The sequence below is a fragment of the Thalassophryne amazonica genome, chromosome 1 (genome assembly GCF_902500255.1).
Source record: "Thalassophryne amazonica chromosome 1, fThaAma1.1, whole genome shotgun sequence".
Classification (NCBI taxonomy): domain Eukaryota; kingdom Metazoa; phylum Chordata; class Actinopteri; order Batrachoidiformes; family Batrachoididae; genus Thalassophryne; species Thalassophryne amazonica.
This window is the reverse complement of record NC_047103.1, coordinates 36,729,380-36,873,558: the sequence shown is the minus strand read 5'-3', so window position 1 is coordinate 36,873,558 and position 144,179 is coordinate 36,729,380. Positions and strand designations below refer to the sequence as shown.

Sequence of the window (144,179 nt, the reverse complement as noted above, 5' to 3'; positions counted from 1 at the left end):
GGTGTCGTGTGTTGTGTGGGCTGCCAGAAGAGGAGGTACTGCTGGCCCACCACCAGAAGGCGCCCTGCCTGAAGTGCGCGCTTCAGGCACGAGAGGGCGCTGCCGCCTCAGGAACAAGCCGTGGTGACAGCTGTCACCCATCATCCGTGACAGCTGTCACTCTCAGCCCCTTTTGTGAGATCGATAAATCTATTATTGTGAGTGTTTGCAGGAGAACCGGTCATTTTTGAGGAGGCTGTGCAAGACGGCGCTCCTTTTCAGCTGAGACCGCTGCAATGCGCTGAGTGAGAGGTGGAGGTGGCATTCCCACCATTGTTACTGGGTGTTCACACACCCACCCTTTGACTGTCTTTTGCTTTCTGCCAGCAGTACCAGATCCGACACGCCGGGAAGGTGGCCACCTGGGGACTCCGGGACTTGGCAGCTCCAGTATTCCTCGGGTTCAGGTGGCAGGTGGAAATCGTGTGGTTCCGGTTCGTTTCCAGACGGGCGTCTCCTATCGTTGAGCCTGCCCACACGACACCTTTTATTAATTGACTGTTGCACATTCTGATTCTGCTGTGTTTGGTTGTGACATTCACACCAGTAAAGTGTTATAATTTGACTCCTTCCATTGTCCGTTCATTTACGCCCCCTGTTGTGGGTCCGTGTCACTACACTTTCCCAACATCGTGCGTATAAAACGCTTACAACCTACTTCACAGACAGGGCTTCGTTTCTGCCAGTGCGTTTAAACTGGTGACAGGCCCCGCGATTCAGTTGTGTACGTTCTCAGTCATAAAAACACACACACACACATTCACACAAACACATTCACACCGGTGAGCTTCAGCTGTTATCACGTTTTAGCTCCGCTGTTATCATGCTTCTGCTCCAACCGGTTTTTATATCAGAATTTTATGGCTCGCCCACCGAAGGTTTCACCGACCTAACACACTGTTCCGGACCCGAAAGTGGTCTTTCAGTTGTCTCTTGCTTCTTTTAATTGCCAATTGTAACTGCTACCGGCTCAATCTGGAGCCAACAGCCACATCAGGTGTCTGACACAGCGGGAAATGCAGCGCGAGCACGCGGCTCCGTAACAGTTGGTCTTTAACCGCTGCGCCACCTGACTTTTCTCTTCCTCTCCCAGAGAGTAAAATTTAATGCTTTACAGCCAGGCCTTAGCCTCACACCTTACGGTGTTTAAGCCAAGAGACGAACCAAAAAAGACATTACGGGGTTTTTCCTCGTGGTGGTCCCAGCCACACGCACACGCATGCACATAAAGAAAAGCAGTCTCACACGCGATTACACTCTGTTGCTGAAGTCCGTATGCCTTCACCCCATTAGGCGTCGACCCATTAGGGAGGAGACCTGTCCCCCCGGAAAAGGGTCTGCGGATCTAGTCCCGGCCGTGGCCACGGTCTTTCAACGGGGTCCTCAGTCATGGGCCGACCAACCGGTCTATTGGCACCTGGCTTTCGAAGGACCAATATGTCATAGTTGAAATCTGTAAAAAAAAAAAAAAAAAGCAACTCAGTTAACTAACACAAAGAATGATCATGCTAGAGACTGAATTTCATTTCCTGATCAGGGAGAGCCAGCGTGACCCCTCGTCACTGTCCGTCAGTCAACTCTGAAGGGTCCGCCCACTCTGCTCCTGGATTTATTCTGAAGCAATTTGCACACAGACATATTACAATACAATATTCAAAAGTACAGCTGTGTTTCTTCAAATTGAAACATTACAGCGCCAGCCTTGAACTAATGTACAGGCTGTGTTATTCTCTGCTCAAGGCCAAAATATTAATCTGTGTTCAGCAAAAACATAGCTCTAGCAAAACAGTTTGCGCATTCATTAAGCAAAAGGACAAATGTTACTTTTCTCATGGGAGCAGTTGTAATGATTACTTCAACAGTTCAGCATATATTTCTGCTTTGACGAGTGATTATTTAGAAGAATAATAGTGCATGAACTCTCACACATGCATATATGTATATATGCAAAATAGAAAACAGAATCAAAAACAAGATCAAAGGCAGTTCATCAAAGTAAAGGCATTAACAATCATCAAAGTAAAGACAAAGACAATATTTGATAATAATATTGACAATATATAGAAAACTCTAATAATTGCCTTGCATCAGTGAGAAGCCGGATGTCTAGCAACTTCCTACTTTTAAACTCTGATAAGCGTGAAATGATGGTTCTTGGTCCAGTGAGACATCAGCATCAATTTGACCAGTTAACGCTTGGCCTTGGCTTGTGTGTCATACATGACACTGACAAAGTGAGGAACCTTGGGTTAATTTTTGATCCTACATTGTACTTTGACCTCCGCATTAGAGATATTATGAGGACTGCTTTCTTCCACCTGTGAAATATAGTGAAGATTCATCCCATTCTGTCTATGGCTGATGCTGAGACCCTGATTCATGCGTTTGTCTCTTCTAGATTGGATTACTGAAATATTCTATTTTCTGGTTTACCCCAGTCCAACATTAGGGGTCTCCTATTGGTTCAAAATGCTTCTGCCAGAGTTTTGACATGAAGCAGAAAGTTCGACCACATTACACACATTTTGGCATCTCTTCACTGGCTTCCTGTCCCAGTGAGATCAGATTTTAAGGTTCTACTACTTACCTATAAAATTGTTCACGGACTGGCACCTCCCTACCTAGCTGACCTAATTAAACCCTACGTACCAGCCCGGGCTTTGCCTTCTCAAGGTGCAGGACTTCTTAGTGTCCCTAGAGTAAATAAAAAGTCTGCAGGTCACAGAGCTTTCTCTTATCTTGCCCCTATTCTGTGGAATGACCTCCCTGCATCAATAAAACAGTCAGATTCTGTAGAGACTTTCAAGTCCAGACTTAAGACCCACTTATTTTCCCTTTCGTATGGCTAGCATACTGGCATAGTATGTTTCTATGCTTTTTACTCTATTAATTAATTTTATTAGGAAACGGAGCATGCCACGGCCTCAACTTGATCTAAATTCTTGGTCTTTTAGTGAAGCTTAGAGGGCTCGTATTTCTTCTGTTTTTCTTGTTGCTTAATGCTGAGAAATTACACTGTATTTGCTGTCTTTCTGATGCTTGATTCAGTTTTTTTTTTCTTTTCTCTCTGTTTGAGGTGCACCTCCATCCAGAGATGGGTGTGGTATCTGTTCCAGAAACTGTCCTGTGCACCGGCAACATTTCCTGTATATTAGAGAGAAAAGAAGGACGCAACTTGTCAAAATCATAAAAAAAGTCATGATTTATGGCCCCCAAGGGCCATAAAACCATAAACATCATGATTTATGACCCCTTTCTCTTCTCCCCTCCCGCCCCAAGTATGTAATTATGGGAGGATTTCTTTCATAGAGTAATTAATGAAATTGTTGGGAAAGTGTAGTGACACGGACCCGCAACAGGGGGTGTAAATGAACGGACAATGAAAGAGTCGAATATGAACACTTTACTGTTGTGAAAGAGCACAACCAAAACACAGAGGATTACAGAATTTATGCAAACAGTCAATCCACAAAGGTGACGTGTGGGCAGGCTCGAGGATAGAAGACGTCTGTCCTGAGAAGAACCGGAACCACACGATTTCCTCCGCCACCGAACCTGGAGAATACTGGAGCCGCCAAGTCCCGATTCCCCAGGTGGCCACCGTCTCCGAATGTCGGATCTGGTACTGCTGGCGAGGAGCAAAAACAGTAAGATGTGGGTGCGTGCACACCCAGTAACAGCAATGGTGGGAATACCACCTCCACCTCTAATCCAGAAAACTGGCACGTGCAGTAGTAATGAGTACTTATCAACAGTTTGGCGTGGGGAGCGAAGATGTCAGCTCTCCACGTATCACAAACTCAGCCTCCAGCTGCGAGCACTCACAGAACTGACTGCAAACAATACAGAAGCAAACACTGTCTGAAAAGACAAAAACAACGGCTGAGAAAGTTACCTTCACTGGTAGATGATATCTCGGCAATGAGTTGGAGATGACGTCCGATTTTTATGGAGTGGAATGATGAAGTGAAGATGGGTGACAGCTGTCATGAGATAATGAGTGACAGCTGTCACCCCCGGCTGTGTCCCTGCGGCAGCGCCCTCTCTGCCTGAAGCCCGCACTTCAGGCAGGGCGCCCTCTGGTGGTGGGCCAGCAGTACCTCCTCTTCTGGCGGCCCACACAACAGAAATATTGAATTATGATATAATTAAACGTGAATATTTAAAACAGAGTTTTTTTTATGAAGTAATTATAATCAGAGTTATTTAAAATGAAGCTCTGTTTTGTAATGCTGCTTCTTCTGTTTTCCTGCATTGAAACCCACACAGGATTATGGTGTCTACCATAAAACCAGATATCAGTGGGAACGGGCGTTCTTTGAAGATTCAATAATTGGCTACATATCCTGATCAAAGATTATAGTGTTTCCACCTGCATATAATAAACTCAGCTCCCCTGTGGAGAGTCTGCTCAAAGGCAGGGTTTAAAAATCCCTCTTTAAATCCACTGCTGACATGAAGCAGTCAACATGGCCAGCCGCACACCGATCCTGCGCTACCTAACAGAGACGCCGGTGAATATTACTTCGACCTCTGATGGAGTCATTTGAGCGTGCCGCTACCGGAGGACAAGCTGACCGTGATTCTTGAGGTTCCTGAATGACTTTATTTCATGTTTGACCCGTACCGGTTCACGGTATGCTTGTTTACGCTGCCGCCCAAGGACTACAGCATGGCGTGGCACCCCCAGAGTCCCACTTACCTCCACGGACTAGGGTGTGTTTTCTACAGCGGCTGGAACATGGATCAGACACATCGTCAGCCCCGAGCCAGCGGGTGACTGAACGCCTGAAAAGAAAACACGTCATTTCCAGATGACGTGGCTCAGTCATCATGGGGCGACATACAGAGTAACCTTTCAGCGAGAAGGTTCTGAGAATGGTTCGGAGGGGAGATCAAATTGGAGCATATTAATGGCGGTTGCTCTACCTCCATGACAGCGTCGGCAGAAGCCTGGTGCGAGCAGCTAACCACCTGCACAGAAAAGATTAACACCCTTTTTACAAGGTGTCTTGCCAGGCGCAATGTGATTGAGGTCAGGAAAATCCTCACCCTTTTTTTTTCTTAAAAAATCATGTCTGTAGAGTGGCTCCTCCCACTCTACAGACATCCCTATAAACAGCAGCGCATCTGAACTCATTTAAACAGCCGGCATCAAGCCAGCATGAACTCGACCCCGACCTTTGCTGTGACTGCGGGTGCGAGGAAAGTGACTCCCAGTTTTTAAGACTGGTGCGGGAGTCCGCTGTCGACCTTTCCGGGGCTGCGGAGCAACCATGGTTGAGTCCTCCCTATCATTCATTCCCTGATGGGGAGCCTGTGCGGGGCGTGACTTCGCCAGTTGCTGCGGGCAGTCTGCCGGTTGTGGCTGAGGACTGGAGTCAGGAGCAGCAGTAGTCAACATGGACCAGCCGTTTATGGGACCTTGCGGGGTTCGATCACCCCTGGTCAGTACCACTTGAGCCAGGCTGGGGTGACGGGTCTCCTTCCTCGGCGGCTTCTGCACCAGAAGAAGACGTGCGGCTCCTTCCCACTGCAGCAGTGGCGGGGTCATCGAGTGAGTTACAAGACTCTGTGCAGGGTGAGAAATATGCCACATCCTTCAGTGGAGACCAACTGGACGGTTTCTTGTCGCAAGAATTTCTGAAGACAAAGTTGCCTTGGCTCATTTACTTCTGACGGTGATCAAAACTTACAGACAGAAACTGTGCTACGGCTGTCAGATCGAACACCCCAGCCAAAAAAATCATGAGTGTTTGGAGCCATTAAATGTATACTTTTATACCAGACATTTTGACCGACAAAACTCTGGACCCTGCAGTTCATCCCAGCGGCCTTAAAACTCCTGTTGCAGCGCTTCATCAATCCTTCAGCACAGAGAGTGCAGGACATGGCGAAGAACATTCTTACTGAGCTGAAATATTGTGATAATTTCAGTGAAAAGGTCACTGAATTTTACACATTTTGGTGAAGATGTCCATTTGGATGAGCAGGAGTTGGAAGCTGTCGGGAATTCTGAGGACTGAAAACCTGCATTTGTTTTTTTTAAATAACATCATTATATTGTTTTCTGCCATGGGTAATTGTGTGATGAAATTGTTTCAAAGTGTGAGGGAAGTGTATGTTATACGCAGACTCTCGTATCTGCTGGAACAAATCATCATCCGCCACCTGGACAATCATGACAGCCCGCCTTCAAGCATAATGGAACACGTCCTTGATGTCATCAGGCATTGCAATGAGCCGGGAGTTACCCCCAGACTCCCGGCTCATTGCGATGCGGTCGCACCACAGCTCAGCATTCTCCTGAAAAGTCTCTGTATGATCTATTACTCAGAATCACTGTTTTTGACTACTGACAGTTTTACACGGTTTAAGCTGCAGCATGTCTTTACATTATACACTCTGTTTGTGGATGTAATGGCATGGCGTCTGAAACATCAGCAGCTAATGAGGTCCGAGATTTTCTCCACACTATTAAAGCTGAGTACTGAGATAAACCGTAAATGCGAGGGCCGTGTATTACTGAGCGTCCATCAAGTATGTACATGAATAAATGCTTTTATTTTTTCTTCATGTTTTTTCAATATGTAATTGTGGCTTTAATGAATGTAATTGTCAGGATTTGGACTTTGTGTGTGGGTTGGTTGGTTTGCTTTTGTATCTGTCTGTCTCTTGCACTGCTTTTCTGCTTGTGTTTTCTCTGTCCTGCTCTCTCTTGCTCCTCTCCTTCTCTTGGTTCAGCACTGGGGGCGTTTCCCTCTGTGCTGGCCACGCCCTGTCTCTGGAAGTTTCCTCACACCTGTCCCTGATTTGCTGCTCATTACCTGGGGCTTTATAAGCCACACTGTGTGCCTGTATTCCTCACCTGATCGATGTGCCTTGTGCCTCTTTCTAGCTCTCTTTCTCATGTTTCTTGCCTTGACTGCCTCATCGTGTTTTTGACTACCTGCCTGTGTACCCGGACCACGCCCTTGCCTGATGATTGTGTTACTGTTGCTCTTTTTGGACTGCCTTTTTGTGTACCAACCCCTGCTTTCAAATCAAGTAAACACCACTATTATACAGAGCTGTTTGTCCGCTTCTTGCAATTGTGTCCTGCCTGCTCTGCCTGTAGAACCTGATAGTAATAAATCATGTATTCTAAACTCATAGAGCCTTTGTTCTTTTCCATTAAAAGTGCTGAAAAGGGTAAATTGTTTTTCAAACATCAAACAAGGTTTTTTGAAATAAAGTTTTTTGTGAAAAAAGGTTACAGATCTCTTGAAGTTTGCACACTTTAAAACAATGTTATTAAAGCAAAAGTACTGAATCAGGGTTCAATTTAAAAGTAATGCGTTTTTAAGAAAGTCACTCATCACTCACTCATCTTCAACCGCTTTTCCAGGTTCGGGTCATGGGGGCAACAGCTCCAGCAGGGGACCCCAGACTTCCCTTTCCTGTGCCACACTGACCACCTCTGACTGGTGGATCCCGAGGTGTTCCCAGGCCAGTGTGGAGATATAATCTCTCCAACTAGTCCTGGGTCTTTCCCGGGGTCTCCTCCCAGATGGACGTGCCTGGAACACCTCCCTTGGGAGGCACCCAGGAGACATCCTTACCAGATGCCTGAACCACCTCAGCTGGCTCCTTTCAACATGAAGGAGCAGCGACTCTACTCTGAACTCCCCACGGATGACCGAACTTCTCACCCTATCTCTAAGGGAGACACCAACCACCCTCCTGAGGAAGCCCATTTTGGCCGCTTGTACCCGCGATCTAGTTCTTTCAGTCATGACCCAACACTTATGACCATAGGTGAGAGTAGGAATGAAGATTGACCAGTAGATTGAGAGCTTTGCCTTTTAGGTCAGCATCCTTTTTGTCACAACAGTACGGTAGAGTGAATGCAATACTGCCCCTGCTGCGCTGATTCTCCGGCCAATCTCGTGCTTCATCGTCCCTTCACTCATGAACAAGACCCCGAGGTACTTGAACTCCTTCACTTTGGGCAAGGCCGTATTCCCTACCAAGAGTAGGCAATCCACTGGTTTCCTGCTGAGAACCATGGCCTCAGATTTAGAGGTGCTGATCCTCATCCCAGCCACTTCACACTCAGCTGCAAACCGATCCAGTGAGTGTTGGAGGTCACCGGCCGATGAAGCCAACAGGACCACATCATCTGCAAAAAGCAGTGATGAGACCCTGAGCAAACCAAACTGGAAACCCTCCTCCCCCCAACTACACCTCGATATCCTGTCCATGAATATCACAAACAGGATTGGTGACAAGACACAGCCTTGGTGAAGGCCAATCTCCACCGGAAACGAGTCCGACTTACTGCCGAGCACCCGAACACGGCTCTCGCTTTGTGAGTACAGAGATTGGATGGCCCTGAGAAGGGACCCCCTCACTCCATACTCTCGCAGCACCTCCAACAATATCTCCCAGGGTACCCGATCATACCCTTCTCCAAGTCCACAAAACACATGTAGACTGGGTGGGTATACTCCCAGGCAACCTCCAGGATCCTTGTGAGAGTAAAGAGCTGGTCGGTTGTTCCACGACCAGGACGGAACCCGCATTGTTCCTCTTCAATCCGACGTTCGACTATCGGCTGAACCCTCCTTTCCAGCACCCTGGAGTAGACTTTACCACGGAAGCTGAGTAGTGTGATGCCTCTGTAGTTGGCACACACTCTCTGGTCCCCCTTTTTAAGTATGAGAAAGTGATTATTTAAAATGGAATAAAGATAATGATTTAATTTTAGAGCCCAATTTAAAACAAAAGATGAATATTTATTTTCAGTAAACATATAAAAAAGTCAAAAGGGGTGCTGGTTTTATCTTTCTGAAAACATCTGTGTCAAAGGATGGATAATGAAAATTTGATGAGGAATTTGTATTATGACCCGTCAAATCCGGGTAGTTATGGAGGTGCTGAGCGTTTACACACGGGTCTGCGTGATCAACTCGGATCTAAAATTCATATAAAACATATCAGAGATTTCCTGTCAAGCGAAGATGCGTACACATTACACAAACCGGCTAGGACACATTTTCCAAGAAACAACATGTTGTCACACACCCGCTTAACCAGTGTAGAGGCCGAAGGATTTTCGGGCTTGTCTGTGAAAGAAAAGAGTCAAGACATTGACTGTTTGTCAAATAACAGGCTTTTTATTACGAAGTACTTCAGACGCTGGTGCCAACCAGGGTGTCCTGATTGGAACAGTGTAAAGTGTGGCTTTCTGAGCACAGCTTTTATCCACATCAGGGCAGGAAGAAATTATGCATACAGTGTTAAGAAAATACATCTGTTCACACATAAACACAGAGGAAAAGGAAGTAGTGGTTGTTCTCCTATCTATGAGAGTGACAGGGCTGTGATGACCAAAGGTTCCTTTTCATTTGCAAGTTCTTGGGGGTTCCGAAGCCATGTCCCACTGTGAGACTGTCTACAGTGCTTCTTCTTGCATTGTGACTGATCAGGGTTTTAGCAGGGTGACATGGAGCCAGTGGTGGGCACAGATAACCAAAAAATTAACTTTGATAACAGATAATCGGATAACTGAAAAGTTATCTCTGATAAAGACGAGGAGACAAAATGAAGGTCGAAACCAGAACAGGAATCATTCACCACCCTTCAATCGTGCGACATGACCGCCTTAAAGTGAAACTTACATTTTAAAGCTGACTTGTCTGTTCTGGACCCACTGTTGATGAGAAGTATTTTCCACTCTGACCCTCTGATTCTGTTTTTTTTTTTTTTTTTTTTTTTTTTTTTTTTTTATCATTTCATGCCACAAACAGAAGAAGATGCTGGATGTTTTTGTTAGTTGATTTTTGCTTTCCCAGCAGCCAGCAGTTCTGGAATGATTAAGTTGCATGTCAAGGAGAGATAGCAGTTAGTTAGGGGAGGTGATTATCTAGTGGTTAAGGCATTGGGCTTGAGACCAGAAGATCCTTGGTTCAAATCCCAGCCTGACTGGAAAATCATTAAGGACCCTTGGGCATGGTCTTTAATCCCCTATTGCTCCCGGTGTGTAGTGAGCGCCTTGTATGTCAGCATCCTCACATCGGGGTGAATGTGAGGCATTGTTGTAAAGCACTTTGAGCATCTGATGCAGATGGAAAGTGTTATATAAATGCAGTCCATTTGATAAAGCTAAAACGATAAACCACTCAGAAATGTATTGGAAGTTACAGATAACCGATAACCGATAAATTCCAGTATTGTCTCCGGTACACTTGCAACTACTAACAAGCTGATTTTGAGTTTTAACACCTCAATTGCTTCTGGAAGTATCAAAGGTGACGACAGACCCAAACAATGCGTCAGCACTTCTGTCTTTGAGTGTCCTGCCCCCTGCTCCAGTTTACTGCATGGCTTCCAGCACAAACACAGCTGAGAGGAGCCACATAGCTCAACTGTCTACTCAATCACAACGCTGCCATCAGGCTTAGGTCTTGGAAAATAAAGCAATGCTGACTTATGGTTTCAAATTAAGTTTGAAAAAAGCTTCTGTTTACATTTTGCTTCTGGAAACATGAGTCCGACGTGTGGTTTTTCAATGTACAATGTGTGTGAGAACATAAATCGTGTGCTCTGAACTTTTAAACCGTGCGGTTCTGTTGTACAGTTTGAGTTGGAACCGAGTACAGTGATTGAAAATATCAGCCCAGCTTCAGGGCGAGTACTGCCATGAACATTACCGGCCAGTAGATGGCAGTAAAGCCCTTGAAAACTTGCCAAAACAAAATTCCAGATAATCTGTCTCTGCTACGTTTAAGATGCGTGGAATTTAATAAACACGTCTATAAACCCAGAGAATATATTCACAAGAGTTTTAGGCACTAGAGTTTAATGCTGTTGTCAGTGGACCCTGATCAGAGTGTCTCAAATGCATTTCTCATGTCGTGAGCGTACTGAGATTACCCTATCCTACCCATGATGCACCTGAACACAGCATGTCCACAGTAAAACCTTAAAAATTAGCGCATTACTTTAAAACTAAAACATATATCTGATATTTTCACTTTATAAAACTTCAGACGTGACGTTCATTTAAATAACTTGTCTGAAATTAGTTTGGTTAAAATTTGAACCATACATTAAAAATGTATGCCTCTGGATGACTTGGGTGACTGTTTGTTGTGATTTGGCGCTATATATATATAAAAAAATTGATTGATTGATTGATCAGTATGGGGTTAAAAGAAATGAGTTTTTTTTGATGACCAGTTCTCCTTTGCCTGTAGAGGATAGAGCAGTTTCTTCTAGAAGTAACTCTCCTCTGTTTGTAGAGGGTAGAAGTACACATCTGCTACAAAACATTTAATAGGTAGGTGCTCAACTGATTTTAAATGTTATAAGTGTTTGTAGCTGTTAAGCTTTGTTTACCACATTAACGGTCTAAAAATTATAGGACAAATAATTAGTCCGATAATGGTTTTCAAAGTTATCTGAAAAGTTAATCCGATAATGAAAACATTATCTTTGATAATTATCGGATTATCGGAACTGTGCCCACCACTGCATATTTGCAATATTTATCATTTTAGTTTCCACATTCCCGTCTTTTGATCATACTTGATCAATTAAATCATAATAAAATAGCAAATTAAGTATTATATACAAATTAGAACATAACATCTGCATTGTCACACTTTTACAAGTTTAAGACAACATGTCATAGAGTTACATACTTCAGAAGGTTGTTTTTTTTAGAACATTGGCATTTAGAAAATTATATTGTGTTAACAGCAGAGTTTAAAAATCATAAATGTCCTTTTTTATGTTTCTCTGGTGGTTTGCATAATATTGTACCTGTTCTCTTTTTGTAACACTTTAAAAATCAGCAAAAAGGTTATATATTATCCTTAGTAGCACAATAGTAGCATTTCTTAAAACTACAGCCAATCAACAAATTCAAACATTTTCATTCTCTGTGGCCCAAAAGTTTTAGTATCTTTATTTCAGAAGCATTTTGTCTGTAGATCAGTGTAATTTATCCTGTCTATGTTTTCGTTTACTGTAACAGGAAACAGTGCATGCCAAAGTGGGAAAGATCGCCAGAACCACTGATGCACTGATTCATTCAATTTTGCAGGTTGTTAGCATTCTTCAGTTGTAAGAACGTTGTTTGAGCTATTGGAGTGCACCACCTTAATATAGGGATGATTGCAAAGAAAGAAAACTGGAGAGGAGACATATGACCTTTGCGTTGGGAGGATGTTGATGCCCATTAGCCATGATGGATAAGATGATGTTGGTCAGAAGTCTCTTTAGGCAGTTGAGGAATGGGGAGCAGGGGCTAATTCTTTCAGTACTTTTTGCAGTGGGTTGTGTGGATCCACGTTGACCTTTCTGCAACTTTGATGGCGTCGCCAGTTGCACTTGGAAGGGGCCTATCCAGCGCCGATCGTTCCAACGCTGATAATGGAATGCAGGTGTTAGTTTTGGGGATGGAAATTTACAGGGTGATTCCATAATTTATTCCTCAGAATTGAGTGATTCCATATTTTTTTCCTCTGCTTGGTCTAAAAAAGTAACCGTTACTGACTGCCACAATCTTTTTTTCTTGATTTCTTATAGTGTTTCTTAAAGCCAGAAAGTTGCCATTTGAAATGACTTTAGTTTTGTGTCATGTCTGTGATCTGCTTTTTTTCTACAAAATTAAACAACAGAATGAACATCCTCTGAGGCCGGTGATACAATAATTTTTGCCAGGGGTTGTATATATATATATATATATATATATATATATATGTGTGTGTGTGTGTGTGTGTGTACATATGCAAATATAAACTTGATTGGAATTGAAAAAAAAAAATAGGAGCATCTTATTTACAATATGTGAAGTGGAATTTAGATGTGATAAGGTGACATTAGTGCTGGGATTTGTAAACGAGTTGTTATTGCACATGATTTGTGGACATATTAATATTGCACGTGATTTGTGGACATATTATTGCATGTGGTTATTTCACAGTGTTGTTGTACAGTCTGACAGCAGCAGGGAAGAACAACCTGTGGTATCGTTCCTTCTTGCCCTGAGGGTGCCTCAATCTGTCACAGAAAGAGCTGCTCGGCTCCACTACAGTCCGGTGCAGAGGGTGAGATGAGTTGTCCATGATGGATTTGAACTTGGCTAACACCCTCCTCTCAGCCACCTCCTCCAGAGAGTCCAGAGGACAGCCCAGGACAGAGCTGGACTTCCTGACCAGCTTATTCAGTCTCTTTCTCTCCCGCTCTGTGCTGCCCGGGGCCCAACAGACGACAACATAGAGGAGAGCAGAGGCTACAACAGAGTCATAGAAGGTCTTAAGCAGAGGCCTGCTCACTCCAAAGGATCTCAGACTCCTCAGGAGGTGGAGGTGACTCTTGCCTTTCTTGTACGTGAAAATAAATTGAAAACTGAAATTGTTTTTTCAGACTGCATGCAGACTACTCCATGAGAATCCCCCCCCAAAAAAGAAAACTGCAAAACTTCAGTTTGTGGATTAGAAAAAGACAAAACCTCAGACTGGGTACATTTAAAAATGAACACTTTATAATACATTAGACGTTTTATTCAGTCTCACTGAAAAGTCTCATAATCCTGCGTTATGATGTAAAGCTGCAATAGTGATGGATTAAAATCAGCTTCTATAAAAATCATGAATCGAAACAAGCTCTAAATTCCCAATACATCTGCAGAAATGAAAGCAGCTTGCTGGAACTGTAATTACTTTACACAAGAACAACACCGGGACATACATGAAAACTGGATTGACAGCTTTGCAATGCTTAGAACTGGAATGTAATTGGCAGAGGAAAGTTTTTGAAATAAAAATGAAAGAAGTCTCATCATCTAGTCTCAACATAGTGGCCTAGGTTAATTTATAAAAGGTAAACAAAGCATATTTAGTCATCTGTTTAAATATGATTCAACTAAATGAGTGGTACAAACAGGTGGTTTTTGAAGTCGAATTATTGAACTAGAGATGGCCTGTGTTTTGTCAGTGACTGACACGATCTGTGTTGCTAAAAGACAATCCACAGAGTTTACTTGCCAAGTTTGAGTGACATTGCTTTTTGCTTTTTGAAGATATTGGTGAGGCTGGCCTTACAAAAACTTAAGCTTTATGGCAAAACTTGACTGATTAAGGGTGAACTCTCTCATTCCAGTGCAAATAAATTTAGGGCATCAAAACAGTACCTTTGGAGGTCTGAGATTTTGAAGTCTGCTGGTGAACAGGCTTGTTCCAAGTTTTATGTATATACAGTTGTATGCAAAGGTTTGGGCACCCCTGATAATTTTCATGATTTTCCTTTATAAATCATTGGTTGTCTGGATCAGAAATTTCAGTTAAATGTATCATAGCAGACAAACACACTGATATTTGAGAAGTGAAATGAAGTTTCTAGTGTTTGCAGAAAGTGTGCTATAATTATTTAAACAAAATTTGGCAGGTGCAAAAATTTGAGCACCCTTGTCATTTTATTGATTTGAATACATTTAGCACTACTGTAACACAAAATTGGTTTGGTAAGCTCAAAGACCCTTGACCTCCTTACATAGGTGAATCCAATCATGAGAAAGGGTATTTAAGGTGGCCATTTGCAAATGTTCCCCTCTTTGCATCTCTTCTAATGAGTGGCAACATGGGAGCCTCTAAACAACTCTCAAATGACCTGAAAACAAAGATTGTTCAATATCATGGTTTAGGGGAAGGATACAAAAAGCTATCTCAGAGATTTCAGCTGTTAGGTTCCACTGTGAGGAGCATACTGAGGAAATGGAAGACAGCAGGCACAGTACTAGTTAAGGCCCAAAGTGGCAGGCCAAGAAATATGTCAGATAAGCTGATGCGAAGGATGGTGAGAACAGTCATAGTCAACCCACAGACCTGCTCCAAAGACCTACAACATGATGTTGCTGCAGATGGTGTCTGTGCGTCGTTCAACTATACAGCGCACTTTGCACAAAGAGATGCTGTATGATGCTGTAATGCAGAGGAAGCCTTTTCTGCATACATGCCACAAACACAGTCGCTTGAGGTATGCTAAAGCACATTTGGACAAGCAGCTTCATTTTGGAATAAGGTGCTGTGGACTGATGAAACTAAAATTGAGTTATTTGGACATAACAAGGGGCGGTATGCATGGGTGAAAAAGAACACAACATTCCAAGAAAAACGCTTGCTACCTACAGTAAAATCTGGAGGTGGTTCCATCATGCTGTGGGGCTGTGTGGCCAGTGCAAGTACTGAGATTCTTGTTAAAGTTGAGGGTCACATGGATTCCAGTCAATATCAGCAGATTCTTGAGAACAATGTTCATGAATCAGTGACAAAGTTGAAATTGCGCCAGGGCTGTATCTTTCAACAAGATAACGAACCTAAACACTGCTCAAAATCTACTAAGGCATTGATGCGGAGGAACAAGTACAATGTTCTGGAATGGCCATTTCAGTCCACAGACCTGAATACTATTGAAAATCTGTGGTGTGATTTTAAACGGGCTGTCCATACTCGGAAACCAACAAACCTGAGATGTTTTGTAAAGAATCATCCAAAATACCTTCAACCAGAATCCAGACTCCCACTGGAAGCTATAGTAAGTGTTTAGAGGCTGTTATTTCTGCAAAAGGAGGATCTACTAAATATTGATGTATTTTTTTCTGTTGGGGTGCCCAAATTTATGAATCTACGTAATTTTGTTTAAGGAATTATTGCACACTTTCTGTAAATCCTATAAACTTCATTTCACTTCTCAAATATCACTGTGTTTGTCTGCTATATGATAGTAACTACAGAGGGATTAAGCTGATCAGCCATATTGTGAAGTTATGAAAAACAGTAGTAGACGCTAGGCTTAGAAAACAGGTGAAGATCTGTGAGCAGCATTATGGTTTAAAGCAGAGAAAGAGCACTACAGATGTAGTGTTTGCTCTGAGAGTACTGATGGAGAAGTATAGAGAAGGTCAGAAGGAGTTACATAGTATGTTCATTGATTCAGAGAAAGCTTTTTACAGGGTGCCAAGAGAAAAGCTGTGGTATTGTATGACGATATCTGGAGTGGCAGAGAAGTATGTGGGGGACGTATACAAGGATAGTTGTGACAGCGGAGAGATGCTGCGTTTTACTGTAAAGCTGCAATAGTGATGAATTAAAATCGGCTTCTATGAAAAATCGTGAATTGAAACGAGCTCTAAATTCCCAGAAATGAAAGCAGAATCTGCAGAAATGAAAGCAGCTTGCTTGAGCTGTAACTGTGTTACACAAGAACACAGGGACATACATGAAAACTGGATTGACAGCTTTGCTATTTTTAGATCTAGAATGTAATTGGCAGATGAAAGGCCAGGTTTTTGTAACAAAAATGAAAGCAGTCTCATCATCTAATGTCAACATAGTGGCCCAGGTTAATTTATAAAAGGTAAATAAAGCATATTTAGTCATTCATTTAAATATGATTCAACTAAATGAGTGGTACAAATAGGTGGTTTTTGAAGTCAAATTATTGAGCTATAGATGACCTGTGTTTAGTCAGTGACTGACACGATCTGTGTTGCTAAAATCAATCCACAGAGTTTATCCGCCAAGTTGGATTGACAATGCATTTTGCTTTTTGAAGATATTGGGGATGCGTGGCATTACAAAAACTCAAGCTTTATGACAAAGCTAGCAAAACGTGACTGATTAAGGATGAACTCTCTCATTCCAATGCAAATAAATTTAGGACACCAAAACAGTATCTTTGGAGGTCTGAGATTTTGAAGTCTGCAGGTCAAAAGGCTTATTCCAAGTTTTATGTATATACCTACAAATTCTTACATGGTAGATGAACTTTTATTAAATTTAACCTCAATTTTTCTACGTTTGTGCAATATTTAAAAAAAAAATTGTGTTCGGATTGAAGTTAGTGATGTTTGTATGTTAACTGTTGTTCTTTTTTGGCACCAAGTGAGAGATGCCTGAGGAATGGAGACTAAGTGTGCTGGTTTTTAAGAACAAGAGTGATGTGCATAGCTGCAGTAACTAGGTGTCAAACTGATTGCAGAAAGGGCCAGGAGGGTGCAGGTTTTCTTTGTAACTGCACCAGGTGATTTCACTGATTAACATCACTTTCTCCCCCTCTAGCTGCCACATTATCGTGGTGGGGGAGTTTGGGTACCCGGATGATCCTAGGAGCTATGTTGTCGGGGACTTTGTGCTCCCTGTAGGGTCTCCCAAGGCAAACAGGTCCTAAGTGACGGGTCAGACTAAGGGCAGTTCAGAACCTCCATGACCAGTAAAAAATCAAGGACCGAGACATCGCCCGGTATGGCGGAGCTGGGGTCCCACCCTGGAGCCAGGCCTGGGGTTGGTGCTCGCGAGCCCATGGGGCCCGGCCGGGCTCAGCCCGAAAGAGCGACGTGAGCCCGCCCTCCTGTGGGTTCACCACCTGCAGAGGGGGCCATGGGGGTGGGTGCAGAGAGGATTGGGTGGCGGTCGAGGGTGGGTGGCCCGACGGCCCGGTCCATGCTCACAGCCCCTGGCTGTTGGGACGTGGAATGTCACCTCGCTAGGGGGGGAAGGAGCCTGAGCTTGTGCGGGAGGTTGAGAGATACCGACTAAAGATAGTCGGGCTCACCTCCATGCACAGCTTGGGCTCTGGTACCCAACTCCTGGAGAGGGGCTGGATGCTTCATTTTTCTGGCATTGCCCACGGGGAGAGGTGGAGAGCTGGGGTCGCATTGCTTATTGCTCCCCAGCTCAGTCACCATTTGTTGGAGTTCACTCCGGTGAACGAGAGGGTCGCGTCCCTATGCCTTCGGGTCGGGGTTCCTTGGCTTTGCAAATTTCTACCGGAGGTTCATAAAGGGCTATAGCCAGGTAGTTAGCACCCTGACGGCCCTAACCTCCACTAAAGTCCCCTTCACCTGGTCGGATCGGTGCGGTACCGCGTTTAGGGAGTTGAAACGCCGGTTCTCGACTGCACCAGTTCTGGTGCAGCCCGATCCCAATCGCCAGTTCATAGTTGAAGTGGATGCCTCTGACTCAGGGATAGGAGCCGTGCTGTCCCAGAGTGGGGAGTCCGACAAGGTCCATCCTTGTGCCTATTTTTCCCGCAGGTTGACCCCGGCTGAAAGGAACTATGACGTCGGCAATCGGGAACTTCTGGCGGTGAAAGAGGCCCTTGAGGAGTGGAGACACCTGTTGGAGGGAGCTGCGGTACCTTTCACGGTTTTCACGGACCATCGGAACCTGGAATACATCCGGACCGCTAAGCGTCTGAACCCCAGGCAAGCCCGCTGGTCATTGTTCTTCGGTCGGTTTGACTTCCAAATCACGTATCGCCCCGGGACCAAGAACCAACGGTCCGATGCATTGTCCCGGGTGCATGAAGAGGAGGTCAAGACAGAGCTGTCGGATCCACCTGACACCATCATCCCCGAGTCCACTGTCATCGCAACCTTCACCTGGGACGTGGAGAAGACCGTCCGGGAGGCCCTGACACAACACCCGGACCCCAGAGATGGATCAAAGAACAAACTGTACATCCCACCAGAGGCCAGAGCTGCAGTCTTGGACTTCTGTCACGGTTCCAAGCTCTCCTGCCACCCAGGGGTGCGAAGAACCGTGGCAGTGGTCCGGCAGCGCTTCAGGTGGGCGTCAATGGAAGCCGATGTCCGGGAATACGTCCAGGCCTGCACCACCTGCGGCAGGGGCAAGGCAGTCCATAAAAAAGAACAGGGACTCCTGCAGCCGTTGCCAGTGCCTCGTCGCCCCTGGTCCCACATAGGCCTGGACTTTGTCACGGGTCTCCCTGCGTCCCAGGGTATGACCACCATTCTGACGCTAGTGGACCGGTTCTCCAAGGCGGCCCACTTCGTGGCCCTCCCGAAGCTCCCGACGGCCCAGGAGACTGCAGACCTCCTGGTCCACCATGTTGTGCGTCTGCATGGTATCCCGACAAACATCGTCTCTGACCATGGACCCCAGTTCTCCTCGCAAGTCTGGAGGAGTTTCTGTAGGGAACTGGGGGCCACCACGAGCCTATTGTCCGGGTACCACCCGCAAACTAATGGACAGGCAGAGCGGGCCAACCAAGAGTTGGAACAGGCCCTACGCTGTGTAACCTCCGCGCACCCGACGGCCTGGAGTCACCATCTGGCCTGGATCGAGTACGCACACAACAGCCAGATATCATCGGCGACCGGCCTCTCCCTGTTTGAGGTGTGTTTGGGGTACCAGCCCCCATTGTTCCCAGTCATGGAGCGAGAGGTCAGGGCCCCCTCAGTCCAGGCCCATCTCAGGAGGTGCCGTCGGGTGTGGCGCACTGCCCGCTCTGCCCTGCTTAAGGCCTGGACGAGGGCCAAGGACCATGCAGACCGCCAGCGTACCCCGGCCCCTGCATACCAGCCCAGGCAGGAGGTGTGGCTTTCCACCAAGGACATTCCGCTCCAGGTCGAATCCCAGAAACTCAAGGACCGCTATATCGGACCGTTCCCCATCATCAAGGTCCTCAGCCCTGCCGCAGTGAAGCTGAGGCTGCCAGCTTCACTGCGGATACACCCAGTATTCCACGTCTCCAGAATCAAGCCTCACCACATCTCATCCCTCTGCACCCCCGGACCGGCTCCGCCTCCTGCCCGGATTATCGACGGGGAGCCCGCGTGGACAGTTCGCAAGCTCCTGGATGTCCGTTGAAAGGGCCAGGGGTTCCAGTATCTGGTGGATTGGGAGGGTTACGGACCCGAAGAGTGCTCCTGGGTGAAGAGGAGCTTCATCCTGGACCCGGCCCTCCTGGCCGATTTCTACAACCGACATCCCGACAAGCCTGGTCGACCCCGCTTTGAGGCAACTCTGTTGTGATTTGGCGCTATATAAATGAAAATAAATTGAAATTGAAAATTGAAATTGGTACATCACTGAAGATGTGTCTGAGTTGCACCAAAAGTGTTTGTGAAAACCATATATATATACTGTGTGTGTATATATATATATATATATAAGAATTAAACAATTTACAGTAAAAACACACAAACATTACAAGGGCTTACAATACAACAACAGATGACATTACATGGGGGCGTCACCTGTTATTCAATTGGCTGTTACCTAGAAGTAGTATCTGTATTCCGTTGTGCACATTTTCACATTAAATTGTTATCTTTTGGCATTTTTATTGTCCGTTCATTTACGCCCCTTGTTGTGGGTCCGTGTCACTACACTTTCCCAACAGGATAGCATTACTTAAAAAAACAAAACAAAAACAATATAACCACTAATTGTCTTGTTTGACAAGAGCTGAATGAGGCTCCTCCTCCCTCCTCCCCGCTATCTTGTGTGTGCTCTCTCCTCCTCCTCCTCCTGCTCACTCTCACCGTTCATCCAAGCTTTTTGGAAACAAGAGCCTTTAAACTGTAAAATAAACCTTAAACGTCTGAATGTGTCAACATCTACTGACACTGACACACTGGATTATTTTAATGAAACATTTTAATGGAGTTTTTTTCCCTTTAAATCAGAGGGGATTGAGATGCACAGCATCTCCATTCTGATCGGTTTTAAGTGCTGAAAACAGCTGACTGCCGAGCTATGACATTTGCGGCAGAGATATGAAGAAAATGAGAAATATATTTATTTTTGTAATTATTTGGTTGAAAATGCAAAATGAAACAAAAGTGTGACACTATAAACGAAATATGATCAAATTGGTACATTTAGCAGCAACATTTCAGCTCATTTTTTTTGGAAAATCCGTGCCGGGCAGAAGAGGAAATTGGAACCCGAGAGCTGGGAGGAAATATGCAGTGCTGGGCAGTACTGCCCGGCACCGCCCACCGTTGCTAGAACCCTGGTGGTGATGGACAGGTTGACAGATGACATCAGACAGCAGTCTCCATGGACTATGTTGTTTGCAGATGACTGTGATCTGTAGTGAGATAAGACAGCAGACTGAGTCTAGCCTGGAAGGGTGGAGATATTCTCTGGAGAGTAGGAGAATAAAAGTCAGTAGGAGCAAGACTGAGTATATGTGTGTGAATGAGAGGGAGCCCGGTGGAATACTGCAGTTACAAGGAGAAGAGATGGTGAAAGTAGATGAGTTTAAGGGTGATTCTTAGACTACGGGCACTTATGTCCTTTGATCATATTGTATGAAAAACAGAAAAAAGGGGAAATTTCACACTTTTATAGTTATCTTTACAATGAAAGTGTGTTAAGAAATTTGTTCTAGTAGTCTATGATGACTTTTTCACCTACCCAGACTTTTGATCTTCAATGATAAAAATGAATGGTAAAGAAACGTTTTTTCTAATGTTTTAAAATATCTCTGAATAAAATATCAGTAAAATAATCAAAACAAAATTGGGGTATTCAATGTCATACAACTGTTGTGATTTTTTTAAACAAAATGTAGTTGTCCCACACTATTGCCGTAATTTCCACCACAACACTGTAATGTCCCTAAACAGTTTGTATGAAAGATTGTTTGGGTCGTTTCTATGGAGATAAACAGTGACATCAGAGCACATGTATATAGTGCCAAATCACAACAAACAGTTGCCCCAAGGCGCTTTATATTGTAAGGCCAATAGTGCCCGTAGTTAAAGAATCACCCTTAAATACTTGGGGTCAACTACCCATAGTCATGAAGAGTGTGATAGAGAGGTGAAGAAGAGAGTGCAGGCAGGGTGGAGTGGGTGGAGAAAGGTGGCGGGAATGATTTGTGACCCAAAGAATATCTGCAAGAGTGAAGGGGAACTTTACAAGACAGTAGTGAGACCAGCTATGGTGTAACAGAGGAAGATACAGAGGACAGCGTGAAATGGAAACGATTGATCTGGTGTGGCGACGTCTAACAGGAGCAGTCAAAATAAGAAGTTTGACACAGATTGTGATTGGTCGGTTTTGCGTGTGGATGCGTCCATTAATGGGCCAAACACACAAAACTTAGACTATAAATGTTGCATTCTGATTTTGGTTTATTACCAGTGATATGCTGTGTTTTTCTCTTAAAACTCAAAAGTTTGAAACCCATTATTTGAATAAGAAAACCACTTTCCTCCAGTAAGGTTGGTGTTTAAAGGTCCTACTTCCCTCATTCCAAGTGTAGCCTCTTAAAAAGAACTTTACATTCCAGAACATTCAGAATCACACGGACTCTTGCACGGAATGTGAACGTTAGTTGTATTGGTAATTATGACTTGAGTACAAAAAACTACTGCAAGTAATCATTCCACATATTTTATTAGCAGATTGTTATAACATATGAGCACCTCATCATGATTAAAGATCATGTAGAATTCATGTCAGACATTAAAAGGAAGCAAATTAAAGAAAAAAACAAAAACAAAAAATAATGCATCATCTAACAAAACTGAAAGGAAGACAAATAGACCCCATAAAGGCTGATTCCTCATCAGACTGCCGTCACCGTCTACAGGTTACAAAACAAACAGCCAAATTTAGAGCACCAACATTGTGACTCAATCCACAACCGGACCCGTCTCATGTCTGAATGTAGGAGTTCCTCCACCAGCTCATTCTTCCGTCTGAGTTGCCATCTTGAGCAGGCTGTCCTTTGGGAATATGTAGAGCCTCCAGCCCTCCGTCTGAGATAAGTCTTGAGCACCACGCCGCTTGTAAAACTCAATTGTCTCCTTGTTGTCCTCTGCCACCACAAACTTAATTTCCACACAGCCGTTCATGTTTGCCAGCTGGAACAGAGGAGCACAGGTGATACATATGTGGAGCTGTGAGCGATGTACATATTTGGCCACAAAACGAAAATTTTTTCTCTTCAGTAACTTGCGTTATCATTTCTTGAATTTAACAAAATTTGCCTTCTCACATATGATTTTACAGAAGCCTTTGTAAAATCATATTGACATGAACAATATCCTTTAAATAAAATGAACAAAAATAATCAAAAAATGCAGCATCTTTACATGCAATCCACTATAGCCAAATAATTTTAATTGACGCAATGATTCAATGAAATAATTCACTGCACAGTATTATGGCTGTCATCAATTGTGCAAACATGCTGCATTCATTTCATTTCATTTCATTCATCAATTTGTGTTGTTCATGGTAATTTCATTTCAAGGACACTGTTCGTGTTATACTTAAATTGTTGAGTAAAATTATTTTATCTTGTTTTACATGGTGTTTTATGTGTTCTCTTGAAACTGTATTTGTCTTGTGATGGTGTTGTAATACTGTCTTTCTATAGCCAGAACCACATTACACATTGATCAGACATGAGTCAGTTTTTCACAAGGATTTGCAACACCGGTTGTTAAATGATTTATAAGGATGTAGCTTGAGATATGCTATAATTTGCACATTGCAGAGGATGAAAAATATTATAGAAAATCTGTCAAATACTGTTTGAGTGAACTTTTATGAGTTTAGAAATATGTGGTGGGGGGTGACCTCTTATAGACATGTCCAGTTACGTTAATTGTCCTGGGTTGGGAATAAAAAAATAAATTATGCTGCAGATGTGGCTAGTCATGGTGTAGAACACAACTAGTTCAATGGATCAATTCATTCCTGTCCAGATTAGCCAATGACTGTTATGCAACATCATCAAGGCACACACCCCTCAGCAACATGAGTAATGAAATATCCAAATGAATAAATGTGGGCAGAAAATGATAAGGAAAGAAATTTAGAAGTAATTAATGAGAATAAGTCAGGAAAAATGGCAGAGGTTAATGTAAAAAAAAAAAGTCAAAATAATTTTATTTATTTTTCAATTCCTGTACATATTTTTTTATTTTCAAATCAACTTTCATATTGATTTGATAACTGTGGATTTAATTCCTACATCATTTATAACTGCATTTATTTATTCATTCACTTCCAATAATGGCAGGTTTGTTCATCCAAAGTGTGTCCTTCCATTTTCAACTAAATGAGCCATGCTGAATGGAGCACGTTCATAAAATACTCACGTCACTGAGGTTTCTCAGGATATCTGAGCCAATGCCCTTCCCTAGGAAGAAAGAAGCAGGAAAACAACTTATTATTAAGGAGCAGTTAGTTACAAGATGATGGTAACTTGGTCTGGACAAGAACATATCAATGTTTTTTTTTTTACCTCTGTACTCCTCCATTACGTAGAAATCTTCCAGGCAGATCTCCTTGCCAACCCAGGTGTCATAACTGAAGTAGTACATGGCAAAACCCACCACCTTTGGATCTGACATACAACAACATGTTGGAGTTTAAGACACATGCCTTACATTTTGTCTTTTTTTTAATTAAATGGGCTATTATGAGTATTCTGATAAGGTTTCTTTCAAATATATATATATATATATCGTGGACAGAGCTGTGGAAGTCTGAACCACATCGGATAAAGTCCCTGGTTCAGTTGGTCTATGATGTTCTCCCCAGTCCGTCCAACCTCTTCCGCTGGAGCCTGGCAGACACTCCACTGTGCCCAATCTGCCAGGGAGGAGGATCGCTGGAGCCCATCTTGAGTTGTTGCCCAAGAGCACTGGGAGATGGGCTCTACCATTGGTGACATGACCAGGTGCTGAAGGTTAATGCAGAGGTCATCAGCACAGGGATCTCAAGCAGCAGGCAACAGCAACCAGCAGGGTATTCCATCACCTTTGTAAAGGCTGGGGAGAAACCACGGCAGAGCCTAAGACCAACAGGAGGGCTGCTGGCAACAGCGCGGAACTGGCAACTGAAGGTTGACCTCGGGAGCTTAAATTCCCAGAAAACATTGCAGTGACCACACTCAGGCTGGACATAGTCCTGGTGTCAGAAACAACAAGGCAAGTGGTCCTGCTGGAGTTGACTGTTCCCTGGGAAGACCAGATGGAGGAGGCCTTTGAGAGGAAAAGGGCCAAGTATGAGGAGCTGGCAAGCGAATGCCGAAGCAGGGGATGGAGGACTCGATGCAACCCCATTTAGGTCTACTGCAGAGGATTTGTTGGCCAGTCACTCATCAGAGCACTCAAGAAGCTGGGAGTGAAGGGACTGCATTGCAGAAGAGCCATCAAAAACATCACTGACGCGTCAGAAAAGGCATCAAGATGGCTGTGGATCAAACGGGGTGATCCGTGGGCCGTTAAGCTACTCAGACACAAGCGAGGGCCTGATCACCCCTGGCTGGGTCACCTGGGCGAAGGTGTATGATGTTGAGAGACCCGAAACACCCAATGAGCCAGGGTACCACTGTTGCTCTGGGGGTTGGTAAGGTTAGACCTTACCTGTGTGAAACGCTTTGAGGCAACTCTGTTGTGATTTGGCGCTATATAAATGAAAATAAATTGAAATTGAAAATTGAAATTGGTACATCACTGAAGATGTGTCTGAGTTGCACCAAAAGTGTTTGTGAAAACCATATATATACTGTGTATATATATATATATATATATATATATATATATATAAGAATTAAACAATTTACAGTAAAAACACACAAACATTACAAGGGCTTACAATACAACAACAGATGACATTACATAGGGGTCACTAACTACTACAACAAGACACAGACTAGACAAAGACAGGAAACAAAAGGACACTGACATGATCTGTGCATGAAGGTTAGCTTACATGAACTCAGTCAAAGGAGGACACACGGTAAAAAAAAAAACTACATGTACAATTCAATTGGAATAAGTTAATTAAAATTGCAAGTCTAATTTCATATATTTATATATTTTAGAAACCATAACTTTAAGAAGAATAACTTATAAAGTGCTGTAGTGCATTGCACAGTCCTACAGTTCTTCTTAGTGTCTACAATTGAGTTCATAATGCTCACATTTTTGATTTGATTTGAGCCACTCCTTTAAGTGACTTCTGAAGGCTTTAAAGCTTGGAGCCTCTCTCACTGTAGTTGGCAAAGCGTTCCATTGGAGACTGCCTTTGAAGGACAAAACATTTTGTGCAAAAGCTGTTTTTTGCACAGACACTTCACAGTCCCCTCTACTCATAGCCCTGGTGACCCCTGGACCAACTGTTCTGTATTTAATATAATTTGCAAGAGGTGGAGGAGCCAATCCATGTAAAATTTTATATATTCGACAAGCATTTTTAAATTTTATAAAATTTTCAAAACTAAATAAGCTATACTTTGTTAAAATTTTGCAGTGACGATACGAAAATGGTCTTTTATCTAAAATTTTCGGTGCTCTTTTATAAAGCCTTTCAATCGGTTTTAAAATGGTCACACCAGCTGGTTATGCAGTAACCTACATGAGAAAAAACCATACAGTACAAGAACATCATAGCCACTTGATCTGTCATTGACCTCCTTATTTGATTGAAGTTAAACACATTGTATTTAATTATTTTAGTTATGATTTTAATATGATTTTTAAAAGAGAGTGTCGAGTCCAGCAACACTCCCAAATATTTGAATTCTTTAACTAACTGCAGTTCATCATCTCCAATGTACACATTGGATCGCTCAGTATTGGAAGCCTTTTTTGAAAAATACATACAGACAGTTTTCTGTATGTTTAATTTCAGATATGATCCCTTAAGCCAATTTAAAATATGCTTTAGGGCTGGCGTAAGAGTTTGAGCTGCTGCCTCAGGTGATCTTGCACTTATGTAGATTACTGCATCATCAGCGTAAAGTTGTATGTCCACATCCTCACAAACATTTGGTAGGTCATTAATGACTAATGAAAATAAAATGGGCCCCAGGATAGATCCTTGGGGGACTCCTAGTGCACAATCTAAGTAGGGGGATTTAATACCATTAACCACAGTGGCTTGTTTTCTATTTGATAAATAAGATGCCATCCATTTTATGGCATGCTCAGAAAAATTAAAAAATTGCAACTTTAATAATAAAATATTATGATTCACTAGATCAAATGCTTTACGCAAATCTAAGAAAACTGCTCCTACACAACTGTTTTTATCCAAATGACTTTTCACTTTTTCAGTGAACATTGTTATGGCAGTCTCAGTTGAATAGTAAGTACGAAAACCAAATTGCATGGGATGCAGAGTAGTTTGGCCACTTTGTAGATGTTGAATCAACTGCTTGGTGACCCACTTTTCAAGGACTTTAGAAAAGACTGACAGTATGCTAATTGGTCTGTAGTTATTAATATTTTTGTCACCTGCCTTAAAAATCGGGGTAACTGTGGCCATCTTCCATGTCTGTGGTACAATGGAATGCTCAACTGACAAATTTATTAAATGCGTAACTGGATATGCTAGAGCCATTTTATGTGTTTTTAGAAATCCAACATCAAAGCCATGATGGTCTTTAGCTTTGGACTCCTTCATGGCATTTATAATCTTTAGAGTTTCACCTCTGATATTGGTTCTGTATTAAACGTTTGTGCACTGGAATATTGTAGGTTATTTCAGGTGATATGAAACTTACTGCCATCTCTTCAGCAGAGCGTTGAAATTATAAATTCAGCTCTTTTGCTAAGATCGTAGGATCATTCACAAGCTGGTTATTAATTTTCAATTCCAAATCATTTACATCTTTCGTTTTCTGCCTCACTAAAAGTTTGTTAATATTCTGGCAATATTCCTTAGACTCAAACTGATAGCAAATCTCTACAACTTGATATAAATTAATTAAAAATATAAAAGCCAAGATGATGGGTTGCATAGGTAATGGCCCCTTTGGTATAATACTAAATAATCAATTTTATTGCCAGTTTTCTTCAGACAAGTCAGGGGATGGATACATGAACATTTCCAAGTCACTGAATATGTCCTGAACTTTATTTACATCAGTTATGAAGAAATACAAACAGTACGGCACTCTATTGTAAATCTCTGTGGAGTAGACAGTTCTCAAAAACTGAGGGACTGTGCAAGAAGGAGAAGAGTGAGGAAAGCCACCAAGACAACCCAGAAGAAGCTACAGGCTTCTCTGGTTGTGACTGGAGAAATTGTGCATCGTGCATGTTTTGCATTTTGTATCACCAGTTCTACAACTTCAGGATGAAATGGTATATACGAGGATTTTATTAAAAAGAAGACCTGAAAGTTCAGCTACAAATTGCCAGAAGGTACATCTGAGATGCAAGCCTAGATTTAATGTTTTGGTTAAATAAAATCCTCCTCTATACCAGATAAGAAAAATAAATAAAACAACACTGCAGGGTTTAATATGTCACTTCAGAATTTGAAGACTATAACTGACTGCTGTCATGAATATACTGTTTCACTTTTACTGCAGCGTGTGGTGGAATAAATGGAAGTTAAAATTACAAATCTTCATATTTCTGGTAAAGATCAGTTGTGTAAAATTCATTATTATATGGCTGCGACACTACACGCGCTCTGATTGGCTGATTACCGGTTGGATATTTTCCCATATCAGACCGGTTTCCACGACAATCAGTCCGAAACACGTATTTTCTTTACAAACCAGAAGCTAAAAACGCAATTAGAAAAAGCAAGTCAGACATGAATGTACTCCATAAATATCTAAACAGCTTCTGAAAAAGCACACAGATTGAAAGCTTACCAGCTAACGACCGGACCACCTGTTAGCAAGTTCCTGTCTGATCTGGTGTTCTGTCGGGACACCGGCTGTCAGCACGGAGGTGAGCTGAGATGAGCCACTGCTCAGTTCGGCTTTAGAGCTCTGAAGTGAGCAGAGGAGGTGAAGCATACTCTCACGCTTGCCACCACTAGCTTAACCTACGGCAAGCTAAAAGTGGACGCTCTTGTTTTGGCTGAACAACTGTCCAGTTTCTGGACATTCTGTGTTAGTACGCACCCGTGGCTGACGTGCTTGATGAATTCCTGTGCAAAACGTAGTTCCCAGATAATTGTGATATATTCCTGTGAGATGATGAGTATATCTCTTCTAAATTAATTCCAAAATTTACCAGTAATAAAATGATAAAGTTAACTGAAGTTATAACAGTGGCCATAATAAATATTTAAGAAACTTAAAGTTCATGAGCAACTTCACCTGTTATTGCTCATGCACACTGTAAACATTGACACGATGGAGTTTGAAGCGGAAGAGTTCAGAAAAGATATGACTGGAATGTTTTGATTACCATTTACAGTTGGCGATGAAAGACTTGGGCGTTAACTTTGTGTTAAAGTCAGAACAACAATCTGCACTGAAAGAGATCTATCTGAGAAGAGACACATTTTGTGTGTTGTTGCTCCAATGAGAGCGGCACGCTGAGCAGGGTGGAGGTGAAGTCGTTCTTTTTTACAAAAAACAAACAAAAAAACGCTTCACTTCCACTCTGACTATGAGCTCTGTCTACGAGCCGTCAGCAGCTTTCATATTTGGGCGTTCAAATGTTTTTAATATATATATATATACAGTAGTGTTCAGAATAATAGTAGTGCTATGTGACTAAAAAGATTAATCCAGGTTTTGAGTATATTTCTTATTGTTACATGGGAAACAAGGTACCAGTAGATTCAGTAGATTCTCACAAATCCAACAAGACCAAGCATTCATGATATGCACACTCTTAAGGCTATGAAATTGGGCTATTAGTAAAAAAAAAAAAAAGTAGAAAAGGGGGTGTTCACAATAATAGTAGCATCTGCTGTTGACGCTACAAACTCAAAACTATTATGTTCAAACTGCTTTTTTAGCAATCCTGTGAATCACTAAACTAGTATTTAGTTGTATAACCACAGTTTGTCATGATTTCTTCACATCTGCAAGGCATGGAGTCAACCATCTTGTGGCACCTTTCAGGTGTTATTCCACTCCAAGATTCTTTAACAACATTCCACAATTCATTCACATTTCTTGGTTTTGATCAGAAACAGCTTTTTTGATGTCACCCCACAAATTCTCAATTGGATTTAGGTTCAGGGATTGGGCAGACCACTCCAAAACATTAATTTTGTTGGTTCGGAACCAAGATTTTGCTCGTTTACTAGTGTGCTTGGGGTCATTGCCTTGTTAAAACACCCATTTCAAGGGCATGTCTTCTTCAGCATAAGGCAACATGACCTCTTCAAGTATTTTGACATATCCAAACTGATCCATGATACCTGGTATGCGATATATAGGCCCAACACCATAGTAGGAGAAACATGCCCATATCATGATGCTTGCACCACCATGCTTCACTGTCTTCACTGTGGACTGTGGCTTGAATTCAGAGTTTCGGGGTCATCTCACAAACTGTCTGCGGCCCTTGGACCCAAAAAGAACAATTTTACTCTCATCAGTCAACAAAATATTCCTCCATTTCTCTTTAGGCCATTTGATGTGTTCTTTGGCAAATTGTTATCTCTTCTGCACATGTCTTTTGCACTCAACAAAAATATAAACGCAACACTTTTGGTTTTGCTCCCATTTTGTATGAGATGAACTCAAAGATCTAAAACTTTTTCCACATACACAATATCACCATTTCCCTCAAATATTGTTCACAAACCAGTCTAAATCTGTGATAGTGAGCACTTCTCCTTTGCTGAGATAATCCATCCCACCTCACAGGTGTGCCATATCAAGATGCTGATTAGACACCATGATTAGTGCACAGGTGTGCCTTAGACTACCCACAATAAAAGGCCACTCTGAAAGGTGCAGTTTTATCACACAGCACAATGCCACAGATGTCGCAAGATTTGAGGGAGCGTGCAATTGGCATGCTGACAGCAGGAATGTCAACCAGAGCTGTTGCTCGTGTATTGAATGTTCATTTCTCTACCATAAACCGTCTCCAAAGGCGTTTCAGAGAATTTGGCAGTACATCCAACCAGCCTCACAACCGCAGACCACGTGTAACCACACCAGCCCAGGACCTCCACATCCAGCATGTTCACCTCCAAGATCATCTGAGACCAGCCACTCGGACAGCTGCTGAAACAATCGGTTTGCATAACCAAAGAATTTCTGCACAAACTGTCAGAAACTGTCTCAGGGAAGCTCATCTGCATGCTCATCGTCCTCATCGGGGTCTTGACCTGACTCCAGTTCGTCATCGCAACTTCGCACAGCCATTGAAGAGGAGTGGACCAACATTCCACAGGCCACAATTGACAACCTGATCAACTTTATGCGAAGGAGATGTGTTGCACTGCATGAAGCAAATGGTGGTCACACCAGATACTGACTGGTATCCCCCCCCCAATAAAACAAAACTGCACCTTTCAGAGTGGCCTTTTATTGTGGACAGTCTAAGGCACACCTGTGCACTAATCATGGTGTCTAATCAGCATCTTGATATGGCACACCTGTGAGGTGGGATGGATTATCTCAGCAAAGGAGAAGTGCTCACTATCACAGATTTAGACTGGTTTGTGAACAATATTTGAGGGAAATGGTGATATTGTGTATGTGGAAAAAGTTTTAGATCTTTGAGTTCATCTCATACAAAATGGGAGCAAAACCAAAAGTGTTGCATTTATATTTTTGTTGAGTATATTTAACAGAGGGACTTTGCGGGGGATTCTTGCAAATAAATTAGCCTCACACAGGCGTCTTCTAACTGTCACAGCACTTACAGGTCACTCCAGACTGTCTTTGATCATCCTGGAGCTGATCAATGGGTGAGCCTTTGCCATTCTGGTTATTCTTCTATCTATTTTGATGGTTGTTTTCCGTTTTCTTCCATGCGTCTCTGTTTTTTTTGTCCATTTTAAAGCATTGGAGATCACTGTAGATGAACAGCCTATAATTTTTTTCACCTGCGTATAAGCTTTCCCCTCTCCAATCAACTTTTTAATCAAACTACGCTGTTCTTCTGAACAATGTCTTGAACGTCCCATTTTCCTCAGGCTTTCAAAGAGAAAAGCATGTTCAACAGGTGCTGGCTTCATCCTTAAATAGGGGACACCTGATTCACACCTGTTTGTTCCACAAAACTGACGAACTCACTGACTGAATGCCACACTGCTATTATTGTGAACACCCCCTTTTCTACTTTTTTTTTTACTAATAGCCAAATTTCATAGCTTTAACAGTGTGCATATCATGAATGCTTGGTCTTGATAGATTTGTGAGAATCTACTGGTATTTTGTTTCCCATGTAACGATAAGAAATATACTCAAAACCTGGATTAATCTTTTTAGTCAAATAGCACTACTATTATTCTGAACACTACTGTGTGTGTGTGTGTGTGTGTGTGTATATATATATATATATATACACGAGGTCTATTAGAAAAGTATTGGACCTTTTTATTTTTTGTGAAAACCATATGGATTTGAATCACGTGTGTGTGCTCCTGCCAGTTTAAAGACCGCCCACAGCGTCTGAGAGCGCGGCGCACTCCAAGCGCCCATCGACAGGCTGCCACCCCGCTGAAACAACCAGATCATTTCCAACGTGAAGGCTTTGTTGATCTGGGATGTCGTCTGACTTCCACAAAAAAGGCATAAGGCGTGGACATCAGTACTTTTCCGGCACATTCCACTGTAACAGGAGTTTTCTTCATGGAAAAAGAAGCGGATGGATGCACCACCGTGCCGTTCATGGTGTGGGACAAAACCACCTCCGTGTTGGTCTCACAGGACGGCTTTGAGATGGATTTCAGACGGCTGTTGGTGGCTTTTTAGTCATGTGACTATCCGAGAAATTGTGCATGAGCTGGACATGCCCCAACATGTCCTGTGAGGCTTCATCACGGTGTTGCTTTGCGCCATGTGGCTCTGCTGCGATGCATGTCTGTCTCAATGTGCCGAAAAAGTGCTGATGTCCACGTCTTCCGCAATTCCTGTGCTAGTCAGAGGACGTCCCGGATAAAACACAGCGTCCAGTTTAGAAATGAACGGCACATTCCACTGTTACAGGAGTTTTTGTCATGGAAAGAGGAGCTCCAAATCGTTCAGACATTTATTCGCAATAAAAATCTGACGAGAGGGGTGGACCACTGCTCACACAAAGCCTGCTCACAGGCGAATGACGCAACCGACAGGCGTGAAAAAACTCACCCATGCACACGAAGGTTCAAGCTTGGCTGATGCAATCACAAGTGATTCAAATCCATATGGTTTTTGCAAAAAATAAAAAGGTCCGATACTTTTCTAACAGACCTCGTATATATACATATATATATATATATACATATTATATATATATATATATATACACACACACAGTGAGGAACAGTTTCCTCACACAGTGAGGAAAATAAGTATTTGAACACCCTGCGATTTTGCAAGTTCTCCCACTTAGAAATCATGGAGGGGTCTGAAATTTTCATCTTAGGTGCATGTCCACTGTGAGAGACATAATCTAAAAATAACATCCAGAAATCACAATGTATGATTTTTTTAATAATTTATTTGTATGTTATTGCTGCAAATAAGTATTTGAACACCTGTAAAAAATCAATGTTAATATTTGGTACAGTAGCCTTTGTTTGCAATTACAGAGGTCAAACGTTTCCTGTAGTTTTTCACCAGGTTTGCACACACTGCAGCAGGGATTTTGGTCCACTCCTCCATACAGATCTTCTCTAGATCTTTCAGGTTTGGAGTTTGAGCTCCCTCCAAAGATTTTCTATTGAGTTCAGTTCTGGAGCGAGGCCAGGCCACTCCAGGACCTTGAAATGCTTCTTACAGAGCCCCTCCTTAGTTGCCCTGGCTGTGTGTTTGGAGTCATTGTCATGCTGGAAGACCCAGCCATGACCCATCTTCAATGCTCTTACTGAGGGAAGGAGGTTGCTTGCCAAAATCTCGCAATACATGACCCCATCCATCATCCCTTCAATACGGTGCAGTTGTCCTGTCCCCTTTGCAGAAGAGCACCCCCAGAGTATGATGTTTCCACCCCCATGGTTTTCTTGGGGTTGTTCTCATCCTCTAAACATGGTAAGTGGAGTTGATTCCAAAAAGCTTTATTCTGGTCTCATCTGACCACATGACCTTCTCCCATGCCTCCTCTGGATCATCCAGATGGTCACTGGTGAACTTCAAACGGGCCTGGACATGTACTGGCTTGAGCAGGGGGACCTTGCTGCCCTGCAGGATTTTAAACCATGACAGCATCATGTGTTACTAATGTAATCTTTGTGACTGTGGTCCCAGCTCTCTTCAAGTCATTGACCAGGTCCTCCTGTGTAGTTCTGAGCTTTCTCAGAATCATCCTTACCCCACAAAGTGAGATCTTGCATGGAATCCCAGACTGAGGGAGATTGACAGTCATCTTGTGTTTCTTCCACTTTCTAATAAATAATCATAACAGTTGTTGTCTTCTACCAAGCTGCTTGCCTGTTGTCCTGTAGTCCATCCCAGGCTTGTGCAGGTCTACAGTTTTGACCCTGGTATCCTTAGACAGCTCTTTGGTCTTGGCTATGGTGGACAGGTTGGAGTGTGATTGATTGTGTGTGAACAGGTGTCTTTTATGCAATTAATACAGGTAAAGAGTGCAGAATAAGAGGGCTTCTTAAAGAAACACTAACAGGTCTGTAAGAGCCAGAATTCTTGCTGGTTGGTAGGTGTTCAAATACTTATTTGCAGCAGTAACATACAAATAAATTATTAAAAAAAAATCATACATTGTAATTTCCGGATTTTGTTTTTTTTTAGATTATGTCTCTCACAGTGGACATGCACCTAAGATGAAAATTTCACACCCCTCCATGATTTCTAAGTGGGAGAACTTGCAAAACTGCAGAGTGTTCAAATACTTATTTTCCTCACTGTATAAATAAAAAATATATATATATATAAAATAAAATAAAATATATATATACTGTATATATATATATATATATATATATCAGCTTGGGACTCCGACGAGGGCGGTCACATCTCCTCCACTCTCCCTTACCTCTGCTTTCTGCTTTAACCCTCAAGTCCCTATTTCACCAGTCTGTGAATTCCTCAAATTATATCGGATACTGGATCTATTGGACTACTATTGGATTTACCATGGAATTGATCAGCTGGTCTCTGAACGCTATTGACACCATTTTTTCTACAAGAAGGTCAGGACCGGGGGATCCTACCTGCCCAGATGGAACGTATCCTGCGGGCTATGTTCTTGACTCCTGGAGCTCTTGGCATGTGGCATGCTTGGCACCTTTCTCCATTGAGGACGTCGAGGATTTATTCATTTTTGATCTTATGGTAGCAGGGCTGGTACTTTTTGGCTTATGTGCTACCCTGATCTACCAGAAAATTGGCAAGATGGCTGCATCAAGAACCACGGCCCCTCGCTTGTCCATCATGATTAACGAGGTTGGCAAGGCAGTGCATTCTCAGACTGTGATGACTCCTGAACTCAGACGCAAATTGGATGACATTTTGGAGCAGATGCGTGCCTTGCAGTTGAAGTTGAAGGTTTCGGAATATTCTTAATTCATAATTGGGATTTGGTTGTTCAAGTGAAACTGTTAAAAAGTGTTTTTCACTGCTCAACCACAACCCTCCAGGCTTATCGAGCCTGAAGGACAAATTGCCCACTGTTTACCTCCAGAGGAATTTATTCAGGTCTTGGTGAGATTATTCGGCTCCATTCTTATCTCAACCCACAAAGACAATAAACTGACAGACTTACACATGGACAAAAGACTGAAGCATGCTCCATTTTTCCCTTCACCTCCCTTCCTGCTCCCCCCATCACACACCCCATCCCAGCCACCTCTTACGCCACCCCTTCCCCTGTGGGGGCTGCAAGGTTTTTAGCTGTGGCAGGTCCCCGTTCCCCCCAAGCTGGCAGCAGCGCGACTCCAGTTGCAGCGGCTACCACACACTCACATTGCCTCAATTTGGAAAACGGACTGTTTCAAGTTTAGTGCACATAAACAATGTCAAATGTATATGTGTTGTCTTAATTCTGATGTGTGCCATTATTACGGTAAACAAGTAATAATTGTGGATTAATTGCTGTTTGTCTGTGGAATGTGACTGTGGAAATCTCGTTGTAATGACAATGATAATAAAGCTATCCATCCATATATATATATATATATATATATATATATATATATATATATAAAATAAATTATTAACCTCACTTGCTCGGTCTGTACGGGGATATCAGACCTTGGTGTTTTTTGCACAGACCTCGCTGACGCTCGATCCATACTTATACCTTGGTTTAATTGATATTTCCCCTATGTGGGGTGTGCGTGGATTTTTTTTTTTTTTCACTGAGACACTGAAGGATTGTACATTTTTACCTTGACCAAGGCAGCTATGTTTTTGTTTTGGGTTATTCATTGTTAGTAGAATGAATCAAAGAGGTGTGAATTAGTTTATTGTTTTGATTTTGTTTATTGTGTTTTTTTAGAAACATTGTGAGAATTTTGTTTGATCCAGGACTTTCTTCTCCATTTCTGTAAAATTTTTAGACATTCTCTTCATTTTTCTATCACGCGCCAGCCTCCTTGTAATCCAGAACAGAGACGACACCTGTCCTGCAGCAAATCAGTCACGTGATTGAAAACCCTCTACAGACGCTGTATTGAAAATCGTAACGGTCCAAAATTATAGCGTAAGTGGCCGTAACGCAAGTCTGCGCTAGCTAGAACCCTGGATAATATCATAACATGCATTAAAATTGCACATTCCACCGTTACAGGAGTTTTTTTTGTTCATGGAAAAAGAAGCCGAGGGACGCGCCACCATGCCGCTCTTGATGCGGCACAAAACCACTTCGGTGTTGGTCTCTCAGGACGGCTTTCAGACGGATTCCGGTTGCTTTTCTGTCGTGTGAATATCCGAGAAATTGAGCTTGAGCTGGACAAGCCCCAACATGTCCTGTGAAGCTTCATCACGGCGTTTCTTTGCGCCGAGCGGCTGCACCACGACGCGCTGAACTCCTCCGCACGTCTGTCTTAATGTGCCGAAAAAGTGCTGATGTCCACGTCTTTTCACAATTCCTGTGCTAGTCAGAGGACATACCGGATCAAGACAGCGTCCAGTTTAGAAATGAACGGCACATTTCACTGTTACAGGAGTTTTTGTCATGGAAAGAGGAACAAAGGCGGAGGAATTACGCGCGTCGCGGCGGAGCTGCATGGCGAAAAGAAACGCCGTGATGAAGCCTCACAGGACATGTTCTGGCATGTCCAGCTCATGCACAATCACAATCGGATATTCACACGACTGGAAAGCAACTCAGCAGTTGTGGGCCGTCCTTAAAGGGGCAGTAACACTCCTTAATCTGTTTAATCCCCATAAAATCGTCCCTGAAAGCCATATTAATTTTTCGAACGGTGTCCACCTGGAGGTCTCTTACAGTTTCTGGAAAAAAATTGATGCAGCAAAGATCCAAATCGTTCAGACATTTATTCACAATAAAAAATAGACGAGAGGGGTAGACCACACCTCACTCAAACCCTGCTCACAGGCGAATGAAGCAACCGACAGGCATGAAAAAACTCACGCATGCGCACGAGGGTTCAAGCTTGGCTGACGCAGTCACACGTGATTCAAATCCATATGGTTTTTGAAAAAAATAATAAGGTCGGATACTTTCTAACAGACCTCATATATATATATATATATATATATATATATATATATATATATATATATATATATATATGTGTGTGTGTGTGTGTGTGTGTGTGGTTACAGATTAAAGATGTTTTCTGTAACCCCTTTAAAAGGAGGAGAAGTGTCTTATACCATCAGTACTGCTCTCTCCCTGGACTTCAGCAAGGACACAGTGATAAAAAGGAATGTCACCAAAGCCGTCTTCAAGGAGTTCTGCAACCAACAAAAGTTTGTCATTTTTGGAGCACACAAATCAGTGAATCGTGTTTAAAGTTATGGTTACCATCATTAATAGCTCACGTTTTTCAGTTAACTTCACATGTTCCTCCATCCCTTCATATTTTGCAAGCTCCTGTGGTAGAGAGAGAAATATATACGAGGGCTGTCAATAAAGTATAGGTCCTTTTTACTTTTTTCAAAAACTATATGGATTTCATTCATATGTTTTTATGTCAGACATGCTTGAACCCTCGTGCGCATGCGTGAGTTTTTCCACGCCTGTCGGTGACGTCATTCGCCTGTGAGCACTCCTTGTGGGAGGAGTCGTCCAGCCCCTCGTCGGAATTCCTTTGTCTGAGAAGTTGCTGAGAGACTGGCGCTTTGTTTGATCAAACTTTTTTCTAAACCTGTGAGACACATCGAAGTGGACACGGTTCGAAAAATTAAGCTGGTTTTCAGTGAAAATTTTAACGGCTGATGAGAGATTTTGAGGTGATACTGTTGCTTTAAGGACTTCCCACGGTGCGAGACGTCGCGCAGCGCTCTCAGGCGCCGTCGTCAGCCTGTTTCAAGCTGAAAACCTCCACATTTCAGGCTCTATTGATCCAGGACGTCGTGAGAGAACAGAGAAGTTTCAGAAGAAGTCGGTTTCAGCATTTTATCCGGATATTCCACTGTTAAAGGAGATTTTTTTAATGAAAGACGTGCGGACGGGTCCGCGCGTCGGGACGCAGCCGGCGCGGTGCGGCGGCACAGGAAAAACACCTCCGTGTTGATAACCATTTGTAAAATCCAGGCGGCTTTTGATGGCTTTCAGTGGAGTGAGTATATGAGAAATTGTTTAACAGCTGGACATGTTCCAACTTGTCCTTAAGGCTTCCAACGGAGGTGTTTTTCCTGTGGCGGAGCGTCGCGGCGGCTGCGAGCTGACGCTGAAATCCGCGAATCTGCACCTTACTTTCAAATATGAGAGTAATTGAGGCATGTTTGATTAAGATATAATGTAAAATATACATTAAAAGGGGTTTTCAATGTGAAATTTAAATGGCCAGAAAATCTGTAATCTGGATCAGATCTGGATCAAATTTTGTCAGTTGATAAAGGATACTGCCCTACATAACAATCTCAAGTATGAAAGAAATGTAATCTTTTTTGGTGGAGTTGTGAGTTTTTGAAAATTTGTTCAATGTTAGAGATAAGGATTTTTCAAATTTTCCAAGATTTTTCCTGACTTTGACCTTTGACCTTGAAAACTGAATTTTCCCTATGAGGATATGAATCTATAGTAAAAATTTCACAATGATGTATGAAAAATTGTGGGCTCCAGACTGTTCACAAACAAACAAACAGCCAAACGGGCGAAACGATATACAGTGGTCCCTCGCTATAACGTGGTTCATCTTTCGTGGCCTCGCAGTTTCGCAGATTTTTTTAGTCCAATTTTGCATGCTTTTTTTTTTTTTTTTTACAGTGCATTGTGTTCTGCGCCCTCATCAAGCAGGCTGGTCGCAGCACCGCAAAGGGAGAGTACGTGCATTGTGTTCTGCGTGTCTGTTTATAAGAATCTTCTCGCCCAGAAGAAAAAAGAGCACCAACAACTACCCATAACTGTGTTTTTCACTCAGAAAAAGACACCTGCACCGAGGTGTCACTCAGTGGGAAAAGACGCGACAGCGGAGCAGCGCCACAACGAAGAGGCACGATCAGAGGAACTGTGAAATACTGGTCAGTCACTATTAATAATTTCTTATGTGTCCAACCTCGTATGTTGTGAAAGTGTAGTGACACGGACCCACAACAGGGGGCGCAAATGAACGGTCAATAGATGAGCCAAAAAGTAACAATTTAATGTTGTGAAATGTGCACAATGAAATACAGACAATCTCAGAATATAATTACAGTCAAATCACAAAGGTGACGTGTGGGCAGGCTCGAGGATAGAAGACGTCTGTCCTGAGAAGAGCCGGAACCACACGATTTCCGCCGCCACTGAACCTGGTGAATACTGGAGCCGCCAAGTCCCGAATTCCCAGGTGATCACCGTCCCCGACTGTCGGATCTGGTACTGCTGGCGAGAACAAAGACAGTCAAGTGTAGGTGTGTGCACACCCAGTAACAACAACTGTGGGAATGCCACCTCCACCTCTCACTCAATATGTAGCAGAGTACCGCAGTGATTCCTCAGGGAAAAAGAGTGCCGTCCAGCACTCACTCAGCTTCCACAGAAAGAAGGACCGGTACTCCTGCAAACACTCACAATATACAGATATATTGTAAAACAAATGGCTGAGGATATTACCTCCAAAGAAGTACGATATCTCGGCGATGAGGTGGAGATGACGTCTGGGTTTTATGGAGTGCGATGATGAAGAATGAGTGACAGCTGTCAGGAATTAATGAGTGACAGCTGTCACTCCCGGCTGTGCCCGTGGCGGCAGCGCCCTCTCGTGCCTGAAGCCCGCACTTCAGGCAGGGCGCCCTTTGGTGGTAGGCCAGCAGTACCTCCTCTTCTGGCAGCCCACACAACATCGTAGGTTGATTGTTAAAATTAAATTTGTTAGTTCTAAAAGCCATCATAATTATTTATAGGAAAACGTTCTATTTTTATTTCTCAAACAAATGTTTGGGCCTGAAAACAGGTTGGTCTTATTTTTCTACTAAGGTTTGAACTTTGAGAGTGTTTACACACGAGAGAAAAGTGAGAAAATGTTAATGCCTGTTTGAGAAAAGTGTATAAAGTGTGTAGTGAGGGGTTTTACAGCCTTAAAATGTCTATAATGCTGTCTACTTCACAGATTTCACCTATTGTGGACTATTTTTAGAACGTAACTCCCGCGATAAACGAGGGACCACTGTACATCTACATGAAAGGTTTATCTTTGACCCGTTGTGTGTGTTATGTGTCGACGCGGGTTGAGGAGCGGACCTGCGTCAGACGGAACCCAGCGCTAAAAATAACCAGAAAGCGGTTCCAATAACAAAACAATTTCTTTATTTCACCTGCTGGTGCATAATAAAGTGTAAAAACAAAAATAGCGTCCTTCTGGTGGAGTGAAGGCTGGCACGCTCTCCAGCGCCCAAAAGGATCGAAGCCCGGCGCTCCTGGACTCACCACTACCGCCAAACACCCCCCAGGTGGACACGACAAACTGACTCTCTGCGAAGGATAGAAGGGGTGAGGTAAGTCAGCAGTTACAACTAATATCCTTCAAAAGACACACACTATCAGCAACACATTCAGGTCTGTATTTTAAGCTTTATGCAAATGAGCAGCTTCTCACAACAGGTGGAGGATCACTTGTCCACATGCCACAGCAGTGAGAAGCAAGCTGCACCATTCTCATCACAATTCAAATATACTGCGTAACAAAATACCAAGTTACTATCAACAATTAGTCAAATACTTAATCACCTCTGATGTGTGCTGACAGCATGTGTCCCTCACCCTTCCTCCTTCACGGGCTCGATGTGTCAAACCCAGGCGCGGTCCTCAGCGTCTCACAAACGAACATCACAAGGTCGAGTTCCCGGCAGTTCTGCTTGAATCACACAATGACTTAAATGCAGAACGCCATCCAATTATCTGCTTCAGCTGAAAGTCTTTAAGGCTGCACGTGAGCACCATTCACAGGTGCTGCACATGATGTTGATGAGGGTGAAGGACTCTTCAGCCAGCACCTTCTCCACAGACAAATCAGTTTTCATGCCACCTGGAGAGCAAAGAAAAGAAAAGAATACCAAAATGTCCAGCCACACCCCCCAACACACAACAGTGTGACTGTCATGCCCAATTGCGCTGTTTGTGCTTGTGATGGAGGGCTGTATGTGGGGTTAATCTACTGTCTCGTGTCTTTTTTCTGATCAGTTGTTGGTTTGGTTTTGTGGTATGCAGGAGATCACTTGACCGAGGGTCTATACGTTCGAATAATAATTTAAAAAATACTGTCATCACTTTACTCGTCAGTCTCTTACAACGGTGTAGCCTAAATACACAAGCTTTCTAGGAGCGCACCCAATTCATTACGCGCGGTCAGAGGGACGTCCCCTCCAGTGCGCATTTTTTTTTGGGGGGGGGGGTGACCCCGCCCCCTGTGATAAACTCATCGCCCCCTTAATATTTTTTTTCTGGCGCCGGGCCTGGCATTCAGTGTAAAACCTGTGCCAAATCAACATGCAGATCCATCTCAGGTGTGCTGTGGCGGCCCGAGTGAACAGGTTTGAAACTCATATGCTGTGGCCCTACATCAATCAATCAATCAATTCAATCAATTTTTTTATATAGCGCCAAATCACAACAAACAGTTGCCCCAAGGCGCTTTATATTGTAAGGCAAGGCCATACAATAATTATGTAAAACCCCAACGGTCAAAACGACCCCCTGTGAGCAAGCACTTGGCTACAGTGGGAAGGAAAAACTCCCTTTTAACAGGAAGAAACCTCCAGCAGAACCAGGCTCAGGGAGGGGCAGTCTTCTGCTGGGACTGGTTGGGGCTGAGGGAGAGAACCAGGAAAAAGACATGCTGTGGAGGGGAGCAGAGATCGATCACTAATGATTAAATGCAGAGTGGTGCATACAGAGCAAAAAGAGAAAGAAACAGTGCATCATGGGAACCCCCCAGCAGTCTACGTCTATAGCAGCATAACTAAGGGATGGTTTAGGGTCATCTGATCCAGCCCTAACTATAAGCTTTAGCAAAAAGGAAAGTTTTAAGCCTAATCTTAAAAGTAGAGAGGGTGTCTGTCTCCCTGATCTGAATTGGGAGCTGATTCCACAGGAGAGGAGCCTGAAAGCTGAAGGCTCTACCTCCCATTCTACGCTTACAAACCCTAGGAACTACAAGTAAGCCTGCAGTCTAAGAGCGAAGCGCTCTATTGGGGTGATATGGTACTACGAGGTCCCTAAGATAAGATGGGACCTGATTATTCAAAACCTTATAAGTAAGAAGAAGAATTTTAAATTCTATTCTAGAATTAACAGGAAGCCAATGAAGAGAGGCCAATATGGGTGAGATATGCTCTCTCCTTCTAGTCCCCGTCAGTACTCTAGCTGCAGCATTTTGAATTAACTGAAGGCTTTTTAGGGAACTTTTAGGACAACCTGATAATAATGAATTACAATAGTCCAGCCTAGAGGAAATAAATGCATGAATTAGTTTTTCAGCATCACTCTGAGACAAGACCTTTGTTGTGAAAGTGTAGGTACACGGACCCACAACAGGGGGCGCAATGAACGGACAATGGAGAAAAGTAAAGAACAAGTTTTACTGTTGTGAAAAAGCACAACCAATACAACAATTAATAATTTGGAGGTGTAAGCCGAAATCTGCTGGTGTCGTGTGGGCAGGCTCGAAGGTAGGAGACGTCCGTCCCAGTCGAACCGGAACCACCCAGATCTCCTCTGCCACCGAAAAATTACTGGAACCGCCAAGTCCCGAATTCCCAGGTGGCCACTGCCTTCGCTCGTCGGATCCGGTACTGCTGGCGGGAAAGAGCACAAACACACAGGTAGGAATGCGACAGCACCCAGTAGATGGAGAGGGGCGAAGCCGCCTCCACCTCTTGTTACAATGAAGCAGGAAAGGTGAGTACTTATCCGAGCAAGTTGCTTTCTGTAATCAGCTGTCCTGAAAAGGTTTAGCAAGGTTTATCAGAATCTTTAATATATGTTTGCAGAGAAGGATTACCTTAAACTCAAGGCGATATCTCGGCACTGAGGTGGAGACGCCGTCCTACTGATATACCTCCGTGCTGAGTGGAACAGCTGTGTCCAGTGATGGGTGACAGCTGTCACCCAGGCTGCTCCCATAAGGTGGCAGCGCCCTCTGGTGCCTGGAGCCCGCACTCCAGGCAGGGCGCCCTCTGGTGGTGGTGGACCAGCAGTACCTCCTCTTCAGCGGCCCACACAACAACCTTTCTGATTTTAGAGATATTGCGTAAATGCAAAAAAGCAGTCCTACATATTTGTTTAATATGCGCTTTGAATGACATATCCTGATCAAAAATGACTCCAAGATTTCTCACAGTATTACTAGAGGTCAGGGTAATGCCATCCAGAGTAAGGATGTGGTTAGACACCATGTTTCTAAGATTTGTGGGGCCAAGTACAATAACTTCAGTTTTATCTGAGTTTAAAAGCAGGAAATTAGAGGTCATCCATGTCTTTATGTCTGTAAGACAATCCTGCAGTTTAGCTAATTGGTGTGTGTCCTCTGGCTTCATGGATAGATAAAGCTGGGTATCATCTGCGTAACAATGAAAATTTAAGCAATACCGTCTAATAATACTGCCTAAGGGAAGCATGCATAAAGTGAATAAAATTGGTCCTAGCACAGAACCTTGTGGAACTCCATAATTAACTTTAGTCTGTGAAGAAGATTCCCCATTTACATGAACAAATTGTAATCTATTAGACAAATATGATTCAAACCACCGCAGCGCAGTGCCTTTAATACCTATGGCATGCTCTAATCTCTGTAATAAAATTTTATGGTCAACAGTATCAAAAGCAGCACTGAGGTCTAACAGAACAAGCACAGAGATGAGTCCACTGTCTGAGGCCATAAGAAGATCATTTGTAACCTTCACTAATGCTGTTTCTGTACTATGATGAATTCTAAAACCTGACTGAAACTCTTCAAATAGACCATTCCTCTGCAGATGATCAGTTAGCTGTTTTTACAACTACCCTTTCAAGAATTTTTGAGAGAAAAGGAAGGTTGGAGATTGGCCTATAATTAGCTAAGATAGCTGGGTCAAGTGATGGCTTTTTAAGTAATGGTTTAATTACTGCCACCTTAAAAGCCTGTGGTACATAGCCAACTAACAAAGACAGATTGATCATATTTAAGATCGAAGCATTAAATAATGGTAGGGCTTCCTTGAGCAGCCTGGTAGGAATGGGGTCTAATAAACATGTTGATGGTTTGGATGAAGTAACTAATGAAAATAACTCAGACAGAACAATCGGAGAGAAAGAGTCTAACCAAATACCGGCATCACTGAAAGCAGCCAAAGATAACGATACGTCTTTGGGATGGTTATGAGTAATTTTTTCTCTAATAGTTAAAATTTTGTTAGCAAAGAAAGTCATGAAGTCATTACTAGTTAAAGTTAATGGAATACTCAGCTCAATAGAGCTCTGACTCTTTGTCAGCCTGGCTACAGTGCTGAAAAGAAACCTGGGGTTGTTCTTATTTTCTTCAATTAGTGATGAGTAGAAAGATGTCCTAGCTTTACGGAGGGCTTTTTTATGTTTTTATGTTGCCATCTTGGTGGTGCCTAACTATATTTTTGATTTAACGGCAGTTTGTGGCAGTCAATATTGCCTCCAAAATATGAGGACACTCATACACTTTTTTTGGTATACCTTGGCACACTGAATATCTTATCTGTTATCACCCAGTGGACACAACGTTAATTGTGTAACAACCAGACTGCAACCTCACAGCAGTGTTGTAGTTAAGTTCTGTGCTAGATGACTTCTGTGAAACCACTTGTAATAAACTTAACTGTTCGGCTACAATTAATTAAATAAAAAAATAAGTGGAAAAATTAATTGCAGAACTTCACAGATTACAGGGGATTACTCAATGATCCAAAAAAAGTTGAGAGCAATGAAATATATTGATGACCACATTTGGACGCTGATGTAAATTAAGTTGTAAACAAACACTGAATTCAACTGATTATTCCTAAATTACACTATATCATTAAATTATTGTTAATATTAACTTCAGTTACTTACATTGCACCGACCACCGACTACAATACAGCTATGATAAACCAGTTTTTATTTGTATATTTTTTGTACTTACCTTCACCATTCGTAATATATCAGGGACGTCCCTGGGTTCTGCTTTTCGCAATTTATAGTCCATTTTCTTCTTTTACACTTCTTTCCTTTCGTTCGAAGCTCTCTGTATGTGAAGTGAAAGATGAGTTGCTTCTTCATTCGCCTACAGTCGCTTTTCGTCCCACAGTCAGCCTCGGGTCCGGCCGCAGACAGACATCCAGTCACACTGAACCCATCAGGGTTGCTGCCGCTCGGTTTAATGCTGCCGCTTCTGGTTACCTTTCTGTTTTATACGGCGCTCGCGCTGCAATGGGATTGGTCGTTGTGCGGAGCTCTCAAGAATGGCTGGTTTTCCACAAATCAGCATCCTAAGAGGGACCCCCATGTACAGCCTTTTTTTGTTTTGTTTTAGCCAGTCAGAACCAAAGAAAAAGCTCTCGTGAGCACCCTGCTCCCCCTGCCCCTGAGCCTCTCCCATTGGAGCCATAGACATTATATACGAGCGACCATGCGAGCGACATCTCTGCTATTTTGGCATTGTGGGATAGCTCGCCGGACTACTTTCGCCTGAAGATGCTGCTGGATGAGTGTTGGTTACGATCATTTAGGCGTAAAAACACATGAGATACCCACGTTCTTGTGTCAAATATGTTTTTGTTATCCATAAAAACGCAGTGTCATCGCAAATACAGCATTGTTTGGGAACTACTTTTGCGCAGGAATTCATCAAGCACATCGGCCACGGGCACGTATTAACACGGAATATCCAGAAACTGGATAGTTGTTCGGCCAAAACGAGAGCGTCCACCTTTAGCTTGCCCTAAGATAAGTTAGTGGCGCGCGTAACAGTATGCTACTGACAAGGTCTTTTTTCAATATGGATGTTATTACTTAGAAGAAAAAATGATCTGAGGTTTGACTTTGATAATATATTCTTAAATGACTATACAGATAGTTTTGATGTTTGAATTTAATAATTAGACAAGCTGTTTGAGTTGGATTATTTCTCGGTTCTTCAAAACTGTTATTGGATTGGTTGTCACGGCAACACATCCTGAACACCTAAACTGCTCCGGAGCAGGATTAATCGTTGTAAAAACAATTTGATAGTATTTCCCTCCCCACGAAATCCGTGCAAGTATGGGTGTGCCATTCTTACAGGAGACACCGGTTTCGATTGGTACATTGATAATAAAAAGAGCATTTCAAGTGGAGAGAAGAATGCATGATCACCAAGATCCTTTAGCCTACCCTGAGTCAGTACTGTTGGAGAGGTACTGCTTCAGTGGGGAAAGAATCATGTACATATGCAATTTATTAGCACCCCACATTAGAAGCCAAACCCACCGAAGTCGCGCCCTGACGACACTCAGACCGTCTGCATCGCCCTGAGGGTTTTTGCAAGCTGAAAATTTTTGTACACTGTCGGTGATGCTGAGAATCTTCTGTGAAGCACGGTGTGCAGGGCCATACACAAGGTGTACTCGGCCCTGAAGAAATTCCTCCAAGTGTTCATAGTGTATCCTGGACACCTGGATGTGCACACAATCAAGGACGCTTTTCATGCCATCGCCAAGTCAACATCTTTTTAGATCCTGACTGATATGAATTTCTCAGGGGTCGATACTGATATTATGGAGTAAAACATTTACAATACTGATGTGCCGACATACACATAAAAATGGCAGTGATTGCTAACATTTCATTCACCTCATGACAAAGAAATGCAATTGATGCTTGATGTTTTATAGTTTAAGCATGACCCTTATCATAAAGAAATATAAATATAACCAAAAATAAACCACTGTAAAACATGCTGCCATCACGCTGCCTTCACTCAAAATAGCAGTCACTGTGTCGCATTGCTCAGCATCAGCATAAAATTGACATCTTGTTGATTTTGGCGCCTCCTACACCTGGCAGCATATGGAACATGTCTCTCTTTCGCTGTAAAACTCACAATGTCTTTGAAAAACAAACAGCACCTGGTCACTTTGCCTCTGTCTCTTGTAGCTAATGTGACCAGACCAAGGGATGATGGGGGTCCCAGCCATGCTTTGTATTGTAATTAAAGAATGTCATCTATGTTATGGCACCATTTCCAATAGCCAAAGTGTTTTTTCTGCATCGTTTATTCGGTAAAATAAATGTTTTCATATCAGCAAAAAGAAGGCACATACTGATATTTGATATTATTGGCTAACTGACATATCGGTAGGGCTCTAATCTATTCTCAAGCATGTTAACGTCAGACTAACATGTTTTCATATGCACAGGATTTCCAAATGTGATTGGAGCATTAGACTGCACACAGATCCAAATCAAGGCTCCATCAGGTCCCAGTGAAAAGGTCTATTTGAACAGAAAAGGCTTCCACAGCATCATTGTGCAGGTAAAAGCCTCTAATAGCCATTAACACAGTGAATGAAGCTGTCTACATATATGCTGTGATTACATTCCCAGATGATCTTTGATGCGTCCTGCCTCATCACAAACAGAGGCTAAGTGGCCAGGGTCAGTCCATGATGACAGAACTGATGACAGAACGTTTAGGGAATCCCAACTGTACCAGGAACTGGAACAAGGTAATGTAATCCCCATAGAGTGTTGGGAAAGTGTAGTGACACGGACCCACAACAGGGGGCGTACATGAACGGACAATGGAAGAAGTCAAATTATAACACTTTACTGGTGTGAATGTCACAACCAAACACAGCAGAATCAGAATGTGCAACAGTCAATTAATAAAGGTGTCGTGTGGGCAGGCTCGACGATAGGAGACGCCCGTCAGGAAACGAACCGGAACCACACGATTTCCACCGCCACCTGAACCCGAGGAATACTGGAGCCGCCAAGTCCCGGAGTCCCCGGCGTGTCGGATCTGGTACTGCTGGCAGAAAGCAAAAGACAGTCAAAGGGTGGGTGTGTGAACACCCAGTAACAATGGTGGGAATGCCACCTCCATCTCTCACTCAACACGTTGCAGTGGTCTCAGAGGAAAAGGAGCGCCGTCATGCACAGCCTCCACAAAAAAGACCGGTTCTCCTGCAAACACTCACAATCACAGATTTATAAATCTCACAAAAAAAAGGCTGAGAGTAGTACCTCCAGATGAAGATGATATCTCGGCAGTTTGGTGGAGGTGTCTTCCTGCTTTTATACCAGATGTATAGATTAGTGACAGCTGTCACAGATGATGGGTGACAGCTGTCACCACGGCTTGTTCCTGAGGCGGCAGCGCCCTCTCGTGCCTGAAGCCCGCACTTCAGGCAGGGCGCCTTCTGGTGGTGGGCCAGCAGTACCTCCTCTTCTGGCGGCCCACACAACAGGACCCCCCCCTCAACAGGCGCCTCCTGGCGCCCGACCAGGCTTGTCCGGGTGGCGACGATAGAAATCGGCCAGGAGGGCCGGGTCCAGGATGAAGCTCCTCTTCACCCAGGAGCGTTCTTTGGGCCCATACCCCTCCCAGTCCACCAAATACTGGAAACCCCGGCCCATGCGTCGGACATCCAAGAGCCGGTGAACTGTCCAAGCCGGCTCCCCGTCGATAATACGGGCAGGAGGCGGCGCTGGACCGGGTGCACAGAGGGGCGAGGTGTGATGCGGTTTTATCCTGGAGACATGAAAGACCGGATGGATCCGCAGTGAGGCCGGGAGTTGGAGCCTCACTGCGGTAGGACTGAGGACCTTGAGGATGGGGAAGGGTCCAATGAAACGGTCCTTCAATTTGGGGGACTCGACCTGGAGAGGAATGTCCTTGGTGGAAAGCCACACCTCCTGCCTGGGCTGGTAAGTAGGGGCCGGGGACCGTCGACGGTCTGCATGGGCTTTAGCCCTCGTCCGGGCCCTCAACAAGGCTGAACGGGCGGGTGCGCCACACCCGACGGCATCTCCGCAGGTGGGCCTGGACCGAGGGCACACCGACCTCTCCCTCCACCAAAGGAAACAAAGGGGGCTGGTACCCCAGACACACCTCGAATGGGGAGAGGCCAGTGGCAGAGGACACCTGGCTGTTATGAGCGTACTCGATCCAGGCCAGATGTTCACTCCAAGCCATCGGGTGTGCGGAGGTCGTGCACCTGAGGGCCTGCTCCAACTCCTGGTTGGCCCGTTCGACCTGTCCGTTAGTCTGCGGGTGATACCCAGACGAGAGGCTTACAGCGGCCCCCAGTTCCCGGCAGAAACCTCTCCACACCTGCGAGGAGAACTGGGGACCGTGAACCGAAACGATGTCTGTTGGTATCCCATGCAGCCGGACAACATGGTGGACGAGGAGATCCGCCGTCTCCTGGGCCGACGGGAGCTTTGGGAGGGCCACGAAGTGGGCCGCCTTGGAGAAACGGTCCACTATCGTGAGTATGGTGGTGTGTCCCCGGGACGGCGGGAGGCCCGTGACAAAATCTAGACCGATGTGGGACCAGGGGCGGTGAGGCACAGGAAGTGGCTGTAGAAGTCCCTGTGCCTTCTGGTGGTCAGCCTTGCCCCTGGCGCAGGTGGTGCAGGCCTGGATGTAAGCCCGGACATCAGTCTCCAGGGACGCCCACCAGAAGCGCTGCCGGACTACTGCCACGGTCCTACGCACCCCTGGGTGGCAGGAGAGTTTGGACCCGTGACAGAAGTCCAGGACGGCAGCCCTGGCCTCTGGTGGGACGTATAGTCTGTTCTTCGGTCCTGTTCCGGGATCCGGGCTCCATGCCAGGGCCTCCCGGACGGTCTTCTACATGTCCCAGGTCAGAGCAGCCATGATAGTGGACTCCGGGAGAATGGGTTTCGGTGGATCCGACAGCTCGGTCTTGACTTCCTGTTCATGCACCCGGGACAGGGCATCCGATCTTTGGTTTTTGGTCCCGGGGGCGGTAGGTGATCCGGAAGTCAAAACGGCCGAAAAACAGTGACCAGCGGGCTTGCCTGGGGTTCAGTCGCTTGGCGGTCCTGATATACTCCAGGTTCCGGTGGTCAGTGAAAACCGTGAAAGGCACCGACGCTCCCTCCAGCAGGTGTCTCCACTCCTCAAGGGCCTCTTTCACCGCAAGGAGCTCTCGATTGCCCACGTCATAGTTCCGCTCTGCTGGGGTCAACCTGCGGGAAAAATAGGCACACGGGTGAAGAACCTTATCGGTTTCTCCGCTCTGGGATAGCACGGCTCCTATCCCTGAGTCAGAGGTGTCCACCTCAACCACAAACTGGCGACCAGGATCGGGCTGCACCAAGACCGGTGCAGTCGAGAACCGGCGTTTCAACTCCCTAAACGCGGCTTCGCACCAATCCGACCAGGTGAAGGGAACTTTTGGTGAGGTCAGGGCCGTCAGGAGGCTAACAACCTGACTAAACCCCTTAATGAATCTCCTGTAGAAATTTGCGAAGCCGAGGAACTGTTGCAGCTTCCTACGGCTTGTAGGTTGGGGCCAGTCTCTCACCGCTGCGACCTTGGCCGGATCCGGGGCGACGGAGTTGGAGGAGATGATAAACCCCAGGAAGGACAAAGAAGTGCGGTGAAACTCATACTTCTCGCCCTTCACAAACAACCGGTTCTCCAACAACCGCTGCAGGACCTGACGTACATGCCGTACATGGGTCTCAGGGTCCGGAGAAAAGATGAGTATATCATCCAGATATACGAAGACGAATCGGTGCAGGAAGTCCCGCAAGACATCATTAACCAAAGCTTGGAACGTCGCGGGGGCGTTAGTGAGGCCGAACGGCATGACCAGGTACTCAAAATGACCTAACGGGGTGTTAAATGCCGTCTTCCATTCGTCTCCCTTCCGGATCCGAACTAGGTGGTATGCGTTCCTAAGATCCAACTTTGTGAAGATTTTGGCTCCATGCAGGGGGGTGAACACTGAATCCAACAAAGGCAACGGGTATCGGTTGCGAACCGTGATCTCGTTCCGCCCCCGATAACCAATGCATGGACGAAGACCGCCATCTTTTTTTCCCACAAAAAAGAAACCCGCTCCCATCGGAGAGGTGGAGTTACGGATCAGCCCGGCAGCTAAGGAGTCCCGGATGTAGGTCTCCATCGATTCGTGCTCAGGTCGGGAGAGGTTGTACAGCCTGCTGGACGGGAACTCCACGCCTGGCAACAAATCGATGGCACAACCATATGGACGGTGCGGGGGAAGAGTGAGTGCCCGATCCTTGCTAAAAACGTCAGCAAGATCGCGGTACTCAACCGGCACCGCCGATAGATTGGGGGGTACTTGGACCTGCTCCTTAGCCTGGGAACCGGGAGGAACCGAGGATCCCAAACACCTCCGATGGCAGGTTTCGCTCCACTGTACCACCACCCCGGACGGCCAATCAATCTGGGGATTGTGTTTCAACATCCAGGGGAACCCCAGAATCACACGGGAGGTAGAAGGAGTCACAAAAAACTCAATCTCCTCCCTATGATTCCCTGACACTACCAGAGTTACTGGTGGTGTCTTGTGTGTGAGTAAAGGGAGTAGGGTGCCATCTAGTGCTCGCACCTGCAATGGTGTAGGTAGCGCCACCAGAGGGAGCCCTACCTCCCTGGCCCATCTGCTGTCTAACAGATTCCCTTCTGACCCTGTGTCTACCAGTGCTGGGGCCTGAAGGGTTAAATCCCCACTAACGATTGTAACTGGGAGTCGTGCGGCAATATGTGTGTGTCCCACGTGAATTTTTTGGCCCACCCTAAGCCCAGTCTCTAGGGGCGGGCGTTGGTGTTTAACCGTTCGGGGCAATCGCTCAATTGATGCTCCATTGAGCCACAAACAAAACACGCCCCGCGTGGAAACCTCCTCTGTCTATTAGGTGGTCTAAATGTGGCCCTGCTCGTGTCCATAGCTTCGTCAGCAGGGGGAGCTGTCGCCCCACGGGACGTAGATGCCAGGGAGCGTGGGAAGGGCGGACCTTTCTCGGACCCGGAAGGAAGAGGGACGGCGCGCGCCCAGCCACGTCCTTCGTCTCGTTCCCGACGGCGTTCCTCCAACCGATTGTCTAACCGTATAACGAGATCAATAAGCCCATCTAATTCCCGCGGTTCATCCTTGGCCACTAGGTGCTCCTTTAGGACTGACGACAGTCCGTTTACAAAGGCGGCGCGGAGCGCAGCGTTATTCCAGCCGGACCTCGCAGCCGCGATGCGGAAGTCGACTGCATAAGCGGCTGCGCTCCGGCGTCCCTGTCTCATCGACAGCAGCACGGTTGAAGCGGTCTCTCCCCTGTTAGGGTGATCAAACACAGTTCTGAACTCCCTCACAAACCCAGTGTATGTGTGAAGGAGCCGTGAATTTTGCTCCCAAAGCGCCGTAGCCCAAGCGCGTGCCTCTCCCCGAAGCAGAGTGATCACATAAGCTATTTTGCTTGCGTCTGACGCGTACATGACGGGACGTTGTGCGAAGACGAGCGAACACTGCATAAGAAAGTCCGCGCACGTCTCCACACAACCTCCGTACGGCTCAGGAGGGCTTATGTATGCTTCAGGGGATGGTGGGAGGGGTTGTTGGACCACCACTGGAACGTTAATATCTAGCACAGGATCGACAGGAGGAGGAGCTGCAGCAGCGCCCTGAGCGCTCGCCGCCACTTGCGCGGAGAGAGCCTCCACCCTGCGGTTCAGGAGGATGTTTTGCTCGGCTATTTGATCCATTCGAGCCGTAAAGGCGGTGAGAATATGCTGTAGCTCACCAATCACGCCTCCTGCAGATGCCTGCGCTTCCTGCTCTCCCATTGGTTGTTCAACAGCCTGGTGACGCCCCTCGGAGTCCATGACGCTGGCCGAGATATCCTGTTGGGAAAGTGTAGTGACACGGACCCACAACAGGGGGCGTAAATGAACGGACAATGGAAGAAGTCAAATTATAACACTTTACTGGTGTGAATGTCACAACCAAACACAGCAGAATCAGAATGTGCAACAGTCAATTAATAAAGGTGTCGTGTGGGCAGGCTCGACGATAGGAGATGCCCGTCAGGAAACGAACCGGAACCACATGATTTCCACTGCCACCTGAACCCGAGGAATACTGGAGCCGCCAAGTCCCGGAGTCCCCAGGTGGCCACCTCTCCGGTGTGTCGGATCTGGTACTGCTGGCAGAAAGCAAAAGACAGTCAAAGGGTGGGTGTGTGAACACCCAGTAACAATGGTGGGAATGCCACCTCCACCTCTCACTCAACACGTTGCAGTGGTCTCAGAGGAAAAGGAGTGCCGTCATGCACAGCCTCCACAAAAACGACCGGTTCTCCTGCAAACACTCACAATCACAGATTTATAAATCTCACAAAAAAAAAGGCTGAGAGTAGTACCTCCAGATGAAGATGATATCTCGGCAGTTTGGTGGAGGTGTCTTCCTGCTTTTATACCAGATGTATAGATTAGTGACAGCTGTCACAGATGATGGGTGACAGCTGTCACCACGGCTTGTTCCTGAGGCGGCAGCGCCCTCTCGTGCCTGAAGCCCGCACTTCAGGCAGGGCGCCTTCTGGTGGTGGGCCAGCAGTACCTCTTCTTCTGGCGTCCCACACAACATAGAGTTCTTCTTCTTTGTCTTTCGGCTGTTCCCGTTAGGGGTCGCCACAGCAGATCAATCGTTTCCATCTCACCCTGTCCTCTGTATCTTCTCTGTCACACCAACCACCTGCATGTCCTCTCTCAGCACATCCATGAACCTCCTCTTTGGTCTCCCTCTTCTCCTCCTGCCTGGTGGCTCCATCCTCAGCATCCTTCTCCCTATATACCCTGAGTCCCTCCTCTGCACATGTCCAAACCATCTCAATCTCGCCTCTCTGACTTTGTCTCCAAACCGTCCCACCTGAGCTGTCCCTCTGATATGTTCATTCCTAATCTTGTCCATTCTTGTCACTCCCAAAGAGAATCTCAACATCTTCAGCTCTGCCACCTCCAGCTCTGCCTCCTGTCTTTTTGTTAGTGCCACTGTCTCTAAACCATACAACATAGCTGGTCTCACTACTGTTTTGTAAACTTTCCCCTTCACTCTTGCTGATACTCTTCGGTCACAAATCACTCCTGCCACCTTTCTCCACCTACTCCACCCTGCCTGCACTCTCTTCTTCACCTCTCTACCACACTCTCCATTACTTTGAACAGTTGACCCCAAATATTTAAACTCATCTACTTTCACCACTTCTACTCCTTGTAACTGCACTATTCCACTGGGCTCCCTCTCGTTCACACACGTTGTTGTGAAAGTGTAGTAACACGGACCCACAACAGGGGGCGTAAATAAACGGACAATAGAAGGAGTTAAATTTGAACACTTTACTGTTGTGAATGCCACAACCACACACAGCAGATTATAGAATAAATACAAAGTCAATGGATAAAGGTGTCGTGTGGGCAGGCTCGACGATAGGAGACGTCCGTCTAGAGAAGAACCGGAACCACACGATTTCCTCCGCCACCGAACCCGAAGGATACTGGAGCCGCCAGGTCCCGAGTCCCTCAGGTGGCCACCGTCTCCGCGTGTCGGATCTGGTACTGCTGGCGAAGAGCAAAGACAGTGGGTGTGTACACCCAGTAACAACAACGGTGGGAATTCCACCTCCACCTCTAACACACACTCGTGCAGCGTCTGTCTATTCACTTATCTGGCGGAAAGCAGAGCGAAGCAGTCGCGGCCCACGCGGGTCCTCCGGGGAGACAGCTGCAACAGTGTTTCAACTGGAATCAATATCGGAATATTCAGGCTGAGATGTGAAGTGCAGATGATCGGTGACAGCTGTCACAGTTGATGAGTGACAGCTGTCACCTCGGCTGTTCCTGTGAGGCGGCAGCGCCCTCTCGTGCCTGAAGCCCGCACTTCAGGCAGGGCGCCCTCTGGTGGTGGGCCAGCAGTACCTCCTCTTCTGGCGGCCCACACAACACATGTACTCAGTCTTGCTTCTACTGACTTTCATTCCCCTTCTCTCCAAAGCATATCTCCACTTCTCCAGACTAGACTCAACTTGCTCTCTACTCTCACTACAGATCACAATGTCATCTGCAAACATCATAGTCCATGGGGACTCCTGTCTGATCTCATCTGTCAACCTGTCCATCACCACTGCAAACAAGAAAGGACTCAGAGCTGGTCCTTGGTGTAATCCCACCTCCACCTTGAATGAGTCTGTCATTCCGACTGCGCATCTCACCGCTGTCACACTATTCTTGTACATGTCCTGCACTACCCTAACATACTTCTCTGCCACTCCAGACTTCCTCGTACAATGCCACAACTCTTCTCTTGGCACCCTATCATAAGCTTTTTCTAAGTCCACAAACACACAATGTAACTCTTTCTGTCCTTCTCTGTACTTTTCCAACAGTATTCCCAGAGCAAACATTGCATCTGTAGTGCTCTTTCTCGGCATGAAACCATATTGCTGCTCACAGATCTTCACCTGTTTTCTAAGCCTAGCTTCTACTACTCTTTCCCATAACTTCATGCTGTGGCTGATCAGCTTTATGCCTCTGTAGTTACTGCAGCTCTGCACATCACCCTTGTTCTTGAAAATAGGAACCAGCACACTTCGTCTCCACTCCTCAGGCATCCTCTCATTTTCCAAGATTTTATTAAACAATCTGGTTAGAAACTCTACTGCCATCTCTCCTAGACATTTCCATGCCTCCATTGGAATGTCATCTGGACCAACTGCCTTTCCACTCTTCATCCTCTTCATAGCAGCCCTCACTTCTTCCTTGCTAATCTCTTTTACTTCCTGATTTACTCTCACCACATCATCCAGCCTTTTCTCTCGCTCATTTTCTTTATTCATCAACTCTTCAAAATATTCCCTCCACCTTCTCAGCACACACTCCTCACTTGTCAGCACATTACCATGTGCATCTTTTACCACCCTAACCTGCTGCACATCCTTTCCAGCTCTGTCCCTTTGTCTGGCCAATCGGTACAAGTCCTTTTCTCCTTCCTTACTATTCAACTTCTTGTACAGCTCGCAATATGCCTTTTCCTTTGCTTTTGCCACTTCTCTTCTCGCCTTACGCCGCATCTCCTTGTACTCCTGTCTACTTTCTTCATCTCTCCGACTATCCCAAAACTTTTTCGTCAACCTCTTTCTCCTTATGCTTTCCTGGACCTCTTCATTCCACCACCAAGTCTCCTTGTCTTCCTTCCACTGTCCAGATGTCATACCCAGTACTGCCCTAGCTGTCTCCCTCACCACATCTGCAGTACTTTTCCAGTTGTCCAAAATTGCTTCCCCTCCAACTAGTGCTTCTCTCACCTGCTTGCTAAATTTCACACAACAGACTTCCTCCTTCAACTTCCACCATCTGCTCCTTTGTTGAGCTCTCACTCTCTTCTTCTTCTTTACCTCTAAAGTCATCCTACAAACAACCATCCTATGCTGTCTAGTGACACTCTCTCCTGCTACCACCTTACAGTCTGTGATTTCTTTTAGCTTGCATCTCCTATAAAGAATGTAGTCCACCTGTGTGCACCTTTGTCGGGTTTAGAATACTGTACCTTTGATAAGAGGAAGAGACAACCAGGCAATAAAACAAGTGAGAGATAGAATTCAATTTAAGCTCGTGAGGAGTGCAGTCAGGCTGTACACCAAAGCTACACTAAAGTCTGGCCTGCGCTCCTGCTCTTTTTATTTAGGACTTCCCTACATACATGGGCGGTACAGCTCCTGAGGGGAAGAGTGATAGCGCGTGAGCTGTTGCCGCAGAACTGCTGATTGCACAATACATTCAGGATGTTCAGAACCTTTTTAATCTTGGGCTCGGTTAAGATGTGTTTAAGACATCTAACGATTAATCACACTTCTTCTGACAAAAGGACTGATGTATCACAATCACACTGTGGTTGGAACATTCAATTCTCTATTCTTTATCTTACTGCTCAGCTTCGGCTGCGTCCTGCATGAGTCATCTTCACATGTCCTAAAAAGAGCTTAGCGTGCACACAGAGATACCACAACTTGCAGAAACACGTCATGTCACATATCTTAAGTAACCTTCACCCATCACATCAGTACAATACACTTTATCAGAGCAGAGAGAACTACATTCTACCAGAGCAGAGAACACAAAACATGCATGATAAAATAAAACAGTGTATCTACAGAATAACTCCAACATTTCCTCCCTGTTTATCATGCATTCCAACGGTATTACATCTTCAGCTAAAAGTAAACAATTGTTACTAAGCAACCACTTCTTATTCAGATTTTTCAGCTGCAGGGTCATTAAACAATGGTAAGAATACATTTACACTCGGGAGGTCTTATCGTTGGTGTTGAGGTCATCGTCAGGTTCACCATAATCACCTGGATCAGGGAACAGATCTGGAAGATAGTGGTCGTAGTCGTCTTCTTCATCAGTTTCATCATCGTCATCGCCTGGATGGTTACCCAGAAGGGGGTATGCCTGAGCTGAATCCTGTCTGGCTGGTGAGATAGCAGTGGTTATCATTCTATTGACTAGACCACGTAGACAAGGAATACAACAGCATCCACACAAGGTCAGAATTGCAGCAAAAACTGCTATAGATATAAGCGCAGAGGAGACCAAAGTGCGATACTTCCCAAACACGTCCAGCCACGAGTCCCAGAATTCGGCATTAACACCGCTGTGATCCTTCATCTTCTTGTTCAGTGTCCGCAGGCCCTCAGTGGCCTGGGTCAGGCTTCCATCGGCTGCTGTGTTGTTTGGTATGAATGTGCAACACTGTTCTCCAAACATTGCACAGACTCCTCCTTTCTCAGTGAGTAGCATGTCCAGGGCTATGCGGTTCTGGAAGGCCATCAGTGAGGTGGCTGCCAGTTGGGAATGTACAGCTTTAAAACCTTCCTCTGTCCAATTTCTCAATTTCTGCACGTTGTAGTGGATGTAGTTTATTCTGTCTACGTTCTTATTAATTGAGCACCACCAACAGATGGAGGATTCAAATCCAGCTGCTATCTGATCAGCCAGTTTGTACTCATCAGGCACTCCTCTGGGGACTCCTATTGCGTCAATATATGTTGGATCTCCCACTCCTTTCCAATCTCTTTTTACTCTATGCCAATTTTCAGGCACCACAGACTTTAGGTGCGTCAGCAAGTCCTTGGCTAAAATGGGAATGGCTTTTACTGGGAGGAGTAGGGACACTAAAGCACAGTAGCCTGACACATTCCTAGGCAATCTGTCAAAAATTCTATTATCTCCACACCACCACCACACGTCACTTCGGCTGACTGGTACAAATGAACCGTTTATCTGTATTATTCGACTACACCACTTAGTCTCGTTCAGATTTCCCAGTGGTTTCCCTGTTCCGGGCAGTTTGATACAGGAGAAATTTCCCAAAGATACCTTTTCTGAGAATATTGGTTTGTTTTTTACCGCAGCCGCAACGGGGTAAATGTGGTCCCATACTGAACAATTGTGGTTTCGGTGTATTGTTGTATTTTTCATTACCACCAATAGGCAGTCGTCCGATATCGCTGCTGGAATCACCTGTAAAATTGGTCGGGGCCCCATACATACTACACAATCCTGTTTTGTGGATTTTACTGCTTGCTCCGCCATCAGGAGCCAATTGTTATTTTGTCCGCTAATTCCCGTAGTTACCAAAAACCAATCATCTGCTGACAGAGGCCCTTTATGCAAGCGGGCCTGCTTGGCTCTTACAGACCCCGGTCCGGGGAGAAGGTCACCCAGTATTGTTTGATTCGTGGTGTCTCTTGAGGCATTTGTATTTGGTGTCTTTGGGCATAGCACAATCTTCCAGCAAGGATCATACCCCGCTTTGTATGCACACAGTGCAAACGTGTGACATATCCGTTCGATTGGTCTGCTTATCGGGAATTTTAACGAGTTTATTGTGAATGTCACTGTTTTGGTTCGGCCGCTGACTGTTAGGTTTGATATGATATGACTATACGCTTCGTCTGTCCACCCATAGGAATTTTGTGGCCAGGCGGACGGGTAGCCATTCGTCAGAAAGGTATTTCCCCACCAATGACTGGCACGGGGAAAACCCGTAGTCATGTAGAAATCATAAGCCAGCCATTGTCCAGGATCACCAATCCAGCTATCTTGTCTGAGGGCCAAAAAGGGTATCTGTACAACATAATAGATCCTGTGCGTGGTGTAACAGGCATAAAACCATTGGTAGGATGTTTCCTGGTCTTCACAAGGATTTAGTCCGCATAGTATCTACCTCCCATGATTGTAGCAGGTTACTCCCTTTGAGGTAACCACATATCGTTTAACGCGGCGGATTGAATTTCCACTTGTAGTTTCGTCTGTTCTGGTTGTGATGTTCTCTACTTCCCCAAAGTCAATTCCCTTTTTCATTAATGGTGTCCACACGTGCATTGTCCATATAGTGACTGTTATGGCTCCTAACACTAATGCCCAGCAGCACAATGCTGTTTTCATCCATAATGGTGTATGGCGCGACATAGTCAGGATCTCCCTAAAGTCAGTGTCCTAAGTTTCTGGTCAGTGGCTTGTAATTTCTTCTGCTGATTTTCGTGTCTGCCCTGGATCTTAACACCAGAGCCACACACTATTATCAGACTTGCTCACTTTCCGTACTTACACTGGGTTTACAGAGATCACTTTCTTACAATGTGTTAAATGTATCCACGTTTGTCTTTCTCCTATTTTTAAGGCTGTGGGTGTAGTGAGCAGTACTTGGAATGGACCTTCCCACTTAGGTGAGTGCCAGTGTTTGTTCAGGATGAGACAACAATGTTTTAGGAAACGACAGAACAGATGCACCAAAAGAGGTGGGGCTAGCATCTCGTAGTTTCAGAAAATAATAATAGTAGCAGTTTAGGGCGTAATTTGAGCCTAAAGTAAAGACCTGCAGCTGATGTTGTCGTTTTACTCGCAACAGTCCATTGTCCGACACTAGAGACAGTCCCAATGCAGTTAGACCATCTCGTCCGAGAAGATTAACCGGACACTGGGGCATCATCAGTACAGAGATGCAACATGACTTCCCTTCTGGGTCCCGAATCCACACGGGTTGGGACACAGGGACAGCACATGTCTTCCCATTGGCTGCTCTTACCCAAAATGTTTCATCACTGGGCTGTAACCCTACCGGCCATGAGCAACATGTTGTTTTACATGCGCCCGAATCGCATAGGAAAACAACATGCTTCCCATTCATCATTAAAGTCACTTCCGGTTTAGGTACATCACTCATCAGCAGATCTTGAAGGTTTAGATCTGCCTCAGGGACTAAAGGTCCCGTTGATGTTGCTTGTCGGGCGGTTAGTCATTGCGGATTCTGTGTTCTTTGTGGGCAGTCCTTGGCGAAATGTCCTAATTTGCCGCAAACCCAACACTCATTTGACCTTCCAGCCCAGGGCTTTGGGGGAGCTGACTGGCCTTGGCCCTGCCAATTTCCTTGCCTGTCCTGCTTCCATTGCCTCTGTGGGTTTGATTGAAAGCGTCCTCGGGGTGGGCCTCTAAAACGGCCCCGCCCACGAGGTGGTCCGAATTTTCTGCCTTGGAAAAAGACTTGGCCTTCCTGCCATTCAGACTCATCAGAATAGAAGGTAGTCACCTGTTTCCTTTTTGGGGTTGCCTTTTTTGTTTTCAGATTTCTTTCTGCGTGTATGGCGTGGTCTACATACTCTTGTAACCCAGCTGTTGGGAGCGTTATCATGTGTTTGTCTACCCATGCTCAGATATCTGATCTGGAGTTGGCATGGAGTGCATTTTTCAATTGTTGTTCATACACGCTATCATTTTTCAGTGGTAGAAGACCACTGTGCACTTTAAAAACTTTTTCCATTCGATGTCGATAGTCTTCGAATGGTTCATCATCTTTCTGTTTTGTGCGATTTATTTCTGTGTAATTTGACTTCTGCTGGTATTTCTGCTTAATTCTCAGCAGTAGTGCGGCCAATCGATCTTCCAATTCCTGACTATCATGGGCTAATGGAGTGTGGTCTGCCTCTGCAGGATCCCAATCTCCTTTTACATCAGCCCAATCCTTTGTCTGGAAATCATCGGGAGGAGATCGAGTTTTTTGTGACTCCTTCTACCTCCCGCGTGATTTTGGGCTTCCCATGGATGTTGAAGCACAATCCCCGGATTGATTGGCCTTCTGGGGTGGTGGTTCAGTGGAGCGAAACCTGCCATCGGGTGTGTTTAGGATCCTCGGTTCCTCCCGGTTTACATGCTAAGGAGTCCCTCCCAATCTGACGGCGGTGCCGGTTGAGTACCACAATCTTGCTGATGTCTTCAGCAAGGATCTGGCACTCGCCCTTCCCCCACACCGTCTGTACGATTGTGCCATTGATCTGATTCCAGGCGTGGAGTTCCCGTCCAGCAGGCTGTACAACCTCTCACGACCTGAGCGTGAATCAATGGAGACCTACATCCGGGACTCATTAGCTGCCGGGCTGATCCGGAACTCCACCTCCCCGATGGGTGCAGGTTTCTTTTTTGTGGGCAAAAAAGATGGCGGACTCCGTCCATGCATTGATTACAGGGGGCTGAATGAGATTACGGTTCGCAAGCAATACCCGTTGCCGTTGTTAGATTCCGTGTTCACCCCCCTGCATGGAGCCAAAATCTTTACTAAGCTGGATCTTAGGAATGCGTATCACCTGGTTCGGATCCAGAAGGGAGACAAATGGAAGATGGCATTTAACACCCCATTAGGTCACTTTGAGTACCTGGTCATGCCGTTCGGCCTCACCAACGCCCCCGCGACATTCCAAGCCTTGGTTAACGACGTCTTGTGGGACTTCCTGCACCGATTCATCTTCGTATATCTGGACGATATTCTCATCTTTTCTCCGGATCCTGAGACTCATGTCCAGCATGTACGTCAGGTCCTGCAGCGGTTGTTAGAGAACCGACTGTTTGTGAAGGGCGAGAAGTGCGAGTTTCACCGCACTTCTTTGTCCTTCCTGGGGTTCATCATCTCCTCTAACTCCGTCGCCCCTGATCCGGCCAAGGTTGCGGCGGTGAGAGATTGGCCCCAACCAACAAGCCGTAGGAAGCTGCAACAGTTCCTTGGCTTCGCTAATTTCTATAGGAGGTTCATTAAGGGCTACAGTCAGGTAGTTAGCCCCCTGACAGCCCTGACCTCTCCAAAAGTCCCCTTCACCTGGTCGGATCGGTGCGAAGCCGCGTTCAAGGAGTTGAAACGACGGTTCTCTACTGCGCCAGTGTTGGTGCAGCCCGACCCTAGCCGCCAGTTTGTGGTTGAAGTGGACGCCTCTGACTCAGGGATAGGAGCCGTGCTATCCCAGAGCGGAGAGACCGATAAGGTTCTTCACCCGTGTGCCTACTTTTCTCGCAGGTTGACCCCGGCTGAACGGAACTATGACGTCGGCAATCGAGAACTCCTTGCGGTGAAAGAGGCTCTTGAGGAGTGGAGACACCTGTTGGAGGGAGCGTCTGTGCCGTTCACAGGTTTTCACTGACCATTGGAACTGGAGTATATCAGGACCGCCAAGCGGCTGAACCCCAGGCAAGCCCGCTGGTCACTGTTCTTCGGGTATTTTGACTTCCGGATCACCTATCGCTCCGGGACCAAGACCAGAGATCGGATGCCTTGTCCCGGATACACGAAGAGGAGGTCAAACTGCGCTGTCGGATCCACCGGAGCCCATCCTTCCTGAGTCCACTATCGTGGCCACCCTCACCTGGGACGTGGAGAAGATCGTCCAGGAGGCCCTGGAACGAAGCCCGGACCCGGGAACTGGACCAAAGGACAGACTATACGTCCCACCAGAGGCCAGGGCTGCGGTCCTAGACTTCTGTCACGGTTCCAAGGTCTCCTGTCATCCGGGGGTGCGAAGGACCGTGGCAGTTGTCCAGCAGCGCTTCTGGTGGGCGTCTATGGAGGCCGACGTCTGGGAATACATCCAGGTCTGCTCCACCTGCGCCAGGGGCAAGGTTGACCACAGGAAGTCCCAAGGACTGCTCCAACCGCTTCCTGTGCCTCATCGCCCCTGGTCCCATATCGGCCTGGATTTTGTCACGTGCCTCCCACCGTCCCAGGGCAACACCACCATCCTCACGATAGTGGACCGATTCTCCAAGGCGGCCCATTTCGTGGCCCTCCCAAAGCTCCCTACGGCCCAGGAGACAGCGGACCTCCTGGTCCACCACGTCATCCGTCTGCATGGGATCCCTACTGACGTTGTCTCGGATCGTGGTCCCCACTTTTCCTCTCAAGTCTGGAGGAGTTTCTGCAGGGAACTGGGGGCCACCGTGAGCCTCTCATCTGGGGTACCATCCACAGACGAATGGACAGGCAGAACGGCCAACCAGGACTTGGAACAGACCCTCCGCTGTGTGACAATCTGCGCACACCGACGGCCTGGAGCAACCACCTGGCCTGGATCGAGTATGCACATAACAGCCAGGTGTCTTCTGCCACCGGCCTCTCCCCGTTTGAGGTGTGTTTGGGGTACCAGCCCCCATTATTTCCTGTGTTTGAGGGAGAGGTCGGTGTGCCCTCGGTCCGGGCCCACCTTCGGAGGTGCTGTCGTGTGTGGCGCACCGCCCGTTCTGCTTTGTTGAAGGTCCGGACGAGGGCCAAGACCCATGCAGACCACCGGCGGTCCCCGGCCCCTGCAAACCAGCCCGGGCAGGAGGTGTGGCTATCGACAAAGGACATCCCGCTTCAGGTGCAGTCACCAAAACTGATGGACCCTTCCGAATCCTCAAGGTCCTCAGCCCTGCCGCAGTGAAGCTCCAGCTCCCAGCTTCACTGCGGATCCACCCGGTGTTTCACATCTCCAAGATCAAACCACACCACACCTCACCCCTCTGTGCTCCCGGTCCGGCGCCGCCTCCTGCCGGTGAAGAACCTCGGTGGCGGAGGTTTCATCTCAGGACAGACGTCTTCTATCCTCGAGCCTGCCCACACGTCACCCTTGTGATTGACTGTCTGTAAAATTTCACATTCCTCTGTGTTGTGCTCATTCACAACAGTAAAGTGTTCATATTTGACTCTTTCATTGTCCGTTCATTTACGCCCCCTGTTGTGGGTCTGTGTCACTACACTTTCACAACAGAGTCTTCTTCAGAGACTAAGGTTAATTATGGAATTCCACAAGGTTCTGTGCTAGGACCAATTTTATTCACTTTATACATGCTTCCCTTAGGCAGTATTATTAGAAAGCATTGCTTAAATTTTCATTGTTACGCAGATGATACCCAGCTTTATCTATCCATGAAGCCAGAGGACACACACCAATTAGCTAAACTGCAGGATTGTCTTACAGACATAAAGACATGGATGACCTCTAATTTCCTGCTTTTAAATTCAGATAAAACTGAAGTTATTGTACTTGGCCCCACAAATCTTAGAAACATGGTGTCTAACCAGATCCTTACTCTGGATGGCATTACCCTGACCTCTAGTAATACTGTGAGAAATCTTGGAGTCATTTTTGATCAGGATATGTCCTTCAATGCGCATATCAAGCAAATATGTAGGACTGCTTTTTTGCATTTGTGCAATATCTCTAAAATTAGAAAGGTCTTGTCTCAGAGTGATGCTGAAAAACTAATTCATGCATTTATTTCCTCTAGCCTGGACTATTGTAATTCATTATTATCAGGTTGTCCTAAAAGTTCTCTGAAAAGCCTTCAGTTAATTCAAAATGCTGCAGCTAGAGTACTGATGGGGACTAGAAGGAGAGAGCATATTTCACCCATATTAGCCTCTCTTCATTGGCTTCCTGTTAATTCCAGAATAGAATTTAAAATTCTTCTTCTTACTTATAAGGTTTTGAATAATCAGGTCCCATCTTATCTTAGGGACCTCATAGTACCATATCACCCCAATAGAGCGCTTCGCTCTCAGACTGCAGGCTTACTTGTAGTTCCTAGGGTTTTTAAGAGTAGAATGGGAGGCAGAGCCTTCAGCTTTCAGGCTCCTCTCCTGTGGAACCAGCTCCCAATTCGGATCAGGGAGAGAGACACCCTCTCTACTTGTTGGAAAGTGTAGTGACATGGACCCACAACAGCGGGCGTAAATGAACGGACAATGGAGGAAGTCAAATATGAACACTTTACTGTTGTGAATAGCACAACTCAACACAGCAGATTACAGAATAAGTGCAAAAATCAATTAACAAAGGTGTCGTGTGGGCAGACTCGAGGATAGAAGACGTCTGTCCTGAGAAGAACCGGAACCACACAATTTCCTCCGCCACCGAACCTGGAAAATACTGGAGCCGCCAAGTTCCGAGTCCCCAGGTGGCCACCGTCTCCACGTGTCGGATCTGGTACTGCTGGCGAGGAACAGAAACAATCAGATGTGGGTGTGTGGACACCCATTAACACTTATGGTGGATATTCCACCTCCACCTCTTACACAGTAAGAGACTGAGGGCTACTTAGTTGGACGTGCGTCACTCGTCACGTCTCCCCACACTTAGCATCCCGTTGTCAGTAAGCTCCTCAGGAACTCCTGCAACAACTCAGAGAATTACGAATTCTTTAGAACAACAACGGCTGAGAATATTACCTCCGTAGGTAGATGATATCTCGGCAACGAGGTGGAGATGACGTCCGGTCTTAATGGAGTGAGATGATGTAGTGTAGATGGGTGACAGCTGTCAAGAGATAATGAGTGACAGCTGTCACCCCCGGCTGTGTCCGTGGCGGCAGCGCCCTCTCGTGCCTGAAGCCCGCACTTCAGGCAGGGCGCCCTCTGGTGGTGGGCCAGCAGTACCTCCTCTTCTGGCGGCCCACACAACAGGACCCCCCCCTCAACGGGTGCCTCCTGGCGCCCGACCAGGCTTGTCTGGGTGGCGGCGGTAGAAATCGGCCAGGAGGGCCGGATCCAGGATGAAGCTCCTCTTCACCCAGGAGCGTTCTTCGGGTCCATACCCCTCCCAGTCCACCAAATACTGGAACCCCCGGCCCATCCGACAGACGTCCAGGAGCCGGCGCACCGTCCAAGCCGGCTCCCCGTCGATGATCCGGGCAGGAGGCGGCGCCGGTCTGGGAGCACAGAGGGGTGAGGTGTGGTGAGGTTTGATCCTTGACACATGAAAGACCGGGTGGATCCGCAGTGAAGCCGGGAGTCGGAGCTTCACTGCTGCAGGACTGAAGATTTTGAGGATTTTGTATGGTCCGATATACCTGTCCTTGAGTTTTGGGGAGTCCACCTGGAGGGGGATGTCCTTCGTGGATAGCCACACCTCCTGCCCAGGCTGGTAAGCAGGGGCCGGGGATCACCGGCGGTCTGCATGGGTTTTCGCCCTCGTCCGGGCCTTCAACAAGGCAGAACGGGCGGAGCGCCACACCCGACGGCACTTCCGCAGGTGGGCCTGGACCGAGGGCACACCGACCTCTCCCTCCACCACGAGAAACAATGGGTGCTGATACCCCAAACACACCTCAAACGGGGAGAGGCCGGTGGCAGAGGACACCTGGCTGTTATGCGCATACTCAATCCAGGCCAGATGTTCACTCCAGGCCGTCGGGTGTGCGGACATCACACAGCGCAGGGCTTGCTCCAATTCCTGATTGGCCCGTTCTGCCTGTCCATTGGTCTGCGGGTGATACCCGGACGAGAGGCTCACAGTGGCCCCCAGTTCCCGGCAGAAGCTCCTCCAGACGTGTGAGGAGAACTGGGGACCACGATCGGAGACGATGTCGGTAGGTATCCCATGCAGACGGACGACGTGGTGGACCAGGAGGTCTGCAGTCTCCTGGGCCGTGGGGAGCTTCGGGAGGGCCACAAAGTGGGCCGCCTTGGAGAACCTGTCCACTATCGTGAAGATGGTCGTCATGCCCTGGGATGGCGGGAGGCCTGTGACAAAATCCAGACCGATGTGGTACCAGGGGCAATGAGGCACAGGAAGTGGCTGAAGAAGTCCCTGTGCCTTCTGGTGGTCTGCCTTGCCCCTGGCACAGGTGGTGCAGGCCTGGATATATTCCTGGACATCGGCCTCCAGGGACGCCCACCAGAAGCACTGCCGGACCACTGCCACGGTCCTTCGCACCCCCGGATGACAGGAGAGCCTAGAACCGTGACAGAAATCCAAGACAGCGGCTCTTGCCTCTGGTGGGACGTAGAGTCTGTTCTTTGGCCCTGTTCCAGGGTCCTGGCTCCGTGCCAGGGCCTCCCGGACAGTCTTCTCCACGTCCCAGGTGAGGGTGGCCACGATAGTGGACTCCGGAATGATGGGCTCCGGTGGATCCGACAGCTCAGTCTTGACTTCATCTTCATGCACCCGGGACAATGCATCCGATCTCTGGTTCTTGGTCCCGGGGCGGTAGGTGATTTGGAAGTCAAAACGCCCGAAGAACAGTGACCAGCGGGCTTGCCTGGGGTTCAGCCGCCTGGCGGTCCTGATATACTCCAGGTTCCGATGGTCAGTGAAAACCGTGAAAGGCACAGACGCTCCCTCCAACAGGTGTCTCCACTCCTCAAGAGCCTCTTTCACCGCAAGGAGTTCTCGGTTGCCGACGTCATAGTTCCGTTGTGCCGGGGTCAGCCTGCGGGAAAAATAGGCACACGGATGAAGAACCTTATTGGTCTCTCCGCTCTGGGATAGCACGGCTCCTATCCCTGAGTCAGAAGCGTCCACTTCAACCACAAACTGGCGGCTAGGATTGGGCTGCACCAGCACGGGTGCAGTCGAAAACCGCCGTTTCAACTCCTTGAACGCGGCACCGCACCGATCCGACTAGGTGAAGGGGACTTTCGGAGAGGTCAGGGCTGTCAGGGGGCTAACTACCTGACTATAGCCCTTAATGAACCTCCTGTAGAAATTTGCGAAGCCGAGGAACTGTTGCAGCTTCCTACGGCTTGTTGGTTCTCTCACCGGCCGGATCAGGGGTGACGGAGTTGGAGGAGATGATAAACCCCAGGAAGGACAAAGAAGTGCGGTGGAACCCACACTTCTCGCCCTTCACAAACAGCCGGTTCTCCAACAACCGCTGCAGGACCTGACGTACATGTCGGACATGAGTCTCAGGGTCCGGAGAAAAGATAAGAATGTCGTCCAGATATACGAAGACGAATCGGTGCAGGAAGTCCCGCAAGACATCATTAACCAAAGCTTGGAACGTCGCGGGGGCGTTAGTGAGGCCGAACAGCATGACCAGGTACTCAAAGTGACCTAACGGGGTGTTAAGTGCCGTCTTCCACTCGTCTCCCTTCCGGACCCGAACCAGGTGGTATGCATTTCTATGGTCCAATTTGGTAAAGATCTTGGCTCCATGCAGGGGGGTGAACACCGAATCTAATAAGGGCAACAGGTATCGGTTGCGAACCGTGATCTCGTTCAGCCCCCTGTAATCAATGCATGGACGAAGTCCACCATCTTTCTTTCCCACAAAAAAGAAACCTGCTCCCATCGGGGAGCTGGAATTCCGGATCAGCCCGGCAGCTAAGGAGTCCCGGATGTAGGTCTCCATTGATTCGCGCTCAGGTCGTGAGAGGTTGTACATCCTGCTGGACGGGAACTCCACGCCTGGAATCAAATCAATGGCGCAATCGTACGGACAGTGCGGGGGAAGGGTGAGTGCCAGATCCTTGCTGAAAATGTCAACAAGATCGTGGTACTCATCCGGCACCACTGACAGATTGGGAGGGATTTTGACCTCCTCCTTAGCCTGTGAACCGGGAGGAACCGAGGATCCTAAACACACCCGATGGCAGGTCTCGCTCCACTGCACCACTACCCCGGACGGCCAATCAATCCGTGGATTGTGCTTTAACATCCACGGGAACCCCAACATCACGCGGGAGGTAGAAGGAGTCACAAAAAACTCAATCTCCTCCTGGTGATTGCCAGACACCACCAGAGTTACTGGTAGTGTCTTGTGTGTGATCAAAGGGAGAAGGGTGCCATCTAGTGCCCCCACCTGCAATGTCGAAGGGAGCGCCAACAGAGGGAGCCCTACCTCCCTGGCCCATCTGCTGTCTAGCAGATTCCCTTCAGACCCCGTGTCCACCAGTGCTGGGGCCTGAAGTGTTTAAATCCCCGCTAAGGATTGTAACTGGGAGTCGTGTGGAAATATGTGTGTGTCCCACGTGAATGTCTTGGCCCATCCTAAGCCCAGTTTCTAGGGGCGGGCGTTGGTGTTTAACCGCTCGGGGCAGTCTCTCAATTGATGCTCAATTGAGCCGCATACAAAGCACGCCCCGCGGGCCAGCCTCCTTTGTCTGTTAGGTGGTCTAAATGTGGCCCTGCTCGTGTCCATAGCCTCGTCAGCAGGGGGAGCTGTAGCCACACGGAGTGTAGAGGCCGTGGAGTGTGGGGAGGGCGGAACCCTTTCGGAACTGGAAGGGAGAGGGACGGCGCGTGCCCGGCCACGTCCTTCGTCCCGTTCCCGACGGCGTTCCTCCAACCAATTGTCTAGCCATATAACGAGATCGATAAGCCCATCTAAATCCTGCGGTTCATCCTTAGCCACCAGGTGCTCCTTCAGGACCGACGACAGTCCGTTTATGAAGGCGGCGCGGAGTGCAGCGTTATTCCAGCCGGATCTCGCAGCCGTGAATCGGAAGTCGACTGCATAAGTGGCTGCGCTCCGACGCCCCTGTCTCATTGACAGCAGCACTGTCGCAGCAGTCTCTCCTCTATTAGGGTGATCAAACACTGTTTTGAACTCCCTCACAAACCCAGCGTACGTGAGAAGGAGCCATGAATTTTGCTCCCAAAGCACCGTAGCCCAAGTGCGTGCCTCTCCTCGAAGCAGGTTAATCACATAAGCTACTTTACTAGCATCAGACGCATACATCACAGGACGTTGAGCAAAGACGAGCGAACACTGCATAAGAAAGTCCGCGCACGTCTCCACACAACCCCTGTACGGCTCTGGGGTGCTTATGTATGCTTCAGGGGATGGTGGGAGGGGTCGTTGAACAACCAGTGGAACCAAGTTCCGAGTCCCCAGGTGGCCACCGTCTCCGCGTGTCAGATCTGGTACTGCTGGCGAGGAACAGAAACAATCAGATGTGGGTGTGTGAACACCCAGTAACACTTATGGTGGATATTCCACCTCCACCTCTAACACAGTAAGAGACTGAGGGCTACTTAGTTGGACGTGCGTCACTCGTCACGTCTCCCCACACTTAGCGTCCCCAGTAGGCTCCTCAGGAACTCCTGCAACAACTCAGAGAATTACGAATTCTTTAGAACAACAACGGCTGAGAATATTACCTCTGTAGGTAGATGATATCTCGGCAACGAGGTGGAGATGACGTCCGGTCTTTATGGAGTGAGATGATGTAGTGTAGATGGGTGACAGCTGTCAAGAGATAATGAGTGACAGCTGTCACCCCCGGCTGTGTCCATGGCGGCAGCGCCCTCTCGTGCCTGAAGCCCGCACTTCAGGCAGGGCGCCCTCTGGTGGTTGGGCCAGCAGTACCTCCTCTTCTGGCGCCCAACAACACTACTTTTAAGATTAAGCTTAAAACTTTCCTTTTTGCTAAAGCTTATAGTTAGGACTGGATCAGGTGACCCTGAACCATCCCTTAGTTATGCTGCTATAGACTTAAACTGCTGGGGGGTTCCCATGATGCACTGAGTGTTTCTTTCTCTTTTTGCTTTGTATGCACCACTCTGCATTTAATCATTAGTGAGTGATCTCTGCTGTCATTTTATGGACAACAGTATCAAAAGCAGCATAGGTCTAACAGGACAAGCACAGAGATGAGTCCACTGTCTGAGGCCATAAGAAGATCATTTGTAACCTTCACTAATGCTGTTTCAGTATTATGATGAATTCTGAAACCAGACTGAAACTCTTCAAATAGACCATTCCTCTGCAGATGATCAGTTAGCTGTTTTACAACTACCCTTTCAAGAATTTTTGAGAGAAAAGGAAGGTTGGAGATTGGCCTATAATTAGCTAAGATAGCTGGGTCAAGTGATGGCTTTTTAAGTAATGGTTTAATTACTGCCACCTTAAAAGCCTGTGGTACATAGCCAACTAATAAAGATAGATTGATCATATTTAAGATTGAAGCATTAATTAATGGTAGGGCTTCCTTGAGCAGCCTGGTAGGAATGGGGTCTAATAGACGTGTTGATGGTTTGGAGGAAGTGACTAATGAAAATAACTCAGACAGAACAATCGGAGAGAAAGAGTCTAACCAAATACCAGCATTACTGAAAGCAGCCAAAGATAACGATATGTTTTTGGGATGGTTATGAGTAATTTTTTCTCTAATAGTTAAAATTTTATTAGCAAAGAAAGTCATGAAGTCATTACTAGTTAAAGTTAAAGGAATACTACGGCTCAATAGAGCTCTGACCTCTTTGTCAGCCTGACTACAGTGCTGAAAAAAACCTGGGGTTGTTCTTATTTTCTTTCAAATAGTGAGGAGTAGTAAGATGTCCTAGCTTTACGGAGGGCTTTTTTATAGAGCAACAGACTCTTTTTCCAGGCTAAGTGAAGATCTTCTAAATTAGTGAGACGCCATTTCCTCTCCAACTTACGGGTTATCTGCTTTAAGCTGCGAGTTTGTGAGTTATACCACGGAGTCAGGCACTTCTGATTTAAGGCTCTCTTTTTCAGAGGAGCTACAGCATCCAAAGTTGTGCTCAATGAGGATGTAAAACTATTGACGAGATAATCTATCTCACAGAGTTTAGGTAGCTACTCTGCACTGTGTTGGTATATGGCATTGGAGAACATAACAAAGAAGGAATCATATCCTTAAACCTAGTTACAGCGCTTTCCGAAAGACTTCTACTGTAATGAAACTTATTCCCCACTGCTGGGTAGTCCATTAAAGTAAATGTAAATGTTATTAAGAAATGATCAGACAGAAGGGGGTTTTCAGGGAATACTGTTAAGTCTTCAATTTCCATACCATAAGTCAAAACAAGATCTAAAGTATGATTAAAGTCCAGTCCGGTCCATACGTATTTGGACAGTCATGCAACCTTGTAACTGTGCAATCACCACAGTGGAGCTGAAATGAAACCATCAAGATGCACTTGCAGTGTATACTTTTAGCTTTAATTCAGGGAGTTTAATAAAGGTTTTACATTAACATTGAAGAATTACAACCATTTTTATATTCAGTCCCACAATTTTCAGAAGCCATAAGTAATTGGACAGTCTTTTATTTTTCATAAAAATCATCACTTTTACAGCCAGTTTTCTTCAGACAAGTCAGAGGATGGATATAAGAATAATTTTCAAGACACTGAAAGTTACTTGGACTTCATTTACATCAATCATTAATAAATATAAACAATATGGTACTGCATGGCAAACTTGTTAGCAACTGTGCAAGAAGGAGACTAGTGACGGAACCCACAAGACACCCATGACAACGCTAAAAGAGTTACGAGGTTTTGGCACTGACTGGAGAAATAGTTGGATGGTTTGCAGAGAGGGTTTTGTCCTATCAACCGGTATGTTTAAATTATTTTGATTTTTTTTAACTTTATCTTGTTGGTGGCTATTATATATATATATATATATATATATATATATATATATATATATATATATATATATATATAGGTTTTCATGATATTTTAATTATCTCTAATTTAATATTTGTGATATATTTTTATTTAATGTTTTTAAATCTATTTTTATACCTTGTTACAATAATTTTAAAGTATTCTATTTTATTTGTGTTGTATGTTTGTATTAGTGGAAAAAGTGCAATAAACTAAGAAACTGCACTGCGCAGTTTTTGCCTTTTGCACCACCAGTCACACATCTTCACACAATGCTGAAGAAAATCTGGTCTGATAACTAGAAGTTTCAATTGATGCATCATATGATATTATCCTCCAAAACCTTAGGTAGATTTCAGTGAAACTTCACAGTCAGACTGACCAGTTTGTTAATTCAGGTTATTTGTGAGCTCGATCACAGATCAGGAGCTCTAGTTTATTTATTTGCTTGTTTTTGTTATTCCTCTTATTATTTTGTATGTTCCAAAAAAGAGGTGAAAACGTTTTTAAGCGTACGTAATGACGTAATGTGTGGAGCGTATTTCCAATGCGGAAGTTGTCTTTTCAGTCTAATTTTATTTCTTCTCCCTAAAAGCTTCGGGGGGGGGTTTTAGTTTTTTTCTATCTCGTTTTCACAGCTCATCTTGTTTTATTTCGGTTGTCGACTCTTTGAGGCTGACATATCGTATACTACAATGCTCTCAGCAAGGTAAGTGTGATGAAACTCGGGACTTGGTTGGCTCTGATGTATAAAGCTAGCCGTTAGCATGCGCAGAAAGCAGCTGCCGTTATGATTTTGATTCTGAAGTTTTTGCGTCAGAGCTGCAGATGATGTTTATGACTTGACTTTAAAGGCGCAAACCAGTGATAAATAGTTAACAGTCCTAGACAGGGTGTGAATTTAGTGTTTACATAATGGGTGTGTCAGCTTCACCTCCAAGAGAAGCATGTTAAGGAAACAAGTCAAACAGCAGAAGCTTGATTGGATTCATGATCATTTTTGACCTTGGAACATTCAAATGGATTGCAGCCACAATCACAGCTAATCTTGTGCAGATTTGTTATTATCTTTTACTGTATTTTCCACCAAAAGTGTCAGGATCAGTGGGCGATGTACTTGCAAGTACAGTTTGTATGAACGTCCATTCTAACATTTGCCACAATATATCTAAAAGGCCCTTGGGCCTGGGCAAACCACACATGGCACATGAGTAGTCCTAGTGGGAGAGATGCTCATAATTGCAAGAGTATCCTGATTTTTATACGCATCATCTATGTCATGGCGGTCATTCATTTGTTTTTTTTTTTCTGCCTCACATTGTGGTCTGGGTTGCGGTGGCAGTAGACTATCCCATGGGGGTTAGTGCATTCAGATTTATATTGTAGCTCAAAGACACGGCATTACTTGAACTAAGCACATAAACTAGCTGAGTCCAAGGAACCTGCAAGGTGCCAGATGATCTCACTGTGGATGTCATCCTGTGCCAAAATTTATTCAAATCAGGGCAGTGGTATTACCTGTTTAGGACTTCTTGTAGCTACTGATAATTTGGTCTGTAGCCCACTGTCTTTTTGAAGAGTCTCGGAACAAATATAAGATTGACATATGTGTAAATGGACTCCTTGGCCTTAGTGTTCTCAGCGTTTTGGTAATCTTCGATGTTGGTTACAGGTTTCTTTTGCTGCGATCAACTGCATCCTTGATGCCCAGAGCATCGAGCACAGGGGGCATGTCCCAGCAAGGCAGGGCACTGAACATGGCTGAGGGTAAGATGACAACCAGACTTTGGTTTGTAGTAGCTGCACAGGTACTAATTTAATCAAGTGAATCTGGTGCTAGCCAGAAGTGGCTAATCCACATCGGATTCTCATAGCAATCAGTGTTTGTGTTGCTGACTAGATTTTCAGCACCATGACAAAATATTTATAACCTTAAATCACTATTTGTATACTGGTATCATCACTTACATTTACTGAATTTGACAAAACATTAAGATGTAATTTGTATTCACAGTCTTTTTTTTCCACATTGAACAGCAGTCTCAATAAATTCCACTTAGTGAGTTATGCTAATTGTTGGCAGCTATTCTGATAATCAGCTAATTGTTTAAGTTACTGAATAATTAGAACTGGAAACTACCACTGGTGGTACTACTGCTACTACATTACAGCTTTTTAAATGTGAATAATTACTGTAATATGTTGTCATTACAAATAGAGAGTTTTCAGGTTTTGGATTGGTGCTCAAACGAAACTTCTTGCTTCTGGCTGAAGAGTGTGACCTGGATGTCTTATTATTGAGCAAATCTGTCCAAATTATTTCCACTGCAATAGGGCTGTTCATGTTATATAGTGAAAAAATAAAAGTTGTGAGAGACTTCGGGCCACATGTTATTTTTGTTCCACTTGGGGTTTTATAGGTGCAGATCAAATTTGAACTCAATCAGATAAGATTTAGAGGTCCCCCAGAGTGACACATTTTCCTCTACTTCCACTGGCAAGGCAACGGCACCATAACGGGAGAAGACTGATCCCATTATTATTTTTTTTTACAGGTACATGTGATGGCTTCTAATTGCAAAAAGGGGTGGTGTCCGATTACAATAAAATTTGGCACAGATCTTTTATTTTATTAGTGGAACAAGAACAACATGTGGCCCAAAAGATTTTGTAGCATTTGACATTTTGAACAGGTCTGCTTTGTAATCTTACCACATGTAATTTTTGTTTCTCCACAGGAAATGCTGTGTTGCACGTGTCAAATGGTGTGTTAGGGCATGTCAGTTTCTTGAGGATTTTCAAAACATTTTCAGAATCCACAATCATTGTAGTGAAAACAGGATATTTTTGGGGTGCTGAATTCAAATATGGCATCAAAATCAAATCAAAGTAGGCCTAGCTACTTGGTCAATGAAGCTAGAATGTTGTTAAAGCTTGGTTCTAAGATTTGTATATTTTACAATACTTTGGCAATAAGAATTTATATTTAAGGTGTGATTATTTAAATGTAGCCTCTGAACTGATGTAGCAATGTGTTTATTGGCATCCTGTGTTGACACATGTAAAGCTACACATCTAGAGAACAGTTGTGTTACAGTAGCCTGTAAAAGCACCTTAATCATATTGAAGCAGTGTGGTAAATCTGTGAAGTTGTTCACAACTCTTGATTAAGTATTCGTAGTCCACACATTTATCTGGGTGAATTTGGACTAAATATTTTTATTTAGGTTTATGTTTTCTGTCAGTACCTCAGTGTTTTTCCCTTTACAGTATATGCAAAGCTGTCTTGAGTGTGAGAAATTACAGCCTTTCTTTCTGACTTGAGTGTTTAATCACACTTTGTTCCTAAACAACCGCAATATGATGGGAGCTGCGGATACCAAACATTTCAAAGTGATGAAGCAGTTGTTCACAAGATTCGATTGGATTCTTAAGTCTGTGCTATTGCTATACAATGCTTGTAATGCATGAATATTTGAATGCACAGTCAGAGAATGCTTTAGACACAGAATAAGAACATAGAACACACAAACACCAACACCCGGGTTAAAAGTCACTGTCTTTTGCCTTCTCTGGTTAATGCCTGTCAGTGTATATGTACAAAATACACACCCATGAAATTCTTTACCATCAGAAATAAATCCCAAACATAACTAAAGAGGTTTAGTTTGAAAGTTAAACACTGGCTCAAGCAGTAGCAGAAATGTGAACATTAATGAATTAATTTCTCTCAAGTCATTTTCATAAAACAGCACTTTACCAATGTTTAATGTTAAATTTAATTTCTGTTTTAAACTGCAATTCACAACTGGACTGTGTTTATTTTATTCATGGTACTTATTCATGATATTCATTGTATTATTCACTGTATTTGTATCATTTCATTGCATTATTTTCTAGGATATGTGTAGTATTGCCTCACCAGGGACAAACACTGCAGTTAGCTGAAGCTAGACGTCTTCTATGCATCACATTTTCCAATTCTTTGTGGCAATGATTCCTTTTCAGGACTTCTGACACTGGTGAAGTTTCCTTCCTTTACCAACCAGCTGACCTCAGTTGACAAGATGCCTTACTCCTGGGTTTAGATGCTTTTTGACTCATCTTTTCACTCTGTACTCCTTAATAACATGCAACCAGTGGTCAGTTGTCCTGAAAAGGACAAGGATATCTGTTATGTACTGTACCACTGCTTTGAAATTGTCACCCCAACAATAGCTTGCAATCAACTACTTTGACTACTATTTAGGCAGTCTACTCAATAGTTGTGAACAACTTCACAGATTACCACACTGCTTCAATGTTGAATGAGTTGCTTTTACATTAGTTTATCATGCCAGTGTACCACAAGTGTGCTCTAGATGTGTAGCTTTACACTTGTCAACACAGATGCCAATAAGCACATTGTCACATCAGTTAAATTATAAAGTTAAAATATAAATTCTTATTGCCAAAGTAATGTAAAATTTTTTTTTTTGTTGTTTGTTTTTTAAAAATTCTTTATTTTGTTTTTTAGACAACCAGAGAATATTACATTTGGTTTTTAGTTACGAATTCTGTTCAGTTTCCTCTGAAGTCCTGAATTTTAAACAGTTAATATAAAGAACAAACACATTGGGAGAGATAAAGAGTGCAAGTTCTTCATGGGGGTGAAGCGAACAGGTTGGACTATGAGCTGTCAGCCAGCTTTCATATTCGGGCGATACTGTAAGTTTGCATCTTTATATAATAAAACAAATTATTAACCTCACTTGCTCGGTCTGTACGGGGATATCAGACTCTGTGTTTTCGCAGGGACCTCGCTTCGTTCGGTCTGGACTGACGACACCGTCGTTCTGCTATTCCCGTACAGACCGGCAAGTGAGGTTAATCCTTTGTTTTACAAATCTTAGACCAAGCTTTGTGAATAAGCTTGTATAACACCATAAATTAGGTTCCATTTTACAGCTAAATTAGATCATACTTTGTGACTTTTGCCAGCAGTAGCAGGTAAGTAGGCTTATCCTACACATTTTTTGAAGGTTTAAAAGTATCCACCACCTTAAAATCCACTTAATGTCATAAATTCATCCTTGCATTGTGACTTTTTGGAATCATGCCTGAGTGTGCCACAGTGTTAAATTAGAGCGAAAACACCACATTTATCCCATCTTTGTCCTAAAATATTTGTAGCTAGGTCTGCTTTGATGCCGTATTTGAATTCAGCACCATAAAATATCCTATTTTTTTTACCTCGAATGGAGTGGATTCTTAAATTTTTGAAAATCTGAAGAATTGACACATCCTAATGTTGGTAATCGGTGAACAATGCTAACGGTCTGCGCTTCACTGTCCTGATTCTGTGTAATTAATTTCTTCTGCATGGTTCAAACTGAGTGAACATCTTGTGTCATATAAAGCGCCTTCTTACTGTGCACGTTTCTACTCTTTGGTAAGTTTGTATTTCAGGTTAGGCTGGGCCTTACGTTTCTGTTCATCCTGCTTGCAGCATTTCCTGATGCAGACTGGAAACATTTTCATCTGCATTCTGCAGAATCAAAAACGGCTATAGATCTTATTTTGATAGCTGTCTAAATTATTCTGTCTTCCTTTACGTTTGTTTTCTCTGTGCCGTTTTATATTGTCTCACAGTTTTGGGCCTTACTGAGTGCCCAAACAAACATTTTTACATTTGGATTACTGTATAGAAAAGTATAAATTGTAAATACAGTAATTAGATGAGCCAAATTGATAATGATTCAAAAACTTGTCATCACGGATAAAAAGACATTGGAATTGGCTTGGAATAGGTAAGGCAGAGCCTGAAAAGATGATTTACCATTGTCAGATGTTCAGGTGTTGACCCAGGTATACTCTCTCTTTGTTTCCTTAGAAACCTGTATAATTGAACTGAATTTACTGATAATATTTCCCAAAAATTAATGTCACGAGTGCTTTGACAGAGACGGTATGAAATGGACAGCCAAGACTTTCTGGTGCCGTCACCACAGTATTTCTGTATGTACAGATGCACATGCACACACAATTTGATAGATTCTTCTGTGTTTTGTAGTGCGTAATCGGCTGAGAGAGATTGTGGGAGCTTCCACTAACTGGAGGTAATGAAGCATGATGCGCTCAAAGCACAAGGAAATCAACTTTATTATTTTTATGCAATGTACAGTGTCTTCCTACTCTTTGTGTTCTTTGAATTTTTGGTCAAAGAAGCTAAAACGTTTTTAATTAATCAGAAAAGGTTAGGGCCTGATCTTATATCTAGGACAAAGCAGCACACAGTGCAAGTTTCTTTGCTAATTTCCAATAGCTAAACTTGTCATTTTAACACCCAACCTTGTTGGTTAGTTAGTAAATGCACTTGCACTTGTGCAGCCATGGGATGTGTTGGTCTTAAAATGAGGGGTGGTCTGGTACAGTGTTATCATGAACGAGTAGAAAGTGATTTAGCACCAGTAAAAATCTGATCTAAAATCAAAGGCAGAGTTTTCTTGCTATTTATACACAATATTCAAACACGCCTTGTATACGTATAATTGTGTTCAAATGTTTACATACCCTGGCAGATTATTATTATTTTTTTTTTTTTGCCATTTTTCAGAGAATATGAATAACACAAAAACTTTTTTTTACTTATGGTTAATGGTTGTATGAAGCCATTGTCAAACAACTGTTTACTATTTTTGCATCATATCGACAACAGAAACTACCCAAATGACCCTGATCAAAGGTCTGCATACCCCAGTTTTTAATACAGTGTATTGCCCCTTTTAACATCAATGACAGCTTGGAGTCTTGTAGTAGTTGTGGATGAGGCTCTTTATTTTCTCTGGTGGTAAAGCTGCCCATTCTTCTTGGCAAAACGCTTCCTGTTCCTGGGCTGTCTTGCATGGACCACATGTTTGAGATCTCCCAACACTAGCTCAATGATATAGAGGTGAGAAGACTGAGATGGCCACACCAGAACCATCACTTTATTCTGATGTAGTCAATGACAGGTCGACTTGGCCTTGTGTTTTGGATCATTGTCATGCTGGAACTCAAAGGTAGACTGCCTGATATCTTAGCTTCACATTTGGAAAAGGCCCAATCAGTAGACAGTCTTGTGGACAGTTTAAACTCAGCGCTCAAAACTACACTCGACATGATTGCGCCACTTATATTAAAACCACCCCGCCCCCCCAAAAAACACAGTCACCTTGGTTCAGTGATGACTTGCGTGACCTCAAGCATAAGGCAAGAGGTCTAGAACAGAAATGGCGTAGTTCAAAATTACTTAGTAGTCCACCTCGCGTGGCATGATGCTGTCTTAGACCAGTGATTCTCAACCGGGGTGCCGCGGCACCCTAGGGTGCCGTGATCGATCGTCAGGGGTGCCGTGGGTATTTTTCATATTCGCGATTACCATGAATTATTTATTTTATCCATAAAGCATAAAACGACTCAGCCTCGCGTGCTGCAGCCTCGCTCTTGTCTTAAGGCGGGACAATAACAAGGAGGCTGACGGCCGATTAAAACAGTGCCGTCTCCTTCAAAAGCTGTCTAAAATGCGGAGCTGTTGGTGTGTGTGTCAGTGCCTGTGTGTGCGCACGCGCGGAGTTAACAAGCTGCGACTGCGAGGGAGGGGGGTGGGTGAGGGGGGGGTGGGTGAGGGAGATTCCTGAATGCAGGCTTGACACGTTCAGTGCGCAGCGAGCGCGGAGCAGAGAGAGGATTTTAACCCAAATGAACGTTAACAAAATGGAAACATGAAGCTGCCTTTACTTCTCTCTGAACTTTCTCTAAAGGTGTGATTCTGCCGTTACCGTCCTGTTCACACCATGTGCGCGTCGTATGCTGAATTTATGAGATCATGAGATGAAATAAACGGTCAAATATCTTTAAAAACATATTTAAAAAATGAGAATATATTAATGAACTGAGCCACAAAAAAAAAATGTTCAGACGCAGAGATCACAAAAAGCAGGTGAGAACTCTGAACTTTAACAGCTGTTATTTTCCAAGGGTACTTATTTGTTCAATCTTGAGCTTAATGCAGTGTTTAAGCACAAAACGTGACTGATGAGGAGAAACAATTTCAGAAATGCAACAGAAACAACCACAAATCAGAAAAAGTTGGGACTGTATGTAAAATGAAGATAAAAATAAAAATGTTGCACCATTCCCAGTTTCTCCACTCACAGAAGCCAAACGTTCTTCCAGAGTTGTATAATTATACTACAATAGTAGAATATAAAGAAGGTAAAAAAAGGAAAAAAATAGACAATATATTCGTCAATCGCAATTATTTGTCTGACAATTAATCGTCTCCAGAAATTCGTAATCGTGACAGCCCTACTTGAGATCAGAGTGCAAAATGCTTGAGGATTTTCGAAATGCGGTGTTTTCTGTATCGATTTTCTATTGCGATAATTGGGTTCTGCGCAAAACCAGAGGTAATAGCATTATAATATTATTTTGGTTGGTGGTGTGCCGCAGGATTTTGTAAATACAAAAAGGGTGCCGCGGCTCAAAAAAGATTGAAAATCACTGTCTTAGACTATAAGCATGCATTACTGGCTACAAAGTGGACCTATTACTCTGATTTGATCAACAAAAACAAGCATAACTCAAAGTTCTTGTTCAACACGGTGGCAACACTATTCATGGACAACCACCTGTGAGTCGCTCATCCTTTACAGCACAAGATTTCTTGGGATTACCTTGAGAAGAAAATAGACATTAGGTTAAACATATCCCAGCATGCCTTAACTCAGCCACTACACCCTACTATTGAGTTGTGTGCCATTACTGAGGTTTTAACTAGGTTTACAGAATTTGATAGTATCTCACTAGGCGTGCTGACAAACTCGTACCTCTACAAAAAGCACACCTGCTTATTTGATCCCATATCAATAAAACTGTTGAAGGACCTGTGGCCCACTCTTGGGCCGACTGTGCTGGAAATGATTAATCTCTGTTTAACCTCTGGATCTGTTCCCAAATGTTTCAAATCTGCAGTGATTAAACCATTACTTAAGAAGTCTAATCTTGACACTAATGTACTGAAAAACTATAGACCGATATCAAATCTATCATTTTGCTCTAAAATTCTGGAAAAGGTGATTTCACGGCAGCTCATGTACCACCTTACTGAGAATAATCTTTTTGAGCCACTGCAGTCTGCTTTTAGAAAACATCATTCCACAGAGACAGCTCTCACTAAAGTGGTGAATGATCTTCTGCTTGCAATGGACTCGGACACCGCTACGGTTCTGGTGTTGTTAGATCTCAGTGCTGCATTTGGTACCGTGGATCATCATATTGTACTCGATAGGCTGGAAAATCATTTTGGGATTACTGGGAATGCCCTTGTATGGTTGACATCATACCTGACCAGTCGTTCTCACTTTGTTTTGTACAATAACACTACCCCTAACCTTATTGACATGAAATTTGGGGTTCCACAGGAGTCCTTCTTTGGACCCATGCTTTTCTCTTTATATAGCACCCCTTGGACACATATTGCGGCATTTTGGGATTACCTTTCATTGCTATGATGATAGTCAGTTATACATGCCTATAAATGCTGGTAATGTCATCCACATAAAATCCTTAGAAGATTGCCTTGCATCAGTGAGTAGTTGGATGTCAAGAAACGTCCTACTTTTAAACTCAGATAAGACTGAAATGATGGTTCTTGGTCCAGTGAGACATCGACATCAATTTGACCAGCTAACGCTTAGCCTAGGTTCATGTCGTACATCACACTGACAAAGTGAGGAACCTTGGGATAATTTTTAATCCTACATTGTCCTTTGACCTTCACATTAGAGATATTATGAGGACTGCTTTCTTCCACCTGCGAAATATAGCAAAGATTCGTCCCATCCTGTCTATGGCTGATGCTGAGACCCTGATTCATACACTTGTCTTCTAGATTGGACTACTGCAATGTTCTGTTTTCCGGTTTATCGCAGTCCAACATTAGGGGTCTCCAATTGGTTCAAAATGCAGCTGCCAGACTTTTGACAGGAAGCAGAAAAGCCTGTTCTGTGGATTGATCTCCCTGCATCAATAAAACAGTCAGACTCTGTAGAGACTTTCAAGTCCAGACTCAAGACGCACTTATTTTCCCTTTCATATGGCCAGCATAGTGGCATAGTATGTTACTATGCTTTTTACCCTTTTAAATTAATTTTAATAGGAAATGGAGCCGGCCGCGGCCTCAGCTTTGTCTAAAGTCTGGGTCTTTTAGTAAAGCTTAGGGCTAGTGGCCGGTGAGCACCATAGTATTTCTTCTGTTTTTCTTATTGCTTAATGCTGACAAATTATACTGTATTTGTTGTCTTTCTGATGCCTGATTCTGTTTTATCTCTCTGTTTGAGGTTTGGCTCCATCCAGAGATGGGTGTGGTGTCTACTTCAGCAACCCTCCTGTCCTGTGCAACTACAAAATTTCCTGTATATTCATTTTGTAAATTGTTTTGTCAGTTGTGTTGCTAGCAGGACTCAGGCAGACGGTCGCCCCTTTGAGTCTGGTCTGCTTTTGGTTTCCCTCTGATGATTTGAGCATCAGAGGGAGTTTTTCCTTACCACTGTCACCTGTGTGCTTACTCTTGGGGTTGGTAAGGTTAGACCTTACTTGTGTGAAGTGCCTTGAGGCAATTTTGTTGTGACTTGGCGCTATATAAATGAAAGTAAATTGAAAATTGGAACGTCCAAGTACATCCCATGTGCAGCTTCTGGGCTAATGAGTGCAAATGTTCCTCCAGTATTTTCTGATAACATGCTGCATTCATCCTGCCATCAGTTTTGACCAGGTTTCCTGTGGCTTTGTAGCTCACACATCCCCAGAACATCAGCGAGCCACCTCTGTGCTTCACAGGAGGAATGGTGTACCTTTCATCATAGGCCTTGTTGACTCCTCTCCAAGTGTAACGTTGATGGTTGTGGCCAAAAAGTTAGATTTTGGTCTCATCACTCCAAATGACTTTGTTCTCTGTGCTGTGTGGCATATTGTAAGTGGGATACTTTGTGGCATTTGTGTCGTAATGGCTTTCTTCTGGTGACTAAGAAGTCACCAGACTTAAGTGCCTCCTTATTGTGCATCTTGAAACAACCACACCAGTTTTTTTTTTTTTTTTTTTTTTTTTTTTTCAGAGAGTCCTGTATTTCAGCTGATGTTATTTGTGGGTTTTTCTTTGCATCCTGAACAATGTTTCCGGCAGTTGTTGCTGAAATTTTTGTTGGTCTATCTGACCGTGGTTTGGTTCCAACAGAATCCCTCATTTTCCACTTCTTAATTAGAGTTTGAACACTGTTGATTGGCATTTTCAGTCTCTTGGATATTTTTTATATCCCTTTCCTGTTTTACACAGTTCAGTTACCTTTTCTTTGACAAATGTTTTGCTTTCCCCTATGACTCAGAAACCAGAAATGTCAGTGCAGCACTGGATGAAAGATGCAAGGGTCTGTCAGGAGCCCAGAAATTCAATGACTCTTTTATAGACACACACTTATTACAAGCAAACAGATCACAGGTGAGGATGGTTACCTTTTGTAGCCATTCAAACTCATTTGTGTCAACTTGTTGCATGTTATCAGGCCAAAAACACCAGGATATGTAAACTTTTGATCAGGGTCATTTGGTTAGTTTCTGTTGTCATTATGATTTAAAAAGAGCACACACAGTTGTTTGACAATAAATGGCTTCACACATTTATTCACACATCATGGTTTGTATCACCAGTTATACAGCTTCATGATGAAGTGGTATAGAGAAGAATTTTCTAAAAAAGAAGACCTGAAAGTTCAGCTACAAATTGCCAGAAGGTACATCTGAGACAATTCTTGTGCTTTCTCTATGACTCAGATGCCAGAAACGTCAGTGCAGCAGAAATGGCTACAAATTGCGAGACGGTACATCTGAGATGCAAGCCTAGATTTGATCTGTTTTGGTGAAAGAATATCCTTCTCTGCTCTTCTCCACGAGGACATTAAGAGTTGTGATGCAAAATGTAAAATTTGCTCTCTGCACAATTTCTCCAATCACAGTCACATAAGCCTATAGCTTCTTTTGAGTTGTCTGGGTGTCTTGGTGGGTTTCCTCACTCTTCTTGCACAGTCACTCAGTTTTTGAGAACTGCCTACTCCACGCAGATTTACTATAGAGCAATGATGGGCACAGCTAACTAAAAAGTTAGCTTCGATAACCATTCATCAGATAACTGAAAAGTTATCTTTTATGACGATAAACTGCTAAAAAATTTATCTTTATTACAGATAACCTATAACTATTAGTACTGATTTGGACACAACCACATCGGATTACATTGTCAGCTTCTGCTAAACCAGTTTCACTTTAAGTGCCGCAGGGGCTGCTGGGTAAATTCAAGGATCACAAACACAAGAATGCACAAAAAAAAGAATAAAAAATAAAACCCCAAACACTGTCATCATCATGCAGTCCACACCTGTCACCCATTGAAAATGTGTGGCACATTATGAAGCGCAAAATACGACAACGGAGACGGAGACTGTTGAAAAACTGAAGTCGTACATCAAGCAAGAAAGAATTCCACCTACAAAGCTTTGACAATTAGTGTCCGCAGTTTCCAAACACTTATTGAGTGTTGTTAGAAGGAAAGGTGATGTAACACTGTCAGGGTCAAACACCTTTAGACACTTAAGAAAGAATGGACACGGAATGCAGCAAATCTTTTTTTGTCAGCTTTGCAAAGGGAAGAGCAGTCTCAGAGCACACAGTCTCCACCTTACTCTCTTTCTGACTCTCTTCGACTGTCTTCTTGTGCTCAGCATCATTTTATTCAGTCAGTGACATACAAGCAGGGCGTGATCATAGTGACATTGTCAGTCACCTTGAGTGGAAGCAAACATCCTGTGCAGCTGGTGGATACAAGGTTTAATACATGTCTTATCTGTGGGTTTGATGTGATTGCTAGCCTATACTCCCTTCTTTTCCCATCAAACATCAACAACCTCGCTTCAAGGCTGCAATCCCAGCAGAGATGTGCAGTACTACATGGTGCAAAAGATATAAGCATGCATAAGATATGTCATGCAGAACAAACGATAATAAGTGTTGTGATGGTACAAACATAATTTTTCTAACATATCCCTCCTGTTTTTCGTTTGTGAATGCAGAACATCAGATGCTTATCACCAGTGATGCCGGTAACACGTTACTTAGTAACGCGTTACTCTAATCTGACCACTTTTTTTAGTAACAAGTAATCTAACGTGTTAATCTTTCCAAATCAGTAATCAGATTAAAGTTACTTCTCCAAGTCACTGTGCGTTACTATTATTTTTCATTGTGGGTTGATAGCAGCGTTAAACTTGGTCCGTGGGGTTTGACTGAACTGCCCACTTTCAGCGAGCTGTGAGCTTTTCATCCACGGTTTTTTGCAGCTGCTCGACTCGTCCTCACCTCTTAAAGCGCGGTGATCAGCACACCTGCACTGAGCTTTACAAAGACATTTTTATACTTTTTTTTCCTCCTTTATTTAGAATTGTGAGCTGAGCCACTCTGTATCTGGTCATTAAAAACAGCTGATCCTCCGTGACGCGTCAACAACTAACACTATTTTCCACTCAAATGCACCTAACTCTCTTTCTGAGGACCACATGATGTGAAAACGCAATAAAACTTTCTTACCTGTAAATCTGGTCATGTTTTCTGCATAAATAAATGTTATCCATTGTTTGTGCTCAAACGCCAAAGCAGGGGCGAATCCAGATGGAATGGGGGTGTGGGGCAGGGATGTGCCCCCCCCACAATACCTCTAGATTAAAGGTCCAGTTTTGAAGCCTTTTTTTACTACAACTACTAATACTACTTAAAATAATATTAATTTCGACAAGTAAAATATTTAGAGAGAATTTAAATGTTAGAAAAATGCTAGAATGAATTTAATAGTTACATTTATAAACAATGTAGGTTCGAAATTGCAAGTTTTACTGTTACAGTGCTGTCAACAGTTAAATATGAGGTCAAGAAAGATGTCTTTATTTTACTTTTTATAAAACAAGTATTATTTTCATTGAAGTCAAGAAAGGGTGACTATAAAGTAAGTTTTGGCAAAACAGGTATCATTGTCATGTTGAGGTGGGTTGTTGTCGGCAGCTGGGGAAAGTAACTAAAAAAGTAACTAGTAATCTAACTTAGTTACTTTTACAATTGAGTAATCAGTAAAGTAACTAAGTTACTTTTTCAAGGAGTAATCAGTAATCAGTAATTGGATTACTTTTTCAAAGTAACTGTGGCAACACTGCTTATCACTTGCTTTCACATTGTCAATAAGCACATCATAAAAGCATTACACATTCTCATATCCTGCACTGACATTGTCAATTTGTTGCCGCATAGGTTCATAGCTTCTATGCTGCTGTTGTTGTATCAGGACTTGGTGCTGCAGAAAAGAGCGGGTCATCAGTTGGGTGAACATGCTACGAATACATGGAAGCACACAAAACAGAACCACAACAGCAATGAGAGGGATACAAATTTTCAAAAGGAGTTGCCACCAAGTTCCAGATGTGAACCAAGACCAAAAGTCCCAACTCTTTGAGTTCATGGTAGCCTCCACAGCATCTCTGGTGGTAGTCATTTCAGCGATGGCCTTTTGGATGGCCCCGCTGCTGGCAGTGTTGTCCGGAATGAAGGTGCAGTATGCAGTTCCCACTATCACGCACACACCTCCTTGTGGAGCAGTCAGTAGGTCGAGAACCAGACGGTTCTGTAGCACCATCAGTCGTAGAGCGGTGAGTTCTTCCGAAGTGGCCTTTGCGAAGGTCAAGGATGAATTCATGAACTGTAGGAATTTGTATCTGGTGAATTCCACTTCTCTTCTTACGTCGGAGATCCCAAAGTTGGGAAAGAGAGCTATGGCAATGTCTCGTCCTGTGGAGAAGATGTGTTGATCACTTTGGATTTCTGCATATCCTCGCTTGGTCTAATGATGACTCAGTAACTTGGGTTGACTCAGATAGTTGGGTTGAGTCGGATGGAGATGGTCTGGTAGTTTGAGGAGATGGTCTTTCGGGATGTAGACCAGAGCCTGATGTAAAATCACCAAACTGCAGACTCCTGACCAGTTGTCAGGTAAGTTAGCATATATCTTTGTGCCACACTGCCAACTATAGTCCGTCAGGACTCTGTTGCCTTTTATGATGGAGCAATGGGCGAGCACCAGCATCTGTAAGGGCCGTTTTTACACCATGCTCTGTTTGGCTCATGTACCTTGTTGGCCGCGGTAACAGGTGCGGTTATGCCCACAGTTTCATGTTCAGCACAGCATAGATCGCCTTCTCACTGACGTATGTGCAGAAGGTGTATGTATGTTTACAGAGTGAGGGTGGTATTTTCTCCTACTTTGTTTGTTCCGGTTTCCTGTCACGCACACGTCATAGACTCCATAGTGGGTTGACACCCACCATCACCTGGGTTCGGCCATTTGCGGCCCAAGACCGTATACTGTGTGACGTGGATTTGTGCAGCTGAAGGAGTATGGGGATCGTTTGTCTTGTCTTGTATGGCTTTGAGTAGTCGGCCTGTGCCATCGTTTTTCCCTGCCTGGGTTTGTCGTCGCTGCTATCAGACATCCTGGGGCCACAGTCCTGGGATTAGTCGTGTAGACATTGTGGTGGGTTGTCGATGTTGGCATGCGAGCACAGACATAACAGTTGGTCATGTTGTTGGAGGTGGCGGTGTAGTTGACAAAGCGCCACCACATGTTGCCTTGGTAATGATGCATCAATGTGCTACTGGGAAGTACTTCAGATCAACCGTGTCTGTCTTGGAGTGTACGTCTTTTCATCCATTCTTGGGTCAGCCACCATGTAAGAAGTCCAATCAGTATCCCACACACTAAGACCACAACACAACAGATACCTTTGCAACGGCGTTGACCGCGATGTTCCTGCCGCCGTTGTCCTGCCGGAACACGCCGCCCCACCAGAGCATCCTCCGGTAGCATTGTTGCTCAGCTTACAGTGTCACCAAACACCTCACACTAAATGAGTAGGGATCAGGTGGTTACTTCACTGACGTTGAGACGAATCATCTCTAGATGGTGAAACCCCTTGTAGTCAGGACTTTCCCACTACTCGTTGGAGGGTTCTGGCACACGCTGTAGCTTACAGTGGCTTAGGTGGATCCAACTGGGTCGCTTGGCGATTTTCACAGCGGTGGGTGTCGTCAGCAGCACTTGGTATGGCCCCTCCCAACGTGGACTGGACCAGCTTTTTCTTTTGATGACCTTCACGAACACCCAATCACCGGCTGAACCAGTGGACTGTCCTGTAGGGCAAAGAATCAGATGGCAGTAAATTTGCTTTTGACACATCTTTTTCTTGTAACAATCTTCTCATATAGTCTGCTAATGTGATTTCTTCATCAGCAATTTCTAAGTCTTTTGGGAACACTGGCAACCTATAAGGTTTACCATATAAGACTTCAAATGGTGTGAGGCCTGCTCCTGCTGGTGTAATACGCAATATAGAGTTTAACCAGGGTCCAAGCATTCTGGCCATGGCCTCCTTGTCTCTTCCATGCATTTTTAAAGTCTGCTTTTAACTGTTCCATTAGTTCTTTCTACCAACCCTGCACTTTGTGGGTGGTAGGCACAATGGTTTTTCAATACTATTTGTAAATTGTCTGCCATCCGTGATATCACTTTATTCACAAAATGAAGTCCATTATCACTGTAAATGATCTCTGGAACGCCATAATTTGGTACAACAGTTTTACAAATGGCCTTTGCTACAGTTAGTGCATCAGCTTTCTTGGATGGAACAGTCTCAACCCATTTGGAAAATGCATCGATGAGGACCAAACAATATTTATATGGTCCACTCTGGTTGAGTTCAATAAAATCCATGTGAAGCTTTGAAATGGATACTGTGGTTGTGGAAACTGGCCTCGTTTTGGTCTCACATTCCCTTGTGGGTTGTGTCTAATGCATGTTGGGCACATCCTACAGTAATTTTTTGAGTAAGCATTAAACCCAAATGTTGCAAAATGTTTACTAATGAGGGTTACCATCCCTCCTGTGGACACATGGCATGGCCGTGCGATAAAATGGCTGCTGTTTTAAATAATCTTCGAGGTAGAACCGGCATATCACGTATACAATAGAGTTTTGTATTAAGCGTAGCGCCTTTGTCTGTCCAAAGCCTTTTCTCTGTTAGTGGAGCCCCCTGTTGGCAGCTCCTCAGTACCTCAATATCAATCAAGGATGTGTCAGTTTCAGCTGAATAAATGTCAGACATTCCAAGTGTGCCTGATGCAGCGGTTTTAGCAATTTCGTCAGCGAATCTATTACCAGTAGACACCATGTGTGTGCTGCACATTTGCACAGAGCCAATGAGGTGGGTAAACAAATAGCAGATAAAAGGTCTTTTAGAAGAGCAGCATGTGTACAGGTTTGCCAGTAGATGTCACCATTCTTCTTCGCTCCCATTGTTTAGCGAAGAAAAAGACTGTTGAGAACGCATATTGGCTGTCTGTATAAACAGTTACTTTTTATACTTTGGCCAAAATACAAGCTTTAGTCAGAGCAATGAATTCAGCAGCCTGTGCTGAATGTGTGGGGTGTTATTTGTTTTGCTTCAATTACACCATTCTGTGATGTCACTACAGCATATCCTGTCTACGTCTGTCCCTTAGCATTCTTGGAGCAAGAACCGTCAATAACCAGACTTCTCCCTCAGACAGGGGAGTATCTGTCAGATCGGCTCTGGGGAGCTGAGACTTTCATAACAGCAATACAGCTGTGGGGGGTCTCCATCCTCCTCAGTGGGGAGGAGCGTAGCTGGATTCAGTGTGGTGCATCGCCTTATGACCACGTGGGGTTGTGACAACAACGTAGCAGTATAAGATAAATGTCTGGCTGGTGATAAGAAATTCATTTTAGCCTGTAGCAACAACACATCTACAGCATGTGGTACTAATAGTGTAGTTGGATGAAACAATACAACATCAGCTGATGACTCAATGGCCATGGCTGCAGCACAAACAGCTTGAACACAAGGGGGCAGTGCCTGTGCCACTGGATCCAATCTTTTTGAGTAGAATGCAATTGGTTTCAATTTTCCTCCATGCGGTTGTAGGAGCACAGATTGCATAAAACTAAATCTGCAATCAACTGTTTGTGTGAATGGTTTAGAATAATCAGGAAGTGACAGCACAGTAGAAGATGTTAGTTCTACTTTCAAATCACAAAACTGCTTTTCTGCTTCTTTGGTCCACGTGATTTTATCTGACAGTCCCATGGGGGTGTCATAGATCAAATTCAGCAGTAATTGTGTTTTAGCAGCATAGGATGGGATCCACGCTCTGCAATAATTACAGAGACCCAAAAAAGCCATCATCTGTTTCTTAGTCACAGGTTTGGGAGTGTTTGAAATAGCCAACTTTCTCTGCTGCTGAATTTGCCTCCCTTCAGCAGTAAGTGTGTGACCCAAATAATTAACACTCTGTTGCACCCATTGCATCTTCTTCTTTTTCACTTTATTTCCTGTCTTTGCCAAATGAGCCATAAGGGCTAGAGAGTCAACTTTACAGCTCTCAGCGGTGTCGGATGCAATCAAAATGTCATCAACATACACAAGAACTTGACTTCCTCGTGGGGGTGTAAATGTGGACAAACAACTAGTAATGGCCTGTGTGAAGATGGTTGGGCTGTCTGTGAAACCCTGGGGCAATCTGGTGTATGTATATTGTTTGCCAGCATGTGTGAATGCAAACCAGAACTGAGAATCTGGGTGAATCGGAACTGAGAAGAGAAGCATTGCTCAGATCAATCACTGTAAAAATGTACTGTCTAGTCTCAAAGAGTTCAAAAGCGTTTGTGGATCTGGCACTAATGGAGCTTTTGTTTCTACAGCTGCGTTAACGAACCTGAGATCTTGTATCAGACGCCAGTCGACACCATTTGCCTTTTTGACAGGAAATATAGGAGTGTTACATGGTGAATCAGGACATTCTCTAAGAATTCCTGCTTTTAACAACCCATCAATCACAGGTTTAATACCTTCTTGTGCGTCTGCTTTGAGTGGATATTGGCGCGCTCTGGGTCTACAGTCGGATTTAGGTTTCAACTGCACTGGAGCTATGGACTTGATAAGTCCCACATCAGTGGGATTTTTAACCCAAAGTGTTTCAGGGAGGTCTGCAAGATCAGCCTCCTCCTCTGCTGTTAGCAGAGCACCAGCCGTTTCTGGTCAGAAGAGGTCATGAACAGCAGGGTGTGCACTGGTGAGCAGCCCTAAAGATTTGCGGTAGATTTGTGTTGAAGGGCTAAACTCCCAGCCTTCCTCATCTTGGGCCTGATAATCAGAAGCACACACAGCTCGGGTCACAACCTGACCTAAATCTTTCCACTGCAGAGTCTGAGGCTTGCACAAAGACACGTGAGGGCTCCCCGACATGACAAACAACGGGTTAACTTCAGGAGAAAACACAGCGTCAGTGCCTGCAGTGGACTTCCTATCTGTGTACAGATACGGAATGTGGAGGGCAGCTGGGGCATATGACATCAGTTTTTCTTGGTAAACACAATCAGGCTGCTGTGTGATGCACATGGTAACATGTAACTTTTCAGCCACCATAATGTCTTCTGGTTGTTGCAGTGTGGCTTGAGCCATTGTCAACAATTTATTAGTGACCTCAGAAAACGGGTTTTGTGTCAAATCAAGCGAATAATAAACTCTTTGATTATCAGTTTCTGCATGAGCGTGAAGAACGTCATCTGGGTTAATCCTGACTGCCTTCATGCCCTTTGAAGTGGGAACAACAGCAATATGGAGGAGCTTCATCAAATCTCTCCCCAGCAAATTAACAGGACAGTCTGGTGAGAGAACCACTGAAGCTCGAACATTCTCACCACTCTCAGGATCAGCGACACAAATCAGTTTGGATATTCTTCGCTGTTCAGTTGCACCATTGGCTGACTTCCATTTGACACTTGGACATGAGGCACAGTTATTTTGAGAACAGTCCTACACGCACCTGAATCACAGAGAAACTCCACTACCTTACCATTCAATTTCAAAAAAATGTTTGGCTTTTCCTCCAATGAGTTCAACACATTCCAAGCGGCACAAACATCCACACAAATTTCTGGTGACGGGGACACAGCATCTAGTCACTTTGATTTGTTGTAATCGTCATGGCATGGTGGTGCAGAGGGTTTGGGGCCACGGTGTCCCCCGCAACCTTGTTGTTCGCTATCATTATAAGGACAGTCTCTGGCATAATGCCCTATTTTGCCGCATATCCAGCATGCATCTGGATGCAGTCTGCCTTGATTCATTTTTCCACCATGGAAACCACTCCGGCCACGCCCTCGGCCGCGGTAGTGACCCTGGAGACGGTTCCCTCCGCTTATAGATGGAACATCATCGGTCCAGAACACATTAGCGCCAGATTTGAGTTTAACATTTTTCTTTGTTTCCATCACTTTGGAGGCGTGTCTGGCCCATTGCATAACTGAAGTAACAGATGCCGTATCGAATTCAACCATGTGTTTCCTTATCCAGGCACTTAAACCTGGTTGGAACCCATTCATTAACGCCTGTTTTAATTGTTGTTGATATGGACTTTTTGCATCTTCCTCAAACGGAATCCCGCTATGGACACGGAACTCTTCTTGGAAACGGACTAAAAAATCGTCCGGTGTTTCGTCTGTCCTTTGTTTGACACCCGCTAACTGTGGATAATTAGCGCGTCCTTGAAAAGTTTCACGAACCCTCGCGAAAACGTCTTTCAGTTGCCCTTGATAACGGTCTTCCAATTCGCCATCGGCCGGATAGGGGAAAACCACACCGTTGTCCCTTCTACTGGTGTAATTTCCCCTAACTCTGGCCCAATTTTTCCCTAATGAACATTGCATCGCTTCGCCGGCCTCCTGGCCATTCAATCGGTACGACTGTATTATCCCCATTATGTGATCCATCCACTCCTCTGGGTCCTCCTGAACATCAGCTACTCCTGAAACTGCATCTGCTGCCTCTTTCAAATTCCACGGTCGGAAAACATACATGATGGTTTCACAGTCCTCCCCTGGATCAGGATTAGGGACCTGTATTAGGGGGAATGATCCACTTCGATAACGCTGTGGTTTTGTAATCTGCTGTCTGTCTCGCAGCTCCATGTGAGTACCGGCAGTCTCACTTGGCTCAGGAGACGGTTTTGTTATTGTTGGCCTGTCATCTGTCTCTGCTTCCGAGTCGTGTGAAGCAGCAGATGGTTCTATCTGTGGTTCCTCTATCTTTACTTTTTTCTTTCTTCTAACCACAACCACACCTTCATTGTCCTCCTTTCTTACAAACATTGCTTTAGTCTCTGCGACCCCTCTCCTTCTTTTCACACATTGTTCCAGCCACAACCGTGCCACTTTCAGCTCTTCCTCTTTCTTTCCCTTCGCTTTCCCTGTCTTCCCTGCCACACTTACTTCTAACTTTCCTACAACATCCTTCCAGTCCTCCAGCTTCAACTTCCCAGAAACACCATATTTCCTCTTCCACTTTGGCAAAAACTTAACAGCATAAGGATTTAAAGACAACATAAACTTCACATCTCCTATTGGCCTAGGCTCCACCTTGGAGCAACAACAATTCCCCATAATACCTACGTGATCACAAACACACAATTACATGCAAAACACACTAACATGCACTGACATGCATTCACTGTCACTGTGGTCCTTCAGCGCCACTATTCTCAACGGGTCAGTTCAGCATGACCTTGTTACAACGGGTCATTTCAGCATGACCTTGCTAACACAACGGTAATTCATAAAACTTAAGCACCTTACTTGTTTTGCTGACTCCGTTCCACTCGTCTGGGTCCGGATGCATCAATCCGCCGTTGGCAGTCGGAGGTGACTCTGAAACACCGGCCTGGCGAGGAACAACTCCTCCCAGGTCTTTGCTTCAGTCCCACTAGTAAGGACCGGCCGTCGACGGGCTTCGGCGTGTCGTCCTCCTCCTGTCAGCGACTGGGTATGTTGGCAACCGGGCGGAAACGCCAAGTAATGTCAGGGTCAGACACCTTTAGACACTTAAGAAAGAATGGACACGGAATGCAGAAAATCTTTTTTTGTCAGCTTTACAAAGGGAAGAGCAGTCTCAGAGCACACAGTCTCCACCTTACTCTCTTTCTGACTCTCTTCGACTGTCTTCTTGTGCTCAGCATCATTTTATTCAGTCAAACAGTGACATACAAGCAGGGCGTGATCATAGTGACATTGTCAGTCACCTTGAGTGGAAGCAAACATCCTGTGCAGCTGGTGGATACAAGGTTTAATACATGTCTTATCTGTGGGTTTGCTGTGATTGCTAGCCTATACTCCATTCTTTTCCCATCAAACATCAAACAACCTCGCTTCAAGGCCGCAATCCCAGCAGAGACATGCAGTACTACATGGTGCAAAAGATATAAGCATGCATAAGATATGTGGTGCAGAACAAACGATAATAAGTGTTGTGATGGTACAAACATAATTTTTCTAACAAACACAGTGGTAAACATAACACTGTATTAGCTTTTTTGAAACTTGTTGCAGGCATCCATTTCAAAATGAGCAAATATTTGCACAAAAACAATAAAGTTTATCAGTTTGAACATTAAATATCTTGTCTTTGTGGTGTATTCAATTGAATATAGGTTGAAGAGGATTTGCAAATCATTGTATTCTGTTTTTATTAACGTTTTACTAGGGATGGGTATTGAAAAGATTTTATCTATCAGTGCCATTATTGATCCAATTCCTTATCGATACCTCTGTGTACTAAAAGTAGGGTTTACCGGCTTTCTACAACAACATTTTATTGAGTCTTAAAGTAAATAAATATGAAATTGGTCACTGGATCCTTGATCTTGACATAAATAAAAATAAACAACATTTGTAGCTTTTGTCAAAAGAATTTCCTTTCAGACATTTTGGCATTATTGTCTCTCCATATGTCTGAGCTGAGCTCAGCTGGCTGCTGCACATCAGTGCAGGACGGCTCATTTTGGGAGGAAAAAAAAATATTTTCATCGATTGCAGTTGGTTTGTATTACAACGTTTGGAAAGAGGTATCATTTGATTTAAACGGCGATTCACTTTGAAGTTATTAATTCCAACCGGACTCTGTCTCAGTAGAGAGCCATGCAGCGTTTGGAGCGGTACAAATAGAATGGAGGACGAGTCTCATTTCTTTTTCGTGACAAGACAGGAGTCCCAGTTAGTGACTTTAATCCGCACAAAAGTGACTCAGGATTGTCATATTTTAATGGCTTTGAGAGGGGTTAAGAAGCAGAGTTGCCACTTCGCAAAAGCATCAAAGCAAAGATCCAAGGAAGCAATGGGTCGGAGCACTGTTTCATTGCTTCAAAGTAGAGCCACCTGCAAAAATGGTTAATTACAGACCCACTGCAGGGTCTGCAATCAACATAGAGAAATTATCATTTTCCCGACAAACACCCCCAAAAACAACGGCTGCTCTGAAGGACCGATAAGGGAATTGCAATGCAAAAAGGTTATTGATGTTGGTGGATCTAATAATTTCTTAACGATAACCTAAAAGAACCGGTTCCCGATACCCAACCCTACATTTTTCACAACATCCCAACTTCATTGGAATTGCGGTTGTACCTGTTAGTTTCAGTGGAATTCATCTGAAAAAATAATCGTCCTGAGATTATCCAAAATGGTCGAAACAGTGAGTAAACATCCAGTCTGTACACTGCTACGCAGTGAGAGCTCCTCTCTCCCACCGAGTCTTGGCGATATCGTCAGCCACAAAGAAATTTAATAAAATAATATTAAAATTAGTCCGTTTTTGTTTTTGTGTCGAACGGATCCAATGGCGGACGGCACGAGCTTAAGTTGCATTTACCACCACCTACTGGGCTTGTGAGTGATCGCTGAGATTTTAAAAAACCTTAACTCCTGGCAGCCATCGTCATTTGTTTAGATGCGATGAAGTAATCCATTGTTCTTTAGATATTTAAATAATTCTCTTTGCACGATGTATGATGGGTTTTGCAGCAGATTTCCAAGGGACAAGGGACGGAAACACTGTAACGTCTAAAGTGAACCTGAACTACACTACCCACAATGCTCCCTGTGTCGACTGGCCAGTCACGTTTTGCGCTTAATGATGACATCATCAGCAAGCGACAGCCAGTCTACCATAAATAAACACACAACAGACGGACTAAAACGTTTGATTTTGGGGTTTACAAATATTTTTGACCATTAAACTTTGCTCACTTTACCAGCAAAATAAATGTTATCAGACTGAAAGTTATCGGAACTAAATTTATTCATTCGATGATGGTTTTAAAACTTATGTGAAAGCTAATCCACAAGCAAAAACATTTGCTTCGATAATTATCTGCTGTCAGATTAGCTGAACTGTGCCCACCACTGCCATAGAGTGCCATACTGTATGTATTTCTTTGTAATTGATGTAAATAAAGTCCAAGACATTCAGTGGCAGCTTACATCAGAGAGCCTCATCCACAACTACCACAAAAGACTCCAAGCTGTCATTGATGTTAAACGGGGCAATACATGGTATTAAGAACAGGGGTATGTAAACTTTTGATCAGGATCATTTGTTTGGTTTCTGTTTTCATTATGATTTAAAAAGAGTAAACACAGTTGTTTGACAATAAATGGCTTCACCCAACCAGTAACTGAGTGTGGGTGGAGGTGTTTGTCTTATCATTCATATTCCCTGAAAAATGGCCAAAGAACCAAAGAATTCTGCCAGAGTATGTAAACTTCTTGATCACAAATGTGTCTATCTATCTATCTGTCTATGTATCTATATGTATATATATCAGTAATTAACACATGAAAAATATTTAACCGCCCTTACAGCTACTGTAATGTGCCTAACACCCCCACCATGTTTATGTTGACCAAAGCGACCACCAACAGGCCATGGCAGAGCGTGCATCCTTGTCATCCATGTTAGCCAAATCTCAGAATGACCTTCCAGCCAAGAGGATGAAGGACAGCTACCAGGAGGCCCACCTGCCTCTAGGCTCAGAGCCACAACTTCGAGAGAAATATCTGACCTTCCACAACACCGTCAGGTACACATGCATGCTGTGCAAGACATTGCATTGTCTTGTTCACAACCCTTAAATTGTGACTTTTAAGAAAAGCCTTGTCTTAACCATAACCATTAACACCTACCACCCATCTCATTTTGGCTTGTCAGTATCTCACAAATAAAAAGTGAAATTTCCCATCGATGAGATATACAGGCATAGAAGGGGTTAAATATTAAGAAAGTCATGATAGTTGTTTTTGGTGTGTGTGTGTGTGTGTGTGTGTGTGTGGAGAGGGGGGTAGTTTTTTTTGCTTCCCAAAATGTAATTTCTTTATGTTGTTAAAAAAATACACACACACATAAAATTCATATGGAATTGGGGTGTCAGGTACATAGACGGTTAGTTGTATAAATGAAGCAGTTATATCTCATTGAACGAGTTTAATCTTACAAATAATGTAATAATAATTCATACTTTTAACAGCTACCTCCAACCATACACCATTTGAGGGTATCTTTGTTGTAGCAGTATTTTTGCTTTCATTTAGACACCTACTATAGTACAACCCCAATTCCAATGAAGTTGGGACGTTGTGTAAAATGTAAATAAAAACAGAATACAATGATTTGCAAATCCTCTTCAACCTGTATTTAATTGAATACACCACAAAGACAAGATATTTAATGTTCAAACTGATAAACTTTGTTTTTTTTTTTGCAAATATTTGCTCATTTTGAAATGGATGCCTGCAACATGTTTCAAAAAAGCTGGGACAGTGGTATGTTTACCACTGTGTTACATCACCTTTCTTTCTAACAACACTCAATAAGTACGCTTCATAATGTGCCACACATTTTCAATGGGCGACAGGTCTGGACTGCAGGCAGACCAGTCTTGTACCTGCACTCTTTTACTATGAAGCCACGCTGTTCTAACGTGCAGAATGTGGCTTGGCATTGTCTTCCTGAAATAAGCAAGGACGTCCCTAAAAAAGATGTTGCTTGGATGGCAGCATGTGTTGCATCAAAACCTGGATGTACCTTTCAGCATTGATGGTGCCATGACAGATGTGTAAGTTGTCCATGCCATGAGCACTAACATACCCCCATACCATCACAGATGTTGGATTTTGAACTTTGTGCTAGTAACAATCTGGATGGTCTTTTTCCTCTTTTGTCCAGAGGACACGACATCCATGATTTCCAAAAACAATTTGAATTGTGGACTCATCAGACCACAGCACACTTTTCCACTTTGCGTCTGTCCATTTCAAATGAGCTCGGGCCCAGAGAAGACGGCGGCGCTTCAGGATGTTGTTGATGTATGGCTTTTGCTTTGCATGGTTGAGTTTTAACTTGCACTTGTAGACGGAGCGGCGAACTGTGTTAACTGACAGTGGTTTTCTGAAGTGTTCCTGAGCCCACACGGTAAGATCCTTTACACAATGATGTTGGTTTTTAATGCAGTGCCGCCTGAGGTATCGAAGGTCACGTTGAGAAACATTGTTCTTAAACTGTTGGACTATTTTTTTCACGCAATTGTTCACAAAGTTGTGATCCTCGCCCCATTTTTGCTTGTGAATGGCTGAGCCTTTTGGGGATGCTCGTTTTATACCCAGTCTTGACACTTACCTGTTTCCAATTAACCTGTTCACCTGTGGAATGTTCCATACAGGTGTTCTTTGAGCATTCATCAACTTTCCCAATCTTATTGCCACTGTCCCAGCTTTTTTGAAATGTGTTGCAGGCATCCATTTCAAAATGAGCAAATATTTGCACAAAAACAAAAAAAGTCTGTCAGTTTGAACATTAAATATCTTGTCTTCATGGTGTATTCCATTGAATATAGGTGGAAGAGGATTTGCAAATCATTGTATTCTGTTTTTATTTACATTTCACACAGCGTCCCAACTTCATTGGAACTGGGGTTGTATATCTACTCTTTTAATGTTAGCAAAAGGTCATGGTGGTGACAGTAAGTTTCACCTCTTCTTAATGGTGAATGCTGGTAGGATGTGGACAGAATGGGTTAATGTGATCTCCTAACTTTGTCTAAATATATTCATGTTATACACCCACAGGAACAGTAACTTGGAGTGAGTCATCCTGTGCTTGTTTTCAGGTTTGGTAGAATCCTGGAGGACTTGGATAGTTTAGCAGGTATCACATTAGTGCAGTATGATATCATTATTTCCATTAGAATCAGAAGTGTTAAATTTTCTTTTCCTTTATTTCCCCCTCTTCAGTTCTCATCGCTTACTCGCACACCTATAATCCAGCACTGAAGAGGTCTCCACTGTCCATCGTCACCGCCCTAGTGGACAAGATTGGTAAGAGTCTGACAGTTTTAGTTTGTTATTCAAATGAATCAGAGGGTGGGGGAGGACCTGGTAAGCCCACCTGGATAGTGAGGGTGAACTGGGAACCTTTGGAGGAGCCCACTGTCCAGCAGATTTTCAACTCGCACCTCCCGCTGAGCTTTTGTGGCATCCCTGTGCAGGTTGGGGAGCATTGAATCAGAATGGGCAATGTTCAAAGCTTCCATTGCTGAAGGCACAGTGAGGCATTGTGGCCTGAAGGTCTTAGGTGCCTCAAGGAGCAGCAACCCTCGAACACCATGTTGGACACTGGTGGTCAGGGAAGCTGTCAGACTGAAGAAGGAGTCCTTCCTGAATATGTTATCTCGGAGGACTCCTGAGGCAGTTGCAAGGTACCGACTGGCCCAAAGGGTGGCAGCCTCTGCTGTGAGGGAGGAAAAGCAGCGTGTGTGGGAGGAGTCCGAAGTAACCATGGAGAAAGACTTTCGGTTGGAACCAAGGTGTTTCTAGCAGACTGTGAGGCACCTCAGGAGGGGAAAACGGGGTTTGGTTATTCAAGCTGTCTGCAGTATGCATTGGACTCTGTGGACCTCAAATGAGGAGGTAAGCGTACGCTGAAAGGAACACTTTGAGGAAATCCTGCAACATGCTTCAAAAGGAAATCGGGGCAGAGCTGGAAGCTGATGGGGGATCATCATCCCTGGTGGAAGTCACTGAGGTAGTCAAATAACTCCACAGTGGCAAGGCCCCTGGGAATGATTAGATCCGTCCAGAAATGCTGAAGGCTCTGGGTGTGGAGGGACTGTCTTGGATGAGACATCTTTTCAACATTGCATGGAGGTCTGGGACAGTGCCTAAGGAGTGGCAAACTGGGGTGGTGGTCGCCATATTTAAAAAGGAGGATCAGAGAGTGTGTGCCAATTACGGGGGCATCACACTACTCAGCCTCCCTGTTAATGTCTACTCCAGGGTGCTGGAAAGGAGGGTTTAGCCAATAGTCGAACCTCTGATTGAAGAGGAACAATGCAGGTTCCATCCTGGCCGTGGAACAACCAACCAGCTCTTCTCTCTCACAAGGATCCTGGAGGGTGCCTGGGAGTATGCCCAACCAGTCAACATGTGTTTTATGGACTTGGAGAAGGTGTATGATTGGGTACCCTAGGAGGTACTGTGGGAGGTGCTGCGGGAGTGAGGGGGTCCCTTCTCAGGGCCATCCAGTCTCTGTACTCGCAAAGTGAGAGCTGTGTTCGGGTGCTCGCCAATAAGTCTGACTTGTTTCCAGTGGGGGTTGCCCTCTGCCAGGGCTGCGATATGGAGGCATAGTCGGAGGGAGGAGGGTTTCCATTTTGGTGGGCTCAGGGTCTCATCACTGCTTTTTGCAGATGATGTGGTCCTGTTGGCTTCATCGGCCTTTGACCTCCAGTACTCACTGGATCGGTTCGCAGCCGCATGTGAAGCGACTGGGGTGAGGATCAGCACCTGTAAATCTGAGGCCGTGGTTCTCAGCAGGAAACTGATGGATTGCCGACTCCAGGCACGGAATGAGGTCTTGCCCCAAGTGAAGGAGTTCAAGTACTTCGGGGTACTTGAACGCCCCATTATCCCCTCACTAGTGTGAGGGGATAATGGGGCGTGAGATTGGCTGGAGAATCAGCACAGCAGGGACGGTGTTGCATGCACTCTACCGTACAGTTGTGGCAAAAAAGGAGCTGAGCCAAAAGGAAAAGCTCTCAATCTACTTGTCAATCTTTGTTCCTACTCTCATGAGGGTTGGGTCATGACCGAAAGAACAAGATTTTTATTTTCAATTTAATTTATTTCATTTATATAATGCCAAATCACAACAAAGTTGCCTCAAGTAGTGATGGGCACAGCTAACCAAAACGTTAGCTTTGATAACAGTTAATCCGCTAACTGAAAAGTTATCTTGGTAACACTTTATATTAACTGCACGCTATAAAGCATTAGTAAAGCATTTATAAAGTGTAAGTAAATGCTTAAATAACTACTTGTAAGACATTTACAAAGCATTCTTTTTTATTAGCTACTCATTGGTAAGAACATAAATAGATGGCTTAATAATTGTGAATAACAAAATATGTAATGTCTTTATAAAACATTTCTAAATTACTTTTTAATACTCTATAAACCATTTAAGAAAAGGTGATCATTAATAGTTCATCATTTACAAATGTAAAATCAGACACTATTCATAGATAAAAATACTTTACAAATTACATATTATACATAATACATATTTTTAGGGGGTGGTGGCCAAGTGGTTAATGCGCTTGGTTTCAGTTCAGAAGGTTCCGGGTTCAAATCCCACCCCTGCCACATTTCTCCATGTAATGTGGAGTTGCGTCAGGAAGGGCATCTGGCGTAAAACTTGTGCCAATTCAACATGCAGATCCACCTTGGATTTGCTGTGGCGACCCCAAGTGCACACAAGGGAGCAGCCGAAGGGACTTACTTTTTACATAATACATATTTTTATTCTCTTAACATTTTTCCTCACAAATTAAGCCTTTACTAAGCATTATCAGTATCAGTTCTAACATTTGTAAATATTGCATTAACTACTTTTCCTTATTCCTCATTTCTTTATGTATCATTTGTTAATAATGTACAAAGCTGTATCATTTGTTAATAATATCATTTGTCTCTTTCCCCATCACTATAAGTATGCAGTTTTAAAGACTTTATGTACGATGTACGAATTCTTCTTTCAATGTACAAATAAGTCTTAAGTGAGCATTAGTTAAGCATTCGTAATATCCTTGTGGTAATTAAATTTGTTTTATAACTCATTTGCATATGCTTAATATATCACAATCAGAAGTTGGATGTCTAGAAACTTCCTATTTTTAATCCTTTTCCTCCCAGGCAAAATTATATATATATTTTTACACATTTTACAAACTTCATGTCTTGACAGTAGCAAGGCTCCCATTTTGACTTAAATGGGAATTGGTTGGTAATTCATGCAGATACAGTTTGTCCACAGTAGGTTCTGTGATGAATGATGTGTGCACAACTTAATCATCAGTCTTATCAGACGGTTTCACCATGCAGCAAAGTACAGAAGAGTTGGGAGGGAGAGGATTAAATGCTGATAACACTGAAATGATGGTTCTTGGTCCAGTGAGACATCGGCATCAATTTGACCAGTTAGCGCTTAGCCTAGGCTTGTGTGTCATACATCACACTGACAAAGTGAGGAACCTTGGGGTAATTTTTGATCCTACATTGTCCTTTGACTTCCACATTAGAAATATTACAAGAACTGCTTTCTTCCACTTGTGAAATCTAGCAAAGATTCGTCCCATCCTGTCTATGGCTGATGCTGAGACCCTGATTCATGTGCTTGTCTCTTCTAGATTGGACTATTGTAATATTCTATTTTCTGGTTTACCACAGTCCAGCATTAGGGCTCTCCAATTGGTTCAAAATGCTGCAGCCAAACTTTTGACATGAAGCAGAAAGTTCGACCACATTACACCCATTTTGGCATCCCTTCACTGGCTTCCTGTCCCAGTGAGATTAGATTTTAAGGTTCTGCTACTAGCCTATAAAATTGTTCATGGATTGGCACCTCCCTACCTAGCTGACCTAATCAAACCTTACGTACTGGCCTGTGTTTTGCGTTCTCAGGGTGCAGGACTACTTTGTGTCCCTAGGGTGAATAAGAAGTCTGCGGGTCATAGAGCTTTCTCTTATCATGCCCTTGTTCTGTGGAATGATCTCCCTGAGTCAATAAAACAGTCAGATTCTGTGGAGACTTTCAAGTCCAGACTTAAGATGCATTTATTTTCCCTTTTGTATGGCTAGCATACTGGCATAGTATAGTTTTACGCGATTTACTCTTTTAATTTGTTTTATTAGGAACTGGAACGTGCCGTGGCCTCAACCTTACCTTAATTCTGGATCTTTTAGTGAAACTTAGGGCTAGTGGCTGTCGATCACCTTATTTCCTTTTTTCTTGTTTAATGCTGACAAATTATACTGTATTTCTTGTCTTTCTGATGCCTGATTCTGTTTTTTTTCTCTCTGTTTAAGGTGCAGCTCCATCCAGAGATGGGTGTGGTATTTGTGCTGGAGACCCTCCTGTCCTGTGCACCAACAGCATTTCCTGTATATTTATTTTGTGAATTGTTCTGTATTTTATGTCTGTAGCGTGGCCCAGGCAGAGAGTCGCCACTTTGAGTCTGGTCTGCTTGAGGTTTCTTCCTCAGGGGGAGTTTTTCCTTGCCACTGCTGCTTTGGGAGTTAGTGGGGTTGGACCTTGCTTGTGTGACATGCCTTGGGACGACTCTGTTGTGATTTGGAGCTATATAAATGAAAATAAATTGTAATTGAAACCAGTTTTTCATTGTAATCTTTCTCCTCAGACGCTCGTCGTCAATGAGAACAAAAACAGGAAGTCCATCCATCCATCCATCCATTTTCTTCCGCTTTATCCGGAGTCGGGTCGCGGGGGCAGCAGCTCAAGCAAAGCCGCCCAGACCTCCCGATCCACACACACCTCCTCCAGCTCCTCCGTGGGAACCCCAAGGCGTTCCCAAGCCAGCCGAGAGATGTAGTCCCTCCAGCATGGAGGCCAACGTGCACTGGAAACAGGTTTGACTTATTATCGGCAATGCGAACCAAGCTCCTGCTGTGGTCGTACAGGGACCGGATAGCCCTTAGCAAAGGACCCCGTACTCCCGGAGCACTCCCCACAGGGTACCCCGAGGGACACGGTCGAATGCCTTCTCCAGATCCACAAAACACATGTGGACTGGTTGGGCAAACTCCCATGAACCCTCGAGCACCCGATGGCGCGTGTAGAGCTGGTCCAGTGTGCCGCGACCAGGACGAAAACCACACTGCTCCTCCTGAATCCGAGGTTCGACCATCGGTCGAATTCTCCTCTCCAGTACTCTGGAATAGACCTTACCGGGGAGGCTGAGGAGTGTGATCCCCCTATAGTTGGAACACACCCTCTGGTCCCCTTCTTAAACAGAGGGACCACCACCCCGGTCTGCCAATCCAGAGGCACTGTCCCCGATCGCCACGCGATGTTGCAGAGGCGTGTCAGCCAAGACAGCCCCACAACATCCAGAGACTTAAGGTACTCAGGACGGATTTCATCCACCCCAGGAGCCTTGCCACCGAGGAGCTTTCTAACCACCTCGGTGACTTCGGCCTGGGTAATGGATGAGTCCGCCTCCGAGTCCCCAGTCTCTGCTTCCTCTTCGGAAGACGTGACGATGGGATTGAGGAGATCCTCGAAGTACTCCTTCCACCGCTCAACAACATCCCCAGTCAGGGTCAACAGCTCCCCACCCGCACCGTAAACAGTGCTGGTGGAGAGCTGCTTCTGCCTCCTGAGGCGTCAGACGGTTTGCCAGAATCTCTTCGAGGCCGACCGATAGAAGAACAGGAACTGTCGTAGGATATCTTCCTCTGCATTTTAATTTGTTGAACAATTGTGTGAGCTGCTGCCATCTGTCTGCGATATAGTATCATTTGCACTTGGTGTTGCAGCCATTTGTCGGCGAGGTAAGTAAAATCACATCTTATTTGGTTTGAGAAAACAATAGGTTTATATTCCTTGAAACGATTGGGTGCTTAAAATTAAGAAATTTAATTAATCAAACATAAAATAAATAAACAATTGGGTGCTAAAAATTAAAATTAAGAAATTGAATTCAATAAAACAAAGATAAGGATTAATAAATAATAATAAATAAAAATGATTTAGTAATAAAAATAAAAAAAGATGACACTGGGAAAAAGCTCAATATGAGGACCTCCTTAACCGGAGGTACAGTATTTGATAGAGCTAAAAAGGAAAAGAAGAAAGAATTAGAGACCAGGTAGCAGCTAAAAGAACAGAAGAGGAATGTGATGAACAAATAATAGGTGCAGAGAGAAGTCGCTGTTGTGGGATTCTTAAATGGTTTACTGAGAATTAAAAAATCATTTATAAATGTTTTATAAAGACATTACATATTTTGTTGTTAATAATTATTAAGCCATCTATTAATGTTCTTACCAATGAGTAGCTAATAAAAAAGAATGATTTGTAAATGTTTTACAGGTAGTTATTTAAGCATTTACTTACACTTTATAAATGCTTTACTAATGCTTTATAGCATGCAGTTAATATAAAGTGTTTCCGTTATCTTTTATAAAGCTAAACCAGTAAACCCCTAAAACATTTACTGGAAGTTACAGCTAAAAGCTAAACCGATAAGTTTCGGTATTGATTTCAGTACACAAGCAGCTACTGACAGAACAACAAACCAGCACTTCTGTGTCAGATCAGCCTTCTCTCAGCAAAGGAAACCTGATGACGAAGGAGGAGGGGGAGACCAAAGATAATTTCTCTTTTGCTGGCATATCACCCAAATCATCTACAGGCATACAGTTTTAACTTATGGCTAAAATTTTAACCAAACTAATTCTGGACAAGTTATTTAAATTAACGACACATCTGGCGTTTTATAAAGTGAAAATATCAGTTATATGTTTGTTTTAAAGTAATGCACTAATTTTGAAGGTTTTAGCTTTTTGGACACACATGCTGCAGTGCGTTATGGGTAAAGTTTCACGACAGGAGAAATGCATTGAGATGCTCTGATCAGGCTGCTGCACACGGGCAACAGCATTAAGCTGTTTATATATTGTGCCTAAAACTCTTGTGAATATATTCCCTGGGTTTATAGATGTTGTTATTGTGTTTTATGTAAGCATGCCAGAAGCTGCTCAGGTTGTTTCTCCATTATTTTCAATGGGAATAATCACTGGGCTGTGATCACTTCCTGTTTGCTATTTAATGTCCTGCTTATTGTCCTTTACAACACTGTTTGTCCTCTTTGTTCCAGAGTAATATATATAACATGTCTAAAATTTGGTTTGCGTTTATTACAACCTCTGCCCATCATTTTTGATGGACAGAGGTTGGGACTTTGTGTATATCACAGATATCCATGTAAACTCACACCTGGATTTTGACATAAGTACACTGCCAGACTGAAGGATCCTCTGTTCAAATCCTTGTCAGGCCAAAAATTCTCAAAGGACCCTTGGCAAGATCCTTAATCCCAAAGTTGCAGTTGAGCATCTTGCATGGCAGCACCCTGACATCAGTGTGAGAGTATGTGTGTGAATGTGAGGTATCGCTGTAAGCACCTTGACCATGAAAGGGCTATATACTAAATGCAGTCCTTTTACCATCACTTAGATAAAAGAATGTCAACCCTCCACGTGTTTAAAAAAACAACAACAAGCAACTCATACAGTTGTATGCAAACATTTGGGCACCCCTGACAATTTTCATGATTTTCATATATGATATCATATAGCACACTGAAGTTAAGAAGTGAAATGAAGTTTCTAGTATTTACAGAAAGTGTGGAATAATTATTTAAAAAGACATTAGGCAGGTGCATAAATTTGGTCATTTTATTGATTTGAATACATTTAGCACTAATTCACTATGTAACACAATTTTTGTTCCTGGCTTCTAAGTGTTATATTTCAACTGCTTATGTCTAAAGTCTATGGAAAAATGACTACATTCAGCACAAACTTTGATTTTATTTTTTTTAACGTTCTAGAAAGTTCTAAAAGTTTCTTGACATTTCTAGATAATTCTGGAAACTTCTAAAAAATTCCAGACAGTTCTAGCAGTTAAAGAATATTCTAGAAGACTACTCAGTAGTACTGAAGGCGAATCAAGAATATTCTTGAAAACAGACAAATTTCAAAATATCATTGTCCTGATCACAGAATCAAAGTTTCTGTGGAATAACAGCTATTTTCTATTTATTTAAGGCATAACAGGTTAGGAAAATGCACTGTGTACCCAGGAACAAAACAAAAATAAAAATTTGTTACATAGTGTTATTGGAACACAAAATTGGTTTGGTAAGCTCACTGACCCTTGACCTCCTTACACAGGAGAATCCAGTCATGAGAAAGGGTATTTAAGGTGGCCATGTGCAAATGTTTCCCGTTTTTGCATCTATTCTAATGAGTGACAACATGGGAGCCTCTACACAACTCTCAAATGACTTGAAAACAAAGATTGTTCAACATCATGGTTAGGGGAAGAATACAAAAAGGTATCTCAGAGATTTCAGCTGTCAGTTTACACTGTGAGGAACATAGTGAGGAAATGGAAGAGCACAGGCACAGTACTAGTTAAGGCTCAAAATCTCAGATACGCTGAAGCGAAGGATGGTGACAACAGTCATAGTCAACCTACAGACCTGCTCCAAAGACCTGGAAAGACATGATCTTGCTGCAGATAGTGTCTCTGTGCATTGTTCAACTATACAGTACACTTTGCACATGGAGATGCTGGATGAGAGAGTAATGCAGAGAAAGCCTTTTCTGCATATACACCACAAACAGAGTCACTTGAGGTATGCTAAAACACATTTGGACAAGCCAGCTTCATTTTGGAATAAGGTGCTGTGGACTGATGAAACTAAAATTAAATTATTTGAACATGAGGAGCGGTATGCATGGCTGAAAAAGAACACAGCATTCCAAGAAAAACACTTGCTACCTACAGTAAAATTTGGAGGTGCTCTCATCATGCTGTGTGGCCAGTGCGGGTACCGGGAGTCGTGTTAAAGTTGAGGGTCACATAGATTCCAGTCAATATCAGCAGATTCTTGAGAACAATGTTCATGAATCATTGACAAAGTTGAAGTTGCACCAGGGCTGGATCTTGCAAAAAGACAACAACCCTAAGCACTGCTCAAAATCTACTAAGGCATACTTGCAGAGGAACAAGTACAATGTTCTGGAATGGCCATCTCAGTCCCCAGACCTGAATATTACTGAAAATCTGGTGTGATTATACGCGGGTTGTCCATGCTCGGAAACCAACAAACCTGAGATGTTTTGTAAAGAAGAATGGTCCAAAATACCTTTAACCAGAATCCAGACTCTCACTGGAAGCTATAGGAAGCGTTTAGAGGCTGTTATTTCTGCAAAAGGAGGATCTACTAAATATTAATGTATTTTTTCTGTTGTGCCCAAATTTATGCACCTGCCTAATTTTGTTTAAAGAATTGTTGCACATTTTCTGTAACTCCTATAAACTTAATTTCACTTCTCAAATATCACTGTGTTTATCTGCTATATGATATATTTAACTGAAATTGCTGATCCAAACAACCAATGATTTATAAAGGAAAATCATGGAAAACATCAGGGGTGCCCAAACCTTTACATATAACTGTATAATCATAATCCAGTGAGAAAGCACCAACTCTGAGTCAGATCATTCCTCTGGTAATGTGAATGTAACATTCATGTTTTTGTTAAAACAGACATGAGGCAGCACATCATCCATCCTGACTATGACATCAAGTTCACAGGTCATGTGTCATGGGTGGGACGGACTTCCATTGAAGCCAAAATCCATGTGTCACAGGTAAACAACACATAATTTAACAGAGTTATAAATACAAATACCCCAAAATTATCAAAACTTGGAGCACAGGGACTGGAGTTATAAATAATAATATCCCAAAATTATCAAAACTTTATTATCATATTATCAAAAGGGTTTTGTGTTAATTTTTTTTTGGTGCAGGCAAACACACTTTCCCAACTGAGGTTATTTTCAGACTGCAGGTCAAATGTGACCTAAATCCAATTTTCTGCTCGTATGTGTCTCAGATCTGATATTTTTTCAGAATGAATGAATTAATTCATTTTTTATATCTATGTGAACAGCACAAATACATTAATATTATTATTAATTTTTTAACAATTCCAATTTGGTTCACTTCCGTATGTGGCCCTGAATCAGATAAAGGTCTTATTTTTGCAATGTGTCCTCTGTCTGAATGTCCTGTCTGAATTTATGCAGCATTGACATTGCTCTTGATTGACCTTTGTCACACCTCTGTGCAAGTGGCAGTCACTACGTAAATATTTCCATGTAAATATCTCTCTGTGCCCTTGACATCCTGAAACCAGATGAAATCAAGTTTAGTTCATGATTCCATCACTCCTGGTTCCGACCAGACCGTGTCCTGAGAATTTCCACCCATCAGTCACGGAGCTGTTCACACGTCGACTCCAAAGGTCAGGCACTGCAGCCATTTTTTTTACCGCTCGCTTGAAAAAAGACAACTTTTTGTATTGTATTTTAATTTTAGCTTGAAGTGTAGCCTGGCTTTAAAATAATTGAGCAGCCAAAAATATGTGTGGATGTGAATCATTCACGTGTGCCGGAATCAGCACGCAGCTAAATTTCGATAGAAAAGTGATTCAATCATCATACGTCATGATATAGGACGACAACCTTACATAATTAACACTGTTTACTGGAGTACTTATGACTGGGGAAAAATGTCACTTATTCATTCATTTTCAGCTGCTTATCCAGGTTGAGGTCACGATGGCAGCAGAGCAAGCAGCTCATCCCACTTGTCCCTATCTTTGGCAAAGTCCCGTAACTCTTCCTGGTTACGTGATCCCAAGGCAACTGGGAAATATCATCTCTCCAGCGTGTCCTGAGTCTTCCCCGGTGCCTCCTCCCGGTTGGAAATGTCAGTGAGATCTCAGACATCTAGCTTTTAATAGTCTTGTAATATAATAATGTGTGCGTGCGTGCATGCAGCTTTGATCACAGCGAAACTGGGGAGAGCTGACATTCGCCGTTTGGTATACTTATGCCTTTTGGGTCAAGGATGAATGCTGCAAAAACAAGGTTGATAGGAAAAAATATTATTATTATTTTTCAATTTTTCAATTTTTTTTTTTTTTAGAAATTAGCGATTTTAGCTAACCAGTAAACAATGGACATTGTGTTGCAATGCACCTTGGGAGTTTGGAGTTTTGAGGTTGTAAATGTTATTGTGTTTCATGTTAGTTTAACAGTGTTGTTCGTGTTATTGATTTATTGTTTCTGTAGTTCAGTTGGTTTAGTCAATTTAGTTAAGTGTTATGTTGCTATTACCATGCATGACCATGCATGATTGACATGTTGGTACCATGAGTGAAATACCAAACAGCAAATGTCAGTTCTCCCCAGTTTTTGCATGATCGAAGCTATACACGCACACACGCACCCAGAGGCCACTTGGCTGTTATAATCTAATCTAACTCAGTAACGTGTTACTCTAGCCTGACCACTTTTTTCAGTAACGAGTAATCTAAGGCGTTAATCTTTCCAAATCAGTAACCAGATTGAAGTTACTTCTCCAAGTCACTCTGCATTACTATTATTTTTGTATTGTCGGTCAATCACAGCATTAAAACTGGCACGTGGACAGGGGGAGGCTGGGGTTCGGCTGAACTGCCCACTTCGCCCACTTTCAGTAAGCTGCTATCTTTTCATCTTTGGTTTTGTGCAGCAGCTCCGAGTTGAAAAACAGTCATTTCTCAAAGCACGGTGGCAGCAGCACACCTACACTGAACTTTACAAAGACATTTTTACAATTTTTGTTTTCTATAAAACTCTGCCACTCTGTGTGTCCTGCTAGAAGCAGCTGTTCCATGACGCGTTAACAACAAATACTAACGCTTTTTCCCCACCCAAATACACCTAAAATGTCTTTCGGAGGACAACATGACATAAAAAAAAAAACGCTGATAAAACTTTCTTACTTGTCAATTTGGTCATGCTACACATTATCCATTCTTTGTGCTCAGATGGCAAACCAGGGGCAAATCCATGCGGGAAGGGTGTGTGTGTGGGGGGGGGGGGGGGGGGGGGGTGATGCGGCTCCCACAACACCCCTAGAATAAAGGTCTACTTTTGCAGACATTTTTTCCATACTATTACTACTACTAATACTAGAACTGGGTATCGATACAAATTTCAAGAATCAATTCCAATTCTTAAGATTCAGAATCTTATTATTATTTCAATTTGATGCAATTCGATTTCGATTTGGGTTAGTGTTATTAAAGCCATTTTTGAGCTGTTACCTAATTATCTAGTTATGCAACATATTAATACTACAACCCCAATTCCAATGAAGTTGGGATGTTGTGTAAAATGTAAATAAAAACAGAATACAATGATTTTCAAATCCTCTTCAACATATATTCAATTGAATACACCACAAAGACAAGATATTTAATGTTCAAACTGATAGTTTATTGTTTTTGTGCAAATATTTGCTCATTTTGAAATGGATGTCTGCGACACGTTAAAAAAAAAGCTGGGACAGTGGTATGTTTGCCACTGCGTTACATCACTTTTCCTTCTAACAACACTCAATAAGTGCTTGGGAACTGAGGACACTAATTGTTGAAGCATTGTAGGTAGAATTTTGTCCTATTCTTGCTTGATGTATGACTTCACTTGTTCAACAGTTCAGGGTCTCTGTTGTCGTATTATGCGCTTCATAATGCGCCACACATTTTCAATGGGCTACAGGTCTGGACTGCAAGCAGGCCAGTCTAGTACCCTCACTCTTTTACTATGAAGACACGCTGTTGTAACACGTACAGAATGTGGCTTGGCATTGTCTTTCTGAAATAAGCAGGGACATCCCTAAAAAAAGATGTTGCTTAGATGGCAGCATGTGTTGCTCCAAAACCTGGATGTACCTTTAAGCACTGATGGTGCCATCACAGATGTGTAAGCTGTCCATGCCATGAGCACTAACACACCCCCATACCATCACAGATGCTGGCTTTTGAACTTTGTGCTGGTAACAATCTGGATGGCCTTTTTCCTCTTTTGTCTGGAGGACGCGAAGTCCATGATTTCAAAAAACAATTTGAAATGTGGACTCATTAGATCACATCACACTTTTCCACTTTGCGTCTGTCCATTTCAAATGAGCTCGGGCCCAGAGAAGGCAGCAGCATTTCTGGATGTTGTTGATGTATGGCTTTTGCTTTGCATGGTAGAGTTTTAACTTGCACTTGTAGATATAGCGACAAACTGTGTTAACTGACTATGGTTTTCTGAAGTGTTCCTGAGCCCACGTGGTAAGATCCTTTACACAATGATGTCGGTTTTTAATGCACTGCCGCCTGAAGTAGCGAAGGTCACATGCATTCAGTGTTGGTTTTTGTCCTTTGCTGCTTACATGTAGAAAGTTCTCCAGATTCTCTGAATCTTCTGATTATATTATGGACTGTAGATTATGGAATCCCTAAATTCCTTGCAATTGAACATTGTTCTTAAACTGCTGGACTATTTTTCACAAAGTGGTGATCCTCGCCCCATCTTTGCTTGTGAACGGCTGAGCCTTTTTGGGATGCTCCTTTTATACCCAGTCATGACACTTGCCTGTTTCCAATTAACCTGTTCACCTGTGGAATGTTCCAAACAGGTATTCTTTGAGCATTCATCAACTTTCCCAGTCTTTTGTCACCACTGTCCCAACTTTGTTGAAATGCATCCGTTTCAAAATGAGCAAATATTTGCACAAAAACAATAAAGTTTATCAGTTTGAACATGAAATATCTTGTGGTGTATTCAGTTGAACATAGGTTGAAGAGGATTTGCAAATCATTGTATTCTGTTTTTATTTAAATTTCACACATCGTCCCAACTTCATTGCAATTGGGGTTGTAGTATTATATTGATATTTGACAGCAAATTAATGAAGTATTGGTAGTTAATAACGATGGATATAAGACTGATGGCATGGACCAATCCCCTTCCCAGAATGATAGAGTAGTATTTTTATTTTACAAACAGCTCAAGTGTAGCCAAAAGAGGGCACCAGAGGTGCATATTTAATTGGCCCTTACACATGTACATTTCTACAGGCTTCCATGTTTTGGCCTGATGCCTTGTTTCTTTTGGGTTTAAAGTAAGGCTGTAACAAAGATTTAAAAAATAAATAAATAAAAACTATGGACTTACTTCACAAAATCCCCCCCTCAAAATGCATGCAACAATGTTTCAGAGTTATAAATTTAAAAATTTTCCAGGGGCAAACGGTCCCGGTCTCCCCTACAGCGCTGGCTGTGCAGCACACTGCAGGAGAACTCCCACAGCCGTGCACCAAGTGCTGGTGGAAAAGACTGACTGAAAAGTCAGTCCACACCAGAGTTCCATTGTTCGTGCGTGGTCCCATGGAAGAGGGACATTATGAGAAATGAAAGAATAAAAAAAAAACATAACAGTGTGAATTAAACAACAGACGATTCTTTCGTCTTGCCTGCAACAGACAAGGGTCCTGGTCGTCATGATTGACATCTTTAAATAGCTTTGACGGAGGTTCATGAATAAATGGTGGACCTGCTTCTAAATCAGAACCAGCGGGTCCACAATCAGTGTAGAGAAATGATCATTTTCACACCCTCTGAAACAGCGGAACGGCCCAACTGCAGCATTGTTTTTTTTTCATGGACGCTGTTCCAACGCTGGCGAGAAGTGCACATTTATATATATATATATATATATATATATATATATATACACACACACATTTTTAAATCGATCTTTGGATATATGAATCGATCTGTGGGAATGTGAATGAGAATCGATTAAAATTGGCGAATTGATCTTTTCAACCCAGCACTAACTAATACTACTTATAATAATAATTTCAACAACTAAAATGTTTAGAAAGAATTTAAATGTTTGAAAAATATTAGAAAGAATTTATTGGTTAGATTTATAAACAATGTAGGTTAGAAACTGTAAGTTTTACCGTTACAGTGCTGTCAGCAGTTAAACATGAGGTCAACAAAGATGTCTTTGTTTTATTTTTTATAAAACAAGTTTTTATGTTCATTGCAGCCAAGAAAGGGTGACTATAAAGTGAGTATTGGCAAAACAGATTATCACTTTCATGTTGAGATGGCAGGGGGAGGGGGGTGTTGTTGGCAGCTGCTGATAGTAACTAGTAATCTAACTTAGTTATTTTTAAAATTGAGTAATCAGTGAATTAACTAAGTTACTTTTTCAAGCAGTCATCAGTAATTGTATTTTTTTTTTAAAGTAACTGTGGCAACACTTATTATAATAATAATTATAATTAGATAATAATGTGAACAGGACAACAAAAAATTTGATCTGAGCTATAGATTGGTCTGGAGCATTAAGGCCTGCTGTTTGAATGTACTGTAAGATGCTCAGTGGTCATGGTGACAATGTGATTCTTTCTTCAGTACAGTGATGGAGCTTACTCTCCAGTTTTGGATGCTACGTTTGTCATGGTGGCCCGAGACCCAGAGAACAAGAGGTAGGATCTAAGACAGAACTGTATAGCTGCTCTATAAAAACGGCGAGTGGGTGTTTTTGTTTAATCTGATCACACCGGCAGGTGATTTCACTGATGAGCTCTTCTTTGAGTCCAGGCAAGGAGCTATACAGTGTCTTTGGTAATTGTTTTTGTTAGAAATGATCATGTTGTAGTTTAAAATTGCTTTAATTACCTCCGCTAAGGTGGCTGCGATTTCTTGACCTTTTATTGGTCTGTTTTGTCTATTAGTTAGGTAGTCAGTACGATATTGCAAAGGGACATGAATGGCTTTCAATGAATTTTGGTGATGATGTACCTTTGCTCAAAGGATGGCTGTTCCTTTTGATTTTTTTTTTTTCCTTTGAGGTTTAAATTAGTTTCTTTGATAGTGATCCTGCCTTTAAAGCAATTCAAATGTTCATTTATTTAATGCCAAATCACAGCATAAGTGTTTCATAGGTAAGGTCTAACATTACCCTTATGAAGCCACAGAGAAAGCATGTTGGCAATAGTGGCAAGGAGAAACTCTCTCAGGTGTTTATTCATTTGCAGGAATAAACACCTGAGGGTCATAATGACCACAAATCAACCCGGTGGCAACGATGGTGAACCAGTGTCCATCATGGTTAACAGACAGTCAACGGCACTGGTATTTAAATCACCTCAATGCTCTTTTTACTAACAGTGAAGGCAGGGGAACCCTTTTGGGATGTGTGCGATGATCCTCTGCTTGTTACGTCTCATGATTGATGACCCTCCTACACCTTCATCATCCACAGTACCTCAGACGACAGAACAGAGCAGAAATCAATCAGCGGGAACGAACAGCTCATTCGAACAGTGTTTTATATCATAAAATAACAGACAGGATGCCAACATCCACCTTCTCCTGTGTTATTCCAGGGCTGCATTTGTGAATCCGCTGAAGCCAGAAGGGCTGGATGAGGAGAAACTATTTCAGGAGGGTGAAGGTATGAGATGAGCCTTCAAAAATGTCAGGCTTTTTATATGACATTTCTCTGTGTTTTGGTTGAATTACATGTGACCTTTGAGTGTGTGTTTCATGTCCAGCTAATAAATTGCGGCGCTTTGAGCTGAGTACTGCGTCCTTACTGAAGGTGGCACCAGCTGATGAGGAAAGAAAGATCGTACACAGTTTATTTCTCAACACGCTGGACACCAAGTATGACACAATGAGCTCACAGATGCACATCTCAACATTAGTGAAATACCTTCAACAAATTGTCCTAAATTGCAAAATGTATCTGTAGACGAGCTGCATTTTTCTTTTTGCTGCTTCAGGACGGTTAGTTTCCGCAGCAGAATTTTGCCTCCAAACTCAGTGTGGATGGAAAATGCAAAGCTGAAAGGCATGGAGATCTGCCACCCTCAGGTGAGACGGAACATTTGGTTTAAACTCTTAAAAGAAAAATTAACTTAAGTTGTAATAGTCTGACTGTTACAATCAAGTAAAGTGTGACATTACATTTTATGTCCATTGTAATGAAGTCCAAAATTTAATCGTAACTTACATAGTTGTTGTACCATGCTTGTAACTGTCTTGTAATCTGTTATTGATGTTTTTTTTCACATTTTACTATTTCTCTTGTTTATAATTTTATCTATTTTAATTTAACTGTATTGTGAATTTTTTCATTTTTGTTTTGTGTGTTTGATGCTGTTCACACAAAAGTAAGCTGGGTGTTTCTTCAAGAAAAAAAGAGTTGCCAGTGTTCCTAATAATTTCTATGAAGTATTTTTGCAGTTAGTTTATTCTGATAGCTCAGATTTGGTTTAGTTGTGTGTTTGAGAGCTCCACATTATCTGTACCTTGAATCTCGTGTGTGTATGTATGTGTATTTGTATTTGACCAGGAGAGGAACATCTTCAACAGGATATTTGGAGGATTTCTGATGAGGAAAGCCTACGAGTTGGCCTGGGCCAACGCTTGCTCCTACGGGTGAGTGGTTTTCATTTGAGAGAGAGAATCATGCTCAAACTTGACATCTGATTTCTTTAGTTTGCGGCATGATTTTAACCTAATTGTCTCTCATCTGTCCCCTGCAGGGGATGTCGACCTAATCTGGTGGCCGTTGATGACATCCTCTTCCAGAAGCCAGTCGAGATCGGCTCCTTGCTACTGCTCTCATCACAGGTCAGTCTCATTGGTGTAAATATTGAAATCCTCAGATGTGAGTAAGTAACGTTATTTTTCGGCTGACTGAGCTTTTGCAATTTGCTGCCAAACATGTTAGACTGAAGCTGCTGGTTAGTCGCTGAGTGTCAGGCATTTCGTTATACTGGGATGATGCTCAATTGTAGCTTGGGAATTAGAATGGTTAGTCCATGAACAGAAAGGTCAGTGGATTGATCCCTTGCTATGATATGTGCTGTCATGCTCTTGACTCTGTACTGCTGCTGATGTGCAGATGAGCACCTTGAATGAAAGCTTCTGGCACTGGTGTGTGAATGACTGTGATTTTAATTCACTCTGGATAAAAGCATCTCCTATGTGCATAAACATATTGAATTTATTCTGTCAACACGGTAGTACACCTGATTATTTAATTCCCTCCGGTGTTGTGGTTAATGTTACTGAGGGTGGCACTGCAGTCAGTTTTGGTTGATTTGTTCCTCTACTTAGTTTTATATCTGAAAATCAATACAAGATGTCCACACAGAATCAAAAACGTGTCAGCATTTGTTTCTTGCAAGAACATATGTGCCCGACCTTTAACCTTGATTTTTATCTTGACCAATGAAATTGCTGGTTTTGTGTGTGTGTGTGTGTGTTGATTTTGAGGGGGTGTTGTTTCTGCTTCCAGTGTAGGTAGAGCACCCAAACGTAACCACACTGCATTAAATCTGCCTTTTTTTCTAATGTCAAGAACATTTTCAAATGTGAGTTAAAGTCCAGAAAACTTGGGTGGTGGGTGTGTTGTTGTTATGGCTCATTTAAAAACAAACAAACAAACAATAGATTTATAGTGTTTCAAAAGTTGGTCATGGGTTATTATTTAAAAAGTTTTGCAATTTCCCATTAAAGTTATTGGCCCAACTGAGCGATAGTTTGATTTTAATTTAACATAGCATTAGTATTCCCTTCATCCCTCTACAGGAAAGAGTTGGAGCTGTATTTGAATACAGTATCATGTAGAAAAACAGGTGCAGAGTCCACCATAATCCTGTGTTTTTTTTCCTCTTCCAATATGACATGTTCTGTCACATGGTGATGGATGTCAGTGTGCTCGTAAAACAAAATGTGTTTGATTTACGTTAAGTAATAGAAATTCTCCCTTAGATGCAACCATCGTTATTATCCCTTCATGGCTAACATTTCACCTTTTGGCTGTGTAACTTTATGTTTCAGGTCTGTTACACAGAGGGGAACTACATGCAGGTCAGAGTTCACAGTGAGGTTTTTGACCCACTGACCCAACAACACAACACTACCAACGTCTTCCACTATACTTTTATTTCTGACCGTGATGTCCCCAACATCATTCCTAAGACATACGGAGGTGAGCCGGTGCAGTTGAAATGTCACTGAATTAAATGCAATGACAATTGTTACTGAGGATGTTGTAATAAGTCCAAGGCCGCTCGATGTGTGTGTTCTAAAGGATGGGAAAACTTCAACCTCTATTCCTACAGAAAACCCATTTCCCCAGGTGTGTCGGGACTTCACAAGTCTTTATTTATGAGTCAGAGTCAAACATGCATCCCTTAAATATGTGACTTAAATGCCGTTTGAATAGTGGCCACGAGCTCAAGTGTCACGTCTGACTACGTGCTGATGTTTTGCGCCTGTCTTGACAGAGTCAATGCTGTACATCGATGGGAAGAGGCATTTTAAACAAACCGCGTAGAGCTGAGAAGAGTATTACCTGCCAAAGCCTGTCAGCGTCTGTCCATGGAGACCCGCACGCCTGTTGGATAAGAAGAATGAACGCAGCTAATATGTCAGCTATTGCGCTTAATTAACTTTGTACTCCCACATGTTGAATATGTTGCTGTGTTTTTCTTTCCTTAAATATTCTGCTACTTATTTCTCTTCCAAGGAATGTTATGTTACTGTATCAGTTTTTCAGTTTGTACCATGAAAACCATGAATTTATCACTGATTATTCTTTTTTAAATCAATAATTTTTAAGGGGTTATTATTGAGACTGGGTAGAGTCAGTTTTTGGACATAAAAAAAAGGTTAGTTGTTGGTAAACAAACATTATAAGGATATGTTACATTGTACTTTCATATAGTTCATTTTTTTGTTTGTTTTTTTACCCTGTTGATGCAGCAAATCAAAGTTTTGCAGTTGGTCCTCTGTTTGTGTGTCTGTGAACAAGATAACAAAAAATAAAACGCAGGACAGATTTTCATCACGCTTGGTGGGATTATTACTTTGGCAGATATCTTGAGATGATTAACTTTTGTAGAAGATCGGACAGCGGTAAAGGTCAATAAAAACATGGTGCCAAGAACATACTGGCTGCTGTATCGCTGCCATCGAAAGGGCCTAGAGAGATGATCTAAAGTTTACATTGATCAGCAAAATGTTTGTAGGGCAGCACGGTGGATTAGTGGTTAGCACTGTTGTCTCACAGCTAGAAGCTCATGGGTTTGATTCCCAGCTGTGGCCTGTTAGTGTGGAATTTGCTTGTTCTCCCCGTGTTTGTGTGGGTTCACTCCGGATGCTCCGGCTTGCCCCCACATCTAAAGAAATGCAGGTTAGGTGTATCAGAAACTTATTGTCCGTAGGTGTGCATGCAGGTGTCAATGTGTTTGTTTGTCTATATGTGGCCCTGCGACAGACTGGCGTCCTGGTCCAGGGTGTACCCCGCCTCATGCCCTATGACTGCTGGGATAGTCTCCAGCCCCCGTGACCCTTAACTGGAGTAAGTGATTGAAGATGAGTGAATGAGTGAGCAAATTATTTGTGATTGATTGGTACTATAAGTGGTGTCATGAAGTCTTAAAAAGAAATCATGTTTGTTCAGAGTGTGAAGGGTTTGCATTAGCCCTCTGATGTTTTTTTTTTTTTTTTTTTTTTTTTTCTTGTTACATTTTATATTTTCTCCAGTATGCAGTTTGTCTGACAGCCAGTCATTGTTTCCACCTCCTTCTGAAGTTGTATTTGACACATTGACAATTCAGCAGTTTTCATTTCTTGGTTTTGTAATAATCTGGTGTATTGTTGTTTCTGCATTGCTTTGCGTTACTTTTTTTAATCAACTTTCTATAGCTACATGGTAAACTTCTGAATGTCACATTGCTGAGAGAGAGAGATAATGGTGACGTGCTGGCCTTAAATGAAATAAATTGACTATTTATTTTTACACTTAAGCTTCTGTTTTTGGTCTTATGACGCTTGAGTTCTAAACATTTATCAAATAAATCAGGGCCCCTTAATGTGGCATATGCTTGACAATGTTTACATTAATTTCAAACAGGTAATAAAAAATAAAATGCAGATATTGCCAGGGAAGCAAGACTACTAAAAAACAAACACATTGTTGCTACATGGGTCTGGAACTGTAGGGTTTGGATCAGAGTGAGAGAAAGGACAAAGGGTATACAATTCAGAGACATGGAGGACCTTACAAAGTACAGACCTGAGTAGACAAATAAATATGATGTCGATTGGTAGTATGACCAACAAAAAATTAGATCAAACATGGAAACAGAGGATAAAATATATGACAGACACCAATATTGATGAAAGTATATCTGACTTGACTACAATTGGTTGTGAGTATTATATGGAAAAACAGTTAAATAGTGAAAAAATTACTGAAGACACCCTGTCACTCATACATATAAACATCCGAAGCTTGTATTGGAAAATGTCAAAAATAAAAGATTATTTAAACCAGTTTAAAAATAGATTCAGCATTGTTTCAGTCACAGAATCTTGGCTTAAAGATGACCTCATGGCTGATGTTCAAATGGAGGGATATGAGCTATATGTTGTAAATAGAAGAGATAAAAAAGGCGGAGTTATTTCTTTGTACATAAAAACAGATCTGATGTAAAATTGTAGAAGAAATGACAATTATAGATGATGTCATAGAAATTGTAACAGTGGAAATTGTACATGAAACATCTAAAAATATTCTAATCAGTTGTGTATATAGAGCACCAGACTCTTGTGTTGCGAAATTTACAGATAAAATAATAGAATTATTCCATCATATCAAAAACAAAACGCTCTTTATGTGTGGACACTTTAATGTTAATGTGGAAAGCTCCAGTTGCCAAAGAACAAGTGATTTTGTGAATTCAATGAATAGCTTGGGCTTATTCCCCTTGATAACAAAACCAACCTGAATTACATCGCAAAGTGCAACTGTAACTGACAATATATTCACAAATAGAACAGATGAAATTATTAAGAATGGGATCTTGATGACAGATCTTAGTGATCATTTACCAGTTTTTTCAATATTTAAATATAAAAATAGGTACAAAAAAAACCTTATAAACTTTAAAAGAGATAAGTCATTAAAAGCCTTAGAGGCATTAAATTATGACCTTAAAAATCAAAATTGAGAAGAAGTTTATGTCGGCGACGTTAATGTAGCATATAATTCATTTATGAAAATACTGATGAAATCATAATAAAAATTGTAAATTAATAAAAACTAGTAAGAAAAGAGTAAATAAACCATGGCTAAGGGAATAAAAAACTCTTGTGTAAAGAAAAACTATTTATATAGGTGCTTTTTAAAAATGCAAACAAAGGAAACAGAACACAAATACAAAAAATATAAAAATAAACTATTGACAATAATTAGGAAACAAAAAAAAAATATATATATATAGTGAACAATTAAATATACTCAACAAAAATATAAATGCAACACTTTTGGTTTTGCTCCCATTTTGTATGAGATGAACTCAAAGATCTAAAACTTTTTCCACATACACAATATCACCATTTCCCTCAAATATTGTTCACAAACCAGTCTAAATCTGTGATAGTGAGCACTTCTCCTTTGCTGAGATAATCCGTCCCACCTCACAGGTGTGCCATATCAAGATGCTGATTAGACACCATGATTAGTGCACAGGTGTGCCTTAGACTGCCCACAATAAAAGGCCACTCTGAAAGGTGCAGTTTTGTTTTATTGGGGGGGGGGGGGGGGGGGGATACCAGTCAGTATCTGGTGTGACCAGCTTCCAAGAATTGTGTACAGATCCTTGCAACATGGGGCTGTGCATTATCCTGCTGCAACATGAGGTGATGTTCTTGGATGTGTGGCACAACAATGGGCCTCAGGATCTCGTCACGGTATCTCTGTGCATTCAAAATGCCATCAATAAAATGCACCTGTGTTCTTCGTCCATAACAGACGCCTGCCCATACCATAACCCCACCGCCACCATGGGCCACTCGAACCACAACATTGACATCAGAAAACCGCTCACCCACACGACGCCACACACGCTGTCTGCCATCTGCTCTGGACAGTGTGAACCGGGATTCATCCGTGAAGAGAACACCTCTCCAACGTGCCAAACACCAGCGAATGTGAGCATTTGCCCACTCAAGTCGGTTACGACGATGAACTGGAGTCAGGTCGAGACCCCGATGAGGACGACAAGCATGCAGATGAGCTTCCCTGAGACGGTTTCTGACAGTTTGTGCAGAAATTCTTTGGTTATGCAAACCAATTGTTTCAGCAGCTGTCCGAGTGGCTGGTCTCAGACGATCTTGGAGGTGAACATGCTGGATGTGGAGGTCCTGGCTGGTGTGGTTACACGTGGTCTGCGGTTGTGAGGCTGGTTGGATGTACTGCCAAATTCTCTGAAACGCCTTTGGAGACGGCTTATGGTAGAGAAATGAACATTCAATACACGAGCAACAGCTCTGGTTGACATTCCTGCTGTCAGCATGCCAATTGCACGCTCCCTCAAATCTTGCGACATCTGTGGTGTGTGATAAAACTGCACCTTTCAGAGTGGCCTTTTATTGTGGACAGTCTAAGGCACACCTGTGCACTAATCATGGTGTCTAATCAGCATCTTGATATGGCACACCTGTGAGGTGGGATGGATTATCTCAGCAAAGGAGAAGTGCTCACTATCACAGATTTAGACTGGTTTGTGAACAATATTTGAGGGAAATGGTGATATTGTGTATGTGGAAAAAGTTTTAGATATTTGAGTTCATCTCATACAAAATGGGAGCAAAACCAAAAGTGTTGCGTTTATATTTTTGTTGAGTGTAAGAGTAAAGATAATATGAGGGCAACATGGGGAATTATAAATAGTGTGATGGAAATTGATGGAGTGAAATCAACTTTTCCAAATTACCTTGTCAAGGAAAATAAAGAGATGTGACAGAAGTTGTAAATGAGTTTAATGATTATTTTTCAAAGGTGGGATCAAGTCTGGTGTGTTGTGTGGGCCGCTGAAGAGGAGGTACTGCTGGCCCACCACCACAAGATGGCGCCCTGCTTGAAGTGCGGGCTTCAAGCACGAGAGGGCGTCGGCTTTGCTGGAGGTGACAGCTGTCATCAATCAACACAAGCTGTCACCCATCACCACCACTACAAAGACCGGACTGCAACTCCACCTCCTCGCCGAGAAATCAACTACCATTCAGGTAATTTCTCAGCTGACTGACACTTTGTGTGTAATAACCTGAACTTCTGTTGCAGCCGTTTTCCTGGAGTGTGTCCTTATCTGAGGGATTGGCGTTTGGTGTGACAGCGACGGCTTCGCCTCACACCCCAACCCAGATAAGTGATTGACCAGGAGCTGCACGAGTGTGTGTGATTGGAGGTGGAGGTTTTCCCTCCTTTACTTAATACAGACTGTGGGATTACTGAGTGTGCGAACTCACACTCATCTGGACTGTCTCTGTTCTCTGCCAGCAGTACCGGGTCTGACTGCTGAAGACAGCGGCCACCTGGGGCGCAGGGCTTGGCGGCTCCGGTGTTCTTCAGCTCCGTTGGTGTTGGAAGCTGTGTGGGGATCCAGCTCTTCTCTCTCCAGGCGTCTTCTATCATCGAGCCTGCCCACACGTCACCTGGTGTATGATTGACAGTCCACCATATTGTTGTTGTTGTGCGATTCACAACATTAAATTGTTACTTTTTGGCTTATCCATTGTCCGTTCATTAACGCCCCCTGTTGTGGGTCCGTGTCACGACACTTTCACAACATGGTGGGAAATAAACCAATAGTAGAAGATAAATACAATTGTAAATATGGTCAATAGTATTTTCCTTGACAATGTGGAAAAGATGAAATAAGGAATATTGTAAAAAAAACTGTAAGCGAAAGATCAACTGACTATGAAGATTTAGACATGATGACTGATAAAAGTATAATAGAAACTGTTATTGAACCATTCACTTACATTTGTAATCTCTCTGTCAACAGGAATTTTCCCAGACGAAATGAAAATTGCCAAGGTAGTCCCATTATATAAAAATGGAGACAGACATAACGTTTCAAATTACAGGCCAGTGTCATTGATTCCACAGTTTTCTAAAATTATGGAAAAAGTTTTTGTGACAAGGTTGGATAAATTCATTGAGAAACATCATATTTTAAATAATGCTCAGTATGGATTCAGAACAAAACATTCGACAGCTATGGCAATTATGGAATTAACAGAGAAAATAACAGCAATAGATAATAAGGATTATTTTGTAAGTGTTTTTATTGACCTGAAAAAAGCTTTTGATGTTATCGACCATTATAAATTGCTTCACAAGTTACAACAATATGGAATAAGAGGGACTGCACATCAGTGGGTAAAAAGCTACTTAGAAAATAGAAAACAGTTTGTTCAGATAAATAATACTAAATCAGAATTGTGTAACATTATTTGTGGAGTAGCACAAGGGTCGGTACTTGGACCCAAACTGTTTATTTTGTATATCAATGATTTTGTGAATGTATCTAATGTACTTGGTAGCATTTTATTTGCTGATGATACAACATTATTTTACTCTGGATCAGATACAGAAGGTAGCACAAGTGATAAATACAGAGTTGAAAAAAGTTAAATATTGGTTTGATATAAACAGATTGTCACTAAATCTTAATAAAACAAATTTCATATTGTTTAATGACAGAGTAAAAAAAATGTCATTAAAAATAGATGGAATGGACATTCAAAGGGTTAAAGAAGCGAAATTTTTAGGAGTCATGATTGATGAAGATTTTACATGGAAGTCGCACATAAATTACATAAAAGGAAAAATAGCGAAAGCCATTGCCGTTTTGCATAAAGTAAAATATTCATTAAATAGTTATGGATTATTAACATTGTATAATTCATTGATTGTCCCATATTTAACTTATTGTGTAGAAATCTGGGGATCAACATGTACAACTTATACACAACCTTTATTTATTTTGCAGAAAAGAGCTTTAAAAGTGATTAGCAACAGTCGTTTTAGAGATCTATCTAGTCCATTGTTCATTAAGTATAGGGTAGTTAAATTTCATGATTTAGTTGATTTGAAATTATTACAAACAATGTACCAAGCGAATAACAATACCTTACCATTAAACATTCATAATACGTTTGAAAAAAGAGTAAGTAGTTATAATTTGAAAGGCATAGTCTTTAAAAAAACCAAGATTCAGAACCGAGATAAAGGAACGGAGTATTGCAGTGAATGGTGTAAAATTATGGAACTGGTAATGTTTTGTTATTTCTGCTTTTCTGTTTTTTTTTTCTTTTAAATGAATGAAATAAATATTTTAAAAAAAATGGTGATACAGCCCCAAATCAGAAAATGTTGGGATGATATGGAAAATTTAAAATGTATAGTAAAAACTGATCCTTACAATTTCATTTAGTATACATCCATTCCTGCGCCTCCTTCCAAAAACAATTGGGATGGTGTCAGTTTAGGGATAGTAATGAGGGAAACAAAATTCAATAATGTTACAATAAAGAGTGGATGTCAACAGGTGAATGTAATGATTTTGTACAAAAGCAGAAACCACAAAAGGGTGAGTCTCTGAGGAGCAAAGATGGGCAGAGAACATATAGATTTGGTAATAAATGTGAGAATTATTGAAATGTTTACAACAATGCTCTTCAAAGAAAGGTTGGAAGAGATTTCCATATTTCTCCCTCGACACTGCATAATGTCTGTAAACCGATCAAGACATCTGGAGGAATTTCAGGGTATAAACGGCAAGGGCGCAAGCCCAAGATGAACACGCATGGGCTTTGATCCCAGAGATCGCACCACATCAAGCGCTGTCATTCATAAATGGCTGATATAACCACATGGGCAATAGAACACTGGAAAACTTTGTCAAGCACTATAATAAAGAGAGTCACAAAAGCCACTAAAAACTTTACTATGCATAAAAAGCCTTGTTAACCTGTGGCATCTGTTTCTCTGGGATGGACCATTACACAATGGAAACAGGTATTGCGGTCAGATGAATCTGTATTCCAGATCTTTTTTTTTTCTTTCTTCTTTGGAAGAAATGGACAGGTATCAGCAATAAGTCCAAAAGACTGTCATCGTATGGGTTTGTGTCAGTGCACTTGGCAATAATAAGTTACACTTCTGTAATGATGGCATTAATGCAAAAAAGTACATTCAGATTTAGAGCAACATATGTTGCTTTCAAGATGACATCTTTTCCAGGGACGTCCATGCATGTTTCAACAAGGCAGCTGTTAAGTGTGCTTGTGTTCAGTGTCGAAGGTTTCTGGTTCAAAACCCACCCCTACCCATTCTCAAATCAACATGTAGATCCACCTCAGATCTGCAGTAGCAACCTGAGTGATAACAAGGGAACAGCCGAAGGGAGTTTCTTACTAATGAATGCAAAACCACATACTGCACACATTACAAAGGCACGGCTGTGATACGAGTAACATGGCTCACGGTGGTAATAGTGTTCCTGGGGTTTTTCTAATCTGTGAAATAGGGGTACTGCGCCCCTTGCTGAAATGCAGATTTTTACCCGAGGCCAAAATATGGCCATTGGGTATTGCAGACTTTGCATCTGTGCTCAGTATAAGTCCAGTCCTATTACAGCCAGGGCCTTCAAATTCACAAGGAGCATTCTTGGGACACAGGCTTGGGACAAGTTCAAAGATGGGAAACCATCACCTATTCTAAGGGATCAAAAGGTCACACTCTTTCATTGATTACATGCTCATATCGTCAAGGGTATTTTAACATTGCGTTTAATATATACAACCCCAGTTCCAATGAAGTTAGGACATTGTGTAAAATGTAATTAAAAACAAACAATGATTTGCAAATCCTCTTCAACCTATTTTCAATTGAATACACCACAAGACAAGATACTTAATGTTCAAACTGATAAAACTTTGTTTTTATGCAAATAGTTGCTCATTTTGAAATGGATGCCTGCAACACATTTTGAAAAAGTTGGGACAAGGCAACAAAAGACTGGGAATTTTGATGAATGCTCAAAGAACACCTGTTTGGAAACAGGTGAGTGTCATTATTGGGTATAAAAGGAATATGCCCAAAAGGCTCAGCCGTTCACAAGCAAAGATGGGGTGAGGATCACCACTTTGTGAACAACTGAGTGAAAAAATAGTCCAGCAGTTTAGAACAATTTTTCTCAGTGTTGAATTGCAACGAATTTAGGGATTCCATCATCTACAGTCCATAATATAATCAGAAGATTGAGAGAATCTGGAGAACTTTCTGCACGTAAGCAGCAAGGTTAAAAACCAGCATTGAATGCCCGTGACCTTCTATCCCTCAGGTGGCACTGCATTAAAAGCCAACATCATTGTGTAAAGGATCTTACTGCGTGTGCTCAGGAACACTTCAGAAAACCATTGTCAGTTAACACAGTTCATCGTGATATTGACAAGTGCAAGTTAAAACTCTACCATGCAAAGTGAGCCATACATCCATAGCCATACATCAACAACATCCAGAAACGCCGTCGTGTTCTCTAGGTCCGAGCTCATTTGAAATGGACAGACGCAAAGTGGAAAAGTGTGCTGTGGTCTGATGAGTCCACACTTCAAATTGTTTTTGGAAATCATGGACGTCATGTCCTCCGGACAAAAGAGGAAAAAGGCCACCCAGACTGTTACTAGCGCAAAGTTCAAAAGCCAGCATCTGTGATGGTATGGGGGTGTGTTAGTACCCATAGCATTGGACAACTTACACATCTGTGATGGCACCATCAATGCTGAAAGGTACATCCAGGTTTTGGAGCAACACATGCTGCCATCCAAGCAACGTCTTTTTCAGGGACGTCCCTGCTTAATTCAGGACAGACAATGCCAAGCGACATTCTCCACACACTATAAAGCGTGGCTTCATAGTAAAAGAGTGTGGGTACTAGACTGGCCTGCCTGCAGTCCAGACCTGTTGCCCATTGAAAATGTGTGGCACATTATGAAGAGCAATATACAACCACGGAGACCCCAAACTGTTGAACAACTGTCAAAGTCGTACATCAAGCAAGAATGGGAAACAATTCCACCTACAAAGCTTCAACAGTTAGTGTCCTCAGTTGCCAAAAGCTTATTGAGTGTTGTTAGAAGGAAAGGTGATGTAACACAGTGGTAAACATAACACTGTCCCAGCTTTTTTTAAACATGTTGCAGGCATCCATTTCAAATGAGCAAATATTTGCACAAAAACAAAGTTTATCAGTTTGAGCATTAAATATCTTGTCTTTGTGGTGTATTCAATTGAATATAGGTTGAAGAGGATTTGCATATCATTGTATTCTGTTTTTATTTACATTTTCACAATGTCCCAACTTCACTGGAATTGTAGTTGTATAAAGATTTATTCCCAGCATACAGCCTTCCCCTTGACGATCGATTCTTCCAGAAATATATAACACCAATGTCAGGAAATAACAAGCCTGTTCATAATAAACAGTGTATTTGTTTCCGAAATACTTAATACATAGCAAAATATCATTAAGAATGCGCAAATACGTCATATTTCACACAGCTCCCAAGCTGTGTTTGTCGGCTCATAGCTAGGGGGGTTCAGAGAAACCGCCCATTTTGCTCACTTTTGCCACGATTTTCGTGCTGGTGCCTGTTTGGGGTCTCTCCCAGATCATAGTATTATTGAAACAGTAGTATAACATGTTTGGGACGCGCACCTGTAGGCACTCCCTGTGTTTACATCAGCATTTGATGGTGCGAGCTGTCAGTCCGCTGTTGTGTGCAGCTGGTCCAAGTTGAAAAAAGAGTTCGCTTCTGCATCGCAGAGCGTGAGAACACAGAAGGCAGAGCACAGAGTTTACAAACATATTTTTAAACTTTTCTTTCAAACTCTGTGCAGCCCAGTCTCACGTTTTTTTTTTTTTCGTGCTCCCGTGACGAAATGAGTCAAATTTTTGTGACGGGGTTTTTATTAACTCATTATTACTAACCCTACTCCTACCCCCGACCCTAACCTTAACCATAACCTAATCCTATTCCTTCCCCCCACCCTAACCATAACCACCCCTGACCGACACCCCCCCCCCCCCCCCGCCCCGCTTCACTTTTAATTTTGTGCAGCAATCACGGAATGAATTAGAATGAATTTGTGCTGCCGTGACGGAAATGAGGTGTTTTTCGTCACAATATCATGAACCAATAGATTAATGTATATTAATGTATAAGGATGGTCAGAAACTCTGCTATAAGGATGAGCTGAAACGGCACATGAAGAACACCAACATCAACTCTGGTACACGGTAAGACCAAGTAGAGACAAGATCTGTCGCAGCGTCATCCAAAAGTCAGATCACTGCGACCGAGAACAGGAACCTACATGACGACCAAACAGCTCATGACAGGAGACTCACCACCCGGACTCAGTCCGTCTGTCAGTGAGCATCACCAAATTACTTGTATACGAGGTCTGTTAGAAAAGTATCCGACCTTATTATTTTTTCAAAAACCATATGGATTTGAATCACGTGTGATTGCGTCAGCCAAGCTTGAACCCTCGTGCGCATGCGTGAGTTTTTTCATCCCTGTCGGTTGCTTCATTCGCCTGTGAGCAGGCTTTGAGTGAGGTGTGGTCTACCCCTCTCGTCTATTTTTATTGCGAATAAATGTCTGAACGATTTGGATCTTTGCTGCATCAATTTTTTTCCAGAAACTGTAAGAGACCTCCAGGTGGACACCGTTCGAAAAATTAATATGGCTTTCAGGGACGAATATTATGGGGATTAAACAGATTACGGGGTGTTACTGCCCCTTTAAGGATGGCCCACAACTGCTGAGAGCGCAGCGCGGCTCCCAGCGCCGATGGACAGGCTGACACCCTGCACAAACAACCAGATCATTTGCTTAGTTGATCCGGGACCTCGTCTGACTTTCACAAAAAGGCAGAAGATGTGGACATCAGCACTTTTTCTGGCACATTCCACCGTTACAGGAGTTTTTTTTTCATGGAAAAAGAAGCCAAGGGACGTGCCACGGAGCCGTTCATTACGCGGGACAAAACCACCTCAGTGTTGGTCTCACAGGACGGCTTAAAGGTGGATTTCAGACGGATTCCGGTTGCTTTCCAGTCGTGTGAATATCCGATTGTGATTGTGCATGAGCTGGACATGCCAGAACATGTCCTGTGAGGCTTCATCACGGCGTTTCTTTTCACCATGCAGCTCCGCCGCGACGCGCGGAATTCCTCCGCCTTTGTTCCTCTTTCCATGACAAAAACTCCTGTAACAGTGAAATGTGCCATTCATTTCTAAACTGGACGCTGTCTTGATCCGGTATGTCCTCTGACTAGCACAGGAATTGTGAAAAGATGTGGACATCAGCACTTTTTCCAACACATTAAGACAGACGTGCGGAGGAGTTCGGCGCGTCGTGGTGCAGCCGCTCGGTGCAAAGAAATGCCGTGATGAAGCCTCACAGGACATGTTGGGGCTTGTCCAGCTCAAGCTCAATTTCTCGGATATTCACACGACAGAAAAGCAACCGGAATCCGTCTGAAAGCCGTCCTGAGAGACCAACACCGAGGTGGTTTTGTGCCGCGTCAAGAGCGGCACGGTGGCGCGTCCCTCAGCTTCTTCTTCCATGAAAAAAAAACTCCTGTAACAGTGGAATGTGCCGGAAAAAGTGCTGATGTCCACGTCTTCTGCCTTTTTGTGAAAGTCAGACGAGGTCCTGGATCAACAAAGCTTTCACGTTGGAAATGATCTGGTTGTTTGTGCAGGGTGTCAGCCTGTCCATCGGCGTTGGGAGCGCGCTGCGCTCTCAGCAGTTGTGGGCCATCCTTAAAGGGGCAGTAACACCCCGTAATCTGTTTAATCCCCATAAAATTGTCCCTGAAAGCCATATTAATTTTTCGAACGGTGTCCACCTGGAGGTCTCTTACAGTTTCTGGAAAAAAATTGATGCAGCAAAGATCCAAATCGTTCATTTATTCGCAATAAAAAATAGACGAGAGGGGTGGACCACACCTCACTCAAAGCCTGCTCACAGGCGAATGAAGCAACCGACAGGCATGCGCACGAGGGTTCAAGCTCGGCTGACGCAGTCACACGTGATTCAAATCCATATGGTTTTTGAAAAAAAAAAAAATAAGGTCGGATACTTTTCTAACAGACCTCGTATATGCAGCAACATCTTATAGAAACAGCAACACATTATATAGTAAGAGAACTCATCAAACACATCAGCTGCAACACACACCTGGGGCCCCCGGTTTTATTCTTGGAGATTTTAATCACTGCAAACTGGAAATGTCTCTCCTCGGCTTTGAACAGGATGTTAAGTGTACCACTCGAGATAACAAGGTTTTAGACAAATGCTATGGAAACATTAAAAATGCATATAGTTCTAGAATGAAGCCCCCGCTGTCAAATTCTGATCATAATACAGTCCATTTAATTCCATACAAGACTGTGTTCAAGAGAAGGAAACCTCAGACAAAGACCATGTCTCCATCGACACAGGATTGTGTGGAGATACTTCAGGGTTCGTTCCTCTGCACAAACTGGAATATTTTTCATGATTTGGATATAAATGAGGTCACAGAAACAATAGCAGACTATAATAAGTTTTGTGTTGACTGTGTGGTTCCCAAAAAGAACATTATTGTGTTTCCCAACAACAAGCCTTATATCACGAGAGAAGTAAAAGACTGTATTAATCGTAAAAAGATCACTTTTAAAAAACATGATAGAGCTGGTTTAAAAACAGTTCAAAAAGAAATCAACCAACTGCTGTGGGAGGCAAGAAGGAAACACAGGAACATTATAGAACAAAATTTTAGGTCTATGGACTCAAGAAGGCTTTGGGATTCTATGAAAGCTGCAGTTAACATGACTACAGAGAGGAAAGGCTTTGGAACTCATGATGAACTGGAGAAAGCAAACAAATTTAATTATTTTTTTCTCAGGTTTGAAACTCAGGACTTTTCTTTCGAATGCAATCATGTGTTACAGTCTTTTCTTGTTACTGAGGTTGACTTGGTAGTTGACCCCCCATAAAATGAAGTTACTGTCAAGTAAGATTTGTAAGGGTAAATCCACAGGCCCTGATGGTATTTCTGCTTTTCTTTTAAAGACCTGTGCAGAAGAGCTCCCTCCAGCTTGGTGTCCAGTTTTCAGCAGTCTGGAGACACACACACAGTTCCTAACCTTTGGAAAAAAAAAAAATCTACTATTATACCTGTTCCAAAGAAACCCTGTCCAACTGAGTGTAATAATTATAGCGCATAGAGTTAACTTCTGTGGTAGTTAAATGTTTGGAGAAATATATTAATTCCATGGAAAGCTGAGTTCAGCCCTTAACTGGATCCACTGCAGTTTGCTTACAGACATGGGTGATGTACAGACGATGTAATCACCCATCTGACCCTAAAGCATCTTGAGGACCCCAAGGCTTATGCACGTCTTTTATTTGTCGATTTTATTTCTGTTTTTAATACTTTGCGGCCTCGTTGTGTGGGCCGCCTGAAGAGGAGGTACTGCTGGCCCACCACCAGAGGGCGCCCTGCCTGAAGTGCGGGCTTCAGGCACGAGAGGGCGCTGCCGCCACGGACACAGCCGGGGGTGACAGCTGTCACTCATTATCTCTTGACAGCTGTCACCCATCTACTCTACATCATCTCACTCCATAAAGACCGGACATCATCTCCACCTCGTTGCTGAGATATCATCTACCTGTGAAGGTAATATCCTCAGCCAGAAACTAACTGTGTCCTAGTCTGAATTCATTTTGCAGCTGCTTTCCTGTGGAGTGCCTTATCAGTGAGGTTGGCGTAATCCGCGACGGCTTCGCTTCACACCCCAACCAGATAAGTGTTTGACAGGAGCTGCACGAGTGTGTATTAGCGGTGGAGGTGACTTTCCACCTTCTGACTGTTTTTGTTACTGGGTGTGCACACACCTTCGTCTCACTGTTTGTGCTCCTCGCCAGCAGTACCAGATCCGACAGTCGGGGACGGTGATCACCTGGGAATTCGGGACTTGGCGGCTCCAGTATTCACCGGGTTCTGTGGCAGTGGAAATCGTGTGGTTCCGGCTCTTCTCAGGACAGACGTCTTCTATCCTCGAGCCTGCCCACACGTCACTTTTGTGTATTGACCGCTATCAGATTCTGAGATTGTCTGTATATTCGTTGTGCACATTCACAACATTAAATTGTTACCTTTTGGCTCATCTATTGACCGTTCATTTGCGCCCCCTGTTGTGGGTCCGTGTCACTACACTTTCCCCAACACTCATCTGTTGTTAAGCAGATTGTCTCAGATGACTGTAGACTTGCTTATTGTGAAATGTTTATTTTTTATTTTTTAACTAATAGGACTCAGAATGTTAAACACAGTCTCAGACTCCAGATCTATCAGTACAGGAGTCCCTCAGGGTTGTGTGAGTTCCCCTATGTTGTTTACTTTATATGCAAATGAATGCAGCAGTCGTCTCTCTCAGGGGCGGTCCTGGAGGCGGGCCGACCGGGAAGCCACCTGGGGCGGCATCACGGGGGAGCGGCACGACCGTGCGGAAAAAAAAAAAAAAAGAAAAGGTAAAAACGGGGTGTGTGTGTGTGTGTGGGGGGGGGGGGGGGGGGGGGGGGGGGGGTGTGTGTGGTTACGTTACGGCAGAGCGGCGCCTCCATCTCCCCCCTCCCCCCATCCCATGGTCGGGGCGTGCATCTGGCGCCTGTACAATCCACTGTCCTCAGATCACATCATCATCTGTCATCACGCTCTGCTCTATTATTGTAGAATATTTCAAATAAAGGTTTTGAAATTCTCTACATTCCCATTAGGTTTGATTCTGTGTTGTGTATAATGAACCGAAGGAATTCCCAAGATTATGGTGGTCGTGGTGGTCAATTGGTCAAGTTGAAATTGTTCAGCGACAGTCTCACCTCTCGCGTTAGGTGATCAACGCTGCACAGTGCAGAGTTTGTGCAGGGGTAGGGGGAATTATTCAATGTTTGGACGAGGAGGTGGTCGAAACGGAGTAAGACATAATCATGGATAGGAAATGATCAAAGCCATCCGGTGCCCAATTTCGAAAGAAAAAGAAAGAAGAAGAGGAGAAACGAGCAAAGGAAAAAGGTATGTATCGATTTCAGTGAGTGACACAATGAATTTAGTGGCCTAAATAGCCTGAATGAATGAATGAAAATGAATGAAAACTGTTTATTTCGAACATTTGATACAACAACAAATACAAGATAGATCAGTGAAAACAACAACAAAAAAGTTCCTACTGTGTACCCAACATGTCCGAAAAGGGGTAGGGTGAAGCATCAGCTTATTTATCCCTACCCCTTCTTCCCCACAACCAGTAATACCCTTTGCCACATATACGAGGGCTGTCCATAAAGTATAGGTCCTTTTTATTTTTTTCAAAAACTATATGGATTTCATTCATATGTTTTTACGTCAGACATGCATGAACCCTCGTGCGCATGCGTGAGTTTTTCCATGCCTGTCGGTGACGTCATTCGCCTGTGAGCACTCCTTGTGGGAGGAGTCGTCCAGCCCCTCGTCGGAATTCCTTTGTCTGAGAAGTTGCTGAGAGACTGGCGCTTTGTTTGATCAAAATTTTTTCTAAACCTGTGAGACACATCGAAGTGGACATGGTTCGAAAAATTAAGCTGGTTTTCAGTGAAAATTTTAACGGCTGATGAGAGATTTTGAGGTGATTCTGTCGCTTTAAGGACTTCCCACGGTGCGAGATGTCGCGCTGCGCTCTCAGGCGGCGTCATCAGCCTGTTTCAAGCTGAAAACCTCCACATTTCAGGCTCTATTGATCCAGGACGTCGTGAGAGAACAGAGAAGTTTCAGAAGAAGTCGGTTTCAGCATTTTATCTGGATATTCCACTGTTAAAGGAGATTTTTGTAATGAAAGACGTGCCCACGGGTCCGTGCGTCGGGACGCAGCCGGCGCGGAGCGGCGGCACAGGAAAAACACCTCCGTGTTGATAACCATTTGTAAAATCCAGGCGGCTTTTGATGGCTTTCAGTGGAGTGAGTATATGAGAAATTGTTTAACAGCTGGACATGTTCCAACTTGTCCTTAAGGCTTCCAACAGAGGTGTTTTTCCTGTGGCGGAGCGTCGCGGCGGCTGCGAGCCGACGCGCGGACCCGTCCGCACGTCTTTCATTAAAAAATCTCCTTTAACAGTGGAATATCCGGATAAAATGCTGAAACCGACTTCTTCTGAAAGTTCTCTGTTCTCTCACGACGTCCTGGATCAATAGAGCCTGAAATGTGGAGGTTTTCAGCTTGAAACAGGCTGATGACGCCGCCTGAGAGCGCTGAGCGACGTCTCGCACCGTGAAAAGTCCTTAAAGCGACAGAATCACCTCAAAATCTCTCATCAGCCGTTACAATTTTCACTGAAAACCAGCTTAATTTTTCGAACCATGTCCACTTCGATGTGCCTCACAGGTTTAGAAAAAATTTTGATCAAACAAAGCGCCAGTCTCTCAGCAACTTCTCAGACAAAGGAATTCCGACGAGGGGCTGGACGACTCCTCCCACAAGGAGTGCTCACAGGCGAATGACGTCACCGACAGGCGTGGAAAAACTCACGCATGCGCACGAGGGTTCAAGCATGTCTGACGTAAAAACATATGAATGAAATCCATATAGTTTTTGAAAAAATTAAAAAGGACCTATACTTTATGGACAGACCTCGTACACATAGATTCCTACACACCTAAACCGATATCAATATATACGAGGTCTATTAGAAAAGTATCTGACCTTATTATTTTTTTCAAAAACCATATGGATTTGAATCACGTGTGATTACATCAGACATGCTTGAACCCTCGTGGGCATGCGAGAGTTTTTTCACGCCTGTCGGTTACGTCATTCGCCTGTGGGCAGTCTTTGAGTGAGGAGTCGTCCACCCGCTCGTCGATTTTTTTCATTGTTTAGGAATGGCTCAGAGACTGTTGCTTTGTTTGATAAAAATTTTTTCAAAACTGTAAGGCACAACTGAGTGGACACCATTCAATAAATTCAGCTGGTTTTCGGTAAAAAATTTTAACGGCTGATGAGAGATTTTGGTCTGGTAGTGTCGCTTTAAGGACGGTCCACGGCGCCTGACGGCGATCTGCGCTTCGAGGTGGCAGCGTCTTGCCGTTTCAAGTTGAAAACTTCCACATTTCAGGCTCTGTTGATGCAGTAAGTCGTCAGAGAACAGAGAACTTTCAGAAGAAGTCGGCATGAGGAGTTTATTCGGACATTCCATTGTTAACGGTCATTTTGTAATGAAAGAACGTGCGGGCAGAGTCGCATGTCGGGCTGGACCCGACCACGGGGGATCGCGGCAGGAAAAACACCTCCGTTGGAAATCTTAACGGGCAAGTTGGAACATGCCCAAGCTGTTAAACAATTTCTCAGTTACTCACTTGTTGAAAGGCGTTAAAAGCCGCCTGAATTCTACAAATGGTTTTCAACACGGAGGTGTTTTTCCTGTCGCGGCGCACACAGATTTGCCGAGTCGTCACGGAAACGACTCGGCGAATTTGCGCGTACGTCTTTCATTAAAAAAATGTCCTTAAACAGTGGAATGTCCGCAGAAATTCCTCATGCCGGCCTCTTCTGAATCTTCTCTGTTCTCTCACGATGTCCTGGGTGAATTAAGCCTTAAATTAGGATGTTTTCAGCTCGAAACAGGCCGACGACAGCGCCTGGAAGCGCTGCAGGACGTCCCGCTCCGTGGGAAGTCCTTACACCGACAGAAACACCCCATAATCTCTCATCAGCCGTTAAACTTTTCACAGAAAACCAGCTTAATTTCTCGAATAGTGTCCACTCGGATATTCCTCACAGGTCCAGAAAAAATTTTGATAAAGCAACGTGCGCCGTCTCGAGCAGCGTGTGAAACAAAGGAATTCAGCCGAGAGGGCGGGACCACATCTCACTCAAGGCCTGCCCACAGGGAAATGACGTCACCGACACGCGTGAAAAACTCACGCATGCGCACGAGGGTTCAAGCATGATTGGTGTAATCGCATGTCATTCAAATCCATATAGTTAAAAAAAAAATAAAAGGGTCGGTTTATTATCTAAGAGACCTCGTATATATATATATATATATATATATATATATATATACACACACAAACATAAATATACACCTACACATACCTACTTACATACAAAATACTATATATTTACAAGCCGAAGCAAAAAACAAAAACACCCTAACCCTCATTACCCTTCCTCCTCCCTATACCTAGAAAAAAACATATTTTTGTACCACTGTTTGAACTGGTTCATGCTTGGACATTGCTTGAGCCCCACTCCCAATCTGTTCCACATCCTCACCCCGCAGACAGAAATACAGAAACCTTTTAATGTTGTTCGTGCCCACTGATGCTTTAAATTAAATTTCCCCCTCAGATTGCAATCCCCTGATCTGTTAAAAAAACGAAGTAAATTGTTTATTGCTTTATACATGATTTGTACTGTTTGAAAATGAACCAAGTCTGTGAATTTTAAGATTTTGGATTGTAAAAATAGTGGATTTGTATTATCTCTATAGCCAGTATTATGAATAATTCTTATAGCTCTTTTCTGCATTACTGATAGTGATTGTGTTGTACCTTTATAAGTATTACCCCATACCTCTGCACAGTACTGTAAATATGGTAAAACCAGTGAGCAGTAAAGAATGCGGAGTGAGTTGTGGTCCAGAATGTTTCGCTTTGTTTAGAACTGAAATGCTTCTTGACAGTTTACTTTGTATATGTTTTATATGAGTATTCCAGTTTATCTTATCATCTATTATCACCCCCAGAAACTTATTTTCATGTACCCTTTCAATATCTACCCCCTCGACTTGTAACTGAACCTGTATGTCTGTATTACAATAGCCAAATAACATGTATTTTGTTTTACTTAAGTTTAATGATAATTTGTTTCTGTCAAACCATATTTTCAATTTTCCCATTTCTCTACTGATCCTCCTCAGTAACTCCTGCAAATCCCCCCCTGAACAAAAAGTGCTTGTGTCATCTGCAAATAATACTAATTTTAATATTTTGGAAACATTGACAATATCATTTATATAAATTAGAAACAGTTTTGGACCCAATACTGACCCCTGTGGGACGCCACAAGCATTGTCCAAGCATGATGTATATTCCCCCAACTTCACAAACTGTTTTCTGTTACTTAAGTAGCTTCTCACCCAGTGCAACACCAACCCCCTAATCCCATACTGTTCAAGTTTATTGATTAATATGTCAAGAATGATTGATTGTATCAAAAGCTTTTTTAAGGTCTATACATATTCCAACTGAATGTAATTTATGGCGTTTGTAATCTCCTCAACTGATTCTATTAATGCAAGTGATGTTGAACTATGTGCTCTGAATCCATATTGACTATCAGTAAGTAATTTATGTTTATTTATGAATTTGTCTAATCTATTATTGAATAACTTTTCTAATAATTTGGAAAATTGTGGAAGCAAAGAAACAGGTCTATAATTTGTGAAGTGGTGTCTATCCCCAGTCTTATACAGCGGCACAACCTTAGCTATTTTCATTTGATTGGGAAATTTACCGGTTTGAAATGATAAGTTACAGATGTATGTTAATGGTTCTACAATCCATTCAATGACCTGTTTTACCACCACCATATCAATTTCATTTAAATCGGTAGATGTTTTATATTTACAATTATTCACAATGTCTATAATTTCTTTTCCATTCACTGCTGTGAGGAACATTGAACAGGGATTTCTTTCTATGAGATTATTATCCCAATCCTCAGGTTGGGAATTGGGACTTTTTTCTGCCAAGCTTGGTCCAATATTTACAAAAAAAAAATATTAAAACCGTTGACTACCTCATCCTTATTTTCCTTCTTGACATTATTATCAATGAAATACTGAGGGTAACTCTGTTTTTTATTACCATTTTTGATAATGCTATTTAATATATCCCATATTCCTTTAATATTGTTTTTGTTATTATATAATATGTTACTATAATATTCCTTCCTACATACCCGTATAATATTAGTTAATCTATTTTTGTATTTCTTATATCTATTTTCTGCCTCTTTAGTCTTTAGTTTTATGAATTCTCTATACAGTGTATTTTTCTTATTACATGCATTTCGTAACCCTTTCGTCATCCATGGTCGATCTTGGATTTTTTTGTTTTCTGTAGTCTTGTTTAATTGGACAATTTTTATCATATAATGATGTAAATATTTGTAAAAAAGTTTCATATGTACTATCAACATCACTTTCACTATATACCTTTTCCCAGTTTTGCTCCTGTAAATCCTTCTTTAGTGTGTTCATGTTTTCCTCTGTCCGCACTCGCCTGTATTTTATTTCCTCCTCTGGCTGATTCCGCCGATGGTTTCTATTATAAACGATGAAAACTGGTAGATGATCACTAATGTCACTGATTAATAATCCACTCACAGTGTTATTCTCAATATCATTGCTGAATATATGATCAATTAAGGTAGCACTATGGGATGTAATTCTGCTTGGCCTGGTGATTTTTGGATATAAACTCATACGGTACATTATATTGATAAAGTCATCCGTTATTTTATGCTTATTTGGATTGAGCAGCTCAATATTTAAGTCACCACAAATGAACACAGTTTTCTGATTAGTTTTTGAGAATGTTTTTCCCATACAGTCAGTGAATGTTTCAATACTAGATCCTGGTGCTCTATATATACAGCTGACTAATACATTTTTGCTTTTTTCTTCACATATTTCAATAGTTATACATTCTAATAAGTTATCGATCACAGTTGTCATATTGTCTACTATTTTATAATCCATGTTCTTATCCACATACACAGCCACTCCTCCTCCACTCTTATTCTTTCTGTTTACACAGTTAAATTCATATCCATCCAGTTCAAAATTCATTCCTTTATCTTCATTGATCCATGTTTCTGATATAGCAATTATATTAAATATATTTTTAAATTGACTTAAATATTCTTTAATGTTGTTAAAGTTTGCATATAGACTTCTGCTGTTGAATTGGATTATTGATAATTTGTTATCCGTTTTAATGATCCGATTAAACTGTTCATCTGTATAATAGTAACAACTGTCATTGATATTTGAGAAGAAATTATTGTCCGGGTCTATATCGTGCTCCAAGTCCAGTACATTGTGGTCTGTGTATTTAAATGTTCTCAGTTCTACTTTTCCATGATCAGCAATCCTGTGAGTTATATCCTTCTTGTCTCCAGATGTAGATGATGTAGTAGATGAATAGGTTCCTCTGGTCTGTGTCATGGTGTTGTGATGTGTTTGTGTCCTCATACCTTATTGGTTGTATTTGTCCAGTTCCTCGATGTTCCTGATTACCATAACCTTCTCTTGTTCTGGTGTTCCATTCAATTTGATAAATGTTTTGCAGTTGGATGTCCATGTCTGTTGAATTTTTCCCTGCTTTTTTAAGAAACGAGCTTTCCTGGCGATGTCTGCGTTTCTTTTGGTCAGATGTTCATTGATGAATACGTTTGTTCCTTTGAGTTTCCGTCCCTGTTTTAACAATGCCATTTTATGTTTTCTGTTGACAAACCTCATTATAACAGCTCGCTTGTCTCCATCCTCTCTCCTGGGCAGGGGGTGGCACGCTTCAATGTTATTACAGTCCATTTGAATACCTTTAGATTGCAGGAAGTCAGCCACCTGTTGTTCCACTGAGCTCGCCTCCTGCTCACTTGCCTCCCCTCCGCTGTCTTCTGACACCGCCCGTGCGTAGGATCAAGGTTTAATATGAATTCCTGTAATAATAGCGTCGTTCATCCTTGTGTACTGTTCCAATTCCGCAACACGGTTCTCCAGGTACACCAGACGCCGGTCTTTCTTGGCATTCTGGATCCGGAGAGCCTTCACTTCTTCCACCAGCTCCATAAAGGATTTCTGCTGCATTTTAACAACAGAGATTTCCTCAGACAAAAAGTCCAGGGACTTCTTGATATCGTCTCCCTCCTCCGCCGTCAGTGCCTTCTTCGGACCCATGGTCAGACAACTCCGCGCTGGCGCCTCGGGCCTCGGTAAAGCCGCGCCGGTGGAACTGTGCTGGCGCCTCGGGCTTCAGGTGGAGCCGCGCCAGTGGAAAACAATCCTGCTGTGGATCAGCGAACTTCACACTAATAATGTGATTATTAACTGTCAGATGACAATGTAAAACCTCTTAATCATTCTAAAGTTGATTGTAAGCAGAAACAAGGCAGTTTAAGCGCAAACGGGGCGATAATCACTTAATTGCTGCTAGCGCTCAGTCATGATGCTGCTAGCGCTCCGCCATCTTGTCATCACTCATCCCATTCCTTTGTTTGCTTTGTTGCTCTCATCAGCCTGATGATGTTTGCTAGATTGGACGGCCTAGCCGAAATTAATTTCAGCATAAGATTAGGCTTAAAGTTTTAAAGTTATTGCTGTCATGAGTTATTTTCATTAGTTACTTCATCCAAACCATCAGCATGTTTATTAGACCCCATTCCTACCAGGCTGCTCAAGGAAGCCCTACCATTATTTAATGCTTCGATCTTAAATATGATCAATCTATCTTTGTTAGTTGGCTATGTACCACAGGCTTTTAAGGTGGCAGTAATTAAACCATTACTTAAAAAGCCATCACTTGACCCAGCTATCTTAGCTAATTATAGGCCAATCTCCAACCTTCCTTTTCTCTCAAAAATTCTTGAAAGGGTAGTTGTAAAACAGCTAACTGATCATCTGCAGAGGAATGGTCTATTTGAAGAGTTTCAGTCAGGTTTTAGAATTCATCATAGTACAGAAACAGCATTAGTGAAGGTTACAAATGATCTTCTTATGGCCTCAGACAGTGGACTCATCTCTGTGCTTGTTCTGTTAGACCTCAGTGCTGCTTTTGATACTGTTGACCATAAAATTTTATTACAGAGATTAGAGCATGCCATAGGTATTAAAGGCACTGCGCTGCGGTGGTTTGAATCATATTTGTCTAATAGATTACAATTTGTTCATGTAAATGGGGAATCTTCTTCACAGACTAAAGTTAATTATGGAGTTCCACAAGGTTCTGTGCTAGGACCAATTTTATTCACTTTATACATGCTTCCCTTAGGCAGTATTATTAGACGGTATTGCTTAAATTTTCATTGTTACGCAGATGATACCCAGCTTTATCTATCCATGAAGCCAGAGGACACACACCAATTAGCTAAACTGCAGGATTGTCTTACAGACATAAAGACATAGATGACCTCTAATTTCCTGCTTTTAAACTCAGATAAAACTGAAGTTATTGTACTTGGCCCCACAAATCTTAGAAACATGGTGTCTAACCAGATCCTTACTCTGGATGGCATTACCCTGACCTCTAGTAATACTGTGAGAAATCTTGGAGTCATTTTTGATCAGGATATGTCATTCAAAGCGCATATTAAACAAATATGTAGGACTGCTTTTTTGCATTTACGCAATATCTCTAAAATCAGAAAGGTCTTGTCTCAGAGTGATGCTGAAAAACTAATTCATGCATTTATTTCGTCTAGGCTGGACTATTGTAATTCATTATTATCAGGTTGTCCTAAAAGTTCCCTAAAAAGCCTTCAGTTAATTCAAAATGCTGCAGCTAGAGTACTGACGGGGACTAGAAGGAGAGAGCATATCTCACCCATATTGGCCTCTCTTCATTGGCTTCCTGTTAATTCTAGAATAGAATTTAAAATTCTTCTTCTTACTTATAAGGTTTTAAATAATCAGGTCCCATCTTATCTTAGGGACCTCGTAGTACCATATCACCCCAATAGAGCGCTTCGCTCTCAGACTGCAGGCTTACTTGTAGTTCCTAGGGTTTGTAAGAGTAGAATGGGAGGCAGAGCCTTCAGCTTTCAGGCTCCTCTCCAGTGGAACCAGCTCCCAATTCAGATCAGGGAGACAGACACCCTCTCTACTTTTAAGATTAGGCTTAAAACTTTCCTTTTTGCTAAAGCTTATAGTTAGGGCTGGATCAGGTGACCCTGAACCATCCCTTAGTTATGCTGTTATAGACGTAGACTGCTGGGGGGTTCCCATGATGCACTGTTTCTTTCTCTTTTTGCTCTGTATGCACCACTCTGCATTTAATCATTAGTGATCGATCTCTGCTCCCCTCCACAGCATGTCTTTTTCCTGGTTCTCTCCCTCAGCCCCAACCAGTCCCAGCAGAAGACTGCCCCTCCCTGAGCCTGGTTCTGCTGGAGGTTTCTTCCTGTTAAAAGGGAGTTTTTCCTTCCCACTGTAGCCAAGTGCTTGCTCACAGGGGGTCGTTTTGACCGTTGGGGTTTTACATAATTATTGTATGGCCTTGCCTTACAGTATAAAGCGCCTTGGGGCAACTGTTTGTTGTGATTTGGCGCTATATAAAAAAATTGATTGATTGATTGATCACCTTGGGTTAACGTTGGGCTC

At 43.2% G+C, this 144,179-nt stretch overlaps 2 protein-coding genes across 3 annotated transcripts; one reads left to right on the top strand and one right to left on the bottom strand.

The window, feature by feature from the left end:
* Positions 1–22,225: 22,225 nt before the first annotated feature.
* LOC117508363 (diamine acetyltransferase 1-like) lies at positions 22,226–45,690 on the bottom strand. Its single transcript, XM_034168113.1, has 6 exons — positions 45,432–45,690; positions 37,699–37,750; positions 37,531–37,611; positions 24,106–24,207; positions 23,960–24,000; positions 22,226–22,714 (listed from the first exon to the last, which is right to left on the bottom strand). Exons 1-6 carry the CDS (start codon positions 45,492–45,494, stop codon positions 22,538–22,540), a joined length of 516 nt encoding a protein of 171 aa, XP_034024004.1. The 5' UTR covers positions 45,495–45,690; the 3' UTR covers positions 22,226–22,537.
* Positions 45,691–61,177: 15,487 nt separating this feature from the next.
* Positions 61,178–119,820, top strand: acot9.1 (acyl-CoA thioesterase 9, tandem duplicate 1). Of its 2 annotated transcripts, XM_034168094.1 has the most exons (17): positions 61,178–61,183; positions 73,381–73,475; positions 74,439–74,533; positions 75,505–75,531; positions 78,819–78,864; positions 97,688–97,858; positions 99,941–99,978; positions 100,065–100,148; positions 109,472–109,575; positions 115,239–115,312; positions 116,216–116,283; positions 116,384–116,495; positions 116,615–116,705; positions 117,187–117,272; positions 117,380–117,467; positions 118,683–118,833; positions 119,132–119,820. In XM_034168094.1, exons 2-17 carry the CDS (start codon positions 73,462–73,464, stop codon positions 119,179–119,181), a joined length of 1,299 nt encoding a protein of 432 aa, XP_034023985.1. In that variant the 5' UTR covers positions 61,178–61,183; positions 73,381–73,461; the 3' UTR covers positions 119,182–119,820. The 2 variants fall into 2 exon arrangements, with proteins under 2 accessions (XP_034023985.1, XP_034023993.1); XM_034168102.1 differs by lacking the exon at positions 75,505–75,531.
* Positions 119,821–144,179: the final 24,359 nt, after the last annotated feature.

Bases quoted from the DNA above. Each gene is read 5' to 3' on its own strand.
- LOC117508363 (XM_034168113.1), bottom strand. From the start codon at position 45,494: ATGGACTATAAATTGCGAAAAGCAGAACCCAGGGACGTCCCTGATATA. The intron at 24,208-37,530 runs GTATAAGACACT...GTTGTATGTCAG, and splicing joins GGGAGAGAGCAGTACTGATG to ATCCAAAGGTGGTGGGTTTT. The intron at 22,715-23,959 runs GTGAGTATTTTA...CCTCTGTTCCAG, and splicing joins TCCTGAGAAACCTCAGTGAC to CTGGCAAACATGAACGGCTG.
- acot9.1 (XM_034168094.1), top strand. The intron at 99,979-100,064 runs GTATCACATTAG...CCCCCTCTTCAG, and splicing joins GGACTTGGATAGTTTAGCAG to TTCTCATCGCTTACTCGCAC. The intron at 116,284-116,383 runs GTATGAGATGAG...TTTCATGTCCAG, and splicing joins ACTATTTCAGGAGGGTGAAG to CTAATAAATTGCGGCGCTTT.